The 132,655-nt window shown below is 41.5% G+C and overlaps 1 protein-coding gene across 4 annotated transcripts; it reads left to right on the top strand.

Annotated features, from left to right (window-relative positions):
- The first annotated feature begins 17,191 nt into the window (after positions 1 to 17,191).
- On the top strand, positions 17,192 to 87,485 carry LOC148030939 (beta-1,6-galactosyltransferase GALT31A-like). Of its 4 annotated transcripts, none has more exons than XM_087684495.1 (11): positions 17,192 to 18,227; positions 54,271 to 54,379; positions 54,504 to 54,568; positions 85,451 to 85,647; positions 85,728 to 85,791; positions 85,910 to 85,955; positions 86,103 to 86,223; positions 86,359 to 86,446; positions 86,625 to 86,750; positions 86,834 to 86,943; positions 87,057 to 87,485. In XM_087684495.1, the coding sequence occupies exons 1-11, from the start codon at positions 18,136 to 18,138 to the stop codon at positions 87,242 to 87,244; spliced, it is 1,206 nt and encodes a 401-aa protein (XP_087540621.1). In that variant the 5' UTR covers positions 17,192 to 18,135; the 3' UTR covers positions 87,245 to 87,485. The 4 variants fall into 4 exon arrangements, with proteins under 4 accessions (XP_087540621.1, XP_087540622.1, XP_087540620.1 ...); XM_087684494.1 differs by having other exon boundaries at positions 17,193 to 18,227; positions 85,910 to 85,982; XM_087684497.1 differs by lacking the exon at positions 54,271 to 54,379 and having other exon boundaries at positions 17,193 to 18,227; positions 85,910 to 85,982.
- The last annotated feature ends 45,170 nt before the right edge of the window (positions 87,486 to 132,655 follow it).

Raw genomic sequence — 132,655 nt, 5'->3', positions numbered from 1 at the left:
AGTAGTGCTATTCAGAGGGTGTACTCGCATCTTGATGAAATGAAGCATGTATTTACTATTGGTAATTCTCAGTTTAGAGCAAACGGCTCATGTTGGTTTAAGCCTATGGAAGCTATGTGTAGGGCTGAACGCATATCCATAAAACAAGATATTAAGAAACTGAGAGCATTGGGGTTGTTAGCTAAAAATGATGGCATTTTAGGCATCTTTTATGGGCTAAATATTACTGATACTATGGCTAAAATTTCAGCAACTATACATGCAGAAAATGAGGCCAAAAACAGAGTGTTGTTAGTATGTTCTTTGGATATGTATGATGTTATAGCATTGTTTGCTCAACAGGAAGGATTACAATGGGCTTAAGCACTTCTGGAGACAAAGTACACGACAATTGACAAAAAGGTGAAACCAATTGCTTTGCCACTTCCACCAGAGAGTGAGGGTATGTATGTAAAAGTGTCAAGGCAACCAAGCATACGAGATCCTAAAGATATAGGTCATCGGTTTACATCTGAAATATTAGAAGAATTGAAAGTTGGTGTAGAAGGGTTTCTTTTGCCTTCTGCTAAGAGAGACTATTTTATGTAGATGTTGGCTAGACATGGGAAGGCATTTACATTTCAGCCGAGTGAAATAGGTTGTGTGGATCCAAATGTTCTCTCCTATGGTAATATTTACTGGGCCACATGTACCATGGAACTTGAGGCCTATTCCAATGCCTAAAGCTTACTTGCCAAAGCTGATGGATTTGCTAGATGAAAAGATTCGCATGAAGATCTTGGAGCCTTCTTCAGCCCTGTACTCAAATCGTTCGTTTACTGTGCCAAAAAAGAATGGGGCTTTGAGATTTATTCAATACATGCAACCGGTCAAAAAAGTGGCCATAAGAAATATGGGTGCAGGTCCTCTAGTTGATGAATTTGCAAAGGCTTTTGCAGGCAGAGAGATCTATTCTTTGGGTGATCTTTACTCGGGTTATGATTAGTTTTAGCTTACAATTGAAAGCAGGGATATCACAACCATGAAGACTCCTTTGGGGTTAGTACGAATGTGTACTCTCCCACAAGGTGCAACAAACTCAATGGCACACATGACAAATGCTATGAATAGGGTACTCAGGGATTTTATACCACAATTGACTATGCCCTTTTTGGTTGATGTTTCAATCAAAGGGTGTGCAGTGGATGAAAAGAATGAAGAGATGGATGCTCATGGATGCAAATAGTTTGTTGCAGACCATTTTGTGGATTGTGAGAGGATCTTGACACATCTAGAAGAGATGCATTTAACTCTTTCTAGACAAAAGTCTGTCTTTAGAGTTGAAGAGGTTTTGATTGTTGGGCATATGTGTGGGCCTTATGGGCGAAGGCCATCACCAGCAAAAATAGATGGGATTGATAGAATGTGAGATGTATGCACAAATGTATCAGAGGTGCGTAGATTCTTGGGTGCATGTGTGCTCTATTTGATATGGATTCCTCACTTTACACATGTAGCCGATGCTCTTTATCAGCTTCTAAGGAAATGTCGGAAATTTCATTGGGAAAGGAAGCATCAGAAAGTAATGAAGAAATTGAAGAAACTCTTAAAATCTGCTCCTACATTGAGAAAGGCTAACTATTTACATGGAAAGCCTATCATTAATATTGTTGATACAAGCACAATCGGGATTGGATGGGCAATTGGGCAAGATAATGAGGAAGGGCAAAGATATGCAATTCGCTTTGGTGCTAAAGTATTGACTGAACGACAAAGAAGATATCCACAGGTTAAAAGAGAATTATGGGGAATTGTGACAGCCCTTAAATGTGATAAGGAGCATTTTATGGGTGCTCATGTAGTCATTGAGACGGATTGTTTGCCGGTATTGGGTATGATTACTAGTTGTGCTACTCCGGACATTGCTATGCTCTAGTGGATTGCATATATAAAATCTTTGAACCCTGAATTTCAGCATATTGCAGGAAGAGATAACCTAGTGGCAGACATGTTATCTCGAGCACGCTATGAGAATGAAGATGGGATGATGGATGAGGAGGAAGAAGATGACTTTCTTATGACTAAAAATGATGTTGCAAGAGTGAATTTAGCAATGCAAGGTGTTGCTACAACATTAACAGAAGCTTGGACAACAAAGAGAAGACACTTTAGATGTGTTGCATCTTATGTAGAAGTGTTTTTGGAATACAAATATGCAAGAGAATGGCTGAGAATTGGTCAATATCTCAGTACATTAACAAAGAGAGATGAATGGTCAGATGAGGAGTTTAAGAAGATCAAGAGGAAAGCCTATTGATTTTTTTTAAAAAGATGGATACTTATGGAAACATGCTAAAGAGAAATAGGGTATGCCATTGCGAGTTTTGGGTGACAAAGCTTCACAAGTAAAAGTAATGCAAGAATTTCATGAAAGCTTGTGGGTTGGTCATAGAGGTGTTTGGGGTACTTTTGCAAAGATCAAAGAAAGATATTGGTGGCAGGGTATGTATAAGGATGTTGCTCACTTTGTGGAACATGTACGACATGTCAAATGTATTCAAATATGAGACATTGGGATGGATTGCAGCCCACATATCCATTGTCTCTTCATTTTAAGTGGACGGTGGATTTGGTCACAATGCTTACAGGTCTTTAGCAAATGAGCTATCTTGTGCTTGCTCGTGAAGACTTGAGTAATCAAGTGGAAGGGAGAGCTTTGCGTACTAAGACGACAAATGTGATATGTACTTTTCTCTTAGAATAGATCTTTTGTCGATATGGCTATGTGGAAAAAATTACGGCAAATAGGGGTGAGCTAGATGCAGATAAAGCTCATGATTTCTTTGCACAGTTGGAAATAAAGCTTGCTTTAACTTTAGCCTATAACCCTGAACAAAATGGAAAAAGTGAAAGAGGTCATCCACCTATTGTGAAGGCATTCACAAAAGCACGTGGAGAGAAGGTAAAAGGGTGGCCATGATTGCTCCCTTATGCTTTGTGGGCTGACAAAACAACTCATAGTGCTGTTACAGGATATATGCCTACAAAATTGATGTATGGTCAAAAACCTATCATGTCGATAAAAGAGATGACAGTCACATGGAGTGTGTTACCTTGGGAGGAGAAGTTGAATCGAGAGGAATTGTTGGCCTTACACATTAGACAGTTGGAAAGAAAGTCAGAAGACATAGAGGCAGCAACTACAAAGTTAAGGGCAGCAAGAATATAGAACAAGAAACAGTTTGACAAAAGGCATAGACTGAGACCAAGAACCATACAAGACGGGGATTGGGTATTGGTTTATGATAGCAGTTTAGACACTACAAGATATAGGCCTTATATCGATGTTTAAAGCGACGAAAATGCAAACAACAAAATTTTCCGCCGTCGTCGCAAAAAGCATCGTTATTGACGATGCCATAGAACAATCGGTATTGGCATTGCTATTAGCACCATTATGCACATCGCAAACCGTCGCTATCAGCGTCGGTATTGGCGTCGCTATCAGCGTCGCATTTTAGCGATGCCAATACCGACACTAATAGCGATGGTTTGCGACGTGCATAACGACGCCAATAGCGACACGAGCAGTAAAATTTGCGACGCTAATAGCGACGGTAACATGGAAAAAAATTTGTGGCAGGGCAGCAAGCTACCCTGCCACATATAGCACTATGTGCTTTAGCAGAGCCATACAAAATAGTTTCTGCACTATTGTGTACAATGCGCTTGCAAACAAAAACAGTGTATACTGAAATCATAAAACTAATACATGAAATAAATACATGATCGCATAAAAAGCAATTGGTGCAATCATGACAGGATATCACTAATACATAGAAAATGTCTACATAGATCAGGCGACTCAAAAATAAAGGTGTGTGAGCTCCAGGGATCCAAGGGCGAGCTACGCATCCTTGTCCCTTGAAAGGTCCCACCGCAAAGGAGCATCGAACGGACTCTGCAGAAAAAGAAACAACACATCAGTCCACCATACAATAATGCATTCAAATATCTCATAGTAACTACAGACAAGAAATATGAGTGACTTACAAGGCCACCGCGTCTATACAATCGATCGACCAATGCCCTGAGACCGTGCTTCTCTGCATATCGAATCTCAAGGCCAGTCAGATCGCGATTTGTAATGGAGTGCTGCAAAGAAAACAAAATGCTAACTGTTAGAAACATGATTGTCAGTACAAAGAATATTTCAAAAAAATAAACAAGCAAAACAAAAGAAAAACTTACAAAGTCCTCCAAATATATCACGTGGCCGCCACTCCCAAGATGATGGACCACTCCTGCCTCGATTCGTGCCATCACCGCCTCATGCTGCTGACTCCAACGTCCTGGAGAATCTATAGCTTCCTCCCTCAGTCGGCACCAATCGTCTACATCTAACCACTCGGGCTTTGCAACCCCACTCTTGATTGCCTTGCGTGCGTCGGATCGTCTATGTGACATGTATGCATGTATGCAATCCATCATCAAACCCGTAGAGAATCTATCTACTGTGGCTAGCACCGGAAACTCCTCATGCAAGGATGCTACTATGTAGTCCTTGCTCCCCTCCGCTATGTTCTTCCAATGATCCAAGACGTTGTGCCGAAAAACTTGTTGGCACAACTCTGTCATGCGAGCCATCACCCTCCTCCCCTCATCATTCATGATGATGGCTCCTGACCTACTATCGACTAGATATCCATAACCCCCAGGAGTCTACCTAAGATGGGTCCTCTCCCATTTGCGTCCACGCTCTTGGGCATATCTAGGAGACCCTTGTGCATCCGGTGTACCAACGGGGGTAATATCTCTCGGAGTGGCATCCACAGGGGTGCCACCTGCTGACGGCTGCACAAAAGCCGGAGTAACTAGAGTAGACATCCCCACAGGTGTGACAAATCCTGGAGGTAACGCAGCTCCAGCTAAACGACGAGACGGAGACACCGCGTTCGTGTCTCCACAGCATCCACCTGAGCCACGAAAGCGAGGAGTCGCACCTGTATCCTGTGTCGACCGCGGGCTCACTACCTCTGTATCTCTGCAGTATCCCTCTGATCTTGATGCACTCCCTCCCTTTGGCCCTGATCCCGATGCACTCCCTCCCTTTGGCCCAAGTCGTGAGCATCGAGATCGTCTGTTCGAAGCCGAAGCATCCGATCGCGCTGAAGCAAATCTAGTAGAGTGCCCTGACGAAGACCGAGACAGCTCCTGGTCTGCCATCTCTCTGAATCTGGCGATCTGGTCTAGAGACATGCGTGCGAAGATGTCCTGTAACTCCTCATAGCTCATCCCTCGACTCATCCTGAAAATATCACCTGCATAAACAAAAAATGATGTTAGAATAATCAATTTAAATCATACAAAGCACAGTAATATAAATCATTTAAAACAAATCTCACTTAAAATGCATATCTTATGTACCTTTATAAGCGATTGGTCAACGAATTGAGTAAGTGGATGCTCAAAGTATGAAGTATCCTATGGTCCCATATTAATCTCTTGACACAACTCCGCATACACTAGAAGGTCGATAGACATGTCACCACAAAAGAATGAGTATGCCTCGTTCTCAAAGAATTCTTGGACTCTTATATTTCCATCGTTGTTAGCCGATGCTGGCTCCAAGCTTTCGACGGCCTCCACCCCTTGCAATATCAACCCCTCTATTTGCATATTATCTTCATCTATGCTTGAAACATCACTTTGATCATATACTCTCGCACTTTGGGGAGTTGAAGGTATAACATACCACCATCGAGGTTGTCGAGGGTTTGGATAGAAGATTACATATTCACAAACACATACAAGAGAGTTCAAACCATTGTGACATAAACCATGTCATAATACAATTAGCAAGCAAATGAGTCCATGCACCTGTTCACAATGGGCCGAAAACACAAAGGTATTGCGCAAATCCATCCTTTTTTTTTTGGAATCTATTTCGAGAAATCCAGATGGACCTCATTGAACTGTTGTTCTAGCTCCTCCAAGTACCACTTTGAACCACTGCACATTGAATAGTATCATGGAGAAGCTACAGTAATCCACTGTAACAATACTTTGCAAGTTCCCATAAATACTCCATCTCATCCACAATCATGTTTGATCCGTTGCTCGTCACCAGCTCTCTTGCTCGAACCTTGCCATGATACCAGAGTCCATTGTGGAGTGCATTTTGTTAATACGCTCCACGCGAAAATGCCGTCCGTGCGACCATGCTGCACTATATATTTTGTACTGTACATTGAAACACTCAAATTAGATGTCGCATATAAAATTTAGATATGACCGATTTTAAACCCCTCATCACCTTTGGACTATATCCCCTCGAGAATTCCCACTCCTCCATTGAGACCTCTGTCCCTTCGCGAGACGTCGCGGTCAAAGCTCCATGCAACCATCGTGTTGACATAAACTGCGGCATCTCCTCCATGCCTTCGGGATATCGAATCGATCGATGACGCCTATTATATCGGAATTCAGCTCGCGCTTCCTCTCGAACTTGCCTAGCGATCTGGTACTTGGCGAGCCACATCTCTATAGAGGCATGGTGCAACATACAAAAGCGATTCATCTTCTCTTCCATTGAGGCATCCATTCTTTTTTCTACCCCATTTCCAACCACCACATCTCCAATCAGTCTATCATCATCCTTCAGTGACCATAGCATTTCATTGTCTGGTTTCATCATTGGTAGCCATTATGAAATATGCACTAGCGCCGCAGACACCAACCAACCTTCGGCCATGCTACCTTCTGGCCGAGCTCGTTTTCGCACAAAGCCTTTTAGGGTTTTCATGAAGCGCTCCAAGAAGAACATCCATCGTGTATGGACAGGTCGAGCAATCTCCACTTCATCCACAAGATGCATAAGAAGGTGGATTTGTATTGTGAGCATGCTGGTGGCCAGGTATTTCTCAAAAGAGACAGACCGTCTCCACTGCTTCCCGCCTCGCGGATTCAATAGAGGACGCCTTAATCTCCTTCTATGAGATCCATTGCACCAAAGTTGACAACTTGTAAATGGTCCCGCGTATTTCTGGAGTAAGACATCATGCGATCGCGATTGGTAGTACAAACTGCCACAAATGAGAAAGCATTATGAATAATGGCTACATTCCAAATAGCAAAATGCCCACGCTAATTACAATCCATTCATAGTACAAACCTGACATATCTTATGCCAGTCATGGGATTTTAGCCCTGATAATTGATCGTCTTTAGAAAATGCGGACCTGAGAGAACGCATCATACCTGTCGGAGTGCAAATAGACTTGATTACTTGCTTCACAATGCGCTCTTCTTTAGTGGACAAAACCCAAGGAGCACGAGGAAGCTGCATGCGACTATCAGCACCTCGACTATGGCCAAAGCGCCTCCATCTTACCTACCTCCTTCAAATCCATTCGTGCCCCTATAATGTCTCTCTTTCCTGTGATGTGGTCCCATAATAAGCTGCCCACATTCTTGAAATATGCATGGGATCCAACAAGTGGTTGACATGTAAGTGGGTCCAATATGGCAACTTGTAGAAAACTGAGAACCGTCGCATTCCATTTGGATGTGATTCTGCGTGGACCATTTTCAGCTCGTACCAACTTGCAACGTTCATACGTGTTGGAGGTCGTTCAAGAAAACCTTCCCTGAGTTCATGATCCTCCAGCAAGAAAGCAGCGTGTCCTTGATATACCATCTTCTTCATGGTTCGTGACCTTCGGGAGTCTAATTGTGGCCCGCACAATGGACATGCATGATAACCTGAGGTAACCAGACCTGTTCAACACCACGACCTAGTGAATACTTGATTGAACGAGATAAAATATAGATATTACCAGCGAGAATGGAGGCCTGCTCACTTGAGCACTCTCCCAATCCCGAAAAGTCATGCATCGTCCACATGAGAATGGCTCGAATATTGGCTGACCACCAACCATCGCGCCTGCTCATATCTTGCACAGTGATCCCCTCCTCCCACAAAATCTTAAGCTCGTTGACTAATGGACGAAGATACATATCCATATTTTTTACTTTGTAGCGGCCTGGGACGAGCAAGCTAAGGATGAGATGTCATTTCTTCGTAGAAAGCCATGGAGGGATATTGTAGTTGACAAGGACTATAGGCCACACACTGTAAGAAGTTGAGCGCAGACCGAATGGGTTCACGCCATCCATTGCGAGACCGAGTTGAAGATTCCTTGGCTCTCAAGCAAAGCCTGGGAAGGTAGAGTCAATGTGGCTCCATGCACGCGAATCCGCTAATATTCGTTGAACTCCATCCGTAGACCTACTCTGTGCATGCCACATTGTCAAGCTTGCCATGCCGGACGTACGAAACATGTGGTTTATGCGGGGGATAAGCGAAAAGTGTCTGAGAACTTTTTGAGGGATGGTTTGTCCTTGCAAGTCCTGTCGATACTTGTGAGCACCACACTTTGGACATGTCTCCATAGTCTCGTATTCTCCTCGAAACAGACAGCAATTGTTGATACATGCATGGATGTTATTGTAGTCCATACCAAGCTTCCGTAAAGCATGTCGTGCATCATCATAAGACTCAGGCATGGTATTTGCAGGTGGTAATATATGATATTTCAATAACCTGAAAAAATCATAAAACACCTTGAAAAAGCACAAATGTTTGTAATAATAGTACCGAAAAAAAATTCAATGAAGCGTATGTACAAGGTACCTGAACAACTTGGTCACACTCGTATCACTCCACCCGTATTTTGCTTGCACACTTAAGAGTGCAAGCAGTGTCTTCAGCCGAGATACTCGGCACCCATCATATAATGGTATGGATGCTTCCTCTCTAAGCGGGTCAGAAGTCTCGACATCCATGGGAATCAATGCATCGATCATTGCCTCCATCTCAGGCTCCAAGATTGTAGGTAGGTCTGGAAGGTTGCCTGTCTCCTTTGGCATTGACGGTATAGATTGGCCTTGCGAGTGGTGGATTGACTCCTACACTCCATCCATCGCATGCCCACGTACTCTTCTAATTGGCCGCAAAGGGTACACTCCCCCTTGGGACGAGACATCACCTCCCTGGATAGAAAATTTACCAGCAAGACCCAATCTTATTGTATATGGTATTCAATCAGCTTGGGAGTACAATGCATGATTGATATTAACTTTAAATTACCGTTTGCTGAAAATCTGTAATCACCTGATCAATGATCTCAGATTGAAACTTGCCAAATCGTCGTACGTGTTCTATAGGCAATCGGTGTTTTCGTCTAATTGCCAACTTGCATTGAGAGCAAGGACATGGGACACGCTGATTAAGATACGCCTCGCGATCTTGAACAACGAGACCTTCTTTGTTTTCCATCTTGTCTACGTTACAACAAACAATTTAATGACTTGTAATACAATTTGGAAAAACCCTTCACTCATTGTTTATGGAGGTCACTTATGCTTCTCGAGATGTCTATTTGATGTGAGATCACTTGGACTGCTATGTCAATGTCTTGACATGCTATTGGACTAATTTGAGCACTCATTTACTCAATTTTATAGAGGTTTTCACTTCTGTAATAAGTAGGGTTGAATGTTATTTTGTCAGAGAAACTTCATGCTTATTGCTTGTTGATGCTTATTGATTACTTTGCATGCTACACTAATGTCTATTGTTGATGCCATATACTTGGCCATGCTTTTAGAATGCACTTGGATTGAGATTGAAGCTTAGTCTCATTGAGTTTGACTGTCACTTCTCACATCAAGCATTAATTTAAGACACTTCATGCCTCTTATCATTGGATGATACATGAGCCATTTGTTAGATATATTATAGTGAGACAATAGGACTAATTGTGACATGTACATGCTCTCTTGATACTCATTGGATGCAGTACCCCTATCGTAGGATAGTTTGATGTTTTGTCTTGGATTTAGTACTTATATTTGTCATAGTGTTGTCAGTGGTATTTATATGCTTCTAGGTTATATATTGAGCCTTAGTGCCCTCTCTCATTTCCTTTTCTCTCTCCTCTCCCTCTCTCATTTCGTTTTCTCTCTTCCTCTCCCTCTCTCATTTCATTTTCTTCCTTAAATGTTTTATTTGAAAAATATCTCCCTCTCTTCCTGCTAGCTTTCACTCAAGAGGTCCTTCCATTTAAATGCTCCTAACACTCTCCAATGAGTTGCATTTAGATGAGTTACATTGTGAGTTCAATTTGAATGCAACCACAGGGTGTTTTATCTAGAGAACTAATTTCATGTCGTAAGCAAAAAAATTTCACTAATTTCTTTCCTAATACAATTGATAAACATTAGACATAAATAATCCTCCATAGCAATCATTAGACATAATAGTATACATAACTAATTTCTTTCCTAATGCAATTGATAAACGTTGGACATAACTAATCCTCCATAGCAATCATCAATCAATGCAATTAGAATCTCTACTACAAATTATTAGAGAGTTTTTTTATAAAAAATTGAGTTGTTGATTTCTATCTACTCTAATATACTCAACCAATCAAATCATCATCTCAAATCAATTCAGCCTCACAATCCAAGCATGGCTCCCTTAATTGGTTACGCCACTCCATTTTGCAATCCATCCATTCCTCAAGTACTCCAACAAAGAGAGGAAGCATAGAAAAGAAAGAGGGATATCCCAACCTCATCTCAACTCCACCTCTCACCCTCCAAATTGTAGAAGAAGAAGGGGAAGAAGAGAATAATGCAAGATAGGAGAGAAGCTTCACTCTTCTAGTTCCTCACTTAATTCCTCTCTCACTCACCCTCACCCTCACCCTCGCCCTCAATATGAAGCATAAGAAGATAGAATACAAGGAGAGAGAAGAGAGCTCTCAAGTTTGCACACACAAGAATGATCTATGCATGCATTCTATGTTAATTTGAACACTTCAAAAAAGTGAATAGAGAGTTTTGCCCACAACCTCTTCCATTTCCTCCCTCTCCCTCCCTCTCCCTCTCCCTCTCTTTCTCTCTCATTTCCTCTCCCTCTCTCAATATATATACACAAATTATAAAAGCAAAAGGGAGAGGGAGAGAGAGAATGTACTCTCCCTCTCTTTCTCTTTCTCTCCCTCTCTCATTTCCTCCCCCTCCCTCTCCCTCTCTCTCTCCCTCTCTTTCTCTTTCTCTCCCTCTCTTTCTCTCTCATTTTCTCTCCTAAACAAGCAAAAGAGAAAGAGAATTAAACCCTAAACAAGCAAAAGAAGGAGAGAATAGACTCACCGATGAGATATGGCGAGGGTTTGGCGGCTCCTCTTTGCGATGAAGGCTCGTCCTCTCCTTCGCGAACAACGGTGGCGGTGGCGGCGGCAAGCCTTCTTCCTCTCCCTCTCTCACGACAGTCGCTCTCTCTCTCTCTCTCTCTCAAAACAGTAGACGAAAAAACGCGAAATAAACCCACGCTCGGCTTTGACCTGTTTTTTTTCCCTATGGGGCGATGCCGCTACCTGTGTCGCTACGCGTCGTTGCTATATGTTTAAATCCTTGTAGTGAGATAACCAGCATAGTGCCATGCGTAAAGTTTCCAAAAGATAGTTTGGACCCTATGTGGTAAGACAAGTGTTTGATAATGCTACTTATGCATTAAATGAGCTAGATGGGACAGCCATCAAACTTCCAGTAGCAGGGAAAAGAATCAAATTATTCAAAAGGCGAGAATCTACTACCTATGAGTTGCCAGAATTGGAAGAAAATAGTAGTCATAATACAGGGGCTAGCTAGGAAGATATGAAAGATGAAGAAGTAAAGGATATGGTTGTAGAGGATGAGGAGGATTCAGAATCTGGTGACAACTAGGATTTTGGCACATACTAAAGGATGTGCAGGTTCAGAGGAGGTGGATGTCGTGATGTTATGAGAACACAGTGTGAAAAAGTATGAAATGCATCATCATTTGACTTCTTTATTGATCTAGAGAGTCAATGCGATCTGAGCCATTAGTACTAGTGTGAGTTGCATGGATTATTCAAAAATACTAGATTTTTGGATAATTTTAGCCTATATTTGATATTATTTATTGTAAAAATCTGAAAAAGTTAGAAAAGCTTCTAGATTAGGATGGCATGCAAAAAGCAAGTGGTTTTTTCAGCCAGTTAGGAAATTTTTCATAAAAAATATAAATTTACGAAATCGTGCGCGTCGCAATCACTGTTAACAGGCTAAAAACTACAAATTGAACTGAAAGAAGAAGAAGGAGTGATTTGGGAGATCCGTGATCAGGCGTCATAGGGTTTTACCCCCCTTTCGGAGCCAACGAAGCCATCAAATTTGGGTTCCGAGCAACAGAGAAGGAGCTATAATTTTTATGCACGTTTTGTTCTACGAAGAAGCTCCAAGAAATCTAATGCCTGGAGATTGCTTCTGAGTAGTGTGAAGATTCCAGGTTGTTTCAATACATATTGATTCAACTCATTGTAATTTGTTTTTGTAGTGTTTACCACTTGGGTATTCTCTATCTTCTCTTTCATCTCCTATCTCTACTTCCTTCTACTTTTAATCCCTGGTAGATTCGACCTTTGACAAAATCCCCTCCGACACCGATCATACATTGTGGTTGTTGGAGTTCCCACCTTTGAGTCTCTCACTCTCTTGGCTCTTGCTCTCCATCTGCCATAGCTCTCACCGCCAAGCTTCTTCCTCATGGGTTCCACTTCCCTTTCAGTGGGTGTGCATCCATTGGGCCTCTTCAACATGATAATTTTTAAACTTAACCAAATACCTAGAATAGATATGGCCAGTTCTAGTGGTCATAAAGTTAGTGTCTAGAATAGTTTCAAGTTCAAGGATTTCAGTTTCTTCATCTAACAAATGAGGGTTTTCATAGACATGGTGGATAGGTAATTGGCATCTAAAAGGTCGTAACAAATTGATATGAAAAGTATTATGGATCTTCTAATGTTTGGGTAGTTCTAATTTAAATGCATTGTCATTTATATTGTGAATTATTTTGAAAGGTCCATAAAACTTAGGTGCTAATTTAACAACAAGGTGTTTCTCAACACTTTTCAATCTTCTCTTTTCAATATGTAACCAAACATAACCACCAACATTGAAACTCATGGCTTTTCTTTTCTTATTAGCTTGTTTAGTGTATGATTGGTGGCTTTCGTAATCATATCTTTAACTTGAGCAAAAATAGTAGCATGCGTATTGGCAATATCATTAGTAGATTTAACTTTATTCGACGATGATGTGACATGTGTAGACAATCGATGTCCATAAATGATTTCAAAAGGTGCTTTATGAGTAGTTGTGTGTGGTGTTTTATTGTATGCAAATTGAAGTAGATGTAAGCGTGTGTCCCATGTTTGTGGTTTTAAAATTATGTATGCACACAAAAGATTTAGAATTGTACTATTAGTAGCTTTTGTTTGCCCATTGGTTTTAGGATGGAATGCAGATGAGAAATCAATCTTTGTACCCAAATTAGCAAACAAATTAGTCCAGAAATTATTACAAAATCTAGAATCATGATCAGAAATAATAACTTTTGGCAAACCATGATTAGTGAGAACAATCTTCAAAAACAATTGTGCAGCTTGAGATGCAGTTAATGTTTTCTTGCATGGTAGAAAATATGCATGTTTACTAAATCAATCTATTATAATCCAAATCATATCATGATTAGTTTATGTATTAGGCAAACCATTTATAAAATCCATTGAAATATGTCCCCATGGATAGTCATGAATTTGTAAAGGCATTAACAAACCATATTGCTTACCATGGTGTCAATTGACTCTTTGGCAAATTAAACACTAAAAAACAAAGTTAGAAATATCATATTCCATTTGTGACCAGTAAAAATCTTCAACCAATGTTCTTAAAGTGGAAATAATACCTCTATGACCTTGATATGGAGGAGAATGAATTTTGTGCAACACAAATGATCTAAATTGAACAGTGACACACAATCTTTTCTCATAAAACATAAGTCTATCAGAATAAGACAAAGAATCAATTGGAATCTAGTTATTAGCAACTAATTTGTTCCAATCAGCTTGAAAACTAGGGTCATGGTCATAGGTATCCTTCATAGGAGTAAGGGAATCAAATGATAGAACGTAAACATTATGGATACTTGGTCTCCTACTCAAAGCATCGGCAACAACATTTTCTCTTCCTGATTGATATTCGATAAGTGGATGAAAACTTTGAATGAAAACAACCCATTTAATATGGCGGTTAGAAATTTGTGGCCGACTAAGGAGATGTTTGATACTTTGCTGGTCAATTTTAATCATAAATTCAGATCCCATCAGATAGTGTTCCATTAACGTAAGGCTTGAACTACAACTAACAATTCTTTATCATAGGTGGAATACTTCAACTCAAAAGGTTTAAGTTTGCATAAAAAATAGGCTATGGGATGTGAATCTTGCATGAGGACAACTCCTATTCATGATCCGCTAGCATTAGTGACTACTAGGAAGAATGGTTGACTAAAATCAGGTAATTGTAAGACAAGTGCATATGTTAAAGCATGTTTCGACAAATTAAAAGACGTTTGTTGGTTGTCAGATCAACAATACACAACATCTTTCTTTAATAATTTCGTCAAAGGCAATGCGAGCAATGAAAAATTTCTCACAAATTTTCTATAAAAGCTGGCAAGGCCTAAGAAAGAACATACCTCATGCGTATTTTTAGGGATTGGCCAATTCAAAATTGCCTCTATATTTTTAGGAGTAACATGAGTACCATCAAAAGAAACTATGTGACCTAAGTATTCAATTTGGGTTTGGAAAAATTCACTCTTGTCAAGGTTAGCATACAATTGATTCTCTTTCAACAATTTGAAAACTAAAGATAAATGTTCACAATGCTCATTCTCATCCTTACTAAAATCCAAAATATCATTAAAAAAAACAATCACACAATTCTAATACTTTAAAAATATATGATTCATCATACGGTTGAATGTAGCTGGTGCATTGGTCAAACCAAAAGGCATAACAAGAAATTCATAATGACCAAACTGAGTTCTAAATGCAGTCTTAAAAATGTCAGGTGTATCCATGCATACTTAATAATATCCAGACTTGAGATCTATATTGCTAAAAACAGTGATGATTCTAGGAGGCATATTTCATGGTGGATTTCGTGAGAGTTTTGGATTCCGTAAAACTATTTATTTGCCCTCATAGGACTTGTGCCAGAAGTTGACGAGGATACCTGTCCTTTTCGAGTGTCATATTAATTTAATGTGCATGCGGGTGATTCCACAGCGGGTACATATTAAATTAGTGGACGTTTATGCGTTTAGAGCGCGCACTCGAATTAAATTAAGATTAAGATAGAGTTTCAACCTATTTAATTATTTTGTAGCTGAAGACTGCTAGGTATTCACTTTTGTTGGGTTTTATTTAATTATTTTCTAACAATTGTGAATGCTTCAGTTGATGTGTAGAGCAGGCAGAGGTGGCGTTGGGTAGCATCGGGCACGATGGAGTGAATCCAAATGCCTAGAAGAATTACTATTTTTGATGGGTGCGCGCCTTATCACTAAAGACATGGCGCTAATATTTATTTAAGTACACTTATTTATTAAACATTTATTATCTTGTATGTGCATAGATGCTTAGTTAAATATTTCATTATTTGATATTTGTATTTGGGCATAACCTGACTTTTGGACGTCCAAAAGCTTTACTTTATATTTGGACAAACGCAAACGCAAAAGCAAAAGCAAAAGCATGCTATTTGTAAAGTGGATTATTTTTTAGCTTGAAAATAAATAAATCTTTAAATGCATGCCTTGTGAAGTGCTCACGGAAGGCATGGGGGGAGATTGTATCCAATTGGTCTCTTTTGTCTCATGTCGTGCAAATTTCCTTTTGCTTTGTACTTGAAATTATAAAGGTTTGCAGAGTTCTTTGTTCTTGGGAAGCTTCCGACATTCACTACCTACACGTCCAATATTTGATCTATTTGGCACACCACCATTTGACACAAGACACGAAAAGGTGGAGGCAAAAAATTGTTGATGCAGTCTGCAGAGTCCGGAGTCTGGACCATTAGGAGAATGATGCCATGGCCCATAGCTATCCAGTCTCACAGTCTCACTCGGGAGTCGGTACGTCACGCTCTCAAGATCAACACCTGTCAAAGCATTCCATGCGTCACCATGGCAGGCCCGAATCTTGATTCCTCTCGCTCATCACCAAGTTCCAATACTAGGGAGTCGGGATGATTCACCATTGACTAGTTGGCAATGACCATTTCCAGATCGCAATGCCTCGGCCCTCAAGTTCAGGCTCCCTCTTGTGACGGCCTATCCCCTGGGCTCCAACCTCATGTAGCAAACGCTCTGTGGCTCCGCCTCCTTGGCATGCTACTGCAATCTACCCTGCCTCACCCTGCTTCAGGCTCTAGGCTCCCCCTTCTCCCCCTCCACAAACCCTGTGCTTGCAGGCTGCCAAGCTACTGTAGTAGTGCCGCACTGCCGCAACCTCCCCCTTCTCCCCTATCCTCAGATGATGAATCAGCGTGGTTTGTCGCTTCCCCTTCTCCCCCATCCTTGTGAGTCAGGACTTAGAAGTCAAAACTGCTGGCTCCTCTAGCTTCTTTAGCAATGAGGTTCACCCTTCAGGTCCTGGCAACATGCAATACAACACAATGCATTGGTCATCGTGCAAGAGGAGCCATCCTGCCAAGCACCTAGTCGATTTAGGAGAGCAATGTAATAGGCTCATGACTCCATCACAGCACAGGGTATCAATCTGTCACCATTAATCGAGGTGCACCGTGCAAGAGGTAATCTAGTTTGCGATCTGCTGCCTGTAAATCACCAGGTGTATCGTGTGGCGTGTATCTCAATTGAAAAGTTGAAACCCTAAGAATCAAAATGATAGTACTATGTAAGCTTTGGGAACTGGGCAATGGGCACTAGGGCTGAGGCAATGGTTCAAGCAATAGACAATGGGTAGTGGAAAGCCTGCTTTTTGAAGGGCGTCATGCACATTTTTAAGTCCATAGCACGTATTTGACTTTCATTATTTTAATATGCCTGACATCATTGAAATGTATATATTTTATATGGACATCATTTTGACGGGTAGAGTTAAAAATTGCAAGTAAAATTTGATACAAGTTACTAATTAACTTGGGGTGCCCACTACCCACTGCCACGGCCGCTCTCACTACCTTGTCACTCGAATCATTTTGAAAAATGCACAAATAGACAAATGGTTCGCGAATTCCGGAATCAATGGAATAAGATTTCGCCAGTCGCCTATGTATAAGTAAGAATTCCGCTACAATTTCTCTCTTTATCAGCGAGTCAGACTGACCCGCTACTGTGGAACAGGTTGCAGGATTCAGGAATGTCACTGTCACACACACACACAGGCTCTCTCTCTCTCTCTCTGTGTGTCTGGAAATGCCTCAAGGCATCTCGGGAGTATTTCCTACCACCTGAAAAGCTCTCTTCTTGTCTCTCTCTTTAAAGGGAGCTCAACTTAGACATTAACAAACGTGTGCAAGATATAGTTGCCAATTGGTTCTCTCTTCTACTGGACTCGGACAATCGGCAACGAACGTTGCTTCTGTTGGATTTGATCCAGCTGGCTCATTCCATGATTGGTGATTGAGATGCTCGACCAAGTAACAGAAGCCCCCATCATGTGTGTGCGCACAACTCATTGATGCCCCTGATTGAGTAAAACAAGCCAATTGTTGCAAGGTTTACAGAAGAAACAGATGGCGGCCTCACAGCTTTGATTGTTGACATTGAACCACCTCTGGGAAGTGTCTGTTGGTTCCTCGCATTGGACAGATTATTTATTCAGTGGAAGGGAAGGGGTTATGATCTTGTCTCCATAGTTATGGGCTTGTTACATGCAATCCGTCCGGCAGCAGGACTTCTTAGTTCGCTTTAATGAAACAGCTAGGGATAAAATGGTCCTTTTCAAGACAGATCGCTCTACCTGACTGGGCAAGAATGGGCACGTGTCAAAGTCAACTGGATTTGATTTTATGGCTATTTGAGCTTTGAGACTTGGGAGGCAAGCTAAGGTTTCCTTATCCTATAATGATTATGGGGCCTTGTGGGCGTTGAGCATTATCCGATTGGTCTATTTAGAGGGCATTACAGCTTTGATCCATCAAGGCAATTGGTCTGTTTAGAGGGCATCACATCTTTGGCCCATCAAGGCAATGCAATCGAAAGGAGCAGGCAGTATCTCACAGTCATGGATGGCGATGCTTTGCCTAGCAAGCTTTGTATTGGGCATGTTTTTTACAAATAGGTATGTATTATGAGATACTTGCCATTGTTCTTATTTGAGCTTTTGCCCATGCTCTTGTTTTAGCTTTTTCTTAAGCATGCGTGTGTCATGTCATTGCCATTGGTCTCGTTTTACCTTTTCTTAAGCATCCATATCTTGTTAACAAGTTCTTCTGATTGTTGTGACCCCCTGTTTAGCAACCATGTCTATGTACTCCAAGATCTCAAGATTTTGTATTGCATGTGTAACTGGATCCCCTCTCGACTCTGCTGGCATGCCCCTGATATCCTCACAGTGAGCCTAATGGTACACCTTCGAGAATCTTATACCTGATGGCAGTCCCAAAGATCATTTTTGTGCATAGATGTAAGCTTGTCTTTCACGTGAATCTAAATGTGGAGTATTCACCTACCCACTTACAAAGGTGGCAAAGGACGGTTTGGTTCAGAACCTAGGCAACTGGTTGGGATATTGCTGCCATATTTAAGGATCGAAAGGTCCTCTACTCTCCACATGAGCCTTTTCTAGTCAGTGAGTCACTACAATTGCATGTCGGGAAGTTATTGAAAATGTGTCACAGCAACATGGACATACTAACACTTATGAGAGCTGTAAGCTTGAAGACCTGGCTGGAGCTGGGATGCTCCATTCGTGAGTAGGAGCTCATTGCAGTGGTACATGTGCAAGCGTCTATGCATTTCAAAAGTGCAGAGCTTATTTGATTGGGCAAAATATGACAGACTATTGGGCACTGAGGTATTTTTATTCACTTGGTCACTCTAGGATAATGTGTCCTTAAGAGTTGCATTGGTGCCATCTCCATCTCATCTTTTCTTTGAGATTGACCATATGCTAGGGAGGAAGAACTTGTGGCAAATGCATTGGGTTAGTGGCCTCATCTAGTTCTTATGGTGAATTTTGTAAAGTTGGACCTGATCTACTGCATGTTTTGGGGCTGGAAACAGAGGGTGATTGTTGTGCAAGCATATGTCATGGGGAAGTCATAGAATTTTCTCTAATTTGATGCTCATCTCTTAACTCTCAGCAAATCTGAATTTTCTCAGCCTGCTGTAGATCTTACTGCAGCAGGTTTATCAGCCTGTCTTGGGATGCGTGCATGAAGGGATCATGCACATATGAAGCTCTTTTGTTGCAAATCAGAAAAATTACAGTAGATTTGAAGACATTCAACCCCCTACAACAAAAGGGATTTGCATGTGAAAGTTGAAGACCCAATTTGGCTCACTCGAGTTTGCAAAATCAAGGGGCAAATTGGGGATAAGTGCTCCTGGTCATTATCTCAGGGGCTAGAAATCAAAAATTTCTCTCTCGTTCGTTCTTCATCATATTGGTCAGATGCATGTGGAATCTAGTGTTGGAAATTGTAAATTTGAGATTGATTTGAACCTGATGTGTTGCTGATTGGGTATTTGCTGATCTCAATTTGAAACCAGCTATGTTTAGGGTTTGCATGGATGTGTTGGGAGGTGTGTATGCATTCCTCTGTGATTGGGAAGGTTGTTGATGTAAATTCTATTAGTGGACAATAGAATGGGTGAGATTTTGGATGATTGTTAAGCTAAAAAAATACATTACATGTTAAAATCTTCATTAGCTCATTAAAATAGCCCCAAAACTCAAAGATTACCAAAGTTTTTGTGTCCCATAATCCAAAATCCTAATTTTGGGAGGATCCATATCATAAATAGGAGGTTGTCTAGCCACTAAAATCATCCGTTTTTTACAGATCACATCAGTCTTCATGGCCTCTCTAGCTGTTGGCACCCTAACTCTAGCCATCACCTTGGTGCTCGAGATCACCCTATTGTTGTGTTTGCCCTTTTGCAGTTGTAAGCTTCCATCATCCTTGCAGCCCCTGTCCAGCTTGCATTTGTTGCTCTTGTTGCTAGGCGACAGGCTGTTTACCTCTTCTCCAGCTCCGGACAGACTCCAGGACAGTCTTTAGCCCTTAATCTACCATTTCCAGCTGCCGCTCTGCTCAGGCCGAGCATTGAAACAACTATGTTTTTCCTGCAAGCTTCGTCATACAGCTACGGTTGCTATTTTTGGAGGTCCCTACCAGCCATCTGTACCCTATTCTAGGTAGTACATTTTGCTGTGTTTACTAGATTCAGCCTCCAAACCGTTGTGTTTTAGTTTCCAACTTGTTGCTCTTACACTCTCAACATCATCTTAGCTTAGATTGGTGGTTATAGGCCTTAGAATCCATCTCTAGTGGACATAACTTTCCAACTACTCCCATTGCTTGGCCTTTGAGCATCTGTACACTCTCTCATTCATTTACAACATTCATTCATTCACTTCAGAGTCCTCTTTCTTCTTTGTTTGTGTTTTGTGTTTTAGTGATAATGTTGTTCTCATCTAAGTTCTTGTGTTTTAGTTGTGTTCGTACATTTAGTGTTTTCTCATTGTAAACCCTAGCTTTACCTCACATGGTATTGGCATTGTTGTCTACTCTAAAGCAATCAAGGCAGAATAGAATGCACCGAATCTAGGGGGCAGCTATGATAACAAAGTAATCACCATGTTCTCAAAGGTAAGGGTCTTGCTTGCATCGCGAACATGCATATGTAACCATTGATGCTTATTTGTATGCTTATGCATGGAAGCAGACTTGTTTGGGTTCAAAGTCTGCATTTGGAACTCCAAAGATACCCTCTTCATGATAGTCATCCTATTGTAGATTTGGGCTAACTTTAGCTATATCTCAATGAGCATTGGCCAAATGATCAATATGAGTAATCACAGTTGGTGTGCAAGAGAAAGAGGAATGAACGGATGTAGGCATTTAACTTAGCCCAATGTGCTTGTATCTTTGCTAACTCTTCCTTTTCCATATGAGCAAGTATGGAGGATCTTTGATTATTGGACGATCAATAGACTCGGTCACAAGCTCTACCAAATCATAAGACTCCAAGATGGCAAGCATAATCACCCGTGAAACGTGGTAGTTTTCTCCATCTAGCTTTTGATCCTTTGGAAGAGTCGGTTGGATGAGGACCTTGCAGTCCTTTATAGCCTGAAACTCCATACAAGCTCTTGAAGACATGCTCACTCAAATAGCTTGTCAAGAGAATGGATAGCCGGCTTTGACTCCAAATATGTTTCTTGCTCAGGCTTCCTTCACTTGTTGCAAACCTATCTTAACCATGAGAGGTGATTAGAGTTTGAAATTTGTTGTAAAACGTGGAAAACACAACCCAGAGAGAGAGAAAGAAAGAAAGAAAGAAAGTTATATTAACGTCTAGAAAAGGCCAAGTTAGCCTATGACACCAAAAGGTTACATACAAAATGTCTAGGAAGTTTTCCAAGTCCTAGTAAAGTTACTATCTGGTGTTATGGTGAACTAGGTGAGTAGGTACAAAATGGTATACAGACTCGATATAATCTAGATGCACTTCAAGTGCAGTGTGGAACTGCTCATGGAGCGGGTCATTTCAAGATGTCCCGCATGGGCCTATCTAGCATGGAGAGGCTGAAGCGGTGGGGTATGGTTCTCCGGTGGCGCAATAGTATCCGTTGTATCTGTAGTAGGTGGTGTCCCTTGCGGGGGCGGGGGCCGCATACAGGCTAATGTGGTGCTCTTTTCTTCTTACGCTTCTGGGGTTGTTGATATAGGAATGCTGTCTTTGCATTAGCATTTGAAATGGAGTACCTTTGTTGGTCATTGTTTCTCCTGTGGGCAATTGGGGCATTTTATGGCTGAGTGCTTGGATAAAAAGGTAAGTCTAGAGGTAGGAATTTCACTAGTGGTTGAGGAAGACCTCATGGTTAAAGGCCTTCAAGATGCGGAGGTGCCACCATCCATTGACATAGATAGGGGAGAAAATACTTGTGCAATCTGAAGATAAACTAGAACAGGGTTGGATGGATGTTCGCTCCAAAAGAAACAAAAAGAGTAATGTTGACGCCTTTGTTGCTAAGTCTGGTGTTGCCTAGGACTCCTTGTGTACCTATGTGCGATGTAAGGATAAGCAATCCATGGTGCGTACATTTGCTGATATGGTTTCTTTTGCCTCGTGGAATGCCTTTGTCGTGAAAACCCTTGTGGATTGCTTCAAAGATCCTTGCTTTTGATACATGTGGTAAGGTGATCACTTCATGAGATTGGCATTATCCCAAGATTGTCCCAAAGAAGGGGAATGATCCTTCTACCTCTAAATCAATGAATGAGTTAGTGCACGAACTTATTTGCAATATCGGCAGACTTTTTGGATGAGGGAACACTGGAACTGTTAGTAGAAAAAGTTGAAGCAACGAATAACCAGCCTCGGCCTTGACTTTGCTATTGATTACATATGAAAGTAACTACTTGGAAAGTGTGTGGCATTTGCTCATGCCACAAGCAACATGACATGTGGTGCATCTTGCACGAAAATTGATGGGATGCCTTGTGTGCCCTTGAATACAAAGTCATGGTGAATCAGGAAAGATTGTGGATTGTCATAGTTTTTGTCTATTTTATGTTGGGGGCTCTGCATGACATTACTCTTGTGTTCTCATGGTGGTTTATGAGGCATTTCAGCCAGTTCTTGTCAAAAATGATGTGCATGGCTGCTTTTTGGTGATTGAAATTGTGCTTGATGGGGAGGTCTTGTGGCTGGTTGTTCTCTATGCTCCGAATGATCTCTTGTCTAGATGTGATTTGTGGAGTAGACTGACAACCTTGTCGAGCTAAAAAATGCGGTACATGCTGATTAGCCTCGTAAACAGCCCCAAAACATGCTTAACTAATGAAAAACCTTAAAACATGGAGTGGTTTGAGAGAATCTCCATATAAACCCTAATTTAGGAGGGCCCATTCATGTCTATAAATAGACAAGATGCCCACCATTTAGCCCATCCCTTCTGTGCAGGTTTCTCGTGTTCACGTATAGATCTTTGCCATCACCTTTCTCCATGTGGCTATCCAGCTTTTGTGGCTGTTGCCACCACTCTGTCTACTCCTCCAACTACCTAGCGATTGCTTCCTTCTTGTTACATGCTGCATGATGCTCCTTCACTAGGTGTGTTTGTACCTCCATTGCCATCACCAACTTCAATCAACCCTCCATCAGTTGTGTTTGGATCTTATTTGCCACTCGCCAGTCCTTAGACACCTTGTGCTAGCTTGCGTTTCCTCTCTAGCTGCCCAGGTGACAAGTCTTCTGCATCTGGTGACTCCTCCAAGCTTGTGTTTTGCAATCTGGGCTGCCATCCGCCTTCTCCATTGCTTCCTTAAATGTCACCTAGTTCTTGATCACCATCAGAGATCAACAATTCAGCTTCCACTACTTTTTGACACTTTGATCGGTGGTTACAATACTTGAGATTCAATGTCACACTGTGACACTCTACTGCTCTACCCTTGTGCATTTTGTACACTCTTACATTCATTTATTGCATTGATTCATTCACTTCAGAGTTCTCCTTCTCTGTCTGTTTGTGTTTTCTTAAGTCATTCTTTGCACCTTTATCTAGGACTATTTCTCCACCCCATTAGGCATTTTCTTGGGAGAGACTTGTTGATACATGTAGATGATGTTGGCCCCTTCCTTAGTTTTTTTCCCTCTTTTAGTCTTCCACTATGTTCATTCCCCCATACATACTCATTGCATTGTTATTTCATTTTGCTTTACTTTCTATTTTGTTTTGCTTTGCTTTGGAGCATCTTACTATAGACCTTTGTTTTGCAGATTCTGATCTCTCTTGCAGGGTTTCTTATTTTAGTGTAGGGCTAACATGCAGGTTTGCACTGGTCCTTCCTAGGCTGGAGACATGGGAGGTGCATCATTTCTACCATGGTTTTATCTGCGTAGGAAATTTTCTCTTTTATGAGTATTGAGGCTTTTTCTCTCTCGACAAATCTTGCAATATCTCTCTTCATGCTATCGTGTTGGTGGCTTCTACCTTGCTCTCTCAGTCGGGTGCTTCATCCTCATCTTCATCACGGTCCTTGGTACCACATGAAGACCCTTTTATGGTATTTATAGGATTTAGCATTTGTCTTTGACATCGGCCTCCCTTTTGTGTTATACCTTCTTCTTTGCATGGCATGATTTCATCATCTTTGTAAAGGGTACTTGGGCCAGTGACCAATTTTTCCACGAGGGACTTTGTCCAAGTGGCACCTGCTGCATGAATATTCTCAACATGTAGCTTCCTATGCATCTCATTGTGCAAAGCACCCCTGAGCGGATCGTAAGTTGTCTCCATTGGCGGTTCTTACAACAAACACACCACTTCTTCATTACAAATTTCCTCGTCATCAACATGCCCTAGCGGTTGTTTGTTTTAATGTGTATTGGATTTGACTATTCCTTTTTATTCTCTTGTATGGGCACGTTTAATCAACCGCAAACCATCTTCCACCAAAAGAAAAAAGAGGTTCAATGTGGTTTCATCTGCCTTTGCAAGAGTTGGTAGGCCCTTGGGTAGCCGATGATGTAAACGCCCCGAACAACGTAGTATACTTAACAATTATGATATTCGCTTGTTTTCGAGATTTAATATAAAAGAGAATAAACACTTAAAGCTGAAAATGAAAATTACTCACAAAATTACAGCCATGAGAATGTAAAAGTAATGGAGACAAGATTGAGGGTTGAAGATGGGCAACCCCCCCCCGAAGGAAATGTATTTCTGCTCAGCCCAAGTCCCTTAGGGAAGAGCTCAGTTACAATCAACCTGAGAGTGAGAAGAAGTAATTCTCACTCTCACAAGATCATGCAAAGATGTACAAACACATGCATTATCTATTATGCAATGATAAGAACTGATTTCTTTACAGTATGAGAGAAGAAAGAGGGGAAATCAGCCTTTCTCCATCGTTGATCAGCAGTACATGGATAGGGCTTGCTTCTTGTTGCTAAAATGGAAGAAAGAGCTCGAGAAGGAGGTGCTGTAATGAATTTACAGGCTTGCTGTCCTGTAAAACAACAGTGATAGAAGAGGGAATATGGAGGAATTTGATAATGGAGAAGTGGGGGATGATGATGGGGATGGATGGGGCCAGTTTCTGGCTATCTGTGGGTGCTGTACATGAGTTTACAGCAAAGAAAAATGATGCTAAATGAAGAAAAACGAGCTCTTATTTATAGGAGAGGGAAGAGCTAGTACAAAAGGGGAAAGTGGAGTAGCACAAGACAAGTGTCCAGCCACATGTCATGAGATGTGACAAGTGGTGGGACACTTGGAAACTTGTGTGACAAGTGTCTTGACACTTGTCTCTTCTCTATGGCCTTTCTTTTTGGGCTGAATACTATCAAGAATAGAAACAACCAAATTTAGTAAGCACAGTCAGGGTACAGAATTTACTATTTTTAGAATGTCATCCCTATTTTTTAGGACTAGCATTTTTAGGCTAATTCGAGGCTCCTAAAATTTAGGAACCCCCCAATATGGGTGTCATATGAAAGCTTTTTCCGTGTTCATCGCAAAAACGGTATCAGAATCTTCATGCGACTTTCCTATGCAAAGAAATGTGCATTTCAAGCTTTCAGCCCACACATGCACATTGTACAAGCATTTCATGATCATGCCATTTTGTTGATTGTAACTGTCTATTTTGGCGGATCTAGCCCACACTTCAAGGCATCAATCCTTTCTGTGTGCGAGTCTAACCCTGATATGCGTGAGTTTTGGTCACAGGCGCCCAATCGGCCATATAGGTGGTAAGTGTGAACTATCTTTTCTCTAACCCACCGGGTGGGTCCACCATAACCTATGACCACTCATCTATGGCTAGCTCCAATGCACTTTTCTTTATATCTAATTAGTGCAAAGGAAACAAATTTAATAAATCATTATATAGTCAAATTAATGAAAAAGGATACAAATTCTGTTTCTATAGAGTTGTGATAGATGAGCACCCTTTGTTTGATGCCTTGTCCGGCTCCCTCAGTGAGATAACCATTGTTTGTGTAGTCTTGGTAGGCCATTAGGCAGCCACCATGCATCCTTCGTTTGATGCCTTGGCTGCTTCGGGGTGGGACACCTTGGAATAACATTGGGTTGGCCTTTCTTTCTAGCCGTGTTTTGGGCTTGAGAGGGGGTGTTCAGCTAAAAAATGAATTACATGCTAATTAGCCTCTTAAACAGATACAGAGCGGTTCGAGAGAGTTTCTGTGTAAACTCTAATTTGGGAGGGTCCATCCACATCTATAAATAGACAGACTGCCTACCATTCAGCCCATCTCTTATGTGTAGGTTTCTTGTGTTGATGTGTAGATCTCTACCATCAATCTTCCTCCATGTGGCTATCCACCCTTTGTGGGTGTTGCCACCACTTTGTCTACTCCTTGAGCTGCCTAGGGACTGCTTCCTTGTTGCGGCATGCTGCGTGGTGTTTCTTAATTGGTTGCGTTTGGACCTCCACTGCCAATGCCAGCTTTAATCAACCCTTCATTAGCCATGTTTGGACCCTGTCTGCCATCAACAGCCCTCCAGTTGCCTAGGCAAGAAGTATTCTTTAATTGGCAACTCCTCTAGGCTTGCGTTTGCTTTGAAAGCTCTTAAGCAAGACCTTTGGTGGTGGCTGCATCTATCGGATCTAGGATTCACCTTTTATTTGGCATATTAATATGACCTAGATTGGATCATATGTATGCACGATGATGTCTTTTTGCCAGAGATCTTGGATATGCAAGTCCTGCAACAATACGCCTTATTAGATCATTTTCCTCTGCAGTTTGAGATGCTTGCACAATTCGTCATGCCCTTTGCACAATTCTTGGAAAAGCTTTCTTTGCACTTCAATTATTCTTATTTTTACATGTGTAACGTGTCCGCCTATTGGTTGTCTAAGTATGTTTTAGCAGTCCATTGAGAAACGAATCTAAGTGTCGTTGCCCGACACTCCCATGGAATGTTATGGGGTTTGTCGCTTAGGGTTTTTCAAGTTTGCCTGGCAACGAAACGTTTGTGGCCGAACCCATTAGGATCGACTTGAAATTTGGGTTCCTAGTGGTCAAGGTCTCCTGACAGCATTCTAGCGTCGAATCCCAGACATTCTACTTTACGTAGAGATGCCCAAGTCGAAGAAGATCCATGCCGTACTTGGTTCAAAGAGAATGGGAAATGAGAGGGATGCGCCGCTCAACCTCTCTGTCTATAGGGCATAGTTCCATTCTGGTCTCTTAAAATGACATGAATCGGGTTCTAACCTAACCACACCTAAAGGTCAAACGATGGTAAAACCTTGTGAGAAGCCTCCTAGTTCTCTGGGACCACCCTGTTGTAGGATAGACCGTTAGGGTTCTGTCCACCCGCTTCCCTTGATAGCTTTAGTTTTCTAATTAGGTCTTATCACATTTATGTATGACATTCACATTCAACTTTCTTAATTAGGCTTTTTAGGAAATAGGATTCGTTTCCGTAATTTACAGCAGTGACATGAAAACAAAACAAGCAATCCTTTTGACAAACAAGTTCTTTAACTTATATTCAATTTAATCTTTGTCTCCTGCCCATACAGGAGAATTATGTATCCCTTTTGTTCAGCAGAAGTACCCGGTCCAAATCACATGGCACCATAATTTTCATCCTTTATCTAGATTAGGATCTTTCAGCACCCTAGACGTTGGGCTCACGGCAATCTACAATTCTGTTTCGGTCTAGGCAAGGGGTGTCCAGAGCTCCACTGATCCCAAGCGATCTAGGAGTGAGACATAACTTCCGTGGTTGGCCTTTTCACCACTCGACCTTTGGCCCGTGAATCGAGCAATGCCCTCTCGGGATAATTCGCAGTGCGATCTTGGAGATGATCCACCCGTGTAAAATATCATTTCTTAATTAATCCAATTAAGAATCAAGCATAATTAAGGCAATCAGCTTGATATCATCTTCCAGTGAAACATTCCTTTATTTTCCATGGCTACTTGTTATTACTGACCTTTGCCATGCTTTTACCATCCAACACAAGCACTTGGAATATTTATCCAAATCACAAATGCAACAATCAGTTGATTGCAAAAAGCATTTAGAGTGTTGTTCAATCAATCAACAAAACTAATTGTATTTTCCCAAAACAATACAAGAATAGACGCGATAATAATTCCATCTCATATTCGCTCTCCCCCTTGGGACCAAATAGCGATTCTATACAAAATTTACTTAATACTTGTATGCATAATTTCTAATGTTATTCTTTTTACGATTATGCTATTCATAACCCCTAACCGATTACTCTATCAACGAATAAGCCATATACAACTAAGTGCAATTAACTTCTCTTGATATATGCACTCTGTAAACTTGATCTTTCGAATATGTGAGAAGAGGCCTATCCCTTCCCATGACCTATTTTCGTACATCATAGTACGGAGTCTAATGTATCTCATGTGAGAATCAAAGCAATTTTAGAAATACATTACTTACGATCGGAACTGCAGTTGGATTGACAGTGATGCCTTCGCCCGAAGCTTTGTTGCTGGTTGTAGGATTGCCATTCGTACACGACATTCTTCTCTTGGAGGCCATTGTCCGCAAGTAGACTCGAGATTAAGAAGGCATACTAGATTCTAGATGGGAGAGTGTAAGAGAAGATGGCTAAGTCGAGGATCGAGATAGAGGGAATTGAGCTAACTCCCTCCCTTGCAGCCTCTCAGGGTAACTCCTCTCTCTCTCTCTCTCAAGCTCTCTCTCACAATCTCTTGGAGGGGTATCCTTCTCTCTACCACTCTCTCGTAGCCTCTCGAGGTCTCCTTATGCTCTCTTGTGCCTTCCAATGCCTCATATTTATAATGAATTAGAGAAGAGGGGATGTGGCTGAGAACAAGAGTTCTTGGTGGAGGGGCTCTTGGAAGAATCAGTGATCTAATGCTCAGATCATAAATTTGATGGTTCCATTGGCTCCAAAAGGGGGGTAAAACTCCAAGACACTTGCTTATAAATATTTCAGATGACTCCTTTCTCTCCTTGTTCGAAGTGTTGTCTATTGCCTGTAGATTGCGATCGTGGCACGTGCGATTTCACCAATCTCTCTCTTTATTTTTTTCTTTTTATAACATCTCAAAAACTAACTAAAACATCACTCGTCTTTTCTTTTAAATGACATTCAGTTTTAGAAATTTTCATATCTTTTTATGATAATATCTAAAATATCTAAAATATGCTAGCTTTGCCCAAAATCTAATATTTTTAGACCATCCATACTATACATATTAAAACTAGTGATTAATATGGCTCATAACTCTCGTTCACGTTGTAACTTCCGTGAAGGGTGGCTATGGTCCTTGTTAATCCGAGAAAAATATCAGATTTACGACTCTTGATTTTTTAAAATAAAATATTTTTAATTAAATAAAAATTGTTAGTTATTAATGTTTGTTAGTTTTTACCTTCTTTAGTCTTTAGTTAGTACCCTTACTAACTTATTAATTAACAAACTAACTTTCGAACTAACCAACCAACTTTTAATTGCGTGGAAATATTACAATATGGCTATATGGGACAATTACTTGATTGCTTCTTGTCAGACTTTTCATCCAATGGCAATCAGTCCTTTGAGCAATTGATTAACTTAGGTTTTAGACATGACTTAATTGACTTGTGGTTCGCATGTGTACCTCACATGGGCACAACTTAATAATGTCAAAACTAAGCATTAAAAATACATGTCCTTGTGACACTAAAGATGAAGCCTTTGCAAAATTCAAACAAATTGCATGCTTTGGTCAAAAAAGAGTTTGGCAAAACGTTGGAGAAACTCAAATGAGATAGAGGGGATGCATTCAATTCAAATGGATTTACCGAATGTTGTAAGGATCATGGGATTGAGTGCGAGCTTGTTGTGGCTTACACATCTCAAGAAAACAACATAGTTGATGAAACCAGCCTTTCTTTTTGGAGAGGGTAGTAATATCTGATTAAGAAACTTAATTACAACAATGAATAAATGAGCATAAACTTAAAATGCATACTTTATCTTAATAATCTTGGACAATAGACACTCTATTGGCCCCAAAATTGGTATCCCTTTGGTATTTCTTTGACTTTATTGACTAATGGATTGGGTATAGACCAAGATTCCACAATTTTCTTTATTGATTCAAAAGCCCCTTGCTGTACCAACAATCAACAAATAAATTAGGCAAATTGCCCCTTGATTTTCACCCAAGACTTGCTCTAATGGAATCCCAATTGGCCAAATGCTGCCCCAAATTCACAATGGTTGGGGCTAGCATCTAAAATCCTTGACAATTTCATGAATTTGAGGTGCCGATTTTAGTGTACGATGCCTTTTATTGATGGCATAGGTCCCAAGGTAGTTACTAAACCCTAATTTCTGTAAAAATTCAAGGTTCAGAGTAGGATTCCCATTGCTATCCACTAAATCTTAATGAGATCTGCTCCAAATGGCTAGGAAATGCTGAGATTTTCTAAGAGTTGATTGGAAAAGGTGAGAGAATGCCAAAGAGAGAAAATTCAGAGTTTCCATGTAGGAAAACCCCTAAATTTGCTTGTAGCTTGCCTTGATCAGCGTTAAATGTTATTGCTTGCTGCCCGGAGCCCTAAACTCATTGTTGCTTGCATTAAATGCTGTTGCTAGCAGCTCTTGATGCCACAAATGCTGTCCTGTGCAGCTCTTGGCCTTTCGACTACTATCTTCTACCTCCGATGGCTGAAAACAGGCTTGAATTTTGATAAGCAGCCTCCTCTAGCCCCAAAAACGTTTTTCCCCAGTTTGCATGGGTAATTGTGCCAAGTGGTAGCCTTTTAAACCCATTTTCAGCATTATCCAGCCATTAAATTAATTCTCAGAATTAATATCAGCCCTTCAGACCCTACCAAAATTAAATGTGTCCATCCATAATTAAATTGGCTAGGCCACTTGTAACTTGGAGTGACCCCCAACCTTTGTTGACCCTTATATTGGTATTGATTAATTAATGCTAGTCCCTAGTATCACCATTGACACTTATTGACTAAAAAATTGTCTTAGGGTCAAAATTGACACTAATTGACAACCAAAACCTAGGTGGCATAACTTATCACAACTTTTGCCTTTGACACCCATTGCTTCTGTGGGGTCCTTGGCCTGTTAGCACGAAATAATTACCATGTGCAACACGTGCTAAACAACCTTGCACATTTGATTAGTAACTTAATCAAATGTTACTAGTAAGATTAAAGTATCTCAAAATTTCACATCCTCGTGATAAACCTCCCCCTTGAAATCTGGGTCAGCGCAAGCTGCAAGCAAATTTAGGGGTTTTTCCGCGTGGACACACTAAATTTTCTCTCTCTGACATTCTTTGACCTTTTCGAGTCAATTCTCAGAAGATCTCAGCACTTCCCAACTATTTGGATTAGATCTCAACGAGATTTGGTAGATAGCAAGGGAAATTCTGTTGTAAACTCAAATTCTGCAAAATTAGGATTTAGTAGCCGCCTTGAGACCCATGCCATCAGTCATAGGCATTGTACACTGAAATTAGCACTTGAGATTCGTGAAATTGTCAAGGATTTCAAATGCCAACCCATCCATTGTGAATTCGTGGCATCACTTGGCTAATTGCGGTTCCATTAAAGCAAGTCCTAGGTGAAAATCAAGGGGTAATTTGCCTAATTTGTTTATTGATTGTTGGTACAACAAGGGGCTTTTGGATCAATGAAGGAGATTGTGGAACCTCAACTTATATCCAATTCATTAGTCAATAAAGTTAAAGAAGGGACGCCAGTTTTGGGATCAACAGGGTGTCTACTGTCCAGGATAGTTAAGGTAAAGTGTGCACAAAGAGAGAGAGAGAGAGAGAGAGAGAGAGAGAGAGAGAGCCTGCTTTCACAAAAAAAAAGAGAGAGAGAGCCTAGAGTCCCAAACTTGCTGTTGCTTGCATTAAATGATGTCGTTAGCAGGTCTTGATGCCACAAATGCTGTTGTTTACAGCTTTTGGCCTCTTGACTAGTGTCTCCTATCTCCAATGGCTGAAAACAAGTCTAAATTCTGATCAGCAGCTCTCTCTCTCTCTCTCTCTCTCTCGCCCAAGCTAAATGAATTGAATCTGCCTCCTCCAGCCCAAAAAACGTTTTTTCTAGTTTACATGGATAATTGTGCCAAGTGGCAGCCTTCTAAACCCATTTTCAGCATTATCCATCCGTTAAATTAATTTTTAAAATTAATTAAATTTGAAAATTAATTTCACCCCTTCTGACCCTATCCAAAATTAAATGTGTCCATCCATAATTAAAGTGGTTAGGCCATTTGCAACTTGGAATGATCCCCAATTCTATTGACCCTTAGATTAGCATTAGTTAATTAATTAATACTAGTTTCTAGTGTCACCACTGACACTTATTGGCCAAACAAGTGTCATAGGGTCAGCTGACATTAACTGACAACCAAAACCTAGTTGGCATAACTTATCATAACTTGTGCATTTGACACATTTGTTGCATCCTCAAGGTCCTTGCTTGTTACCATAAAATAATTGCCATGTGTAACACATGCGCTTAACAACCTTACACATCTGATTAGTAACTTAATCAAATGTTACTAGCAAGATTAAGGCATCTAAAAATCTCATGTCCCTGTGACAGAACTCCCCCTTGAAACCCCTGTAATCGTCCTTGATTACGTTGCATTATACCAAAGCAAAAGCATACCGTACTGGAATTTCCATTAGGCATCACAATTACAACATTGGCCATTGTTGTCTAACCATGCCATATGCCCAAAACTTGTTGAAAATTTCCAGCCAACATAAACATTAGATAAAACTGAAAAAAACATTCTAGAAGTGTTACTGGAAACCCATTGGATGCATCCATAACTTGTGTTTCTCAATTGTCACAACCACAATAAAGCATAAACTCAGCATAAACCATGGCTGAAAGTGTCAATGGCATTCACTAACATGCTACTATCCTTGGAAACAACTGTAAACCATTGAAAACTGAACATAAACTGATCATTTGTTGATCCGAGAATTGATCACAATTTTTTGCAAATGTGATTTCAAGCCGATCACAAACTTAATGCAAAATCTGATAATGCAAAATTGATCCCAAACGTGACCATAAATTTTTCTCAAACTAATAAAAAATTGACCTTAAATTGGTCAGAATTTGATCTCAAAACTGAGGTGAAAACTCATGCTAAATTGATCATGAATCAACCCCAAACTGATGCAAAAGTGTAGTCTTAGAGCTATGGTAACAACCATACTCATCGGCATACATCTCATAGTGGTTAGCACACTAAATAGTGACCTCACGGTAGACATATTGTCAACACAGTGTGAAGAAATGCTCTCTAAACACAAAAAGCACAAAACTAATCGTACAACAAAGCAAAGACGGATTAACACAGAACATCGTTAAGGTCAGGATTAGGGTAAGTCAGAGAGAGTAAACACAATGAATGATAAAGTGAATGAATAATGAATATATAGTGCTCATGCAGCAAACACACTATGTAGTGAATATTGAACCTTGAACTCTTGTATCTTTGGATCAAGGCAGAGGTTATGAGTTGTAGAGTGTGTTGTACTACGAACAGATTGCGAATCGCAGCAAATTCAGTGTTCAATTGTCGAACATTAGTAAATGCAGCCAAGGAAGGTTGGATTTGATGTAGACGGCAATGCAGGAGAGAGAAAGACTAAAAACGTAGGTACCTACGGAGAGAGAAAAACTAGGCGATAGCTGCTAGGTGCAAATGTAGCTAGTGGAGGAGAGAGAAGATCATGGCGGTAGCCAAAAAGTTTGGGGCATCCAAATTAGCGTTTTACATGTGGGATATAGTATTTCTCTAGGATTGTGTTTCTTATAAAATAGGAAGGTTTCTTCATTAATTAAGTATGTTTGGGGCTTGTTTAAGCTAGGCTAATGCATTTTTAGCTCAACATCCTCTCTTAGCCACAAAACTGAGTCATGAGAAATAAGTCCTCGATATGGATTTTTCTTTTACCCCAAGGTGGCCCATTTCAAAGCGGCTAGGGTATTGGGCAACGGGTGCACGTCGGTTGCCACGTGACTACCAAGACTATAGAGGTGATGGTTATCTTACCAAGGGAGCCCAAATGATCACCCCAGAGCGACCAAGGTATCAGACCAAGGGTGCACGTTGGCTGCCCAGGGACATACCAAGTCTTCCAAAGATGGATGGAATCAACAATGGACTTTTTGGTTCTAAAAAAAAAATAAAAATAAAATAAAGGGCTTTTGGTGTAATTTATTTGAAAGATTTAGCTTTAAGTGATGGTTTCAAATGAGTTTTCATCCCAATGAGTTAATGTGCCTCGAACTACGAGAAAAGAAGGATGGATAGCTCCACTACCTTTATAAAACAAGCAAAACAATCCCACACACTACTAGGATAAGTGTCTAGGGATTCCTAAGTGTGTGTGTGTATATATGTCAATCATATGAAGAATATGTGGAGAGAGGCAAAATGGGTAAGTAAGCAAGACAAGCAAAGCTAATATGCAAGCATAGGAAAAATTGCATTTGGAGATTGCCATGTGCAATGCCACAAGTATGGTGGAGCCAGAGTGGACCACTCCAAGGGTGACCAAAAAGGGATAAATGCGCATAGATGTATGTTTACATGAACAAAATGTTAATGCATGGGAAAATGTAAAGGAAGATGCAAATTCTCATGCTTATGCAGAATGGGATGTAATAATGTCACTTGGACAGTGCCCTGGCAGGGGAATTGTTTACTTGTTCAAGTGTCCTTTTACAATCATGTCATCTTGACTGCGGATGAAGTAACAAATGTCCATAATATACAATACATAATAAATAAATGTTTGAAAGTGAGAAACTATAAATATCATCGCTGTCACTATCAGGAGAAAGAAAGTGCCCCTCGCAAACTAGAAGGAGAAGTAAGAAGGAAGCATCTTCTCCCTGTCAATCTAAAAAAGTAGAGGAGGGTGTATCCAAGCCGATCAGCACGCCTTGGTCAAAAGATCTGCAAAGTTATCACTGGGGATGGCACAAACTCTAGGCAAATGGTGACTAGCTCAACTTGCTCTCTAGTGAAGTGGTAGTGAACTGTGCTGTGTTCGAATGCAAGGTCAATGACACTTTGGTTGTTGTAGTAGACAATGGTAGGCAACTCTCAATGAAATTGTAATGCAGTCAGCAAGTTTCTTAGATAGATGGTCTCCATAGTACCATCAAAGAGAGCCACCACCACCATCTCTTGCTTACGGCTAGCCCAAGAGATGGGTGCCGTGTCCAAGGTGTAAAGGTAGCCACCATGGGAATGCTGGGTGTCAAGATCTCTTGCCTTGTTAGAATAAGTATATCCCTATAATCGTAAACCATGACCATAAGTTAGTTCATAGTTACAGGTACACCTTAAATATCTTAACACATGAAGATAAGTAATTCAATGAGATATTCTAGGTGCATTAAAATACTGACTAAGAAAACTAACTGAGAATGCAAGATCTGGCTTAGTATGAATAAACTAGAGCAAATTTCCTACGACAGAATGATAGGTATGAGCATCAAAAGATTGACTTGAGGTATTCTTATGCAGATGGATAGTGGGATCTAAAGGCGTAACCACTGGCCGTGTTTAATCAGTGGTCCACTAGCTATAGGGTGTACTTCTGCTGTGACCGAAATATACTTTCCTTGGATCTAAAAATCTCCATCCCCAAGCAATAGGACAATAATCCTAAGCTAGTCATCTTGAATGTAGAGCAAAGTTGTGTCTTAATTTTTGCTAGAGGTGTAGAGTTTGAGCCAATGAGTAATATATAATTAACATATAGCAGGATATAGCTGACGCCTGTGCTAGTGGTGCACACATATAGATTTGGATCATAGGAGGTAGAATGGTATCCATGAGTTCGTAAGAACTCGTCCATCTTGTGGTGCCAAGACCTTGGTGCTTGCTTTAACCCATAAACAGCTTTCCACAAGTGAAATACCTTGTCAGTTTGGTCAGCGAAATAAAAGTTGGGAGGTTGCTCCACATAGATTTTCTCCTCCAAATAATCGTTTAGAAGGGCACTTTTGATATTCATCTGATAGATCAGCCAACGGTGGTGAGCGGTAAGTGTAACCAATAGACAAAATAATGTCAAGTGAGAGGTAGGTGCAAAGGTTTTCTCATAGTCAATGCCATGCTTTTGCTTGAAACCTTGCATTATAAGGCGAGCCTTGTATTTGTCTAAAGTATTATTAGCCTTTAGCTTGGTCCTAAAAATTCCACTTTGTCTCCATGACCAGTTTGTGATGAGGATGATCTACCAATGTCCAAGTCCCATTGCGATCAATACTGTCCAGTTCCTTCTCCATAGCCTCATACCATAGAGGGTCTTGGAGAGCCTCCTGTCTAGCTCAGAATGTGTAATGTAATCACCTGTAAATAGTGATGCATATGAAGCTTGAGGAGTGAGACAAGCAGACCTTCAAGGCCCTCCAGAATGTAATCCAATAGAAGGATCCTCGAATCTTGCATGGTTTGCTAGTACCATTGAGGTAACGGGTCTTGCAGAGGAGGCATGGGAGTTCCTTAAGCAATTACTAAACCAATTTGTGAGTTGAGGACCTCAATTGTGGTTGCATTGAAGAAAACCGCTCACCCCAACTGGCAAAGCTGTTGAACGGACAACAAGTTCACCCCAAGCTAGGGGACATGATAGACTTCATTGAGCAAAGCGAGAGTTCAAGTCCCAGGTTAGTGGGAAAATTGACTCGATATTGGTCATGAATCGTGACCAAGGAGTTGTTTTCTACATGGACACTCCTGGCTCTGCAGGGGGTCGGGAAATGAAAATGTCTGCTCTAGGAGTCATGTGATAGGTAGCTCCACTATCCACAAGCCACATAGGTACTGATGTGCTCGGCTTGGTAAGAAAGTGTATCATGTGGTAAAGGCTAGTAGGTTGTGCCTTTCCTTGAGCAATGATGAAATCAATGTGAGAGTCTAAGACCTCGAGTGTGGTCGCAGTGAAGAAAATTGCTCGCTTCAACTGACAAAGTTACTGAATAGACAACAAGTTCAACCCAAGCTGGGAGACATGATAGACATCATTCAATAAAGCGAGATTTGGACCCAGGTCAGTGGAAAAACCAATATGACATTGGGCCTAAATCTTGACCGAGGAGTTGTTTCCTATGCAAATACTCCCAACTGCAAGGGATTGGAAAATGAAAATCTCCGCTTTAGAAGTCATGTGACTGTCCACAAGCCAAATAGGAGCTGAAGTGCTCTGTTGTGTCGAGTGGGTCTCTGCAAGCATCTCATCAGGAGGCAACTTGTAGATGTGAATGAGACTCGCATCCAATGTCTCTAAGGAGACGATGTAGGTCCCTGTAGACTAGTCAAGCAAACCCTTCGGAGTTGAGTAGCTTGTGACTGTGATGATTGACCGGTGGTAGTGTGGGTTTGGTCTCACCACTACCCTTGCTGAGGGTTGCCACCACCTTGCTTCCCTTGTTGGGGGTGATGCGAGTGGGGTGCGAGGGTTTAATTCTTGGATTTGGGCTATGTGCCTCTTGCCTTAGATCTATACTCGTCATCATAATGGCTAGCCTTTTGACAATGTTGACAATATCTATTATTTTTAGATATATTTTGCCATCCAAATTTAAGTATAGATTGAGTGTTTCCTTGGGATTTACTAGTCCGATTTTGATTTTGATTTTGATTTGAGTTTTGTTTGGCCTTGCCTTGTTGTCCCCTTTGAGAAGGTTCAACTAGAGCCCCCTTTATCGAGGATGTTGTATGAATGTGAAATTGCTTATTGCGCGAAATGGAGATATTTTCTTGGCAGCTTGTTAAGGAGCAGGTAACCTGATCGTCAGAGGACTTAGGAGCCCTAGTGGTTGAGAACCTAGTGAGGAGATGCCAATACTCAGCCAACTTGACTTTCAAGCTTCTTGTTTGTGATTTTGAAATTTTGAAGCACATGATTCAAATTGATACGCTAGGTTCTATCTCGAGCCATATAGCAGACAATCAACTGTGTCCAATGCTCGGATGCTAAGTTGAAATGTAGAAGCTGAGAATGAAACTCAGCCAGTAAGCCTTGCATAATCTCGACAATGGCGGGGGCGTTACAAGGTTGGGGTTCCAATCCTTGTGCAAAATTCCATAGGTTCTGAGAGTTTTAAGACATGCCTCATCAAATTTGACCAAGTGGTATATGCCTCATCAAATTTGACCAAATGGTATAGAAGGTTCTCTCTGCAGGGTATGAGGAGAATGGAGTCTACAAATTGAAGTCTTCTTCAGCTCTTACTTCTCTTCTTCTTACTTCTTAGACACAGTCCAAGCTATGACACACTCATTTTGGCCACCTGAACTACGAGTACCTTCAGAAGGCGTCACAAGGGTCCTTTGTTCGAGGCTTGCCAGACATGGTGGTGAGCCATCAGCCATGTGTCTCTTGCATTCGTGGGAAACTATATCGGGATGCGATTCCCAACAAAGCTTCTAGGAGGTCTACTTCACCCATGGAGCTTGTATCTAAGGATCTTTGTGGCCCGATGAGGATCAAGTCTTTGAAGGGGAGCTTGTACTTCATGTTGATCGTAGATGACTATAGCAGGATGACTTGGGCCTATTTCTTGACTTTGAAGTCGGAGGCTTTCTCTCATTTCAAGGATTGGCTTCTTTTTGAGGAGAACCGTTTTGGCCGGTGATTGAAGACCTTGCGTTCAGACAAGGGAGGTGAATTTATGTCTAATGAGTTTGCTTGTTTTTGTGCAGATAGGGGCATTCACCAGGAGTTTGCTAACACCAACACTCCCTAAGAGAATGGCATTTTGGAGCGGAAGAACCAAAGTGTGATCAAGATGGCACGCACCATGATGGAGCATCGACAGACATCTTAGTTTCTGTGGGCCGAGGTAGTGGCTATCACAATTCACATCCTTAATCGATCTTCCACTTTGGCCGTTGACAGGATGACATCTTTTGAGGCTTACTTCGGGACTAAGCCTGATGTCTCTTATTTCAGGATCTTTGGGTGTGACGCTTATGTGCACATTCCGAATACTTAGCGTGATAAGTTCGAGGCGGCTTCCTGACGATAGGTTTTTGTTGGCAATAGCTCCCAATCCCAAGGTTCTTGTTTGCTTGATGCAGTTAAGCGAGATGTCTACACGAGTCAAGATGTGCGGTTTGTGGACGTATCGGCCACAGAGGGGGGTGAGGAGCACCCCGTCCTTGGAGATCCAAGGGAGAGTTGGGATCCCGAGACAGTTTCTTTGGAGCCAGAGCCTCTTGATGGAGATTCTTCTTCGGATTCAAAGTCTTCTCTTCCACCGGCCACCCCCGAGGTGCTTTCGCCGATGGATGTTCCTGAGTCTTCAGCAGATGGAGAGCGACGGGGAGAGGTTCGTTCTCCTCCTTGTTGGACGCGTGACACCCTTTGAGATTTAGGGATCGAGGGGGTCCTTGAGGAGTAGGAACTGTAGGATGGACCGTAGAGGTCACGGAGGAACCAGACACATTCTTCAGAGCTTGTTTGCTTTAACTATTGTTTGTTAACTTGTGTTATGTAGGATCGAGAGCCCACTTCAGTGAAGGAAGCTTTGCAGTTTGATCATTGGCGGAAGGCCATGGAAGCAGAGTTGGAGGCTATTGAGAGGAATGGCACTTGGTCTCTTGTGCCTTGTCCCTCTCACAAGAAGGTGATTGGTGTCAAGTGGGTCTTTAAGACCAAGTATCTTAGCGATGGTTCTTGGATAAGCACAAGGCTCGCCTTGTTGCTAAAGGTTTTGCTCAGCGCCCAGGCATTGATTTCCATGATACTTTTGCCCCCACTGCTCGTATGGCGACTATTCGAGCTGTTCTTGCCTTGGCTGGCCATAGGAGATGGCCTGTTTATTAGTTGGATGTGAAGTCGGCCTTTCTGAATGTTAACTTGCAGGAGAAGATCTATGTTGAGCAGCCTCCTGGCTTTGGATCCTCAGATGGGAAAGCTTACAGGTTGAAGAAGGCCTTGTATGGCCTCAAGCCGGCTCCGTGTGCATGGAACGAGAAGATTGACTCGTTTGTTCAGTCGAAGTTGGGATATCGGTGCTTCAAGGCCGATCTGCAGCTTTATGTGCACACTTTCGAGGTTGGTCGTGTGTTGTTTGTGTTGTATGTTGATGATTTGATTTTGACAGGGGATCATGCACAGAAGGTCCGAGAGACCAAGACAGCTTTACATCAGGCATTCGAGATGATGGATTTGGGGCTTCTTCATTTTTTCTTGGGTCATGAGATTTATTAGTCTGAGAGGGGGATTTTTATCTCTCAGCAGAGGTACATTCAAGAGCTCTTGGTGACTTTTGAGATGACTTGTCGGCCCATTACTACTCCTATGGATCTGAATTGGAAGGCCACTTCACACTCAGACTCTCCCGTGATGGATGCTTCACGCTACTGTCAGTTGATTGGATCCTTGATTTGGCTTCTCAACACTCGTGTTGATCTTTGTTTTGCTGTGGGTCTTTTGGCAGGGTTTATGACGGAACCCAAACAGGTGCATTGGCAGGCTGCCCTGAGGATTCTTCGGTATTTGAGGGGGACCTCTGACTTAGGGATTTCTTATCCCGCAGGTATAGATGCTTCCAATCTAGTTCTTGCAGGTTGGAGTGGCTCGGATTGGGTTGGCGATGTGGACCACCGACGGTCTACTACAGGCTACTATTTTATCTTGGGTACAGGTGTTATCTCTTGGAGTAGCAAGAAGCAGCCCACAGTAGCCCTTTCTTCTACTGAGGTGGAGTATCGGGCTGCGTCTTTCACCACATGTGAGGTTGTGTGGCTTCGGAGATTGTTGGAGGAGCTTGGTTGTGCCTAGACTCTTCCTACTCTTCTGCAGTGCGACAATGAGAGTTGCATTGCCTTGGTATGGAATCCCGTATTCCATGCCTAGACAAAGCACATTGAGATCCAGTATCACTTCATTCGGGAGAAACTTTTGGATGGGACCATTGATGTGGAGTATTGCAAGACGGAGGATAATCTTGCAGATTTGTTTACGAAGGCGCTTTCCCAGACTCTTCTTCGGCAGCATTCCAGATTCCTCGATCTTTTCACCCGTCCAAGATCTGAGAGGGGGTGTTAGCCAATCATTTCCTGGACAGTCAGTGCCATGCCAGCACCGTACGTCAGAGGAGGTGCCACGTCATCAGTGCCATGTCAACAGTGGAGTCGGACTGCACAGTTGGCCAAATTTCTGCTGTCGGCTGCATTTAATGCAGCCAACCTGATGCTGTTTTTAATTATTTCTTGGCTATTTATAGCCGGTTCTTGTGGCACACTTTATTATTCACTCTTTAGTGATCTCAGATTCTGATCTTGAAGATCTGTTGGCTGAGACCGGGCTGATGGAGATCGAGGTCATCAAGTCGGAGACATACGCAGATATTTCCTCTGCCCCCTTGTGTATTTCTGCACTCTTATACAACATACCACACCGCAGATTTTCTGTGTTTACACTATCTTCTTTTCTCTCTCTCTCTCTTCTCTCTGTGTTCACTCTCTCTCAGTCTTTGTCCTACGCTTCTTGCACTCTGACACCTTCTTGACGAGAGCATCCCCTCGATTCAATAGAAAATACAAAATCAGTTGTCATAGAATATGAAATAATAGGGTTCGTATGTGGCATTGGAGAAAAAAAAAATGTGGAAGTGATGTGTAATCCAAGCCAAGTTACACTTACGGATGACTAGTCCGTAATGGAGATTTCGAGGGTCTTGCAAGATCATTTAGTTATGTGCACCGAATCTAAAGGAGAAAACTTAGGATTACCTTCAACCTGGTGCTGAGCCAATGCATAAGTATGAGATCATACTCAGTGGTGGCAAAAATTTGATATGGTTTGTGGGCTCCATGGTAGTCCGATAGTTCTCTGTCCATATCAGATTGAGTAGTAGCAAGTTGGGAGGTCCACTCTTAATTGCTTTTGTCCATGTTTGGCTATAGAGATTGGAGCAGTGTTGTAAATGTGTTGGAAGTCATCTAACCTTTCTGTTGTTCCCGCTTTCGTGAATGAGCTTTCTGATCAAAGGCTAAGGTTTCTCAGAGATTACCTAGCTCTTATACCATGTGAAGAAATTCTCTAAATGCAAAAAGCACAAAACCAATTGTATGACAAAGCAGAGATTGATAAAAAACACAGAACATAGTCAGGGTTAGGGTTAGAGACAGTGAATATAATGAATAATAAAGTGAATGAATAATGAATATATAGTGCTCATGTAGCAAACACACTATGTAGTGAATATTGAACCTCGAACTCTCGTATCTTTGGGATCAAGGCAGAGGTTATGAGTTGTAGAGTGTGTCGTACTTCAAATGGATCTTGAATTGTAGCAAAGGTAGTCTCTGAGCGAACATTTGCAAACACAGCCAAGGAAGGCTAGATTTGATGCAGATGGCAGTGCAGGAGAGATAAAGACTAAAAACGTAGGTATCTAAGAAGAGAGAGAAATTGGGCGATAGCTGTTAGGTGCAAACACATGGGCCTTTTCTCTTGTGAATATTTATTTGAACTCTTGTATCTTTGGGATCAAGGCAGAGATTATGAGTTGTAGAGTGTGTCGTACTTCGAATGGATCTTGAATCGTAGCAAAGGTAGTCTCCGAGCGAACACTTGCAAACACAGCCAAGGAAGGCTAGATTTGATGCAGATGGCAGTGCAGGAGAGATAAAGACTAAAAATGTAGGGATTCTAAGAAGAGAGAGAAATTGGGCGATAGCTGCTAGGTGCAAACACATGGGCCTCATAGCAGCTGCTGCATTTTCTCTCTTCAGCCCTATTTTCATCTTGTTGGGGTTGGGTTATGTGGATATCTCATTGCGAGATGGAGGCTGTGAGCAACATCAGTGCACGACTCTTTCTTGCTGTTTTTTGCAGGTTTTTGAAGGATATTAAGACCAGCCTTTTGGAAACCAAAGGAAAATAAGCGATATTTTAGCAATGCTTAATTCAACAAACAATAAATTCAACTAGAAAAATTCACACAGAACTGGAGCTAGAGTACTTTTGCACTACACATGACACTTGCAAGTCCCTAAGTCCGGTGTCCCCTTTTGGTATTTCTTTTCATTACTGACATATGCTTGAAATTAGTTAGAAATGGCTGTAATTTCAGCGATTTCTCATGACACAACAGATCTACATATGCAAAATGATATTGTCATATTCAATGTTGGCCTTGAACCAACTATAGAGTATTGAAAAATGCATATGAACACTTTAGCTTGCCAAACCCTAAAACTAATGGTCAATATTTGACCCAATTTCGCAGAGCATTTGCCTTGATATTTGTCGTGCATAGTTTTGATGTAATCTCACAATGTTCCTCTCACAAATGGAGGGATTTCTTGTGATGAAACTTTAAAAACATCACTTTCTTTGTGACAAAGCTGTCCAGAAAGTGCATAAGACTCGAGATCTCAAAGAAGAAAAGAGAATCTCAGCCCATTATGCTATTATAATATGTTTTGCTAAAATGTAGATAAAAAACAACATACCTTGCTGTAAATGGAGTTTTAGAAATGTCCAATGGATTTCATGTACCAAGAGGAGAAGTTTGGGTCTTGGGCATATGCTATATAACCCTTCAGATGCCAGGTTTTTGTGAGTAGAGATGTCATATTCTCTAAAAATTCAGTACATATACATCTTGAATTTGAATTGCTAACCACATTAGACTCACTATATGTATTTGAGGGTCTTCTTCCGTATGCTATTGGTTCGGGAGCTGATGATCATGTGGAAAATCAGTGATTGCAACATGCTAAATTTGCTCCACTTAATCCATATCAACCTTGAGCTGATCCAATTTCTCCTAGGGTAGTGAATGACTTGGTTTTGCAAGACAGGGGTGCTATACATACAGCCAAAATAGTCTCTAGATGGTTGTTTTAGACTCTTAAAGAGAGTCGTATTGATACTTCTTTATCTCAGTGTACATGCTCAGGTGCTAGAAATATATGGGGGTACATTTTGTTAATACAAGCCATCTTATTGATGAGGTAGCATATGTTTTTGCTACTACTCTTTTTGACGAGGATGAGCCTACATGTTTTGAGGATGCACGAGACGACATGCATTGGGTGCAAGCCATGAGTGGTGAGATGTACTTTGTTGAGCAAAATAACACCTGGAGTCTTGTTAGCTTGCCTTTTAGCAAAAAGGTCATTGGAACATGTTGGGTTTACAGCCTGAAAGGGATGGGTCTATTGGCAAATACAAGGCAAGGTTGGCTGCGAAGGGATATTCTTAGAAAAAGGGCATTGACGATGAGGAGACGTTTGCTCCTACATCCAACATGACTATCATTAGATGTGTGATTGCTATGGCTGCAAGTTTTAATTGGGATGTGCATCAATTGGATATAAAGACAACATTTTTGAATGGAGATTTGGAAGAGGATATGTATGTTGCACAACCTTTAGGCTTTGTTGTGTAAGGCCAAGAGCATGAGATTTGCAAGCTGAATAAATCCTTGTATGGCTTAACACAGGCTCCATGTGCTTGGTACTCCAAGATAGATGCATTTTTGACCGTACACCACCTTCTATGTCAAGGAGGGGGGATTTGATAATCATCATTCTTTATGTAGATGATATGTTACTCATTGGACCAAATGAGAAAAAAATTGTAGATTCCAAGACTAAATTGTAGTCTACTTTTGATATATCAGATATGGGGCTGCTTTAATATTTTTTGGGAATTCTATTCACCCAAAACCAACATGCTATTATTATGTCTGAGTCACAATATGTTCAAAAGTTGCTAGTAAGGTTTAACATGCAAGCTTTTGAATCTATGAGCAGACCGAATGTTGCTATTTACAGTCAGGTTGCCTCATCTATTTGTGCAACACTGCTTGACATACTGTATGCAATATCATAGGTGAGTAGATATATGCACAGTGCAAGGACACAACATTGGCAAACTGTTAAGCATATTTTTTGATATTTGCAAGGAACACAATCATATAGTTTGCTATTTCCCAAGGGGGGAGACTTGCAAATATGTGCTTATAGTGATTTGGATTGGGTGGTCTACTAGTGGACATTGTTTCTTTCTAGGCTAGTTCTCCATTTCTTGGCTAAGCAAGAAACGACCTATTGTAGCTACCTAAGTATATGGCAGCTTTCACAGCAATGATCAAATGCGTTTAGCTACACTGTGTATTGGCTAATCTTCATGTGCATTTGGAGGGACCACTCCTTTTAAAAAAATAGTTAGAGTGCTATTGCAGTAGCACGGAATCCAGTATTGCATGCTCATATGAAACACATTGAGATACATTATCACTATATCAAAGAGATCACGTGCAAGGGAGATCAGCATGATCTACATTTCCACGTTGGAGAACGTTGCGGATATTTTCACTAAGGCACTATCATGTGAAAGTTTGAGGAATTTCGAAAATCCTTCAACTTACTCTCTTTTGGTGATTGATTTACTACTTCTACATCATCACATTGGCACTACAAGGGGGTGTTAGAAGTGGTTAATTCTATGGGCATTACCCAATGTTTTAGTGTGTGGTGTGTACACAACTTGGTCTAGAAGTTGTCACTATTTTAGAGTTAGTTTAACTCTAGTCAAGTTAGGGATAGTTCTAACTTATTTTAGACCTATTGTACTTTCATTCTATCTGTGAGAGTGCGCTGCGGAAGAGGAAATACGAACACGGAGGGAGAGAGAGAGAGAAAGCAGAAAATAAGGAAGAGAAATCTGCACTGACTGAAATGAATGCTGAATACACTGAAATGGACTGATCAGTCCTTGCACGCAGCCCATAGCGTCAGTGAGGACACCAGATCAGGCTGATGATGATGGCAGCACCACCACGGGGGAGAAGGAGTGTCGGAATCTGCAAGAAGACAAGTGATCAAGTGGGGAGGGGGGCTACCTATAAATAGGCAAAGGACAAACCCTAACCCTAACCCTAAAATGGGCGCAAACCCTAAAAGTGCCCTAAAATGGGCGCCCCACAACAGTGACCAAAAAGTGGCCGGGCAGCCAGTGGCTGCCCACTAAAAGAGGCCAAAAAGAAATACACAACCTAAGACAGCAAGTCGAGAGTGACTAGCCTCCCCCATCATAACACATGACAGACATGCCAGAGCTCCTAATGTCCTCGTCTGACTCAGACTGAGGCTCACAGGCAGGAGATGAGAAGGCATGACAAACATGACTGCTAACACCCCCTCTCAGATCCTGGATGTGGCTGAAGGCCAAGGGAGAAACGGATCCTGGGGTGGCAAGAGGAATGCCAAGGTCGATGAAGTCTGTCGATGTAGACTGCCGCTGAAGGAGCTCCTCATGATCCTGGGAATCCCCCTATAAAACACTAGGGGCCAGGGAATCCATAGCCACATCACCGAGATCGTCCCCCTCTGAAAGGGATGGGGGGTACGAGGGAACCAGCGGAGGAGAAGGTGGGGGATGGGAAGGAACCTTTGGAATAGAAGGTGCACAAGCGGGAATGGGTGTAGCAATAGATTGCCGCGGAGGACCCTGCATCAAAGAAGGGGAATGGAGTCTGTAAAGCCCGCTCTCGTGCCAACGTGTAGATAAGACAGCTCCTGTAGAAGAATCCTCAATAACAACAGCATGCTCGGTGAAGATCACTCGTGTGCCAAGCCTCGTAAGGCCATAAACTGAGAGGAGGGGAAGGCCCAAATCCGGAACATGTAGGGCCTGTGAAAAGGAGCTCGAAGGTCGGTCAGTAAACAAAGGCAATGTGCCAACACCACTAATAGGCACCGATAAAAGGTCACCAATAGTGACTGAACCCTCTGATGGACGGAGATCCTGTAACAAATCACCTCGGGGAGTCATATGACTCGAAGCACCACTGTCCACTAACCAAGGCTGCGCAGAAGACACTGCAGCCACGGAAGAAGGATCCTCCTCCAAAGCATGGATATGAAGGAACACTGACTCATGGGTAAGAGCAGGTGTAGAGGTAGAAGAAGGCTCCGATGTAGATCCACCCTTCGCTCCCGTACTTCTTCCAGCATTTCTCCTCGGGATGTGTCCCTTTCCCACAGTGTGGGCACTTCGGTCTCTCTGAATCTGAGTCAGAGCTTGGAGAACTGTCCTTCTGCTTAGTCTTTGACTTCTTCTTCTTCTTTTGTCCTCCCGAACCTGCAACAAAGGCTCTAGTGGAGTCGGATCCACTAGCACTGACCTCACTGAGTCGCTCGTCATGCTCCAAGACAAGCGGGGATAGCTCCTCCCATAGAAGCTTCTCACGGGTCCTCGATGTAAGAAGGCTGGTGTAGAAGACATTAAACCGAGGCGATGGTAGCTGAGTCAAAAGAATCATAGCCATGTCTTCAGAAGATATCGTCCGACTGAGGGATGCAAGCTCATCCCTCATATCCTGTAATCTGTTGATGTGGTCCTTCATGGAAGGACTATCATCAATAGCGAGCATCCGCAACTTCTTTTCAAGAGATATCCGGTGGGCAAACGTCTTCTGTTGATAGAGAGACGTGAGCTTTCTCCACACATCTGCTGCAGTCTTCAACCTGTGAACATGAACAAGGACAGAATCCTGCAAACTCAGAAAGAGGAAAGATCTGGCTCTAGAATTAAGCCGATCCCATAAGGCTGTACGATCCAGGGATGTCCCATCTGCGGGATCCACCTGAGGCCGGGGAATAGGAACAGAAACAAGCTCCCAAAGATCGAAGGAGTCCAAGATACACTCCACCTTGCAGGACTATAAAGAAAAGTTGGAGCCATTCAACCGGTCCTCTTTGGGCAGCTGAGGAAGTACGAGTACCTGTACAGGGGGTACCAAAGGCTGCATCTTCGGCCCACTGGAAGGGGCTCGCCGAGATACATGAATAGAAGGGAGATGAGAACGAGGAATAGACTCCGTATGACGATCCTCGCGATAGAAATCACGCCTCCATTCAGATGAATGTCGAGACAAAAGCACGTCATCTGAATCATCAAAACCTGCAAACTGATGATAAGACATATTCTAAATCTGCAAAACACCAAAACACAACAAGGGAAGGTTGCCGGTGCCGAAACACAAACACCAGAAGCTCCTGAGCTGGCCGCCTTGCACAGAACGCAAGGATGATGTCAAACGCAAATGCTAACGATGCAATCACCATAGAAAAACAGCCGCCTGCCTGAAAACGCAGCCTGGGAATAGGTCGCCAGCAGGAAAAGAGCTGCCGGACGATGGAACAACCGCCAAAACAGCAAGGCACAGGCTGGAGGAGTGTCGCCCAGCTGTTGGAGGGCCGCCCAGGCTGAAAACGACGTGGCAGCCACTGGAGAAGGCGCCAGCGGCAAACGCAAATATATGGACACCAAAATAGGCCGCCTTGATCAAGGAGATGGTGCAGAAGGTGACGCCTCAGCTGTTGGAGACGTCTTGACCAGCAAACGCAAAGTTGTGGGTGTTCTCTCGCATAAAACTCAGCTCCATGTACTCTCCTTCGGCTCTGATACCATGTGAGAGTGCGTTGCGGAAGAGGAAATACGAACACGGAGGGAGAGAGAGAGAGAAAGCAGAAAATAAGGAAGAGAAATCTGCACTGACTGAAATGAATGCTGAATACACTGAAATGGACTGATCAGTCCCTGCACGCAGCCCACAGCGTCAGTGAGGGCACCAGATCAGGCTGATGATGATGGCAGCACCACCACGGGGGAGGAATGTCGGAATCTGCAAGAAGACAAGTGATCAAGTGGGGAGGGGGGCTGCCTATAAATAGGCAAAGGACAAACCCTAACCCTAACCCTAAAATGGGCGCAAACCCTAAAATGGGCGCAAACCCTAAAAGTGCCCTAAAATGGGCGCCCCACAACAGTGACCAAAAAGTGGCCGGGCAGCCAGTGGCTGCCCACTAAAAGAGGCCAAAAAGAAATACACAACCTAAGACAGCCAGTTGAGAGTGACTAGCCTCCCCCATCATAACACATGACAGACATGTCAGAGCTCCTAATGTCCTCGTCTGACTCAGACTGAGGCTCACAGGCAGGAGATGAGAAGGCATGACAAACATGACTGCTAACACTATCATCTATGATTCTAATAGTTGCATCTTCAAGAGTGTGGGACTGCTGCCCACTCCAGTTCATTGTCTTGTGTTCATTCTCTCTCTCTTTCTCTATTCCTCCGTTTCCAACAACACAGCAGTAGCAACAGTCCACCAAGGATGATGGTCTTATGGGCAGCAGCAGGGGGAACCTAACGTAATCCTTTGGAAGGCATCATATTGAAGGAGATGAGGATCAACAAAGATTGCAGATCAGCAAGCCTGAGATGCAAGTCCCATGCAGCAGGTTACAATGGTGATGACAAGATGTCATGATGATGTCGGCTGGGTGGTCAGTCCCTAGTCCAAAAAACAAGTAGTACAGTCCAAGATGCAGTTGGAACAGGTGGTTTTGGTCAGCAGCATGCGTGCAGCAGATGGTGGATGAAGGTGACAAGTTGTGGCAGCAGTAGATGTATTTCTCTTGATTGATAGCAATATCCTTCAATAGGACGGCAGCAGCAAATGATGGTGGCTGAGGTAGATCATGACGGCAACAGCTCTGAATGGGTGCAGGCTGTAGGGGAAGATAGGTGGCCGTTGGCTGAAGGTATTGATGAACAATCAAGATAGTATCAAGGGATGCCCATGAACGACTAGATTTATATAGGATTTTGGTGCATTTTTTATAATGGAATAGAACCATTAAAATAGGGATTTATGGAATGTTATTTTAGATTAGTCCTAACCCTAATTGTTGGCTTGTCATAAACATGATGCATTGTCGGATATGTTTTGTCATCCACCCCTCTAGACTTTAGTCCTCGGTGCCTCACTACTAGTACAATCATACCTTGAGTAGGGGCCACATTGTATTAACTCTTCCCTTTATTGATTAGTCCATTGTCTTCTTTCTTATGAGCATTGCATTGATCCTTCCCTTGAGCAAGGCCAACATTGTATTTATCCTTCCCTTTACTGTTTACTGTGGAGATATACTAAGGTTTGCAAAAGAAAACACTGAGTGTACGACCACAATTGAAACATAAAGAACTCAAACACAAACACAAACAAAGAAGCAAGGTAAATTTGAAGTGAATGAATGAATGCTGTAAATGAAGGAAAGAGTGTACAAAATGGTCAAGGGTAGAGCTGTCCAACAGCTGGTGGCTCTCGTGAGAGCTGTCTACAAGAGTAGTCAGAGTGTGATGGCCACCGGAGACAGATTGCAAGGTTTGTAGCCACCAGTTAGAGCTGAAAGAGTGCTGAATCTGGAAGGGTAGCAGGCTGGTAACCAAAATGCAGCAGTCTAGAGGCTGAAATTTGGTAGTGTATTGCCTAAAGGAGTGTGCAATCGATCACACACAACAGTAGGAGGCTGGGTGACAGTTGAAGAAGGTGAATCAAATGTAGATTGAGCTTGCAGTGTGGTAAACGCAAGCTGTATGATGCTCAAGAAGACAGTGGATAGTAGGGCTGCAGTAGTGGACAAGGCACCATAGGCTGGTGATGATGTGAAAGCAGTCCCTATGGACCAGATGGCTAGTGGAAGGAGAGCTGATGGTTGAAACCTTGCAGGACAAGGGATCAAGCTGTGGTGAGCAACTTGTCTATTTATAGATGAGTGGATCCTCCCAAATTAGGTTTTGGCTTATGGTACATAGACACTGTTGAGAAACCCTTCACCCGCAGTTTGCGCTTTTGCATTTTGTGTTTTGCGTTTAGGGTTTGCAGCCCCAAAAAGGGGGCGCTATCCTAGACTAACTATGCCTATTTATAGGCCACTCTCTCATTCATTCCTCACGGCTGCTTCATTTAGTCTGTCACCTCTTTTCTCTAGTCTCTCCATTGCCCTCGCACCCCTTCAGGAGGACATTGCCGTTTGTGGTTCGTGGCTGTCTTCATCATCTTTCTTGTGCTACAGCAACCTTGTTCCCTTGTATCACATTCACTCCATGATTCATAATTTCATCATTCCATTCTCATCAGAGTTTCTTCTCTCTTCTCTTTTTCTCTCCATTTTGCCGAGTTCACTCCGTGTTCCTCCCCGCCAACCCTACTGTCTCGCTAGTACGTCATCTTTTGACATCACATCAGAGCTGGATCTGCTCAAACAGCGGTAAAGATCCCCCACTCTAGTGAAGGAAAAGACCGGTGGCGGGTTCGGCATCCACTTTTCTTCTTCTTCCACTGCATCAACATCTCATTTTTGCAGATTTCAGGTGTTTCAGCTTGCTGCCCACACCTCGTTCGCGGAGGATATCTCAGCCAAAGGTATCCATTGCTATCTCCATCAGTTGGCGCCTTATTTCCAGCGCTCTTTACGCAGTTTGGAGCTGATTCTAGCCAGGCGACTGTTGTTCCTGTGCAGACTTGCTGCCGTACAGCCTGCCACGCCATCACAATCCTGCTGCCTGCGTTTTTAGTCTTTCTCTCTCCTGCAGGCTATCCTACCTGCGTTTTTAGTCTTTCTCTCTTCTGCAGGTTGTCTTGCCTACGTTTTTAGTCTTCTCTCACCTGCTGCCTACGTTTTTAGTCTCTTTTTTTTTTCGTAAAAGGTAATTGTATTAATTACGAAAAAAATACAAGATTATTGGATTACGTTTTTAGTCTCTCTCTCTCCTCACATGTGTTTTTCTATTGGTTGTAGTCTCTTACTGTTGGTCACATCCTCCTTCCATTGGCAGCTCACTTCCAGCCCTTCCATTACCCTCCCACCCCTTGAGACGGACATTGTGGTTTGTGCTTCACACTGCCCTCACACCCCTTGAGGCGGACATTGCGGTTCGTAGTTCATGGTGGCTGACCTCTTCCTTCTTTAGCAAGGCACACTGGTATCCATGGCTTCTTTACCAATTGATGATCAGACTACTGGGTGCTCCTACTATGGCATCATTGGACACACCACCGATGCTTGCCGACTTCGAACCTTGCTCCCCACCCCCTCGGAGTATATGCGTCTTTCACCAGGTACTCCTTGTGCCATCTCTCCTTTCTGGGCCACAGAGATTGTTCTAAATCGGTTATTAGAGTACTACGCTCACTAAGATGCATCCAATGCGCACTAAATCCTTTCGAGCACATGGAGGATTAATTGGCGCCAGACCTCCTGGAGATTGTTGCAATGCTAGCGGCAGTCTTCTCCCACTTATTTTCAGGTACAGTGGCTTCCACGATCTACAGATCTGCAGTCCGCTTCATCGAGAGAGAGTGATTGTTTGATACTGTCTCCTTGTCAGTTTGCTCCTTCGAAAGACAATGGCTACTCGACTTCTTCCTCTTCTTTGGCTATCCAGTCCGCTCCACTGAGAGACAGTGACTGTTGCCCACCTCTTGCTCATTCTGAGCCCCACCCTTCCCCACCTTTGACTACTCAGGTTCGAGAGGCTACCTCTGGGAGCTCTTCGGCACCCCAGATACCTTCTTTAGCACGACCGACGGCACTTCCTTCGTCATCAGACATTTCGGAGTCCGTGATCCATGAGTTTTTGGATTCCCTATCTACTTCAGAGGGGGATGCTATTTCTTTGCCTCAGAGGGGATATTTACTTCTTTTTCAACTTCAGCGGGGGCCCCTCCACCTCCCACCTCAGAGGGGAAACCTACTCCACATGAAGCTTTTCACCCATCCTCTACTTTCTTGGGGTGGCTGTCTTCGACGAGTCATCTCTTCTATTGATATCCAGGATCTTCAGGTATCACCTAGATCGGGACCTCGGAGGTTCAGCCACGACTTGGTGACGAGGCCTTCGTATTCCTTCCAGCATGGATGCACGACGCTAGTGGCTTCTCTCCCGAGGTTGAGTTTTGGGTTCTCCAGTTCACTTTGTCTACTGTTTTTTACTGCAAGTTCTCTTTCCGGTGGAAATCTTGGATCTTAGGGATCCCCTACATCTTCTTCCTCATCTTGTTCTTGCCTTGGTCACTTGGTCAGCATGGAGCCACCTTCCGAGTTCGACTATGGGCATATCCTTATGGTTCTCGGCACCACACAAAGTCCGACATTCCTCCTAAGCATTGCATGTTTTCATTATCTTTGTACTAGGGCGCTTGGGCGAGTGAACAATTTCCCCACGAGGGACACTGTCCAAGTGGCATCTGCTGCATGAGCATTCTTCAGCATGTAGCATTGCATCTCCACCTCACTCTTCTCTTGTTCCCCTTTTTGGGCCTGAGAGGGGGTTGTTGAGAAACCCTTCACCAGCTGTTTGTGTTTTTGCATTTTTGCGTTTTGCGTTTAGGGTTTGCAGCCCCAAAAAGGGGCGCTATCCTAGACTGACTATGCCTATTTATAGGCCACTCTCTCATTCCTTCCTCACGGCTGATTCATTCAGTCCGTCACCTCTTTTCTCTAGACTCTCCATTGCCCTCACACCCCTTCAGGAGGACATTGCGGTTCATGGTTCGTGGCTATCTTCATCATCTTCCTTGTGCTACGGCACCCTTGTTTTCTTGTATCACATTCACTCCATGATTCGTAACTTCATCATTCCATTCATCAGAGTTTCTTCTCTCTTCTCTTTTTTTCTCCATGTTTGCTGAGTTCACTCCGTGTTCCTCCCCGCCAACCCTACTGTCTCGCTAGTACGTCATCTTTTGACAGTCACTCTCTAGGACCATGCACCATTTAATAAACTTAGATTAATTTACATGTTTTGGGGCTGTTTTGAAGAGTTAAGCAGTTTGTAATGCATTTTCTAGCTCAATGATTAGTCCATTGCCTTCTTTTTTATGTGCATTGTCTAGTATTCATTTATTATTTGATGGATTAATTGTGCAATTCTAGTTTCTGGTTGTTTTAAATTTGCTATACGTAGCATATTGAGTCCTCAACACATACTCCTATGGTTTTGGGATCTTAAAACACTATGAAGTAGAGAAAATCACATATTGAAACATTTAAATGGATATATGATTGTTTTTTCCTACATTTTGTAGTTTGAATTTGCATTGGCATGATGAGTCTCAATATTGCTTGAACTTTATTTGACTCAGATCTAAGAGTTTCATATAATTATCTCCCTTGTTTGAATTCGTCCTCACATTAATGACTTGATTAAAAAATAAAGATAAATAGTGGGTTTAAGTGTGCTGATGTGTAATGTGTGGTCAATACAGAATATGGATAGGCAAAATAGACGCTCATCAGCTCTTGAGTCTCAAGAACACAGCAAGTCTCATAAAGGAAGAGCTTCATGATAATAAAGAACCTTGCGAGGACCACAAAGTAAAGGCCCTAATTGTTCCTTTATTGTGATGGAATGATTGCTATTATCTTTTTTTTGTATTGTAAGCTTGTAAGTTTTTGAAAAAAGATTTTAAGTGTTTTTTCTCCTTTTTGGTAATGCTAGGAAGGCGCATCCATGCATTCCAAAGACATTTTGGAAGAAGTCTTGAAAACACATGATGCCATTAGGTAAGCACCTCCAAATTGTTCTGCTTTTGTTTTAATTTCATTTCTTGGAGTATTTTTTGTCACCTAAAAATTGACCACTTCTTTAAGTGTTTTATTGCTTCATCACATCCTTTATCTTGTTTATAGATGGCAAAAGTCAATCCCAAACCTTTTAGTGTCATGTTTAATCTCTTTCATTCTTGGAAATTTCCTTCACCTTAGCCTCTGAATCATTTTCACACTGATCTAGGAGACATTGTTTCTTCATCACATCTTTCATCTTGTTTATAGATGGTAAAAGTCGACCCTAAAATTTTTAGTGTTGTGTTCAATCTTTTGCATTCCTAGAAACTTCCTTCACCTTAGCCTTTGAATTGTTGTCACACTAACCTAGAAGGTAAGAACTTTAGGACCATAAATCATAACTTATATTCTACTTGTGTTAGTAATGGGAGGGGGCTTTTATGGATTGGTATGGTTAAGGTAGACTTATTAGTGTGGGTATAATGTATTTGAACAATCTAGCTAGGAGAATATTGTTGAGATATCGAGCTCCACTCGTGATATGCCAGGGTGACCGTTGTGCATTTATGTCACCAACTTGCCAGTTGCAGATGCGGTTGGTACACCGCCAATGAATAATAGCTAGATGACAGCTATTCTTATCTACTCTAGTTCGTGGCTCAGTTAGTATGTCACCTTAGTTAGTTGAGTTTGGTTTGAGACCCATATATAGGGTTCTTCTATTTCTATGTACAAGATTTCTTTTTGGCTTATACAACTAAGAAGACGAAAACTGTTTTCAGCCTCCACCTTTGTGTGTATTCCCCCATTGTGTAAGCAAGAAAGCTACAAGTGAGACTCCTTCCTTCTCTCCCACAATCTTGACATGGTATCAGAGCCTTGTTCGTGTTAAGGAGCTCAAGAAAGCAAGCCAAGCTCGCGGTGTTCTGGTTGAGACGCCCTTCGCGGTGAAGCAAGAGAGCAGTATATGCTGCGGGAGAGGTCTTTAGCCCTTGGCGACCTTGTTTCTTTGATTTGAGGCCATTTCGGGGCCTGTTTTGGAGGCGGAAGTTTTCTGCACGCACTCAGGAAAAGGCCCAGTATTATGCTGTGCAGCCACTGTTCTACAGTTCGGTGAAAAGTTACTGTAGAAATTGCATCGTATGCCTGTGCGCAGAGACATTGGGAGTTATAGAATCATCCTTGTTGCCTGTTGATACAAAATCGTCACTAGGAAGTGACTGCGTGGTTAAATACCACTTTCGTCAGTTTTGCAGATTTGCCCTTGTGAGGCTGAAGCTGTGTTCTCTGCAGTGACATAATTTTTTGCAGTATTCTGTAATGGCGTCTGATTCTCTTTCACAGATTGTAACTGAAAAGCTTGACAAGAACAACTTCCAAGCATGGAAGTTTAGAATGACGAATTTTCTTATGAGAAAAGAATATTGGGAATTTGTTGCAGGAAATGAAGAACTAGTTCTTCGTGATGTTTCCAATCAACAGCAAATGCAAGTATTCAAAGCATGGCATGAGAGAGCCAGGAAAGTTATGTACTGGCTGTCTATCAGTATTTCAGACTCTATGATTGTGCATATTCAGGATGCAAGTACGCCAAAGGAGGCATGGGATACTTTGTTAAAAATGTATAGCACAAATATGCAAGCCAGGAAAATGCAGCTCAAGCAAGAGTTGCATAATGTGCAAAGAGAAAGTATGAGCATCAATGACTACTACATGAAGGTGAAGAAGATTGCAGATGCACTTGCTTTCATTGGGTCGCCAGTGGAAGATGATGATTTGGTTTCTGTGACCTTGAATGGTCTAGGAAAGGATTATGCACAGTTTCGGACATCCATTTCAGTTCTTGAAAGATTTTCTGATTTTGAGGAGTTGATTGCTCTTCTAATTTCTGAGGAGCAAATAAATGGTGATTCATCTTCTTCAGGAGGAACTTCAAAAGAAACTGTCTTCTACTCAAATGCTGGAAGAGGTAGAGGCAGAGGTAGAGGAGGTCGATTTGGAGGCCGTGGTAGAAATCAGAATATGCAGCAAACTCAAGAAAACCAGTCCTATGGAGGAGGATATGGTAACTCTAGAGGCAGGGGGAGCCAAAGAGGTCGTGGTGGATGGCAAAGAGGTCAAAATGCAAACAGTAATGTTGAATGCTACTACTATGGTAAAATGGGTCATATGGCTAAAGACTGTTATAAAAAGCAGAATGACATTATGAATGGAAAACTGCAACAAGGGAATTATGCATCTTCTAGTAGACAGGGTGATGACAGAAATGAGCATTTGTTTATGGTGCAGCACATGAATAATTCTGTGACAAGTGCAGAAGAAAGCAATGATGTATGGTATGTTGACTCAGGTGCATCAAACCACATGACAGGTCATGCAGAATGGATGGAGGATGCAAGGAAAATGGAAAAACCAAGATTTGTGGAAATTGGTGATGATACTGCACATCCTATTATGCAGATTGGAAAAATTCATGTGTCTATGTAGGATGGAAAAAAGAAATACATGTCGGATGTATTTCATGTCCCGAATATCACCAAGAATCTGGTTTCTGTTGGTCAAATGATTGAGCGGGGCTTGTAGGTCAGATTTAATCCTCATGGATGCTTTGTTGAGGATATGAAAAATAAAGGTTGCTTGATAGCAAAAGGAAAGAAAAATAGCAGAATGTTTACGTTGGATGCAGACATGTCTGAATTGAGTGCAGCAATGTTTGCACATGGGACCGGTGTAGTTGCAGATATTGATATCTGGCATAAACACATTGGTCATGTTAATGTACAGTGACTTAAATCAATGCAGACCCAAAATATTGTTGCAGGATTGTTTAAATTCAAGGTTGCAGAAATGCATAAGGTATGTGAAGCCTGCCAATTTGAAAAACAGGCAAGGAAACCATTTCCTAGACATGTTCAAGAGAGTGAAAAGCCATTGGAATTAATCCACTCTGATGTGTGGACTACTAAAGCTGCATCTCTTGGAGGCTGTCATTATTTTGTCACTTTTATTGATGACTATAGTAGAAAAGTTTGGGTGTATTTTATGAAAAAGAAAAGTGAAGTTTTTGGGCATTTCAAAACTCTTAAAGCTATGGTTGAAAAAGAAACAGGCCTGCAAATATAATGCTTAAGGTCAGATGGAGGGGGAGAGTACCTCTCAAATGAGTTTACAAGGTTCTTGCAGGAGCATGGCATAAAGCAGCAATATTCATGTAGTTATACCCCACAACAAAATGGAATTGCAGAAAGGAAAAACAGGCATATTGGAAAGATATCTCGTGCCATGCTCAACGAAAAAGACTTGCCAGATTTCTACTGGGTTGAAGCAGTTGCGATAGCAGTCTATATAATGAACATGACTCCTACTACAACAATACATGGGATGACTCTAGAGGAGAGGTATACTGGTAGGAAACCAGATATTTCTCATTTGAAGATTTTTGGTTGCATTGCCTATGTTCATGTGCCAGATGAGTTGAGATTTAAGTTAGATCCAAAAGCTGAGAAGTGCATCTTTATTGATTACTCGCTGCAGTAGAAAGGGTATAGATGCTATAATCCTTCTACTCGTAAGTTTACAGTGAGCAGAGATGTTGTTTTTGATGAGATGAGTAGCTGGTATAAACCAGTAAATGTGATTGATGATGTAGATGCACAAAATGGTAATGCTGCACAGAATTCACAGCAGCAGTTACAAAATATTAGTGGACCTGGAGTGTCCTCTAGCAGTGGTTCATATTCTTCGCCATGGACAGACAGATTGAGATCAGGAGAATCTCCTCAAAACAATGCAGATAGTGGTATGCAGGTTTCACGAAAAGGAAAAGAGAAGGTAGATCAGCCCATGTTTGATGTGAATGCAGGTCACTCTTATGTGGATGGTGAATCGAGTGGCTCAGAACAGAGCATTGATTATGAGTTGGGTATTCCTTCTATTGTTACACCTGGAGTAAGGAAGACCAGGGATGTTTTGAGAGCACCTGGGAGTGAATCTACTTTGCGCAGGTCTACCAGAGCTAGGTATCCTGTGGATAGGCTGAAATATGATGGATTTACAGCTATTCACTATGTATATATGGTCAAAGTGACACAGGAACTAGAACCCACTTCTTTTGAGCAAGCCATGGGAAAAGAAAAATGGGAGAAAGCCATGGATGAAGAAATGGATGCCTTGGAAGCAAATGCTGCATGGGAGTTGGTATCTTTGCGTAAAGGTAAAAATGCAATTGGTTATAAGTGGGTTTATAAGGTGAAGCATTATGCAGATGGTTCTGTGAACAGATACAAGGCAAGATTAGTAGTCAAGGGGTATGCACAAACATATGGCATTGACTATGAAGAAATATTCAGTCCGGTTGCAAGGATGGCAACCGTAAGAGCAGTCATTGCTATGGCTGTATCAAAGGGATGGTCTTTACATCAGATGGATGTAAAGAATGCCTTCTTACATGGTGATTTGCAAGAAGAGGTCTATATGGAGCAGCCACCAGGTTATGTACATGCTGTTCATCCTGAGTTTGTTTGCAGGTTGAAGAAAGCATTGTATGGCTTGAAGCAAGCACCTAGAGTATGGTCTGACAAGATAGGACAATATCTTGTCACTATTGGCTTTCAGATTTCCAAGTCAGACTTTTCACTTTATGTGAGAAAAACAGAGAAAGGTATTATGCTACTTGTCATTTATGTTGATGATTTGATTATGACAGGTGACAGTGATGAAGATATCCTTCATGTGAAAATGCTATTGAAGCAGAAGTTTGAGATGAAGGATTTGGGAGAGTTGTGTTATTTCTTGGGCATCGAGGTGATTAGATCACCAAGTGGGATACAGCTCTTGCAGAGGCAGTATGGATTGGATATGTTGTCCAAATATGGGATGACAGGCTGTAAGCCTATTTCAGTTCCTTTGGAGCAGAATGTGAAGCTGAGCGCAGATGCAGGTGAGCTTCTGGAAGACCCTACTATGTACAGACGCATAGTAGGAAGCTTGATTTATATGACTATTACCAGGCCAGATTTGAGCTATGCTGTTGTATTGGTAAGTCAGTTTATGCAGGCTCCAAGGAAACCGCATTTGGATGTGGCTAGACGCATACTCAGGCATGTGAAGTCCACATTGTAGTATGGACTACTTTATGAGACTGGGGTTCAGATACAGTTGCATGGATACACTGATGCTGATTGGGCTGGTAGTATTTCTGATAGACGATCTACCAGTGGATATGTGTTCTCTTTCGGGAGTGCTGTAGTCACTTGGAGCAGCAAGAAACAGCCTACAGTTGCCTTGTCGAGCACAGAGGCTGAGTACAGGGGCGCAGCAATGGCTGCATGTGAGGTAGCTTGGTTGTATAAGCTACTTTATGATATGCATCAGTCTACAGATGGGCCAGTTGTCATTTATTGTGACAACATGAGTAGTATACACTTGGCAAATAACCCAGTCTATCATGCTAGAACAAAGCACATTGAGGTGCATTATCACTATGTGCGGGAGAGGGTTTTACTAGGTTTTATTGATCTAGTTTATGTTAGCACAGAGGATCAGGTAGCCGACATATTCATGAAGGCATTGGGCGCAGAGAAGCTGCGCAAGTTCAGAGACCTGCTTGGTGTGCAGGAATTGGGATTGAGCTCAAGGGGGAGTGTTGAGATATCGAGCTCCACTCGTGATATGCTAGGGTGACCGTTGTGCATTTATGTCACCGACTTGCCAGTTGCAGATGCGGTTGGTACACCGCCCATGAATAATAGCTAGATGACAGCTATCCTTATCTACTCTAGTTCGTGGCTCAGTTAGTATGCCACCTTAGTTAGTTGAGTTTGGTTTAAGACCCATATATAGGGTTCTTCTATTTCTATGTACAAGACTTCTTTTTGGCTTACACAACTAAGAAGAGGAAAACTGTTTTCAGCCTCCACCTTTGTGTGTATTCCCCCATTGTGCAAGCAAGAAAGCTACAAGTGAGACTCCTTCCTTCTCTCCCACAATCTTGACAAATATACCCCAGAGACATCATCGATAAATGTGTTAACTAATTGTGGCATGCTTGAAGGTAAAAAAGGTGAGGTCACTCAAGGTCCTTCTTTAAAGCCTAATGTGTAGCCTAGCCTATGTACAAGAACATGATATATAAGGACTTGTTGCATTAGATTGGACCAAAAACTAGATCAATTGATTCACTAAATGCATTCCTATTTCTAGCCATTGGAATAGAAGGCAGTAGAGGTTGGTAGCTCACAAGAGTAAGGTGCACTTGGGAGATTACCTTAGAGTGCCCATTGGGGCAAAGGATAATTTCCCAGTTAGGTGGCTCCGTTGGGCGTGTAAGGGTAGGGGGACAGCTTGAGGCTTGGTGGTAATTCCTATAGTAAGGCTGCCTTAAGACTAAGGTTAATATGCATAAGGCACATGTGACATTACCTACAATGGAGCACCATACATGCTTGATTGAGAGTAAAGTGTATTATGTGGAGGTCAGATTTTGGGCAAGAAAATGCCAAATGCATTGAGCATAAGGTGCATTGTGCATGAGTGAAATGCTTGGCAGTAGAGCACCAACATTCTGAGTGAGAGTACACGGAAAATGAGTTGTGTGAGTGCTATATGGAGGTAAGACTCCAAAGTGCGAAGAAGATAAATTAGGAAAGGTAAACGAAGACGGTACTATAAGATTTAGAATCGGGTGGGATTTGTTTAAGTTTGCATACTAGTATATAGATCTAGGTCCCCATGGTGATTTGCAACTGATACCTGTAAATCAGATGGAGCAATAGAGAATGGGTTTAGCATAGGAACATAAGAGCTTGCCATTGGACTTGCATATGATGAAGACACTGTATCACTAATCATCCTAGAGTGGAGATGCTAGGAATATGATGCTAGGAGAGGGAGATGAAGAGATAGGAATATGTGTAGGAGGAATCATGTGTATAGTACACGGAAATGAATTTGCTTGCCTATACGACTCCCTCAAAGCTTGGATGGAGGGAGATTCGCAAACTTGAGGTAACTATGGCTGCGTTAGTGAAGATTGCCTAGATGAAGAAGATGACACAAATATTCCTCCATGATTGGAGAAAGTTGGGACACCAAAAGTTAAGTTGGATTCCAAATGCTTATGGTAGCTTGTGTTAAGAGCACTTGGCAATGATACCATGTGAAGAGAGAACCAACAAAGTGCACAAAGAATACAAAATCCTTGAATCACAAAGCAACGAACATAGACAAATAAATACAATAACCTTTGCACAAGTGAGGTATGGGATAGAATGAAACACATCAAGGGGTAGGACTGGTGCCAATAATTGAAGGAGATGTCAAAGGTGGAGCACACGTGATAGGGACACTTGAAGAAGTGGTTGAAGCTGTGCAAAGCTGAATGCTGAGTTAAAAATGCCATGAACAAGAGGGTACAGTGTGTTTACACTCATATGGATTCTTGTTGAGTAGGTAGTCAATACTCATTGTTGAATCTCCATATGGTAGATGGTAGATGAGCTAGAAACTAGGTGGGGGCCCTTGTACCTCCCCTTCTCGGGAGGAGGTCACCCATCCTAGTATTGTTCACGCCATTGCGCGCTTAACCGAAAGTTTCCCATAATTGGTCTAGCCATTTAGACCCCAAAACCTTAAGGTGATGGATGACCTTCGATCTATCCAATTATGGAAATCTTCCTCCATTTGGCCTAGAATTCAAACCTAATCTTAACTCATTACCGTTGCACCATAGTTAAAATTTGCCAATGCTATGGGTAGTGCCCAATGTTTTAGTCTTTAGTTCTTATTCAGTTCTTAGTGTGAACACAACTAAAGTTATAAGTTGTGTCACCACTCTTAGGGTTAGAGTCAGTTAACTCTAGTTGAGTTAGGGCTAGGTCTATCTTAGACCTATCTTGTATCTTCATTCTCATTCTTTCAGTTCAACAAGTACACTCTACTCTTTTGCTTCAGCACACTCTCATTCTCTCTCTTTTTTCTCCTCCATAGCTGGCTGTCATTTTCCAACATTTGGTATCAGAGCAAGGTTCTACATGCGGATTCGGTTCAGCCACTATGAGCCCGTGCCGCCTCTCCTAAGGTCCTATTGTTGTTAGCTAGCTCTTTGCCCAAGGAAGAGGACGGGCTGCTGTTGTTTTCAGTGTGCACGCAGCCCGAGGAGCTACTATTTTGGAGGAGCTGCTGTTGTTTTCAGCTTTGCCCCTTATTTTCTCACCTCTGTCCGCCATATTCTTAGCCCTATCTACAATTTTCTGCAAACCCTAAAAAGTGCACAAACCCAATTTTTAGATTTGGGTTTTTTTTTGTTGAAACTTTTGCAATTTCTTATCCATTTTGCCATCTCTTTTCAAATCTCAGCTTGTGCCAGCTTTTGTCAAATTTTGCTCTCGGAGTTCAAATTGACAGCCAATTCGAAGAAATTTCACAAATTTTTTGACCTTCCCACCAATAATTTTGGGGCTTTTGCTCGATTTGCAGTCCCATGTGCGAATCTTCATTGGAAACATTGACATTGCACAATTTCATCGACACTTGTGCAAGAAATTTAGGGATTTTTGTCCTAGAGGCTCCGACACACATCATGAGGCAAATTCTAGCTGTTGTTCGCTGTTGGCATGCACTCTGAGGTGACAGTATTGCAGAAATTCAAGTTGTGAAGTACAAATTTTTTCAATTTCTTTGAAATTTTAGGAAGAAAATTAGGGCTTTTGCTCGACACACATTCCAAGGCAGCAAACAAGAGGTACAATATCATTTAATTGTTATTATAGTTAGATGGAGGAGAAAATTTTGGAAAAATTCAGTAAATTTTGGTAATAATTAGCATTAAGTTGTTGTAATGTGTACAACAATGCATTGCTGTTATTTTTGGCTTATTGTTGATTTGGATCAAATTGGGCACACTTAGGCATTTGTGTTTGGTACTTGTTGCATAATCCCGAGGGGATTTTTGATACTCTAAGGAGTACAATCTATACTTGAGTAGAGAAGTACTTGGCTGCAGATTTTTGTCAATTATTGACAGCATGGCATGTCAGGGAACTAATGATCAAAGCAATATACTTGGTTTTCTCACTCAGGAGAACAAACTTGATGGATTAAACTACATGTTATGGAGTTTTATGGTCTGCATCCTTTTTATAGTGAAGGACTTGTGAGACTACATTATAGGTGATTTGCAGTGACCAAGAGGTCTTGCACCTCAAACACCTCAGTGTAACGCTAGAGGATAAGCTGCTGGTGTTGCTACCTCTCCTCCCATTCCTACGGAGGATTAGAAGAGATGGGACCTAAAAGATGCACATGTACTTTCTTTGATTGCCTTGTTAGTGAAAAGATCGATCATTCCATACATCCGGTCTGGTAAGAGCTCAAAATCAACATGGGATGTACTTTAAGCATATGTTTCCATCACGTAATGAAGCGAGAATATCTTATCTCCATAGAGTGGACCAATGTTTATATGGATGAGGGTAATGGCATGACGGATCACCTTACTCATATATAGGATTTGCACGAGTAATTGCTCAATGTAGATGAAATCATTCAGGATGTTGAATTGGTAAGCATCACACTGAAATCTCTTCTAGAGTCGTATCTTGGTTTCTATACCTCTTTGATGTTGTCTTTGAGAGGTAGGGGGGCGGGGGGGCAACAACCCCTTATATTTGTAGAGTTGAAAGGTCTCTTGTTGCAAGAGAAATAGACTCAGAAGAATGTTGCATTGCGTTTAGGAGATGTGACTATACTTTCCAAGTTCAAAGACAAAGGAAAAGTCAAGCAAAATGCAAAAAATCAACAAAAGGGTGATGCTGGATAGCCATCAAATAAGGCTGTTCAAGACATAGAAAGGTCTAAAAAGAAGGGAAAATGTAATTTTTGCAAGAAGCCATGTCACTATATTGATGAATGCCGTAAGAGATTAGCCAAAGAGAAGAAAAAGGAATTCGGTTTCACTATCCAAGAGCCATCAGCTAGCAAATCTACTGATGGTGATGCTTCAGTCAACTTTGTGGAGGAGGACTATGCATTTTTGACTTGTAGATATATGATTCTTCAATGGCTGATTCAACATTTAATGTTGCTAAAAGGTTGCAAAGATGGTATTTTGATAGTGGAGCTTCAAAGCACATCACTTCTAGGAAGTGATTGTTTTTCTCTTCACATTCAGTCCCTGTTGGGAAGTATGTTACATGTGCGATCAACAGTAGTTATGATGTTTGTGGCATTGGGACAGTCACTATTATTGTTACAGATGGTTCTGACTTCATGCTTCTAGATGTCTTGTTTTGTGCTTGGCATTACAAAGAACTCGTTGTCTCTCTCTCCTTTTAATAAGCATTGCTTTTAGGTCATCTTTGAGGACGACGAATGCATTGTTAAAGACAAGGAGATTGATTATGCACTTAGGCTGTTTGGGACCCTGTAGTACAAGGGTTTGTTTTTGTTGGATACCTATGATGCACAGTCTTATAATGCTTTGGCAGTCACTACTCTATTGCCCACTATGCAAAATGTGGAGCTATGGCATATACTTGTTATGGACATATGAGTTTTGGGAGTTTGATGACCCTTCAGAGGTGCCATATGGTAGATGCATTGCCTTTAGTGGAGACTCCACATTCTCATGTATTCGAGGGATGTATTTTGGGCAAGATGCATAGATTTGCCTTTAAAAAGGATGGTGTGAAGAAAACTGCTAGGGTTTGCACTAAGGACACGCAGAGTGTACGACCACGACAGAAACATAAAGAGACAGATACAGACATAGAGGGTAAAACTCAAACCCTAAACGCAAAACTCAAAACTCAAACACAAATAGAAGAAGGGAGAGAGAGAACACAACTCTGAAGTGAATGAATACTGCAAATGAATGTAAGAGTGTACAGTGTGCTCAAGGGCAAAGCAATGTCGGAGTGTGACGTCCACCGGAGACGGATCCCAAGTCTATGACCACCAGTCGGAGTGTGAAGAGAGAGGAAATTGCAAAACACTGACACTAGGAGCTGCTGGAGATAGAGGCGACAACTGCAGAGTGGCGAGATGACACTAGGCGGCTCCAGAAGAATGCAAATGCAGGCTGTAGGATGTCGCCTGATGTTGGAGATATTGGCGATGGTAGCTGGAGGCCAAACGCAGCCTGGGAGATGGCGCCTGACAGTGGGCGACAGGTGGAAGAAGACGCTAGGGCATTGCAAGGCTAGAGAGAGAGGTGGCAGTAGTCGCGAGGGGTGGACAGCCATGTGGAGGTAGAATAATGGTTGAAAATCTGCACTGGAGAGTGTGAAACCTGCACAGACAGAATAAGGATGAATGGGGGCAGCCTGTCTATTTATAGATGTGGAAGGGCACCCCAAAAATTAGGGTTTTCACTAAGCTCTCTCGAACTGCTCCCTGTTTTAGGGTTTCCATTGAACACTCTTAACCGCTCCCCATTTTAGGGTTTTACTCTAAAAGAGCATTTTTTAGTGTGTTTTGGGGCTGTTTAAGAGGCTAATCAGCAAGTAATGTACGTTTTAGCTCAACACTCCCTCTCAGGTTCAAAACTGAGCCGAAAGGTTAGGCCAGCCATTATGATGTTTACTTACCCCAAGGCATCCCACCCCAAAGCAGCCAGGGCATCGGACAAAGGGTGCACGTTGGCTGCCCAGTGGTCTACCAAGACGACAAAGGTGATGGTTATCTTACCAAGGGAATCCAAGTAGTCACCCCAGAGAGGATAGGGCATCGAACAAAGGGTACACAATGGCAGTGGCCTACCAAGCCCTACAAAGGTAGATGGAACTACTTAAAAAATAAATAAAAAATAAAATAAAATAAGTGAGGTAAATTTTATGGGATGCTGCCGATTCAGTAAAAGTGATCCAAAAGATGGGAGTAGGTAGGGTACACCCAACACATCACAAAACAATACAAGCTAACCCATCCACTCAGGGTGTCGAGGATAAGGAAAAATAGGTGATGAGGTATCCATGTGATGAAGAAGGATGGTGGTGTGGTAACAACAACCGCCAGTAGCTTAGGATCCTCTCAAGTGGTGCTCTACACAATGAGATGCAAAGTATGCTACATGTTGAAGAATGCTCATGCAGCAGGTGTCACTTGGACGGTGTCCCTCATGGGGAAATTGTTTACTTGCCCAAGCGCCCTAGTACAAAGATGATAAAATCATGCAATGCAAAGGGTAAGGTACAACAAGGGGAAGAAGCCGATGTCGAAGACAAAGTGCTGTGTAGTGACGAGTTAGGCACGAAGATCGTGACAGTCAGTAGATACGCACATCGAGAGATAGAGTAGTGTAGAGAGAGCATGCTTTTAGGTACAATGACGAGTTAGTACCTTTAGGTTTTTAGATAGATATATATGTGTAAGTACAAGTGCTAAGGGTGTGTTCACACCCAAGCACATTAAAAGGCACGAGGGCCTTTATATCCAACAACTTTCCACCTAAAGGCAATGTGCTCGAAGAGGAGAAAAGAATTAGCTAAGTCTAGGTATGTACAAAGCTAAAATACATATATCTATCCAACTTCCATCATCTGTCGGCAATGAGTAAACCGCTCTATTGGAAGACCCTTCGTGAGAAGGTATGCAGGATTATCATGTGTATGCACTTTGACAAGCTCAATGCTCTTGCTGTCAAGTACATCTCTAATGAAGTGGTACTTCACTTGTATATGCTTTGTCTTTGCATGAAAGACAGGATTCCATGGTAGCATGATAGTACTCTGACTATCACAATGGAGAATAGGTAACTCTGAGATGCCAAGATCTCCCACCAGACGTGAAAGCCATAAAGCCTCCTTGCATGGCTCAGTGGCAGCCATATACTCTACCTTTGTAGTAGACAATGCAACACACTTTTGTAGCCTGGAGATCCAAGAGATTGCTCCTTTTGTGAAAGTAAATACATACCTAGAAGTGGATTTTCTGCAATCAGCATGACCAACATAGTCTGCATCCATAAAGCCAACAATAGATGCGTTCTGCTTTCCAAAGTAGATGCACAACTCCTTTGTGCCTTTGAGGTATCTCATAATACCTTTCACTACATCCCAATGCTTCTTGCCAGGGGTTGCCATGTATCTGCTAACCACTCCCATTGCAAAAGCAATGTCACGACGTGTAACAACCATAGCATACATCAAATTGCCAACAGCTGAAGCATATGGTATCTTGGCCATTTTAGCCTTCTTATCATCAGATGTAGGGCTGTCCTTTGCACTAGTTTCACATATGGAGGCCATGGAACCCCAATTGTTTTTCCCCCCTCCATATTGAAACGCTGCAAAACCTTGGAGATATACTCCTGCTGAGATGGATAGAGTAAGCCTTTCGATCTATCTCAGAGTATTCGCATGCCAAGAATGTGATTTGCATCACCAAGATCCTTCATGTCAAAGTTGCTATGAAGACTTTGCTTCAGTGAGTCCAAGGCATGAGTATCCCTGCGAGCAATCAGCATGTCATCAACATACGAAACCAAGATAATTAGGTTGCCATCTGCTGTCTTATTGGTGTACGAGCAATGATCCACTTGACTTCTATGAAAGCCTTGGGACTGCATGAATGTATCAAACTTATGATACCATTCTCTGGGTGCTTGTTTCAGCCCATATAAACTCCTTTTGAGTTTACATATCATCTTTTCTTTCCCTTGTTCAACAAACCCTTCAGGCTGTTGCATATATATGTCCTCATGCAGATCACCATGTAAAAATGCAATCTTTACATCCATTTGTATAAGCTCCATATCCTCAACTGCAACCAAGCCCAAAATGGTTCTCAATGTAGTCATCTTGACTACAGGAGAGAAATTTCATCAAAGTCAATTCCATGCTCCTGCTTGTACCCCTTTGCAACCAATCTTGCTTTGTACTTTGGTGAGGAACCAGAAGTGACCTTCATCTTGTAAACCCATTTGCATGGAAGTGTTTTTTGCCCTTTAGGCAACTGGACCAAGTCCCAAGTGCCATTTTTCTCAAGAGATTCCATTTCTGACAACATGGCTTTATACAATTTTTTGCTGTCTTGTCTATCCATTGCTTCCTTGAAGCAAGACGGTTCACCACAATTTGTCAACATGACATAATCAGCCACATTATTTATACTAGGAACAAATCTGTTAGGTTGTCTAGTAGCCCTAGATGATCTCCTAACCCAATGGTCATTGTTTGTTGGCTGTTTCTGCAAATTTCCATTTTCAGCAGCTGTCTTGGCATTTCAGCCTGCAAATCAGCATTAACAGCTTGTTGTCCTGGTTGTTCCTGCACATGTAGTGGCTCATTATCATGGACAATAGCTGGCTGATCACCTGCATTTATAGGTTCATTTTCAGCAGGTATTTGCTGCTGTACAGCGGACACATTTTACGGTTCAAAAGGTATTTCTTCTCAAAATACAACCCTACGGACCTACTTAGTCTTTTTGGGCTGTTTGTGCATGGGATCTTCCTAGAAGATAACGTCATTGTTGCGTACTACTTCGTTTTCTCGAGATCCCACAATTTAATATGAAGGTGGCTTGCCCGACTACGCTTCTTGGGGAACCCCCCCGGCAAAAGACCTGTTTAGTGACCGATTAATTAAGTGACATAACAGCCTCTGCCCAAAAACAATGGGGTAATGCAGCATGAGATAGCATTGTACGGACCTTACCCTGTATGGTTCGATTCATACGCTTTGCACCTCCATTTTGGGGCGGATTATGAGGGGCAGTGAGCTCTCTCTTTATCCCTTTGTTGTCACAAAATGCTTGAAAGGCACTGGACACATATTTCCCACCATTGTCAGAGCGAGGACACTTAAGTGTCTTGTTTGTTTGATTTTCAGCCAATGCCAAGAATTTTTTAAACTTGTCAAGTACTTCATCCTTGCTACGAATAGGGTAAACCCATACCTTCCATGTAGCATCATCGACAAAGGTGAAAAAATATTTTTTTCCCTCTAAAGATAATCCTGGCATTTGACATACATCCGAATGTACTAACTCTAGAGGAGAAGATTTCAAAGAAAGAGACTTTTTATGAGACGTCTGTGCATGTTTACCATAAATACAATGGTCACAGTGCTCAAAATGAGCATAACGAAGACAAGGTAAGTAACCCAAACGAGAAAGCACTTTCATTCTTGTTTGACTCATGTGTCCCAACTGGCCATGTCACAAAGAGATGCTTGGCTGCTCGGTCACGACAACAACATGGTCACACACACTAGATACATGAAGTGGATATAAAGTATCACTCTTGCACCCTCTGGCAATAACCTTAGATCCCTTACAGATCTTCCATTTTCCATCACCAAAGGTGGTATGAAAACCATCATCATCTAGCTGTCTTGTGCTAATCAAGCTCTTCTTGAGTTGAGGTACATGCCGTACATGCTGAAGTGTAAAGACAGAGCCATGCTGAAACTGTAACTGCACACTGCCAATACTTGAAATGTCACATGCATAGTTGTCCCCAAGATGGACAACACCGTGTCGACCCCCCGTATAGGCAGAGAACCACCCACGATGAGGGGTGACATGAGAGAAAGCACCTGAATCGAGAATTCAGGTATGCATGTCATCATCTATATCTGTAAGTAAAGCATGTGCACCAACGTGTGAAGAGACAAAGAGTATATCACTCCCACTATCACTATCATGAGTGACTACATTCACCTCTTCAATTTTTACACTGCTCTTCTTAGGCTGACTGTCCTTCTTCTCTTCCTTGCTATCATCTGTCTTCTTGCCTTTTCCTTTCTCTTTCTTCCATTTGTAGCAATCACGTTTAAAGTGACCCTTCTTGCCACAATGATGATATTCAATATCTTTGCCATGTGATTTATTGCGTCCCTTGCTATCATATTTGCCCTTTTGCTGTGATCTGCCCCTAGTATGCAAAGCACTAGAAGGCTTACTAGATGCTTTGTTTTGCCGATTCATCTCTTCCATAAGTAGAGCACTCTCTACATCAGCATACAAAAGGATCACATTAGAATTGCTCATAGCAGTCCTGAATGTATCCCAACTCTTTGGTAGAGTGCAAAGCAAGAAAGTAGCCTTAAATTCCTCATCAATCATGAACTTCAAGGCAACCAGTTGGCTGAAAATGGAGTTAAAATCACTCAAGTGAGTAGACATTGCTGTATCCTCTTTCATACACAAATCCATAAGCTTTTTCGGCCAATACACTTTGCTTGCAGCACTCTTCTGTGCATATAGTTCTTTCAATCTAGTCCATATAGCATATGCAGAATCCAAACCTTCAACGTTGAACAGCAAGGCATCAGAAATTGATAGCTCGATGGTTGAGCATGCAAGCTCATTTAATTCATCCCAATCTTCTTGTTCCATGTCCGTGGGCTTTGCCCCTTTGGTTTTCATCGGCTTTGCCTGCTTCTTTTGCAACAGGATATTGGAGCACTGCTTTTGCCAAACTGCAAAGTTATGTGCTCCTTCAAGCTTCTTTATGTGCATGAGGTTACTGCTGTCACTGCTGGCAGCCATGATTTTCAGCCCAAATGTGACAAAAAAATCAGCAAATGCAGGCCCAAACTGTCACCCTAGTGACCAAGGTACAAACAAGTACCAACCAGCAATAAATGACCACGTAGAAGCACAAATTTCAGATCTGAAAATAATTTTTGAGAAGCATCAAACCATGTCCTACAACATTCCACAACTGATTACAGCTGTTCCAAGGGCATATACATCACATTACATGAGAAATCCCAAATTTTAGCTGCAATTTCTGTTGTGCATGTACCCACGGGCATAAAATTTGACTCGAATGGTCAAAAGCCCCAAAATTTTTGTGCTCCAAGCATCAACCACACATCTGCATCTTCTTTCTCATGCATAGAACAGGTCAATTTTGCCAAAATAGAGCAATTTCAGCAAAACTCCCAAATTTTACCAAGTGTTGATGTCCAAATTGCGTGGAATTCAACCTGCATGTACATTAAATGACCAAATGTTGCATAGATTTTGCCGAAACTGCAAAAGTCCCAAATTGCATGGGGTCCAATGTGCATCGATGTCGAGAAATTGGGTAAATTTCAGCCCAATTTGCGCATGTACATGAAAAGCCTCAAATGTCGGGGACAAAATGTCACAAAATTCCTACAATTTTGAGGCAAATGACATTGCTTTGCATCACAATCCCCAAATTCGAGAAAAGCCCCAAATTTTCGGGCCAAGATTGCATAGATTTTAGTGAAAGTGACTCATTAAAAAAAAAAGTCACTTGCATTTGAGAATCCCCAAAAACTTCTGAGGCCTGCGCATTCAATGCCTGTAATTTTGTGGTCCAGAGGACACCGCAGTGTGTGTTGGGCATAAATTTGGGAAAACCCCCAAATTTTAAGAGAAAAATTTGCACAGATTCGGGCTTTGTGCTTCCTCACGTGAACACTTGGAAGAAGAGAAGTAGATCTTACTGAATTTTTTTTGATTTCAATAAAAAAAAAAACAGGGCGTTGACCGCCCGTGGTTCGTGTGGTTGCGTGACGTCCGTCACTCGTGCCTCCCCCCCCCCCCCCCCCCCCCCTTCGGTCGCCCGTTACACGCGAGTCAATCGTGGAGCCCCCCCGTTGTCTGTTTGTAGCGTGTTGTCTGAGGTCGGTCGCTATGCTGCCACGGTGTCAACACCACGTCCATCCGTCACGCTGTGATGCTATTCGTTAGTCCGCCACGTGGTGATGCTGCAGGCCTACTCGACTGGTTGTTGCCCGTCACCCAAAAGTCTTGTTGACTGCTTGAGTTAGCCTATCACCCGACGGCCATAAACTCTGCTCTGTAAGTCACATTGATTGGTACTCGACTGACCTTCTTCTACCTCGAGCTGTTCATGAGCTGCCTTTAATCTCGGGAAGGGTGCACTCTGCGCTCTGATACCAGTTTGTAGTGAGGAGTTAGGCATGAAGATCGAGACAGTTAGTAGATACGCGCAACGAGAGAGAGAGAGAGTGAGATAGAGCAGAGTAGAGAGTGAGCATGTTTTTAGGTACAATGACGAGTCAGTACCTTTAGGTTTTAGATAGATATATACGTGTAAGTACAAGTGCTAAGGGTGTGTTCACACCCGAGCACATTAAAAGGCACGAGGGCCTTTATGTCCAGCATGTTGAAGCTTGTAGAATACCAAGAAGGGTAGGAACCCCCTCTCAATCTCCATGTAGATGCCAAAGAAGGAAGAGGAGTTTGATGTCGGTCTTCATATGGTGCCGAGAACCATATGGAATGAAAGAAGAAGTGGATGAAGCACCCTGCTAGAAGAGCAAGGTAGAAGTCACCGCTATGATAGCATCGAGAGAGATGCTGCATGATCCGCCTCGGGAGGGGAAACCGCCATACTAGAAGAAGAGCAAGCACTCCTAGGATGATGAAACCATGAAAGGAACAATGCGTACCCCCATGTCTGGAGCCCAGGTAGGACCAAAGCAATTTGCAAGTTAGCCCTACACTAAAAGACAAAACCTTGCAAAAGAGATGAGAATTTGCAAATACAGAGGTTAGTGGTGAGATATTCCAAAGTAAAATAGAACATAAAGAAAATCTAACTCAAAATAAATGCAATGAATGTGTATGTGGGAGTAAATGCAGCGGAAGACAAAAGAATGAAAAAGCTAAGGACAATGAATCCTATGGGCTTGACTCTAAGAGTGCGAAAAATGAATGCTAGATTAACCTAGGGTATCCGAAAGGAATTAGAGACATGCTAGTCTAAGAAAGTGGCCACCATCGCGTATGTCCAGTAGCAGGGCTTTGCTAAGGGAACGCCTGACGAGGTGGGGAGGAAGGTGAGATAGATGTATGAAGGGCAACGGGATCGGAACCTGCTGACCAATCATCCAGTCCCTCTTTGGTAGTGAAAGAGATGGGCTGTTGAGGCTGTATTTGAGCCACATGTTGAGCAGCAACGATGGGTGCTGAAGGAGCAGATGAAGCAGGAGCGGAAGGTGTAGCCCCACTGGATTGTGTAGTCACAGTGGTTTGCAGAGGCTTTTTAGGTGGAAGACCTTGGGCCTTGGAGTGACACTCCTCGTCCACATGGCCTGCTCTCTGGCAGTGTGTGCAAAACCAGTTTTTCTTAGGGAGTTGCTACCAGAGAGTTCTAGATTCTTTGGTTCCATCTAAGGAAGAGGAGTCACCCTTTGATTGGCTTGCCTTCGCATCTTGCGAGTTCTTGCCACTAGTAGTTTTCCCTCCCGAAGAAGAGGCAACCAATCCCCTCTGCTCTGAATAAGGCTGTGATGAGGATTTCTTGTGGACTTGATCATGCAGCCTCGCGGAATGCAAGAATTGGCACTCAAACTCGTAGAAGGTTGGCAATCGAGGTTGGGAGATGATGTGTTGAATGAATTTGAAGTACTTTTCGGGCAGCTATTCAGGAAGAATGTAACCTGATCGTCATCTGACTTTGAAGAGCCAGTAGTGGCGAACTCGGCAAGTAACCGCCTATATTCAGCCAGCTTGACTTTCAGATCATCCCCTTCCTTAATAGAGAATTCTTGAAGCTCAAAGTCGAGATTGATGCGCTGAGTATGATCACGAGCCGTATAGTGGTGGAGAAGGTGACTCCAACGCTTTGATGCAAGCGGGAAGTGCTACAACTGATAGTGAAACTCAGGAAGGAATCCTTGCATCAGCTTGCAAGCTCTCCATTGACGGATGTAGTTAGGGTGAGCTAGTCGAGGGTCCGGCATAGGCTCTAGACCAATGACGAGGTCTCAAAGACCCTGAGACTCAAGCACTTGTTGCATGAAATTAGACCAAGTGGTGAAATTCAACCCGTTAAAATGTGTCTTATCCGTGAAGGCATTCTTGGCCGTTGCAACAAGAGTGATGGTGCTCAGAGATGGATAGCGTAAAAAAGTGTAGTGGGAGTAGGATGGGGGAGTGGAGTACACTTAGGAATGGGCCCCAGAGTGCCCACCAGGCATGCGGGTAATGTGCAAGGTGGATCCATAGGTAGGGATCGGCCGACTAGGCATGGGCATGGCAGCCACATGAGAAATCCAAGGAGATGGGATGGGAACAGAGGGAGCAGAAGATGGGAATCTTTGCATAGGTGTAACCCAAGGAGAGTGAGAAGACGCACCATAAGTTAATGATGGAAACCCCTGCGTTTGAGTGGTCATGTGAGATGTGAAGCTGGGGATAGTGAGGGGGATGTCCATCACAGTCGACCCAGGAGTTATGGGTGTGCTCCTTTGCTGAAAGGTGAGAGGCACTGTGTTAAAGGGTGGTGTTCCCCCTAACGAAGTACCATGGTGAAAAGAGGTAGAGAATGGGGTGGAGAAGGAAAAGGTGCTAGGAGCAGAGATGGAAGATCCAACCCCTAGGGTGTGTGATGCAGATGTGGAGTGTAATCCAAGGTTTTGGAAAGATGATGAGAAGTGATGAAGGTGTGATATAGAAGAGGTTGGGATGGGAGGGAAGTGAGAAGTGTGTGTGAGATGCTCAAATGAAACAGAAGCTGTAGATGTACCTGAATTTCGTCTGCTTCGTGAGCCCCCTCTATTGAAGTTCACATACGCAAAGCCATCCGGATCCTGTACTTCAAAAGAAGAAACAGACCAGGGTATTGATTCATGCAACATAAAAGAATTGTACAAACTTGACATTGGACCTGGCTGAGATGATGAAGATGCATTGCCAGACGTTCCGAATGCCGTATGTCCTCCATGATTGGAGAGGTGGCCAGCCTCACCAACCGGTTTGGATGAGGTAGCAAAACTGGTAGGAGGGGTGTAAACATCACCGTACTTGTTGCGATAGTGCTCCTCAAAGTTCTCCTCTGTCATGTTAGTGAAATCTGGTGAAGGTAAAGTGTCGTCCTCCTCACCGAGTCCATAGTGCTATCTTAGGGCCTCCAATGATGGAGAAGCTTGATAAGACATCATAGGAACTGGAGAAGAAGGTGTCTGAGACATTGTGATTCGGTTACGAGTCGTATTGTGAGTCTTGCACAAAGACTAGCTTTGGTAGTTGGTGTCATCTAGTGTGCCCACCCGAGAGAGGACACCAAGGATGTTGCTTTGGTCATTATGCCCTTGATGTGCCATGCTGCTTGTGATACACAAAAAACAGCAGCCAAATACTTCATGCTGAAGTATAAAATGTACTGTGTTGAGTACCAAAAATCCCCACACAAGATTCAAATGCAAGTACCAAACTATCAAACTATCAGAATTCTTGACAAGCGTGCCCAAAATTGCACAAATCAGCACTTAGCTCGCAATTTACAGCAATACAATGCTGTACTGCACTCGCCTTGAGATGCGTGCCCAAAAAGACAATTTACAGCAATTTAATGCTGAAACTTCGCAATTTTTACTGAAATTCTCCAAAATTCACTGCCAAATCTGACATACACAGCAAGATAATGTTGCTGTAACACCTGTTCCTATCTTGGAATGCATGCTGGGGCAATAGCTCCAAATTTCTTCTCAAAATTTGTAAGAAATTGAAGAAATTATGTTGAAATGTTGCCTTTGGGATACGTGCTGACAGTAATCAGCAGCTGTAATGTGCCTCGTGATGCATGCTGGAACCAAAAAAACTGAAAAACCCCAGATTTCTTGCACAAATCTCGAAGAAATTGTGTTGATTCATGTGTAGGGTTGCAAATTTGGCAAAAGCCCCAAATGTCGAGTGCCTTGGGATGTGTATGCAGAGTTCAGAACTTGTTGGGCACTGGGCTGAGTTGGTTGTAGAGCTAATGTGGCAGGTTGGACTTGGCAGTGGACAAGGCAGGTAGCGTCTAGTGCAAGTGGCACAGTGGCTGGAGCTGCCAACAGGAGGTGCAGCAGGCCAATGAGTTTGCAACAAGGTGAGGCAAGCCACAGCAACTGTGGAGCAGGAGGTGCAGTGGCAGTGAGGCAGTGCAGGAAGCAGTGCATGTGGCAGGCTGGCCGGCACAGTTGCTGGCAGTGCAGGTGGACTTGGTGGTGCGCAGACAGATAGGGCAGCATTAATGCTGCTGGGTGCGAGTATAGTAGTGGGCAAACCTAGCCCTTGATGGCCTTTTTACTCTTCCAAGAGCAAACTACATCATATGAGAACCAATGGGGGTTAGGTTGGGTTTCATGCCCTTGAACAAGGTCCCACAAGCCTTGGGAATCCAAGACATGTTGTATCAAATTTAACCAAGCGGTAAAATTAGACTCATCAAAATGAGTCTTATCCATAAATGCATGCTTGGCTGATGCAGATGGATGGATGGCTTGAGGAGGAGAATCATAGGATAAAAAGGTGGATAACTAGGTGTTATATGAGGCATCAAAGTGCCTAGCATGGCGACTCTAGATGTGTGCCCTAAGGGAGGTGATTGGCTTGTGGATAGTCCACATGCTGAAAAGGTATAGGAGAGCCCATTGGGAATTGTCATGTTGACAAACTTTGTGGCCACCTAGTAGATAGGAAAATAGGATGAGGCTTGAGATGTATGGGTGGGATTGTAAAAAAAAATCCTAATACAAAAACATAAATTAAAGTGTACAACAAAGCTTAAACTCAACATAGAACATAGCTAGGGTTAGGGTAACTCAAAGATAATGAACACACTGAATGAAAAAGCGGATGAATATTGAATATACAATACTCATGCAGCAAACAAATTGTGCAGGGAATGAATATTAACCTCAAATTCTCGTGTTTGGAGGACCAAGGTAGAGGTAATGAGCTAGAGAGTGCATCGTACTTCTCATGGGTCCTGAATTGCAGCGAGGCAACCTCCAAGATGTCGGACAACAACAAATGCAACAAAAGTGACGTTGGATCAGTGTCAGATAGGCAAAGGTGAGAAGAAACTGCCAAATGCAGCCGTTGATGATGACATGGTAGGTTGATGGCAACAAAACACAGAGTTGATGACGTGGCAGGCTAACGGCAACAAAAAACGCAGGTACAATGACATGGCAGTCCGTACAGCAATAACAAATCATAAACACAGTAGTTCAACAGGTCACTAGTTGTAGACAATGTTGCGCAGCCTCAATTGAGATGTCCTCCGCGAATGAGATGTGGGAAGCGCAGTTAGATCACCTGAAACCTACAAAAATGAGATTAAGGGTGAATGGAGGGCAACATGCCTATTTATAGAAAGTTTTGGATCTTCAACAGTCTAGAGCCTCTCTCCGTTTTAACTCTCTCAAATTATTCCTTGTTTTAGGGTTTTTACATTAAATAAGCATTTTTGGGTCAGTTTAAGAGGCTAATCAACATGTAATGCATATTTTAGCTCAACAATACCTTTGTGTATAGATTTCCACGTTGGGTTGAAGGCTAAACCCCTACCACCAATGCACCTCCACCACATGGATATGCAAAAGCAGAGGACCTAAAAGGATAGGATATGCCTATGTTTAAAGATCCCCCTAGTGTGATTTGTGTTGGACAAGTAGAATGGTGAATGGTGAGGTGAATAATGGTGTAAATGTGGATGTGGGTGCAATGGAGAGAAAGGGTGGAATGGATGGGATTGGAAATTGTGGTATAGATGGAATAGAAGCTAATGGAAGTTCATTATTAGGAAAATAAACATTAGAGGATGATGGTTGAAATGATGATGCACTGACTTCATTCTGACTTTGAAAAACAAAACTTTTAAGGAAAATTTAAAGGAGGAAAATTTGAGTTTTTCTCATACGCATCTCTTCTTGTCTTTACATAAAGTCCTCTTCAAGACTTAAGATTGTTATGAATTGAGTGAAGAGTATCTTTTTCTTCAATATTACCAACATCTTGCATGGAAGTAGAAACATTAAAAGCAAAAATAGAATTTCTCTAATAGGATGGCCAATCCTATATAGGGAGGTTTCATCCTTTCTTCAAAATCATTAGACTTGTGTGCATAATCTAAGGGTGAATAAACTATTGGATATGGAGCTGATTTATGCCTAGTAGGCTATGGAGGATAAAGTTCCATATGAGAGAGAGAGCTCTTGCAAGTACACAACAAGCTGAATAGATTGATGTGATAGTTCTGATGAAAGTACAAGTGATAGGGCTTGAATATACAGGCTGAGGTATCCACCTATACCTTTGACCCTTATTAAATGCTAAGTGGTGTAAAAGGTATTCACACCTAAACACACACTTTTATATACAATAACGTGTGTTCACACACAAGGATAAATAATCTAATAAATCTCCCCTTTGAGTCATGGGTAGCTAAACTTGTGACATGAAACATACGAGAAAGAAAAAAGGGAAGGTCTTATCTAGAAAACGCAGTGTCTAATGCCGTATAGTGATTGTGGAAAGGAGATACATAAGTGAGAGAGATGCATTGTGAGAAAGATCATGACGTGGTCTACCTAGAATCTCAAGGACTCAAGAAGGTTCCGGTTTAGAAGTGCGTATGCATGGCTCAAAGATTGATCAAAAGCCATCGTGGCTCAGAGGCATTGGCCACATGACCAGAAGTCAAATACATGGGTATAGCTTTTAGGATCAACTTAGCAATCATGTAGGAAGTGGTTATAATCCCCCTTGAAATATAGCTCCTAATAGAATCATAAGAGGAAAGTACAAATTGTTTTGGATAAAAATTTGAGCAAAGTACCCCACATAGTAAATGTTTGGAAAGGTCTTAACACATGTATGGGCATGGTTAGTGTCGAATTCCCTAACACATTATTTATTTATTTAGGATTTGATTTAAAAGGCATACTGATAGGGTTCAGCATTGTCAAGAGACAATGATTGAATAGATACATTAAGGGCCTTAGAAGGCCCTTGACAAATTCAAAACCTCCATGAAGATAGCCTAGGGAGCAAATAATCTCACGCAGTGTATAGTAAGGAACATTATATTGGGTTTCTATTCCTTGAACTTACTACTTATCTCTTAACTAATCTTGTCTTTCATTTCTCATGAATATCTTATCTATAGTTATGACCCCTAGTTTGTGCGGTAGTATGGGAGCTTGTCGATTTGGTCCACTCAAGGAATGGAGAAGCCCCATTACCAAAGGACTAGGTACTTCAGACATACAAGACATGGAGGTGGTACACAAAAGGAAAATAATCTATTGGAAGTTGGAGGTGGTAGGTAGCTTGTCAGAGTTAATATCAAATAAGGTATTAGCAACAGCATATTGGGCGTGTTGTGTGTCTTGTTGCTTCTCTTTCTTCTTGTAGCATTGATCATTATAGGTGACAGGCTGCAGACTAGAGACTGCAAAACATAGTTTCAAGTGACATGTGGCAGGTTGGGTGATGGCTGGAGCAGTCAAATGTAGGTCTTTAGCTAATGATTTCGCAGTTGATAGCAGATTTGTGCCAAATGCAGGCTGGATAACAGTGTGGAGCAGTAAATGCAGCAGATCAACAGTCGAAATCGGGCTAAAAACAGTTACCAATTGATGGAGAAGGATGGATAGCAGGCACCGATTGAGGGAAATGGGTAGAAGCTCAATTTCCGATATCCTTTGCAAACGGGGTGTGGACAATAGAGATAAGGCACCTGCAAACTACAAAAATGATATTAAGGCCGAATGTCGGGGCAGCTTGTTTATTTATAGATGGTTGGGTCCTCCCAAATTAGAGTTAGGCTTATGCGACACAAACAATCTCTAGGATTGCGTTTCTTTTTAATAAATGTTTGGTAAATTTGAGCTTTGGGGCTATAATTAAGAGCGCATTAAGTGATAATGCATTTTTTCAGCTCAACAAAGAATGTAATGCACTTGGGCACCGCCCACATACACATTCTCATATGTGAGATAGGTGATGAGATGGGTGGGAGCAGACAATGTGGAACGAGAGCTTGCAGACAACAAGATTGTCTAAGAGGAGGATCACACGAGGAGGGAGAAATGATCATGTGTAGGTACCATAGTACGGGGGAGTTTTGGAAACGGGGGAAGCGGAAATAGGAAAAACCGAAGTTTCGGAGTTTCGACCAAATTTTGGAAATAGGGAAACGGCGTTTCGGATTGTACACTAAAATAAATACAGTATTATGTGGGTATGTAAATATATCAATGCCTACAATAATATGTACCCAAATTTCATACAAAACTTTTGAGTCCATGTTATATGATTGAAATCATGATTCATTACACATGTCACGACTCACGAGTGAAGATTGAAGAGTTAAGACTCAATGGTTGAAACTTAAGACAGCTTAACACAGTTAAGAATCAATTTTCAAAACTGAAAGCAACAAATGAATTATAATTTATGACTTCCAAATCATCTATGATCTAAAGAGAATGGAAGACTGACATCAAGAATAGTGGAGACTGACATCAAGAACAATGGAACAAGAATTAAGATGCATAATAAGTGAAATCAAGATATAATGATACATGTAACTATGTCATGTGAATAATCAGTTAAAACTCCAAAGTCCAGTGAGCACTGAGCACTGTGTACTAGTCTCTAGACTCTAGTAACTATTGAGTAATAAGTATCAACATCAATGAATGACTGGTAACTGCAGTCCGGACAAGAAGGCCTGATGTCTTTGTTGGAAACACATGCCAAGTGGTCTTTCACGCGTGTTACGCTCCCTGAATTCTCTAATCCACAATAGTTGCACCGCCACTTCTTTGATCCGTCGGAGCCCTTGTATCCCTTGATTGGAGCGATGTGTCTCCAATATGGATCCAACACCATGATTAGCCTTTAGGTAATGGGGGAAAGAAGAAGAAGAAGAAGAAGAAGAAGAGGAAGAAGAAGAGGAAGAGGAAGAAAAGGAAGAAGAAGAAGAGGAGGAGGAGGAAGAGGAAGAAGAGGCAGAAGTAAAGGCTAATGGGGGGAAGAAGAGGAAGAGGAAGAAGAAGAAGAGGAGGATGAGGAAGAGGAAGAGGAAGAGGAAGACCAAGAAGAGGAGGAAGAAGAAGAAGAGTAAGAAGTAAAGATTAATGGGGGGAAGAAGAAGAGGCGGCGGCGGCGGCGGCAGCTAGAGTGCCCCGAAACGGACCGGAGGATGCCGAAACACCAGTCTGCCGTTTCCATTTCGGTCCAAAACGGCCGGTCCGTTTCGGCAGCCCTGAAACGCCGTTTTGGGGTACTAAGGTAGGTACTAGGGTTGGTAAATAGATCACATCATTACTTTATGTTGGCTATTTGGTTGGGCGGTTTTCATGAATTTTGATGTGGCAAAAATCATCAAAAAAAGGGTGGGCAGTTTTTAAAAAATAAAAAAGCGGGCTGCTTTTTGTGTTGTCGGCTGCACATTTATGAAAGGCAGCATAAAAGTGACTTGAGATCAGCTATTGCATCTTCTTCTCCTTTTGTTCATGACTGTTGCAAGGAGTAATGAAGAGATCTCTTGCTAGCAAATTGGATTGTTCGTGAGATTGAGCGGCCTTGGGGTTTTGTTGCTGATCATGGGTGAATACTGATCAAGGATGAGCATAGTGAGGCAGCTTTCTTTGGCTCTTGAACAGCCCCAAACTAAAACTTGAGACAGTGAATTTAGAAGATAAGTTTCTAGAAGATTGAAAAGAAAATCTAGCTCCAAAATTTCTATAAAAGGGGATCATGGGTCCTACGGAGAAAGCCACCAATGTGGCCTAGGTGTCACATTGTGTTGTGCTAGGAAATGCATTCCATGTTGATCAGCCACTTAAACAGCCCCAAAACAAGCTTAATTCAATGAAAACCCTAAAATGGGGAGCGGTTTGAGAGAGTTCAGTGAAACCCCTAATTTGGTAGGGTTCATCCTTATTTATAAATCCACAGGTTTCCCCCTTTCATTCTCAACCCCTTGTGTGCAGGTTTCTCACCTTTGAGTGTAGATTTCAGCCATCAGTTCACACACACGTGGCTGTCTAGCCTCAACAATAGTTGCCACACCTTCCTTTGCATCCCATTAGCATTGGCGATAGTTTTTTGACCCTCCTTTGCTTACATTTGGAGCTGCAACAACTTGGCGATAGCATACATTGTGTGTGTCAGCCCCATAGTTGTCAGGTATGATATGGTACGGTACGATAAAATACGGTACTAAATGGTACCTTAAGATTTTGTAAGGTACTGTACGATATTAGTATGAAAAAAAAAACTTGATTATTTTGGACTAAAGATAATAGAATATTATTAGAGTATATAAGATGAGTACTTGAGGGTAACATGCCAAAACCTAATATTGCATGCGCAACATGCGCTACTGCTACCTATAACTTATAACTACATAGATGGAAGTGGATACATCATACATGCATGATCATACAAATAAGAGAAGTGTGGGCTTGAGAGACAGAAGGTTGAGAGAAATTGTTTGAATCTCAAATATCCTAATCTCATGGGAGAATCATATTAATATAAGGAGCATTTAGCTCATTCCAAAGTGCAGTTCAAATGGGAAAGATGTATCCATTAAGTTGGTACCCTATAGTATTAATACGTAAGGTACGGTACCTAAAGTATGGTATAGTATCAAACCTTTCATACGTGGTGCTAGTGCAACTATGGTCAGCTCTCTTCATCTTGAGTTTGGTGTCCTCCATATCATGTGACAACTGCCAACCCTCTTTCACACCTCTCCTGCTTGCATTTGGTGCTCCAAGCCCTTTTGACACTTACGTTTGCAGCATCCTCTTTTTCCTCACTTCGAATGGTAGTCACAGACTTGGGATTCGTCTTCGATGGACGTTACTCTCTGACACTGCTTTGCCCTTGGGTACAATGTATACTCTTACATTCATTTACAGCATTCATTCACTTTAGAGTTGTGTTCTTTCTCTCCCTTTTTCTATTTGTGTTTGAGTTTCTGTGTTTAGGTTTTGAGTTTTATGTTTAGGGTTTGAGTTCTACTTTTTGTGTTTGTATTTGTCTTGTTGTGCTTTTGTCATAGTCGTATACTTTGTGTTTCCTCAGTGCAAACCCTAGCGTTGCCTTTGCGGTCTTCTTCACATGGTATCAAAGTTGGTGCTCTTATAAAGAGTATCCTACGGGTATTGTGGAGTGCTAGTCTTTGCACAACGCACACAATACGACTCGTAACCGAATCCCAATGTCATAGACACCTTCTTTAACCCATGATGTCTTATCATGCTTCTCCATCACTGGAGGCCTTGAGGAGGCATTATGGACTCGGCGAGGAAGACAACACTCCACATTCACCCTCACTATCACCCTCTATGTTTACACCTATGCCAGATATTCAAGATTTCATTAATCTCACAAAGGAGTTTGAGGAGTACCTACGCAACAAATATGGACCGAAAGACATCTCTTCTTCCAGTTTTTCTACTTCTTCCAGACCGGTTGGTGAGGCTGGCCACCTTTTTGATCATGAAGGCAATACAATATTTGGGATGACTGGTGATCCATCTTCATCATATAGGCCAGGCCCTGTGTTAGGTTCGTACAACACTTTTGAGTAATTCGAATCAAAACCCTCTCTTGTTTTGCCTTTTGGTGTGCAGGATCTCGATGGTCAAATGTATGTAAATCTTAATAGAGGGGGCTCAAGAAGTAGACATTCATCATCAGGTATACCTACATCTTCTATTTTCTTTGAGCAAGTCAATTACTTTTCTTCTCTTCCTCCCATCCCACCCTCTTCTCTTGAAGCCATATCACACTCATTTCAAAATCTTAGTTGACATTCCACATCCGCCTCTACCACACTAGGAGTGTCTCCGCTCCTAGTTCATTCTCCTTCTCTATTCCATATTTATCCTTCCCTACCACTTCACATGGAAATCTTGATTGAGTCGTTGTCTGTGATGCATGTATGTATTGGATGGATTCTTCTCAAGATGGGGATAGAGTATTTACTCTTTCGCTATTTCTCCTGTGTTTTTGGGCTTGAATTTTTTAGATGTATTTTAGATGGTCACCTCTTTCTCATCATAGATAAAATAATAGTTACTTATCACATGATACATCAGTGCTTTGTATAGATGGATAAAGTTTTGACTTGCCCTATTAGGCTGCATACTCTCGAAGATTTGGGTGTTGCTGGGTATAGGCTGTTGTACAATGCTACATAAAATGGTATTCTGAGAAGGAAAGGAAACCAAGTTATTCAGGCCAAAATCAACGTGAGTGTTTAACCCAGCAGGGCTGTGCAGTGATAGGAACAGCTTCATCTTTGTTAAGCACAGCTCAGATTGTTTTAAAAATGAAATCAAAAGCTTCAACAGCAGAAAATGCAAGCCAGGCATGAACAATGTTTTCATAATGGACGCTCTTTTAAAGACCTTGCAAAAGTTTGCAAATTGATAGGAAAAAGCAATCTTTTTATGAGACCCTGAACCAAAGCAATGGATCTTGAGGAGAGAATAAGCATCATCTTGAATATAAATGCAAGCATATTAAGATAGCTGCTCCTTCCCCTATTATAATCCTTGATGCTCTCGAGCAACTCTTGGATATGGTTACTCGGTTTGTGAGTCCTCAAGAAGCTGAAGATTTAGGAGTGTCTCTCATAGAGTGGAGCTTAGAGATGCTTTGGCATTCCTTGGAAGATGCAAATCCTGTGTACTTAACAGTTGAATTTTTCCATGTTCCTTGGGAATAAGTTATAACTGCCTCTGATTCTTGGAAAACTGGAGTCGGGTATAGTTAGGCTGAAGCCTGATCCTTGAAAAGCAAAGATGTGAAACATTAAATGACTGGAGGCCAATTATACTACTCCTGCCATTATAGACATATCAAAAAAAATCTTGACATGCACGATTCTTGCTGCAACATGTTGTTTGTCACAAATTTCAGTGTTGAAAAGGGCAATCTCTTGCATATCTCAATCATTGTACTGGTTCCAATTTTTTTGTTGAACTTAAAATCCAAGCCGTTACACATCTATTTCAGTTGTTTAATCCAGTATTCATTTGAAGCAGCTCTGAAGTTGACCTGTTGACTAGTGAGCATAAATTTGTACATCTTAGAAAATGTGTCATTTGGATTTGTAAACACTCTCTGCAGGACACTTGACAGTACAATTTCAACGCTAGAGATGGAGTTGGCAGTCTCTAGATCTCATTCTAGCTCTGATTTGCTTACGAATCAAGTAACCAACAGATCTAATGAAGCTGTAAAAGCATTTCTTGTTATTGGAATTAACACTGGCTTTAGTAGCCGCAAGAGGCGAGATGCTGTAAGAGAAACTTGGATGCCCCATGGTATGCTTTAAAGTGTAAAGCTTAAGAAAATATTTTTATCTGCTGTTCAGGTCTTTGATTAACATTAGAGTCTGCTTCAGGAGACAAATTAAGGGAGTTGGAAGAGAAAAAAGGCATTGTTGTCCGTTTTATAATTGGCCACAGGTGGGGAAGTATAATGTGCCTTAAGCCAATCCTTACTTTGATCTGTCACAGTAGAGTTAAGCTGCAATGGTACTGATTATATTGAATGATCATTTCACAAAATTTTGGCATGTTCAAGTGCAACACCAGGAAGCATTTTGGATCGAGCCATTGATGCTGAAAATGTAAGGCATGGAGATTTCCTTAGGCTAGTGAGTAAGCCTGGAACTTTCAATGATCATCAATTGCAAGAGTCTTGGTCTCGCATTTCTGTAATCTTCCTGTAGAAGCACCATCATTCTTGATATCTAATGGGATATTCGTGTTGCTAGAATCATATAGAAGGATATCATGAATTACCGGCAAAGATAAAGACCTTCTTTTCCACTGCTGTTGCCATGTGGGATGCAGATTTCTACATCAAAGTTGATGATGATGTTCATGTAAATCTTGGTGAGTCATCATTTCAACACTCTTTAGCATCAATTACACATGTGACGCAAATATATAGCAATTTTATGATTTAATGCTCTGTGGTTTTTGAATCTTCAACAATATTGATCAAGTACTAGGTGGGCTTCTTTTTAGGCATGCTTGGGTCAGCCCTAGCAAAACAGAAAGCCAAGCCTCGTGTGTATATAGGGTGTATGAAAACAGGACCAGTTCTTTCTCAGAAGTAAGTATAAGAATGGCTCTAAGCTCTTATGGCAGTAGGTTGGCTAGTTCACTTTCAACTACAACTGTTATATCCCCCCCTCCACCCTCCTTTTGTCTCTTGGGAGAAAGAAGTGTCCTTTTTTACGCTCATTGCATTGTTCTAATCCTGCAAAATTTACGTATTGATCCCCTTGCAGGGGTATGAAGTACCACGAACCTGAGTATTGGAGATTTGGGGAAGAAGGGAACAAGTACTTTCAGCATGCAGCAGGCCAAATTTATGTGCTTTCTAAGGATTTGGCAACATACATATCAATTAATGGGTTGGTTGTTGAAGACCTTGTCTCATAACAAGCTCTCATTCATAATATCTTTCCTTCTTTTCATGTTAGTGTGTGCTTGTTAGGGCAATATTGCATCAATATGCCAATGAAGATGTATCTTTGGGATCTTGGCTCATTGGATTGGATGTGGAGCATATAGATGATAGAAACCTGTGTTGCGGCACCCCTCCAGGTGATTGTGTGGTCTTTCTACTGTGATATCTATCTCAGTTTTGTAAGTATTTCTGAATACACCTAGGTGATGCATGCCACAGCTTTTGATGTGCACTCTCTATGCTTTGACAGACTGTGAATTAAAAGCTCAGGCTGGAACTGGGTGTATTGCATCCTTTGACTGGGCTTGCAGTGGTATCTGTAAATCTGCAGCTCGATTGAAATCAGTTCATCAACGATGTGGTGAAGGAGAACAGGCTTTAAGGCATTTACCAGATTTTAGAATGCTTAGGCATGAAAAATTCTCTTTTGGTGTGTGAGAGAGCTCATGAATATGTTAGCAGATTTCATAGCTTGTTTTTAGCAGATAGCAATTGTCCTCATACTCTAGTAATTTCAGTCCTCATATGCCCATTTTCCTCATGTTCTGATATGCAGTCCCTTCTGTACATTGTACGAGTGCATAGATATACCCAATTTCTCATTATACATTGATATTGTTTTGAATTATAAGAAATAAGGACTTGATTGAGGTCTCAGTTTGTGAATGAAGCTATGTTTTGTTCAGGACATGCTATTGAGTACTTGTGTATCGAAGAAATATCATGCATGCACCGACGAGCAAAAGGCTTTGAGCCTAAAGTTGAAATAGCAGGTTTTGTTGGATTAAATCAGAAATGGAGGAGAAACTCACTCAATGGAGCACAAAATAACTTTGGATTGATTCTGTAGTGGCAAGTTTGTGACAAGAATAGTCCTCTCTGCCACAGGAGTTGGTTTTATAACTGCATGGAGACATTCTGGGCTCTCAATTGATTCCACGTTGGGTGTTTGGTTGGTTGAATCCTGTTTGGAATGACCCCTAACCCACGTGTGGAGAATAATGTTTCACTTGTGACCTATTTTGTGTCAAAGACTGGACTTCCAGACACAAAAAAGGGGCAGAAGCTTTTGAGTACGAGGCCATCAATTTGCTTCAAGGAGAAAACAAAGCATCTGAAGTTGAGGGAACTTGGGAGGTTGAGCTGAACTTGTGGGAACACTCTTTTTTCTTCTTCTGAAGAGTATTGAGTTAAAGAATAATTGTATGCAAAAAGGGCCTTCTTGCCTATCAGTGAAAGCCAGAAAGACATGTTGCAAACCACCTAGGTAGGCAATAGAGACTTCATGAATGAAACTGAACTGGAGAAGAGCAAATAATCTGCTACTGCTCAAACAACAAGACCAGATGAAACCATGGAATCCACTTTCCATAACAAAAATCCTCATACACTGTCAATATGGCCATGGACAATTGTAGCTCAATCAAATGTAAATGCATCACGTGCCATTTAGGTCCAACATAGAAACTCGGAATTGGTGATAAGTTACCCAAGGCCTAGAGATGGATGGGGCATGCTGATGTCTCACAGACGTCTGGACTTGGGAATTGAAACCTCACACCTACATGCCATTGGACATGAAATGAAAGGATGAGGAGGAGACTTGCGCAACCAGACTTCATTTTCTTTGTCAGTCACCCATCTCTTATCTTGCACCATTTTGTGGTAGATCTCACTAGGAAAGCATTTCATAACTCCTTGCTATTCGGGATCTCACAAAAGTCGAGCCTAGCCTTGGAGACAAATCTAATAGTCCCAGCAACAGAGAATGCTTCCGTAGCCTATCCTGCAGGCTGGTCCCAATCAACCTATAATCCCCTAGGGATTCTAAAATACTGGCAAATACCATACACGGAGTAGCCTCTAGACTGCTGAGGAACATCTTGCAGCATCCTGAAGCCAATGAAGTAACACAAGCACCAAGAGCTTGCCATTACATTAGATTTCTTGTGCAACGACTACTTTTTCTGGCCAATAAAGTAATCTAAAAGGCAGCAAGAGCTCAACGCAGACAAAATTCGTGTCCTTTATACAGTCTGGAGGACACCAAGTGAAAGGTTTCTTGCTGAGAGTCAATTGAACAAGAAAGCAAAAAGAATTGCTGGTTACAAGTGCAGCTATGTGGCGTTTTGTAATTATTTTTTTGGTTAAATTTTTTTGGGATTAAAGAAGGAAAAAATAAGCGGATACCCAAAATTGTAGAAAAGTTTAAACTTTTGAAAGCTTTTAGGCTTTTCAAGTTTGTAAACTACAAAAGCTTTAAAGAGCTTAAAGGAAAGCTTTGAATGTTGGGAAGCCTTAATTTTATATAAAAGGGGGAGAGTTAAGTAGTATCGGCCATTCTCTTCATTACGAAATTAGTCTCTTATTTGAGGAGAGAGGAAAGTCATACACAAAGTGTGTGGAGATGTGTACGTTAGTTCCTCGATTATCGTGTTTGCAAGACAAAAGGCTAGACTCAAATCTTCGTCATTCGTTCTTTTTAGTGAGTAAATCGCTTGGATAGCGAGGTGTTGAGGGACTATTAGTTCAACGTATATAGTATTAGTAATAGTTAATTAGATAGACTTATGTAGTATTAGTAATATTTGTATTAGTTAATAGTTAATTTAGTAGTTCTAGTATTAGTAATCAAATTTATTAGCAATATTAGTAGTACTTAATTAGTTAGAACTATTAGTAATATTAATAGTTCTAGTGTAATTAGTAAATTAGAAACATTTTTGTAATATCAATAGTATTTGTAATAGTTAGTATGTAATTAATAGTTGCAGTATTAGTAGATAGACTTATGTTAGTTAATAGTTATTAAATAGTAGTGAAATAAAAAATGAAAGAAAATGATTTTTTGAATGTATGGCGAAAAAAAAAGCGTAACGAACTTTCGAACGTACTGAAAAAAATAAAAATGGAACAAAAATGGGTTAGGAGGACAACGTTGCTTGAGTGAGCGAGTGGGGACTTTCATAGAGACATCCCTATTGAACAATGTGTGTGCAACCTCATTAGAGCTCATTGTGTCAATGAGGTTTATCATCTATGCTAGCCAAAACTCATGGCAAACACAAATTGGCAAAAAAAAGACTTGCTAACCTTTTCAAAACTTTTTTCAATATTCAATGGGATTATGACTATCACTTGATCAGTTACCATGTTGGATTTTTAGCTAAATATTTAATATTTTGTGGAGAATAATTGTTGTGCTTTTTGATACCACATTGCCTTTGATGAATAAGTTGTGTGAGAATTTTTTGAAGCCTCTTTGCCAAAGACTTGGTAAAGATTTTGTATAAAAATCCCACAAACAAAATATGCCTCTATTCCTTTAGAGCTTGGGGAGTAGGCACCTCGGGCAATAAACTAAGCAACACAAGCTTTCGTTCTCCAAGCTTTTTGGCAAAAGTAGCAAGTCAAGGCTTGAATTTATTGACATAAGAAATAAATTTCTCATTTGGCAATCTGTTCCACTCTTGCATCTTTCTTTAAATATTATTTGAAAGCATTTGTCAAGACATTCCATATCCCTTTTGCAAGAGGGAAGCAAGCATCCTTATCTTGCAAAGTTGTATTTAAAACATGAACGCACTATATATATGTGATAGGCTTGCCATGCTTACCCATGTCCTCACCATCAACATCAAAGTCGCGTGTCCTTGATCCTTGATTTGAGTCTACATGGATCTTTTTCATATATGTATCAAGATACTAATCTAAAAACTTCATTTTTATGCTACCTTTATGAGAAACACTAACAATCCATCCGACTGTTGCATCTCTACAAGGTGTAACAAGCTATATTGCACCTCACCTTTACAAACCCCAACATTGAAAAAAGTTACCCAATTAGATGCCACTTAATCACTAACCCAAGCTGATAATATCTTGATGAGTGGTAAGGATTAGATCCAAAACAATTTTAAGGGGAACCCAAGTGGGATTTGTAATATTCAATGTACATATCCACAATCAATGGAGACTTGATGATCAATTTTCCCAAGGAACCTTAGGCAGACAATATCCTTTCTAGCATATTTTTAATGTAGCTATGCTAGCTCTTGAATCCTATTATAAGTTGGTCAGAGAGGGAGATACTTCATGTTGATATGCACATATGTCGTTTGAGCTACATGGCTTTAGCATGGACATACTATCCCTCATTTGGTACTCTCTAGATATACCATCTCTCATTGTTAAGTCATTCAAAGCTTAGTAGGATTATTAGAGTGGGCCTCACTCAATTAAATACCAAGAGGACATGGTTATTGTTGTTGCTATCACATAAATGACAAAAAAAAGAATATATCTTTCAAAAATCCTAAAAGACAAAAAACATATTCAAAACAATGAGCAAATTCACTCAAAATCCTAAATTTAAAAAATAGACTTATTTGAAATCCTAGAATCTCTCCATTCCCCCTCTCTGTGTGTGTATACACACACACACACACACACACACACACCAATGTTGTTAGCCTTTATCATACAATAACTAATATTTGAGAGAAAAATAAGAGAACAAATTGCATAATAAAAGAAAGCTCCAAATTTTGCAAGACACAAGATTGGGTGCAATCTCCCACATGCATGGGTGAGCACCTCCCCCATGCATATATTCATAATATTCAGTGAAGCTTATGTGCTCACAAAACACATTCAAAGCATCCTTTTTGAGTTCTTGCTTTTCCTCATATTGCACGAGTTTCTTTTGTGTAAATAAATCAAGCACACTCTCTAGCTTTATAATAAAAATAATATTGTATTCTCTAATAAATACATCAAAATAAATCTATTATGCATGTCCATATGTAAAGTCCTTGCACTAATATGCGCATGCAAAATATAATGCTTCTGATAATATTTTTCCACGTGGTATATAAATTCCATGCATTAAAATGCGCATTTCTAAATAATAATTTCACTTAACCTTGTTTGATTATCTGTTCGCCACAACATAAAACACATTAGTATCCTTTCATTTATCTACTATATATAATGCGATCAATATTGCATGCACATATTTGCACAATAAGTCACAGATTATGTGAAAAATAAATAAAATATAAAATAAAATTTTATAAATCCTAAAATAAATATAATTTCATAACATTTCTTTTGTGTGTGTGTGTGTGAAGGCTTTCCAAAGAACTAGAGTGCTAATAAAATTATGCTTGTACTCAAGTGATCCTATCTGATCTACTAATTATTGTGCTACTAGGTTAGTTACATATCAGCAAAGCTGTATGCCTCCATGCTTGAGTATGAGTTGAGGCATCGCAAAAAGAGAGAGTATCTTAGAGCACAAACAAAAGCTACATCTAAGAGGGGTTTTTCTATATTTGTTCACATTCTTACAGTCAAAACTATTTATCAAAGAGGGAAGAGCTCATGCTAAAAAATTTTATTGTTATTTTGTGACTTTAACCAACTTTGATACAATCTCGAGAGCTAGATTGATGCATAGCCTATTGTTAAAATGTTACAAGACAAGTCATGGACAAGGATCACTTAGCCAAAAGGAAGCAAAGAAAGACTGAGGAAGCCCAAGTCAAAAAGTGAATGAAGAAGATTATTCTGCCCAAGAGCAAGAAAAGTGGAGGAGAAGGAAAGCTTAGAAAAAACATGGGAGACCAGTGAATAGTCTAGCAAGGTGCTCACAAAGAACGTTAAAAAGTATCGAATATTTTAGCAAGGCTCTCTCAAGGACGAGGGAAAATCTCTGAGAACTCTCGCAAGGAAAGTGCGAGCGCAATGTAATTTATTTTATAAGAGCGCCAGGCTCCCTTCTGTGCAAGTTATAAGGTCTAAATGGACATGGGTGAAGGGATGAGAGGCAACTAGAAGGGAATGAAGAAAGATGACCTTGCAAGATGCCCGGTCATGTAAAAAAGGGGATAGGTGCCCAATGGGTTTAGGGTTTTGAATATAAACTCAAAAAGTGAATGAAAAGCTCATTCTTTGGTGTGCGGAAAAAGTGATATCTTCTTCTTCTCTTCTTTTCTCCTTCTTGCTTGCTTGTGTGTGAGTGTGTGTGTGTGAGGGTGAGGGATCGTGGAGAAGAAGCTCTCCATCATCTCCTCTCTTTTTCTTCTATTCTATTCTCTCTCTTGTCTTGCGCAAAACTATGGAGGATGGAGCTTGAAGAAGGAGGCTTGAGCTTGCATCTCGAATCGTGGAGCTATCGGCATGCTTGAGGGAGGAGGCTACTCATTCGGGCATCAAGGTAAGCTCACTACACCCTCGTAGGATTGAAGGCATGTCGGCTAGGTGAGAGATAGCCATTTGTGCTCTCTTGAAACGCTTGAAGCAATAAGCGGTCTGTGGGTCTTGGTGATTGAGCATGAGCTCCCACTACATTTTCGTTCCATTGCTAGGACCAACAGAGCACTTGGGTGCCTCAAATCGAGCGTCGAAGTAGGGTTGCATCCCAAAACCGGTGCTTGAGATAGGTAGGAGATTTGGGCTTTTTAATCTTCAGAACAATTAAGTATTTTGGGTTTTTGATAAGTAGACAAGTAGGAGGAATCATTTCAGTATTTGTGTTTTGATTTTTGTTGCATTTAGAGTAGGATAGGAGCAAGAAATCAATGCAAAAAACTTTAGGGTTTCTACTATAAAATAGACCAAAATAAGGAAAAATGGGTTTGCACTCCCTTGACAAGGCTTGAGCACTAATGGGACAACACTGGGGAATTAGGACAAGGGTTTAAGACCTAAGGAAGGGGGGTGGAAGGCTCATTGTTAGTTTGTACAGTGTATATATATATATATATATATATATATATATATATATATATATATATATATATATATATATATATATATATATATATATATATATATATAGAGAGAGAGAGAGAGAGAGAGAGAGAGAGAGAGAGAGAGAGAGAGAGAGAGAGAGAGAGAGAGAGAGAGAGAGAGAGAGAGAGAGAGAGAGAGAGAGAGAGAGAGAGAGACTTGGAGCTTAGGGTGAATCAATCGGTTGCCATATGAGTTTTACGTGCATATTAAGTACATAGAACCCTCCCTGTGTATGCATTATTGCATTCTGAAGATCCTTGCTTGTGGGCGTGGCAAGTTGTGGCCATGATTTGAATTTTTGTTGTCGCTATTTGCACGTCGCCGAAATCAGACACGGTCCGCAAGGGTCTAATTCCCAAAATAGGACACTCGAACGTTTGATTCCTGGAGTTCTGACATTCGGACTAACTTGACTTGTCCGATTGAACGTCATCCATTCGATCCTAAAAATCAGACTATCCTTGGTCTCCGATCGAACTCATTGACATTGAACTTGAACACTTTGCCAATCAACCACTCGGACAGAAAAAAATTGGACCTAGTCAAAATCGGATGCTTCACACTCGGACACACCAGAATCGGATACTCTAAAATCGGACATCCAAAATCAAGACATCCAACTTTGAGAATTGGACAATGTCAAATCAGACACTATCAAATCGGACAAGAATTCTGACAGGAGAGACTGACAAATCTAGCATATCTCGGGCAAGGCAAAACACCTCCTGTAATCGAGGAAGGCTTCGAAAGCCTTATAGAGAAAATCGGCACTAGAAATCACAGCCAAACAACTAGACATGACCTTTGATAGTCACATTAGCTTTTAGCTGCTATTAGAGCCGTAAGACTGACCCCCATATCCCTATTTGACCCTGATAAAGGTGAACAATGTAGCACGTCCTAGAGACCTGAGAGAGCGGCTAGTGTGATTGAGTGTAAAGCCCTATTTGACTGAGAACTTAGACCAATGTGTGAAAGATGCATTTATTAGCTTGTGCTCGCACCTACATTGTTTTCAACACTTGAAGTGCACTTGGAAAAATTGAAAGCCTGATTTTGCATAGTGCACGGAAAAGAACAACACACACGCATTGAGTGAACTTAAATTGAGGATTGGTTGTTAATAAAAAGGAACACACTCAAACCTAATTAACAGAATGAACCCACCAATAGGAGTCGACACTCAAACCTAGACAAGGGATCAAGCAACCCCAATTGGTAGGACCAAGTGACAAACGCAACATGGAAGGCCAGACGCTTCAAAGGAGCAACACCATTGGGAACGCAATGGTGCCCCAACCTCATTGACAACTTGGTGGAGTAGGAAATCACAGACATGGCAGAACTCAGTGTAAACTGCGAAAATGAAGAGGTCGACTTAGGAGATTTCCTGATTGAAATCCAGCAAATGGTGAATGCATATGACACACAAACGAGGGTAGACCACCATGGGATGCCATCGAAAGATATCATAGCGAACCTTGAAGAGGAAAGAAAATTGGTGCAAAAAGTCTTACAAGGCATAATAGCATACAACCAGCAACAACAAGCTAGGAGATTGTGGCAGGACATAGAAATGCGAGAAGTTTAGCATATGCTAGCCCTAGCAAATAAAAACCAAACATGACCAAATGCAAAAAGGAAGAGAGTGCTGGAGGAAAACTTAACACTGAGCGAACTTCTTAGAAAGCGACTGATAGACAACACATTAGCAGAGCAAAGCGCTGCAGCGCTAACAACATCGCTGCTGGTAGCATTAGGAGTTAACTAAGGCTCTAAGAGCCAATCGTTAATCCTTGTAGTTTTACGAAACAACTAGACAAGTACCAGCCAAGCAACGACCTATATAGTTTTGTAGAGCAATTTGAGAAGATTTGCGAGGCTAACGGCCTCATAGGTATTTCCCGCACTTGCAAGTTTTTGGTCTATGCTTAGGCGATAAAGGACGTATGTGGTACACTAGTTTGAACAATGCTGAACGCAATGACTTTAACACCCTCAAGAGTCTCTTCATCAAGAGGTTCTTTGAGGCGCGATACTCTGACAACCTCATAGTTAGATTGATGAATGTCAAGCAAAAGGACAAGGAGGATATCCAAGACTATGTCACCCATGTGCAGAGTCTTTTCAAGAGAATCCCAGTTGCACAGAGAGGCCTAGCGAGCGAGTGGTCTCCACTGTGTTCATAAGTGGAATCTGAAGTAGAGAGCAACTCAACCCTACAAAGGGATGTGCTAGCTAGGGTCTTCGAAGAAGCCATATGAGTGGATGATCTACTCAAAGAGAGGAGCTCAAGACCCACAACCTGAGACATCACTGCTCTTGGAACCTTAGGAAGAACTCTGATCACTAGTGACGGATCCAGCCAAGGCACCCAAGACAAAGGAAAGAATATCGATCAGAGCTAGGAGTTGGTAGACGTGAAGCTAGAGTTGGCTAAGTTGCAAGAGATGATGAGAAGGCATACACGGTCCCATGTCTAATGTGTGTATTGTGGTGGAAACCACCTTCCCATAGGCATACCTGGGCCTCCTGGACCCTATATAACCCATCCGCCGAGTGGCACTCCAGTCCACTACGTGGAGGAGCCAAATGATGAGGAGCCTTATGTGAACCCTTACATCTCATACAACGAAGAGGGAAATCTAGTTCTCATGGACTATCGGCTAGTGTTGGTGATGGTGTTAGGAAGAGGGAGAGGTAGAGACTTAAGAGGAGGGCAGAGACCCAAGAATGGATTTCTTGTTAGACTTGTGGTCACCCAAGACACATCTCCTCGCGTTGCCTCGAGAGGGAGCAAGCAAATCGAGATAAGGCTGATCTTAGATGAGTTGAGTGTGAAATCACTCATCTTTTTGCCAAGAACTCTAGTAAATATACCAACACCAGTGCACCTACCACAAGTGCCTCTAATGCTAGAACCTTGTGCAAATGTAAGAGTAGCCACCATCATTGAGATTGAGGAAGAGAGTGAGGAAGTGGTGGCACCTACCTACCTATGCATATCAATGACCGCATAGAAGATGCATGTCTTTGATGCACTCATTGACCAGGGAGATGATTGTAACATCCTTATGCATGTTCATTGGACCCTTGTTGGTCAGCCCCAACTGCAACCGACCAACACTAACCTCAATCCATTTGGAGGACAGTCCTACTCACAGTAGGGAAAGTGTAAAATTGCAGTCTCTATTGAGACTGAAAGCCTACCTATGATCTTCTACGTGATGCTTAACACAAAGGCTGCTGGTAAGGAATCACTGCTAGGATGCACGTTCAAGAAACAAGTACACTACAATGTCGACTATGACTCACATCGCATTCCCCTTGCCATTGACAATGTTCATATAGTGACAGCTTTCAACAAAGGCAGCACAACTCCATCAAAGCCTGCGATCTCATTGGTGGAGAAACCTAATGCAAGGTCTAAGGAGGGGGGTCGTAACTTGACCCATCCTACAAAGACAAGTCGATTCTAGCCTAAGGGAGACACATCAAAGATCATTGAGCAGGAGTGGGTGCCCAAACAACAATTGTAGCCACCTAGAAGCCAACCAGCACGAATCCGTGACCACAAAATATCACGTCCTAGGCCTAGGAGGCAAAGCGAGCACTTTTGAAGTAGACGAACGGTCAAGCCATGATGGGTGCCCAAAGCCCTATTGCATGCTCAAGGCTACTATGAGGGCAACAATTGGATTTGGATGCCCAAGTCTAGAAACGCTACGTGTGCTCCTCAATCTAAGCCCTCCAACCCATCTCCACAAAGCAGTGAGCGAGCAGTGAGCCAACTAGGGATGAGAAATCCATTGCCTCAAAAATCACAAAATCCATAGAACCTCATGGAGCCTATCAATAACCAAAGTCGCAATCATCTGGTCCTAGTACAACTCAACCTAACACTTCCAATGTCCCAACTACTCTACAAGTCAGAAAAAACACGTCAACCGAGCCGCATGACCAAGCTAACGCAAAAGTGGTCGACAGACACCCCATTGAACCACCCATGAGGCATGCATCAATAGTCGAGCTATCTAGTTCAAGCAAACCCCAACCTCCCATAGGCCTTAGACCCGAGTCCTATACGCATCAATACGTCCTTACGTTGGTCATGTACCTAGGCGCGAATATGGGGGATGACAGTCACTTGCATCAGGTGTTTGGACGCCACATTTACCACACTAGCTAGGAACTATGAACGGCTAGACTTAGGCCTCCTTGATGAGACATTAGCAAGGGAAGTGCACTCCTTGCCATGCACTTGGATGAACTATGATTTTGTGTTTGTTAAGATTCCCAAGGTAGCCAAGGAATTGATTGACAATGAGATCTCTTGAGAGCAAGCTTGCACACAACGGTTGATCACATCATATCACAAGGGCAAAATCCCTACACAACAAGCCAAGAACTAGAAGAGCTGACAAAGCTAGCCGACTCTGACTCTTCCTTTCTGCAGAAGTGGTATGCTGTACGCCTCCAATAGGAACAAGTGGGTTGCCAAATCATGACCAACACTGAGCAGAGATGCGCAATCAAAACCGCTGAGTATGACCCTACCTATGTGGCTCCTACCTTGCTCTAAGTCTTGGCCATCACATCCAAATGACCTCTAGAGGAATATATCATGGCCCACCCCTACTTTGATCAGATCCTAACTGAGGAAGAACTGCATGTTGCTAGCAGGATGAACTCCGGTGACTTCCTCACCGATATCCTAACCTACATTACGCACGTAGGCATTAACCTACATGGGGTAAGATGGAAAAGAAAAAGGGAACATGACTTAAACTTCAAAACTTTATAAAACATCATGGAACATAAAAGGTGAGGAACATAAAAGTAAACCCTAAAGCCTCAATCAACGTTCAAAAGTAGAAAAGAATGCATAAAAATAAACTCATGATTGAGTAAAAGTATCATAAAGTTTTGAGGAATGCATGGACTATTTAAAGAAAAAAAATTATATTCCTATTTAAGCATTTTAGTGTCCATAAGCATTTCTTCCATTGCCTACATGTCTTTCCGCAAAGATGATCTGAAGAATACTAACGGTGAGCTGTGGTGTTATGACAGGGTCCCACAATGGTAGGACAAGAGAAGAGCAACAAACTTCCATTCTCAAAAGGAGAACATACTAAATATGGTCTCTTAGTAGAGACAAGGGCCTTCAACCTATTCAGGTTTAGGTATATCTGGAACCTGGAGGATGTGGCCATGGAGGAACTAGCCATAAAACAGATTTTAGAGCAATGCAATCTACAGAAGTACCTAGAAAAAGTTGGCCAAGCTGTGGACTATGGGAAATGCGTAGAATTCCTTTGAACTTTCCATAAGAATCGTGGCACCGTAATGGTGCATGACAAAAATGAAACATGTCCCAGTGAGCTGAGCCCCGAATTGGTGCAGAGAGCATTGGGCTTGCCCAACAAGGTCGAGAGACGGCCCAAAAGAGACGTTTATGATATGCTGGGGATGACAAGATCTTAGTCCACACCAATGATGGCATCAGTCTCAAAGACATCCTGAATCCAAAAGTCTAGCTGTAGGCGAAGATGGTCCGTGTGTTGTTCTCCAGTCATAGGTACAATGCACAGATGAGCCGAATCAATGTGCCTATGTTGGAGAGCATTGCCACCAAATCCCTAGACAAAGTAAACATGAACGGCTTTGTGCGAAAAACAATAGAAACTTCAGCAAAAGCATTGGCCATAGGAGGAAGAGCCGCGCGGGGAGAGTCCCCAGCCTCGAAAGCAAGGAAGTTGTTGTCGTCAAAGGCCTCTACCATGGGCTTCGAAGCGGTCTTGACAACTATCATAAGAGAGGCATTGAGGGAAGCACAACAAGACGAGGAAGTTGATGAGATACCAGAGGGTCCCCTCCACACTAAGAACATGAGCAATCTAGCAAGAGTATGGAGAGCAACGAAGAAGGGCGAGAAGCACAATATATGGTCAAGGAGGGGCCAAGAAAGCAAAGAGAGAGACTCCGCAAAAGAAGGTTGAAAAAGAGAGTATGAAGAAAGAGAAAGCAGATCTATGAAGACCCCATAGTGAGTCCAAAAGCATTGAAGAACGAAGAAATAGGAAAAAAAAAGAATGAGGCAAAAAGAATAAAAGAGGAATCTAAGAAAGCCAAAGAGGAGAGAAAGAGAAAAGCTGAGGAAGAGGACGAGGAGCTTAGGAAGAAAGAGGAAGAAGACATAGCCCTAGCCATCCGCCTCTTAGTGGAGCAACCCACTAGAGAGGAGGAGCTAATAGCCATGAACCCTTGTAAAACAAAGAAAGCCCAAGCAAAAGCTCCCAAGTGCCCAAAATCTTGCTACCCCTAGTAGCAAAGGGCAAGGGCAAGGGTCCACTTAACCCCTTCCCACCTATCCTAGTGCCCACCACCCCAGTCTCTGCACCCACCCAAGGCTCTTCTACAACTGTGAATGCCAACAACCTTGTGACCTGGGTGCAATTTCTAGTCAATAAAGAGACAACTCAAGGCGCAAGCGGAGGAACCCCCGTGATAGGAGCAAAAATACAAGGAGTTGCTATGGATGCAAAATCCAGACGGGACTCCAAAAGGCAAAAGATAGAAGCACCTACAACCACTTGCCCCACTGCACTGCCGTTGTCTACAAACTACGACAACTATGTTCAAGAATTCTTGTCATAGAGTTGGAGTGGGCGAAAGAAGACAAGAAAATAGCCATCGTTGAGATCAAGGCCAAAAAGAAGACGATGGCAACCTCTCAATTGGAAAGAATAGGTTAAGTGGCCATGTATCAAAGAGAGATCAAGGAGCTAAAGGAGAAGCTCAAGGCCAAGGGAGGAGAAGAAGAGAGGTGGCAAGCAAAGCTCGTGATAGAAACACAAAGCCTCATGAGCCTACAATGCCATTATGATGAGATGGTAGTGCTATATACAGACCTGCAAAAAGAAAATGAAAAGATACAAAATGCTGCAGAGTAGCTAACAGCAGCAGCAGAAGAAGAAGAGAGAAGCCGATGATACCAAAAACACATAGAAGATTTGGAAAAGACGATAGCCTTGGAGCTTGAAGAGCAAGAATGCTTAAAAAGAGAAATTGAAGAGCAGGAGAGGAGGCTAAGGGCATTAGCCTACAAGCATAACAAAAGCTTGGAAGAAATTAAGAAAAATGTAGATGAATGGGTGGACAAGAGCAAAGGAAGGGTGAGAGACTTAGCATGCTAGCTAGCCTTTGCAGAAGGCGCCCAGGTGTTAGCAGAGAGTAGGACAGAGGCCACACAAGTGACTTTGGAAGCCCAACAACACGCCTTCCTCAACACTCTCTTGGACCTCCCATAATCTGAGGAGGAGGAGGCTGTTGAATCATTGAGGAGAAAGGTGGAGGTCACCCACAAGGCTCTAAGACATGGGCTACATGTCCAACCGCAAACTATAGGGTCCAAAGAAGCAGAGCCACCAAAGCACAAGGGAGAAGATAGGCAAAGGCTGACTAAAAACACAATGCCAAGTTTTGAAAGGGGGCAACAACATGCGGCTCCTTAGTAGAAGGTTATTAAGACAAGACCCTACTTTGCAAGAACACTACCTCCTGCCACTCTTTTTTGATCTCAACATCGGCAAAGATAGTTGTGCAATAGCTGGGTTAGTGATGTGTGTGACCCTCTTACCATCCTTTTTGCAGGGCCCTCCAAAAAAAAAAAAGATCACAAGAAGAAAATCACAAAGAAAGCAACCCAACGATCTCGATCCATGTAGGCCACAGCACTGCACCTAGGGATACTTAAGTTGGAAATGTCCGATGGATTTGGTTGGCCAACTCCGTTTTTAACCCCAATTCAATGCCACTATGAAGAGAGATAACTACCAATTGCCATACACCGAGCACATGCTTGAGAGGGTGCCAATTCTCCACATCATGCTTAGGGCACATCCAGGGCGGGATATACCCAGGGAGGTCACCCTCGCCTATGGCTAGCCCTATCTCCCTAGCCACATTCACTGCACTACCCTTATGCCACAAACTGGGTCCTCAAGTGTGGGACAACACCCATGCTTGTTGACTCAACTCCCAATTCCACTAGCACAAGCATAGGGCACCACAAAAAAGATAGATACACCTCCACATAGTGCACCTTCTTTTCTTTACATGTAACTGCAAACAATGCAAGCCACCAATTTCGGAGGCCCCATAATCATTGATGAACACGACTGCCTATCAACTCATCGAATCTTCCTCAGTTTTAATCCGCACAAGTGCCATGGGATTGGCACTCATCTAGAAGGGGGGTGATATTACAATGTTACGAGACATGTCATGGACAAGGATCATGCAACCGAAAGGAAGCAGAGAAAGACTGAGGAAGCCCAAGTCAAAAAGTGAATGAAGAAGCTCATTCTGCCCAGGTAGGAAAAGTGGAGGAGAAGGCAAGCTCAGAAAAAAGGTGGGAGACCATTGAATATTCTAGCAAGGTGCTCTCAAGGATGAAGGAAAGCACCAAAGATCCTAGCAAGGTGCTCTCAAGGACAAATGAGAGCACCGAATATTCCAGGAAGGTGTTCAGAAAGAACGTGGGAAAGCGTCAAATATTCTAGCAAGGCTCTCTCAAGGATGAGGGAAAACCTCCGAGGGCTCTCACAAGGAAAGTGTGGGGTGTATTGTAATTCATTTTATAAGAGTGCGAGGCTCCCTCTTGTGCAAGTTATAAGGTCTAAACGGACATGGGTGAAGGGATGAGACAACTAGAAAGGAATGGAGAAAGATGACCTTGGCAAGATGCTCGGTCATGTAAAAAAGAAGATGGGTGCCCAAGGGATTTAGGGTTTTGTACATAAACTCAAAAAGTGAATGAAAAGCTTATTCTTTGGTATATGGCAAAAGTGATCTCTTCTTCTTCTCTTCTTTTCTCCTTCTTGCTTGCTTATGTGTGCTTGAGAGAGAGAGTATGAAGGAGTGAGTGTGTGAGGGTGAGGGTGAGGGATCGTGGAGAAGAAGCTCTCCATCATCTCCTCTCTTCTTCTTTTCTTCTCTTTTCTTCTCTTCTCTCTCTTGTCTTACACGTGGCTATGGAGGATGGAGCTTGAAGGAGGAGGCTTGAGGTTGCTTGAGCTTGTATCTCAAATATCGTGGAGCTATCTACTTGCTTAAGGAAGGAGGCTATTCATTTGGGCATCAAGGTAAGCTCAATACACCCCCATAGGATCGAAGGTGTGTCGGCTAGGTGAGAATTAGTCATTTGTGCTCGCTTCAAACACTTGTAGCAATAAGGGGTCTGTCTTTTCCTTCTCTAAAGCTGCTAGGTTTGACTTTCTCTCCTCATCCAATTGATCCTTTTTCTCTTCCAGCTCTTTAGTAGCTCTTCAAAACCTGGTGCTAGGCTTAGGGTGGTCATAGGTAAAGAAACCAATGACCCTTCCACCCTTGGTATTTTAGGCACTTTCTGATAGACTCTACATCTAGTTGCCAACCGTTTAGTACCTGTAACATTGGTATCTTCTAATCTCAGCTGTGAGATGCGGTGACTTGGATCTATTTATACTACAAGTGGTGATATCCTTTAACTCTTGTATACTCAACTTGTAGTCCACCTATTTTCTTTTGGAGAATGGTGCTTAGGACTTCATCATGCTTTTGTGTGTGGCTTTGTCTCCTTCTCTTGCCATATTCAAAATCGAACATCTTGTGGTGAGTTTTTGAGAAGTATTGAATTTGTTAAGGAAGCAAAAAATATATACAACTTGACAAGAAAAACTAAAATTTCACACAAAAAAAGGAAACTTTTGCATGTCAAGAAAATAATCGATTTGCAAAGTTTGTACAAGCCCCTTCTCCTCCCAATGGGTTGCAATACTTCTAGGATTGCATAGGGGTCATGGCAAGGATTTTGAGTGCTATCATATTGGCTTATATACAAGGAGACCCCCAACTATTTTTGTAATCACCAATCATAGAAGTGTGAATTATATTCCATGGTGGCGTAATAGTCCATATCTTGTGTGCAGGTACTAATATGGTAATAGGTCCCCTAAACCTATTCAACTAGCAATATGAAGGAAGCTCTTCCTCTTCACTAAGGACTCAATCCATGTATGGATGTAGCATCACATTATCTTTTGATGGATATTAACGAGTTAAAGGAAGAACTCAAAATAATTTGGGGGCAATATAAGTAGGATCATACTCTGATGTTTTAATGGCACACCATTGCTATGCATTGGTCATGATTTGATGTTCGACTTTTTCCCATTGCACTTGTAAAGTAAACCAATGCTATAAGCATGTGGAGTTCGTCTGTGCAAGGCAATCAATATTGGCAAGTTTATCGGGTGCTATCTCAATACAACTATGTTTCAAGGAGGTGATTAATCTTCCTTTCAAGGCTTGCTCTTGTGAAACTTGAGTTGCAATGAGCTCCTCAATGATTGAGGCAACCTTAATGAAGATGAATTCATATTCCTCCCATAAGCATAGTAGAAAATTTGCATCATTTGTAGTATTTTCATTAAGGAGACCTAGGTCAAGTCATTCGTAGCTGCGTGCAAATAGAGTGAAGGTGTTATCTAGCCATCAAATACATGTGACTATGTTGTCATTAGTATCCACAGCTATGTTAACAACTAGTTCCAAGAGAGGCTATCTCTTATAAAGAAGGTCTAAGGCCAAATGGGGTATCTGGCCTTTGGTAGGGCTGATTTGATCAAGTTGTGTGGCTACTTGACCTTGGCTTGTCGTAGGTATTGAAATTAGGGTGTTCTTGGACTTGGGGATGAGAATGGGATACAACTCTAGCAGTCCTTTGCATTTCTTTGTAGCAAGTAGAGACAGCTAGCCTGTGTGGGTCTGTCAGCTCAGTGGACTACTGTGATTGTTTATAGGTTGTTTGCCAACATTCAGAACCTAGGCTCCTTTTATGATTAACTAGTGGTACATGTGGTTCTTTCATTTTGTAGGCTTGTTGAGGTACCATCACTAAGTGTATGTGTTTGTGGGGCTTGTCTCCTTGGTTGTGGAGATTTGGCATCCCAAGATTTTATCTATGGGGATATTAGGGTAGCCTTATTTGAGCTTTGACGACCAAATGTGCATGTTGTTGGCATAGTAGCGTTGTGCTTTGAGTAGAGCTTTAGGAACCCATCAAGTTGGACTTGGGATATAATTTTTGCATCACCACCAAACTTGGTTAGGGTTTGGTCTTCTCTAGTAACGAGTGTGTGAGGGAGCATGTTTACTTTTTCTATTCAGTCTCAACACCCACTATTGATGGTTCATATTGGATTGATGTGCATGACTAATTGGTTTACTACGGTTTACCTGAGTTTTGATAAATTCATTGATGAGAGCATCATTGTGGGAGCTTTTGTTCGACCACCAAGACCCACGAACCGCTTATTGTTTCAAGCATTCCAAGCTAAGCACTAATGTCTACCTCTCACATAGCCGAGCGCCATCCATATCTACGGGTATAGTGAGCTTACCTCCATCTGACCGAGTTACCTCCTCTCCCGCGCACTCCGGTAGCTCCACGATCCAAGTGTAAGCTTTAAGAAAGCTCCATCCTCAAGCTCCGCGCTCCAAGCTCCATTGCCACCACGAGCAAGAGAAGAGAAGAGAAGAGAAGAGAAGAGAAGAGAAGAGAAGAGAAGAGAAGAGAAGAAGAGAGGAGAAGATGGAGAGCTTCTCCTCCCCGGTCCTTCATCCTCACTCACTCACTCCCTCACACTCTCACACTCCCTTTCTCAAGCACAAGCTCAAGCAAGTAAGAAGAAGAAGAAGAAGAAGAGGAGAGCCACTTTTGGCCACACACAAGAATGAGCTTCTGATTCACTTTTCAACTTTATATACAAAACCCTAAGTCCCTTTTGGGCGGTCATCCCCTTATCCCCTTTTTTACATGGTTGACCGTGGCCTAGGCCCTTTTTCCCATTGTCCTTATATCTTCCTAGCTTCCTTCCTACCGCCCATCTACCTTTACAAATTTCATGGGTGAGAGCTCGGCGCTCTTTAAATTAAACAATGATGCACTTGTGCTCTTTTACAAAAGTATTGACTTGCGCTTTTTCTTGTGCGCCGTTTTCCTTTATTTTATGCACTTCTTGTGCTTTCATATTTTTCTTGGTGTTTAAGTATTGACTTGCGCTTTTTCTTGTGCGCCGTTTTCTTTTATTTTATGCACTTCTTGTGCTTTTATATTTTTCTTGGCGTTCCTTCGTCTTCCGTTTCACTTTGCCTTGGCCTTTGTCTTCTGCTTTATATTTTCTAGATTTTCCACCTTATTTATCTGACGGTTAACATTAGCTCTCTCCTAGACGAGTGCCAGTCCCATGGTACTCACCATCGTAGGTAGTGGGCTTTGGCATGCACCGAAGATGTAGGGCATTTGTGGTTGCCGTGGAGGCATGTTGGTGGTCGTGCAGAGGAAGGTCGTTGTTGGCCTGGGTGGCTGTTGGTAGGGTTGTTGGAGTTGGTGATAGGGCTGTTCTTTGTTGGGGATTGCATTGATGGCTGGCACATGTATTGGTTTTTGGGGATTCTGCACATGATGATTCTTGGCGGGCTTGCAGGATGATAAAGGATAAGAATTCAGAGTCGAGTGTCGATGAAGAGCGAACGACACTTTCGTTGGAGTCTTCAATACCTGCAATTGAAAACCTCTCATATGTGGTCTCTCCCTCGGGGTAGTGCTAGTCTTCTTTATTGTGCACAAGACGTAGTTCAATTAGTTTGGGAGACAGGTCGAACTCTAAGCAAGCTGAGAGTATTATCCTACACTTGAGAACCTAAAGGGTGTATATATTTTGGTGCAGATATTATGTGAGTGGTCGTGCCTACTTAGATATTACGTAGTTAGAAGACTGCAGGCTGGTTCCTCGTAACAACTTGTGGATGAAGCAAAGTTGTCCATGTTGAGAAGAAGTATACATGAAGATGTATGAGACATCCTTTGTGTTGTGACAGCACCATGTAGCATAATTGAATACATTGACACCAAACTTTCGGTAGTAGCTAGTAGGTTTTGAGCTTGTTCGACGAGTACGGTGTACTTTTCATGGCCATTCGTGCGGTGCTTACCACGATTGATTGCAATGGTACTAAGGCAAAGTGCAAAAAGGAAGCGTGCATTTGGGTTAGGGTGATAGGTCTAACCATAGGCGAGACAAGCTCCCTAGGTGTGTCCAGCCCTTGATGTGCCCTAAACAATTGTGGGTGATGCTAAAGGGCTAGGGAACTAGGGACAGAGCCAGCCGACCAAGGTCACTGGACGTCCCTAATTTGAGGACCCCTAGGTGCTGTGCTGTGATCGTGGACGCTTCTTATATTTTCTGTTCTTTTCTTTTTGTTTCCTTGCTTTTTCTTTTTCTTTTTCTTTTTTTTCCTTCATTTCTTTCTCTCTCTCTCTCTCTCTTTTGAGGTTACCAGCCTTTCAATGGGTTGGAAAATGTTGAGATTCGAAGACTCAAGAAATGGATATTACAGTGATGATTGTGCCCTAGCCTCGTTGCTAGAGAAACAGTTGTTGAGATGGGGGGACCAACTTGAGATTTTTCAACCCTCTTTGCGACACACGATGTCGGTACAATTGAGGTAACAACTGTCGTGAGCCAAATGTGGAGCTTGACCCAGAAAGAGAGCATAGCCAATGACTATGCTTTGGGCCATGCAATGTGGGCAGTCTGCAAGGGTGATTCTTGCTTTCGGCAGTGAGGCTTCCATCATGACTCTTTGTTCCTAGTATTTTTGTTGCTTTTTCTGTGATGGCGCTTTGTGGGGTTGGTGGTCCTGTGGCATCTTGAACATTGAACACTTTCATATAGAGACCTGTATCGCCCTGCATCCACTTGACAACTCGTGAGAGTACATGCACGGCATATGCAGCAACTATAGTAAACAGGTGCAACGCAAGGAGACATCGCTTATCTGAATCACATGATGTTGACTTAGATACTTATCACCTGTGCTTGATTTTTTTTTTTTTGCTAATGACGTGAAATATATTAAACACAGATATGAAAAGTTTGTACAATTGGGGAACCTGTCAACATTTAACCATTTAAAGACAAAAAGTCATGGCCAGGTAGCACATGATAAGCCTTTTATAAAACATGGGGCTATTCTATTTGTGTGAGACGAGGTGAGTTTGAGTGGTAGGACGACTGGGGTTGTGCCGGTGGTGGGCTTTTGTCAGGCTGGCCGGGGAAGATATTGGCCGGGACCCATATGGTGTAGTCCCTAGCTGCATCTATTTCGAGAATTTAAACAATTCATCCAATTCCTTCTTGTTTCTAGCTTCCTTATCTTCCTTTGAGCACTTGGTGCTGCCCGAGCTTCTGGGGAGGGCTCGGACGGCCGGGGTTGCCACTCCCCGGGCATTCCCCTGAGCTTCTGTTCTCCTGGCCTCGTGGGGAGTTTTTGGCCTATGTCCGGGGCGATGTCGCTTGGGGCCTCGTTTCTTTGCATACCTCTTAAGGATAGGTACATAGCATTCTGGTGGACGAGCCTATGCCGCATGCTCCCTCCGACGGCTGATAGCGTCCTTGCAAGCAAGCTGCATTGCGTGCTCCATGACGGCTATTGTAGAGGAACTTGCAAAATGTGTACCAAGGTTAGGCTTTGAGGCAAGGTATAATTATTTACATGGAAGGGATTAAACAATGGATTATCAAGCGCATATGAGGAGTGCGGTGAGGTGAGTCATGCAGTGTTTGTTGTAGAGGGACGACCCCCCGTGATGATATTCATCATGCTTTAATTGCGAGCCGTATTCCAACTATAGAAGATCTTGGGTTATGCTAAGTTGTGTGGGCTAGTTGTCATGGAATGGAGCAGGGCTCATCTTCGGAAGGATAGACTGAAAAGGGGAAAGGTGATAGAAGGGGACAATCTCCGGTCTATGCCATGAGAGATGTTGGTCAGGGCTTCCTATGGTGGTAATGAGGGTTGCATGCTTTCCACCTGGAGGCGAGAATGGTCACACGACTTCTAGATCTGTGGTGAGAGGAGGACATGAGGAGCTCAGCTTGTCAAACCCAACTCGTCTCCCTGCGCTTGACTATCATTGCTTGTGTGTATTGATATTATCTATACAGGGTCACAAAACTCATTGTTTATTTATGTACATATTTACGAATCCATGTCACTTCGTGAGGATAAAAACCAATTGTAGAACTCAAGATTGTACTGGAGTGTGGCACACATGTCCAGTACTCGTGGCAGCTTACTCAATAACAATAGATATTTTGCAACATCGAGTAGCATGGTACCTTGTCTGAGTCTACTGGCAACATGTAACTCCTCCTCACCGAGAACCTTATCAACCAGAGAGTTCTCTTGGATAGTTCCAGCTAAGTCCATATCCCAAATGGCAATCAGTACTTGAAAGGAAGTCAGCATCACATAGGTTAGGTCTCTTTGAGAACGCCATTCAACCAATCGCTCCTCTGAGACTGTCATAATTTGGGCTCTTAGTTCAGCCATTGCAACACACTTTTCAAACCAATGTTTTTCAAATTGACTTCGATCCTCTGATTGTTGCTTTAGTCGCTCTATCTCTAAGAGATTTGGTTGGCAGAGCACATCATTGAATGTGACAGTTAAACGTAGTTTGTCAGCTTCCTCGTCAGAGGTGAGTCGCATGCGCTCATGTAGAAGCCTGTCATAGTGCTCGTCAAGATGTTCTTGCTTTTCCCAGGATAGGGGAAATGAAAAGTATTCCCCAAGCTACTTCTTGGGGAATGCAGCCATGTCCGCAAGGACATAGACACGTGCGAATACTTTGAGTTTAGCATCCAACTCAGTTAAGCATTCTGTGACACTTCTGTGTTCAACGAGGGCTTGCTCAATTGCTATCTCATGTAAGGTTCTAGGAGTTTCCCTAGGCTTTAGCATAGTTGGGGGCTCAAGCCTAGATGAGCAAGATCGGTCAACGCTGGGATTGCCTATGTCCTTGGGGTTTCCATGTTTTTCTTGAGGTTTTGCTATTATTGTGTCATGGTTCTCCTCGGATGTGACTGGTATAGTGTTGTCACCCTATTGTGACACCGTTCTGTTGTTGGTGGATTGAGTGTTACAAGCAACTGTTGATGGTAATGGTTGCTCTAACTTATTAGAACACGTGGATGCGTCTGAGGTTTCACCGTTGTTAGGAGAGATGGCAATGGGTTCATTGGTGGATAGGCTTGATGTTTTATTCCTCATCTCTTCAGTGCTCTTGGTCTCGATCTTATTGGTGGCTGCCACCACTTGTAACTGCCATTGTTTCCATTGTTTTATCCTCTTTTTCTTGGGCAATTGCAGTGTCTCCTTTAAGGATTCAGGACCCTAAACTAGGTTAATCATTGATATGCTTGGTTGGGCCTTAGCACTCTCTTTCTCTGGTGTGCTCTCATGGGACTTAGCTGCAACATGCTGAACAGCCTTGCTAGGTTGATTGGTTGGATGTGCCATCTCCTTGGCCACATCTTTGAGAGGTTTCTCCTCAAGCCTAGGCTTTAGGTGCTTTGGAAGTGCTGGAGTTGTCAAGGATGTTGGTTCCGACACCTCCTCCACAGGTGAATGGCCAAGAACACGTTCCACAAGGGGCATTGTCACAGCCAAGGGCTGTGACTGTTGTGATCTCTGATTGGAAGTAGTAGCAGCTAGTTTAGTGGACTAGCTACTATTGGTGGATTGCGATGTCAAGTCCTTAGGTCGATCAGAAGTGGTCGTGTCTTTTGTTGCCCTTTGAGCATCCACTTGTGTAGATCGAGCATCAGTTGATCTAGTCACTTTAGGTTGCATAGGCATATCCTTGGGCCAAGAGTTACAGGTGGTGTCATGTCCCACCTCTTGGTCATCTGGAAGCTTAGATGGAGATAGAGGTTGGGATTGAGCAGCTACACTTGATGGCTGTTGTTGTGCTTTCTGAGTTCGTTTGGAAAAAGAGGGTGTAGGAGATCTAGGATTCTTAGGTGGACTTGGCACTGACTGAAAGATTTGCTCCGGCTGTTAGAAAATTGTGCTATTTTCTTTGTTGAGCAATCAGCCTTCTTATGAGCAGCATTGTGCATGTGGTGCTCATGATCCTCTTGGGAAGTCAAAAGCTCCTTGAGCACTAGTGGTCTTTGTGCATGCTCAATGGTTACATCTGACATTTGCTTATTAAGCATGCTAGGATGAGGCTCTTCCTTTCGAATACTTATGTTTGGTTTCTTGCCGCCAGACCTGGAGTTTCTCTTAGATTTTCTCCTGTGCTTCTTTGCTTTTGATGCAATCTGGCCCTCAGCTGCTGATAGAGGTGGTTTAGTAGTGAGTTTTGGTACCCAAATCCATTGTTTACTTGCATAATACCCTTAAGCACATAACAACGCTTTGGACATCCATCGCGGTGTTGTGCTAGCTCTTCATCGGTGCCTTTGTCTACAAGGCTTGGGCTTCTTTTGGGGTCTTCTACAATATTTGTAAGTCCAAAGCCCATCCTTGGAATTGTCTCGTGACCTTCTTGTTTCAAGCATGGCCTCACTCACTGGTTCTCGTTGTTCAATCTGTGCTTGCATCAACTCTTTCAACAGATCCTTGCTCTCATTACTAGGCTTGCCTATTATGTCAGCATCTTCCTTGCCTTTCCCTCGAGGTTCGATGAGGTCACCCTTACTAAAGGTTGCGATTATCCTTACACCAGTGTCGTGATGTTATGAGGACATAGTGTGAAAAAGTATGGAATGCTTCATCATCTGACTTCTTTATTGATCTAGAGAGTCAATGTGATCTGAGACATTAGTACTAGTGTGAGTTGCATGGATTATTTAAAAATACTAGATTTTTGGATAATTTTAGCATATTTTTTATATTATTTATTGTAAAAATTTGAAAAAGTTAGAAAAAAGCTTCTAAATTAGGATGGCATGCAAAAAGCTAGTTGTTTTTTCAGCCAATTAGGGAACTTTCACAAGAGGGACAGATTGATGAAATTGCGCGCATCGCAAGGCTGAAAACTGCAGATTGAACTGAAAGAAGAAGAAGGACTGATCTGGGAGATCTGTGAGTAGGTGTCCTAGAGTTTTACCCCCCTTTCGGAGCCAATGTAGAGATCAGATTTGGGTTCCAAGTAGCAGAGGAGCTGTAATTTTTATGCACGTTTTGTTCTACGAAGAAGCTCCAGGAGATCTAACGTTTGGAGATTGCTTCTGAGTAGTGCAAAGATTCCAGGTTCTTTCAATATATATTGATTCAATTCATTGTGATTTGTGTTTGTAGTGTTTACCACTTGGGTATTCTCTATCTTCTCTTCCATCTCCTAACTCTACTTCCTTCTACTTTTGATCCTTGGTGGATTCGACCTTTTGACAAAAACCCCTGTGACACTAGTAGTGTCAAGTGTATCCTCTCTACTACATAATCGGCCTTACACTTGGTCGCCCTTTTGAAAGATTGTCCGAAGAGGGTTTCCTTTCCACAACTAGCACTATTTGGAGGAATGTGGAATAGGATAGGTAACCTTTTCGTTTCAATGGTTACAAGGATTTTGCACTTCCCCATAAGTTCTTGTGGGTGTCCCCCGTAAGGACTAAGAGTTGCATTATTCGGTGTGAGCTCTGCTTGGCCTAGTAGGGTCCATGCTTCATAGGTCAAGATATTAAAATCTGCTCCTCCATCAATCAGAGCATCGATAGTATGCTCTCTTTTTGCGATGAGTTTGACCCTAAGATAAGCAGGTGGTACTACGTATTCATCTTTCGGGTCTTGGCTTATAAATTTAAGCCTTCTGACAAATGCCCTTGAGTCCCCAACTGCACGACCAAATGTGGATTCCCCACTAATGTCTTGGATCATCTAAGCTGTGTTATTCAAGGAGCATCTATCGTGAGGACTCTCATGTCTAGTCATCCTTGCAGTTGCAGCTTGATGTTGTTGCTTTCCTCTTTGACTAGATGCAGTCCGAATGCAACACATATGTGTTTTTGCAGTGTGGCCTTTTTTCCCTTGCTGGCTAGATTGGTCCATTGAGGTTCTAGGGTCTTTGTTTGTCTTTGTTCGGATATGGGCTTTTGGTTCCTCTTTTGCAGGTGAGAATCTATGCTCGTGTAGAGCCATTACTACACTAGGGTCTAATTTGGAGGACCTGTTACGGCACGTGTTTTCTCTCCAACCTACTTGGGAGAGGTGCAGAGGGGGAAGAGCCCCCTCTACGGGGGTTTGGGGGGGAGTCCCCCTTGGCCCACAGGGCTGTGTTACGGTAAATGCCATGCACGATTTGAAGGATCATTTGTAGCCAAGTTTTGAACTACTTGCTCTAGATTTCAGCCCAGTGATAGATCTATGATGTGGTTTCGGCTCTATATGGTCTCTCGGCCAGTTTTAGGGTCTACAAGTTAAATTTTCAAAAAATCCAAAGTCAGCCCAACAGGTCCGAATTGCAAGGGCCGAATGCCCGATTCAGCCCGTCCAAGGGCCGAGGGCCAAGGCCCGAATGAGAAAGGGCCAAATGTAACTGGTCTGAATGTCAAATTCGGCTTGTCTGAGTGTGGTTGTACGAGGGCCGAGTGGTGAATTCGGTCGGGCCGAATGTGAACTTGTCCGAGTGGGGTTGGGCTGAGTCGGTAGGGCGGAGGGCCAAATTTCAAAGTTGGTTCGAATGCTTCACTCGGACGGATCGAGTGAAAGGCATCCGAGTGTAATGGGCCGAATGGCCGAATGGTCTAAGGACTGAATGATTGAGTGGTCTAAGGGCCGATTCTGGGACTTAGCCTAGAATCTCCGTCACTCGGATGGGCCAAGCGCGACGCGATTTTTGCCAGGCTTCAAAGAATTCTTCGCGGCGAGTGATCGATGGCTTCCTACCTATGCTGAGCGACTCCGGATCCAAGCTACTCATGTAGGAGAAGGTGTGAAATTACCTGGGCTGGGCAAATAACTCCTAGATGACCAGATCGAAGCAGGTCCATGCGATGAAGCTCTCTCCCTCTCTCCTGCTCTCTTGAGACCCTGTAATGCAAAATGTGGCCTTTCTTGCCACTCCTGGCCCCTTATCACCCTGCCCAGGCCTACACTCACCTTAGTCTTTCTCCTTTCACCAACATTTAATCCAAAATTTTATTTTTTGCCATTCTTTTCCATGTTTCACGCTGTTATATAACAACAGAAAACCCTACTGTTTGCTCCTATCCTTCCTAAATGCAAGAAACAATCATAAGCGAAATACCTACACTATTCCATCATGCTTTTCCAAGTCTAAAAACCAAAAACCTACTTGCTAAGGAGATCGAATACCTCTTTAAACTCCCTTGCTTCCTACCTATCTACCTCAAGCACCGGTTTGGGGAAAACCCTACTTTGATGCTCAATTCAAAGCGCGCAAGTGCTCAAGGCTTGAATCCGTTTGTCCCAACAATGGAACCAAAATGTGGAGCTTTCGCTCAACTGCCAAGACCCATGGACTGCTTATTGTTTCAAGCATTCCAAGCGGAGCACTAATGGCTACCTCTCACATAGTCGATGCGCCATCCATATTTACGGGTGTAGTGAGCTTACCTCCGTGCCCATCGAGTTACCTCCTCTCCTACGTACTCCGATAGCTCCACGATCCAAGTGCAAGCTTCAAGCAAGCTCCATCCTCAAGCTCCGCGCTCCAAGCTCCATTGTCACGAGCAAGAGAAGAGAAGAGAAGAGAAGAGAAGAGAAGAGAAGAGAAGAGAAGATGGAGAGCTTCTCCTCCCTGGTCCCTCACCCTCACTCACTCACTCCCTCACTCCCTCACACTCTCACACTCCCTCTCTCAGGCACAAGCTCAAGCAAGCAAGAAGAAGAAGAAGAAGAAGAGGAGAGCCACTTTTGGCCACACACAAGAATGAGCTTCTCATTCACTTTTCAACTTTATATACAAAACCCTAAATCCCTTTTGGGCGGTCATCCCCTTATCCCCTTTTTTACATGGCCGGCCGGCCCTTTTTCCCATTGTCCTTATATCTTCCTAGCTTCCTTCCTACTGCCCATCTACCTTTACAAATTGCATGGGTGAGAGCCCAGCGCTCTTTAAATTAAACCATGATGCGCTTGCGCTATTTTACAAAAGTATTGACTTGCGCTTTTTCTTGTGCGCCTTTTTCCTTTATTTAGGACTTTTCTGCACTTCTTGTGCTCCCATATTTTTCTTGGTGCGCCTTCGTCTTCCATTTCACTTTGCCTTGGCCTTTGTCTTTTGCTTTAGATTTTCCAGATTTTCCACCTTGTTCGTCTGACAGTTAACAATCATTACTCTTTTTAAGGTTTAATTTGGGATGAGTGGAAAGTATCGGTGGTACTACCTTCTCAATCGAGGCATTGGTACCTTTGCTAAAAGTTGTGATGAATTTGATGTTGGGTAATTCTAGATGAATACATCATATTTTGAGGTCTACTATACACTCAGTGAGTCATTTAAATGGGTGTCCCAATAGTACTTTATTACCAACTCCTTTGGTGTTAGCAACATGTAGAACATTGCAGATAGACTTTTAGTCTTTATGGTCAATATTATTTGGCATTTCCCTAATAATGCATAAGGGGATCCCTCATATGGATTTACTTTTATAGTCATTAGTGTTAGTGGCAATTTCCCTATTCTTATCCATTTGTTATATGTCAAAATGTTACAATCATCACCTTCATCAACTAGGGCAGTGACATTGCAAGATTTCCTTGCAATTAGGGTGATACTCAAGTGAGCCATGAGTATGGGGCTTTCATCTTTGGGGCCGAGTTTAGTAATTCTAATTGCCCATATAGTGATAGGCAGTGGTACCATGTGGACAAAGTTTTTTGATTCAGCTTCCATTGAAGAAGCTTAGTCCTACATTTCAAGCTTAACATTATCGATTCTACTAATTTTACGCACTTGAAAATGTCCTAGACCTTGGAATTTCATTTTTTTCATATGCCCTCTAATGAAGTAGAGAAACAAAAATTCAACTTTCTCAAAATCTCAATTTGACGTGTTTGTCACAAACCATGCCTTTCTTCGTGTTTTTTCGTAGATAAGAGCATGTGTCACCAGTAGTTGGGTTTTTTACAATCATTCTAGTTTTATTAAGCAATTGGTCCAAGCATTCCTATCTTTCCACTGATCTTGTACTATCATTCTCAAGCTAGGGACAAAGAATTCCATTGGTATAATTTCATCGGTACCATAAGTTAATATAAGGGGAGTTTGGCCAATTCGGGTCTTGTAGGCTATGCAATATGCCCAAATTGCCACCATCAGCTTGCTATCCCAATCATTTCGAGAGGCGAAGATGGTTTTGGTCAGGATATTAGTCAAATTTTTGTTTGTAGCTTCAGCTTGACCATTTGCTTGTGGGTAATATTGGGAGGATTTTTGGTGTATGATCATGAATACAGATAGAAAGTGTGAAATTACTTTATTAATGAAGTGTGTACCTTGATTTCTCACATCTCAATGGGGCATCCAAACCATGAGATCACTTGTTGCTATAAGAACTTTTCTATTGTTCACGCATTGTTTTTCCTTGATCCTAGTGTCAACCCACTTGTTAGGTAATCAATATCACAATGACAATGTATTTATCCTGAGAATATTGAGCTGCAAAACTTATAAGCCCTACAAAGTGTATCCTTCACTTTTCAAAGGGTTGCCATGTGATTATTGGTGTTAGCTCCATCTTGTCCTTCCTAACTAGAACTTGCATACATTAGCATTTGTCATAGTGCTTGATGAATGTTGCAACATCATGGAACATAATCAACAACCACAACTAAGACAACAAGTTTTTTTTAGTTATGGAATCTCCATCAAAGTGACCTCTTGCAATTTCTATGTGTGCTTCGGCCAAAACTTCATGCATCTCATGCTTCCAAACACAACACCTTGGGAGGCCATCTTGGACTAATTGATATAATTTTCTAGCAATTAGTTGATAGGGTTATGTTTTAATAATGAGTTGATGAAGTCAATCCTTTTCTATTGATTGGTCAAGTATTCCATTTTCCAACACCTCAACAATGTCATCAACCCAATGGGGCATGAAGTCGACTTTAAAGAGGCCTTCTACTTTAGATATTTTGAACAAATGTGATCCAACAGGTCATCTGTTTTGAGATGCCTTTTTTAGCTAGATCTCCATTGGGTATTCAGGACAAATGGTCAATCATGTAGTGATGCTTTCCCTTTTGTACCATAATTGAAAAGTGGAATTCAAGTAGAAGTAGCAATCGTCAAGCTATGCGACCGCTGGTAGTACATGGCTTATTAACAAGATAACTAGAGCCTAGTGGTCTATGAAGAAAGTGAAGGACATTGCAAGCAAATAATGTTGAAAATTCTTTACAGTAAATACCATCCCCAATCCTTCTCTTTCAATGGTCGAATAGTTCATCTCAATGTTCTCATGAGTTAACAACTAGCAAAGCCCACTGAGTAGTCTAGTTTATGTTCTCTAGGTTGGCACGACAATGCTCCCATGGCAAACTTCGAGGCATCAATATACACATGGAAGGTTATATTCCAAATTAGGGCTCATTAAATTGGTGCTATGGCTAGATCCTTTTTTAGTGTTTCATGGACATGTTGTCATTCTTCAATCCATTAAAAATCAATCAATAGCTTATATAGAGATCAAGTGATCAGTGCATACTTTAGCACAAACCATCGATAATACTCTATGTGACCAAGGAAACATTGAATCCCTTATGCTTTCGTTGATCGTCGCAATTCGACAGTGACTTTGATGTTTGAAAATTATGTTGCAATGTCATTCTTTAATACCACATACCCTATGATGCATCTATATTTCACCCAAAATTGACACTTCAATGAGTTTAAAGAAAATGTATTGCCTACACTATTCGAAGACTGCTTGTAGTTTGGTGAGATGATCTTTCCAATTGCTACACACATAGACGTCATCTACAAACACTTCCAACCATTTATGAAATATGTCTTTGAAAATTGTGCATATTAGTCATTGGAATGTGGCATGCACATTGGTTAAGCCAAAGGACATTACAATAAATGCAAACACACCCCATTCAATGGCAAAAGTTGTTTAGTGTGTGTCGTTTGGATGAACTTGCACTTCTTTGTATCTTGAGCATCCATCAAGAAAGATGTAGGCCTTCTTTCCTACAACTCTTTTCAACATGTGCTCAATATAAGGCAATTGATAGTTGTCTCTTTTTGTGCATGCATTGACTTTCTTGTAATTTATGCACACGCTAATTTTTTCATTTTTCTTCAACATAATGACAATGGGCAAAACCCAATCTGTGTGTTCGATTTTGTAGATAAATGTAGCATTTAGGAGCTTATTGATTTCCTCCTCAACTGTGTTGGCATGCTTTGGGTTCATTGTATATGGGCATTGCTAAACTTGCAAGCACCCTAGGAATGTTATGGGTTACAATATTGGGGTCTATCCCCTCAAGTTTCTCGAATGACCAAGCAAAGACATCCTTGAACTCTTGTAAGAGATGCACAAGATTAGTCTCCTCATTCTTAGTGAGGTTGTTTGGAAATGAAGATATGTCTAAGCTTATCATCCTTAGCATAGTAGCTAAAACGATCTCTTTTGACTTTTGCCTGGACCCTCAAATGTTTGGCTCTTAGCAATACTACCATTTGATCCCCTTGTCTGAATTTAGTGAATCACTTAGGGAGGTCGTGTGGCTTTTTCAAAAATTTAGCATCAATGTTTGCTTCTTCTTTCTCCTCTGCTTGTTTAAGCTTTTGCACTGCAAGGGGACTAGAATACCAACCTTGATGCATCACATTTTAGGCAAAGAAGGAAATTTTGGGACATTATTTGAGCTAATCTTTGATTGGGAGTTAAAATCACAATCTTCACTAGATGAGGGTGTTTCTCCCAGTGATCACAACTCAGAAGCGATTCCTACCTCATAAAATGCTACTAAATTGGCTTGGCTAAGGCCCTCTTGTGCATAACCTAATACTTCCAAGTATTCTATCCAAGTTCAATCATAATTCATCTTGACCACTTCATCAACAAGCATCTCATGTGTTTCTCTAAGCTTGGAATCGACAACGATTTGTTCAATTATGTGTCCGTCAATGTCATAGTCTATGGTTTCAAGTTCAATGGTTGAGGCATTTTCTTCTGATTCACAATCCATGTATGTGCTTTATGTATCTTCTACATTAGAGTACTCATCATCTGTAACTACTTCTTGCTAGCCCTCATCTCTTTCGAGGAGACCCCAATTATAAAGTAGATTCAAGTCATGGACCTTGGTGCTCTTCCAATGTTGAGCTTCCAAAAGCTCTTCTAGTCATTTTAGGTTTGTGCCAGGGTCTTCATGGAGTGTGTACGAGAAGCAATCCTTTGGGGCGAGCTTTTGCCCAACCTTTTTTGGCAATCTCTAGTTTTATTCCACATAGTCCACTCGGTCCTCTTTTTCATTTGGGCATATATCAAGCACCATTGTTGCTCCTCCATTGCCACCACCACCACCACCACCACCACCACTAGCACTGCCACTATCACTATCACATCTTACTCTCTCCCTCCTCATTAGAACCACAACCAATTCTTCTCTCTCTCTCTCTCTAATAATACATTAGTAGTTTTCTCTCCTTAACTTCTTTACATCACTACATTAAGATTATGTAATAAATTTTTATAATATTATCACAATATTAGTGGTTGAATTACACACACACACACACACACACACACACACACACAAGCAATATCATACTCACGTATACATTTGCATACCTCCTATCTTAATTATTTGTATATATATTACAATTACATCATGATATATTAGTACTTCAGTTGTGCACACATGAGCAAAACTAGATATGCTTACACTTATGCATCTCTCTCTCTCTCTCTCTCTCTCTCTCTCTATATATATATATATATAACAATGCATTAGTAATTCTCTCTCCCTAACTTATCTACATCACTAGATTAAGCTTGTGTGCTTATCTTTGATTATATTATCACAATGTTAGTAGTTCAATTACGCATACATAAGCGGTATCACACTACATATACATTTTTATATCCCCTCTCTCTCCTTTTTGCACGTATTTTATATTTCATCATGGTGTGTTAGTACTTTAATTATGCATACACGAGCAAAACCAATAGACACATCCTCTTATACTTACACATTCCTCTCTCTCTCTCTCTCTCTCTCTCTCTCTCTCTCTCTCTCTCTCTCTCTTCCTCATTTGATTAGACTTACATATGGATTGAAGTTATGCATCCTTTTACAATGGACACCTTGCAAGAAATTGCTTCACAATAACTGTAAAATATAGCATTGTACTACTTCATCACTTGTAGCTATTATTCCTTCCAAGAGTTCTTCATTTTATACTCTAAACTTCAATAATAAAATATTTTAATATACTGATATATTTCACATTGTATTGCATTAACTTACTACAAAAAAAATACTAAATTCACAAATGCATTTGCAAGTTACTGAACTACTATGCACAAAGAAAATGAACATATTTATTGTAAACATTAAATGTTAATCCAGCTCCATTGCTAGAGGGTGAAATAGGTGTTCTCTAACAAACTCCTAGACTCCCCTATGAAAGCCTATTAGCTTAGTCAACTAGAGAAGTATGTATTCCAAGAGGATGGTAGTTATTAGATTTTTCTCAGTCAAGTAGGGAAGCATGTGTTTGAAGAGGATGGTATCCATAGACATTTCTTCAAAGATAGATGGACATATAAAGGAGTTAGGTGGATTACATTGCATCTTCTTTGTGCTATTATCCACAAATAGTATCATTGTAGAGCTAAAGTGTGGCCAATCAATATCATCAAAACATTTTAGAAATTGTGGCTTCGCCTTAACTTCTTCCCAAAGAATGAGTTATGAGAATAAATGCACTATATACCAAGCATGAGAGGCTTGCTTCAATCCATATAATGCACGATGAAGCTGGCATACAAGATTCTCCTTTCCTACAATCATAAAACCTTCAGGTTGCTCCATATAGATTTCTTCTTCAAGATCTCCATTGAGAAAAGTCGTTTTAACATCCATTTGGTGAATTTCTAGATCAAATAGTGTTGCAAAAGCCAAAAGCATACGAACAGTTGTGGAGTGCACAACAGGAGAAAATGTTTCTTGATAATCTACTCCTGCAATCTGCGAGTAACCTTTTGCAACAAGTCGTGCTTTTGAACTAAATACTTACCAGGAATCTAGACCCTTATGTCTCTTGCACCGTTTTTTCTTTAAGTATTTTTGGTATAATTTTTTCTCATTGTTAGAGGGGAATACACCTTTAGGTAGTTGAGGAAGATAGGATATCTTCGATACACCTCCTCATTCCACAACTGCTCAATCTGGTAGCTCTTATGCATGCACTAGTCCTTTGTCAAATCCACCTAATCCCTACATTCCCCTGGCAAAGTTTGCAACACCTCCTTCTCCAATTTTCCATGCATGAACTTGCCATTTATATTTCTATTACATATAGAGAACACGTCAACAAGATACCATTGCAAATATACTTCTATAGAAGGATACCAAGTTATGCCTATAGAGAAGTCTCCATGTTGCTAACTTACATAACTTGTGAGACTCAATATTATCATTTGGTTTGAAATTATTTTTATCTCCTATGTGAACTAGAAGAACAAATCTTTCAACACTTGAATGTTGTAGTAGTTTTCTAAGTAAAAATAAGAGAGAAGAGAGAGATAGATCATGTGACTTGCTTTGATTTTTTTTCCACTAGGAAGGGGATCGCCAATAACCCCTTCTCAATAAAAAAGTAAAATCATAACTCCCCTCCATCATCTCTCTAAGGAGACAGAAATCTTTTTTACTAGACAAGGATTACCAAGAATCCCTTCTTGATAAGATTTTGGATTATTTTTGGAATCGTGATGTTATTAGTTACGGTTTTTTTTACCAAAAAAATTTCACAAGTTACTTCTTTTATCTCTTAGAGGGGGCATATAATTTTTTTTTTGGCTATGAAGGGGTTGTTGATAACCCCTTGTTCAGTGAAATTTTTTTTAAAGAAGACATATGAACAAAAATTTCATTGAGAAGGGTTGCTAGTTTGGCGAAAAAAATTCACAAGTCCTCTCAACGAAATGGAGGAGACTTGTGATTTTTTTTTTTTTTTAGAAAGGGTTGTTGGCAACCACTTCTTGATGGGAAAAAAAAAATCAAAGCAAGTCACATAACCCCTCTCTCTCTCTCTCTCTCTCTCTCTCTCTCTCTCTCTCTCTCGTTTGTCTTGCTTTCTCCTTTTCTCATTCATCTCTATCCCTCTCCTCCCTTCTCTTAATATTTTTATTTAGTAATTAACTAAAAATGATTAATAAGTAAGTTATTAACTAAGCAATAAATTAAGTAGTGTATATGTATATGCACTTCTTTCTCTATGTGTGTGTGTATGTATATGTATATGCACTTCTTTCTCTATATGTATATGATGTATATAGTCACATAACCTCTCTCTCTCTCTCTCTCTCTCTCTCTCTCTCTCTCTCTCTCTCTCTCTCTCTCTCTCTCTCTCTCTCTCTCTCTCTCTCTCTCTTGTCATCATGACTCAATAGAGTCAATAGAAAGAGAACACACACACACACAAAACTTTTTGATGAGAGAATAGGAGAGAGTGATGCTTTAAAATAATGGTTGATGAGAGAGAAGAGATAAAAATAATTACTAGCTAAGAATATTATATTATGTGTATATTTATAATTTTTTTAATGTGAAACATAATAGATTGAGACTTTATGAATGAACTATATTGAAATATGGACATTATAAACATAGAAAACTAACAATTAATATAATGTATAATGGCTATTATCTTTGCATTGTGTATTTGAAAAAATAAAGATCTTATCAAATATTTTAAAATATTATACTATTGAAATTATAATCACAATGTGCCTTTTTAGTCTAATTGTACTTAGACCAAAAACTTTTAAATAAAGAAATTTGATCACAAGTTGGGGAGAGAGAGGGAGACACACACATATATAGTTGATAAAAACCCAAAGCTATGAATGTATAGGAAATGCCCAAATGTAGTGTTATAAGAAAAGGTTGCTAAAAAAATTTTAAGCCACATACACATAGAGAGAGAGAGAGAGAGAGAGAGAGAGAGAGAGAGAGAGAGAGAGAGAGAGAGAGAGAGAGAGAGAGAGAGAGAGAGAGAGAGAGAGAGAGAGAGAGAGTGTGTGTGTGTGTGGATAAAAAATGAAAGCTATTAATGTGTATAAAGGCCCAAAGATAATATTGTAGTATTGAGAGAGAGAGAGAGAGAGGATAAAATCCAAGGCTATTAATGTTGTAGGAGAGGATCTAAGGTAGTATTAGAGGAGAGTGCTAGAAATTTTTTAAGCCAAAGAAGAGGGCACCGTTGGCTTAAAAAATTTCTAGCACTCTCTCCTTTAATACTACAATACTAAAATTTTTTCTAGCACTCTCTCCTACATTAATTTGAAAAAGGTACCTCATATCCAAAGTACTTTTCATATATTTCTTTCTATTTTCTCTTATCAATGATTTTTAAACAAGCACCTCTCTCTTGTCTCTCATCAATAATTATTTTTATCTCCTAGCTCTCTCTCTCTCTCTCTCTCTCTCTCTCTCTCTCTCTCTCTCTTATGCAAAAGTTATTTTTATCTCTCTATCATTCCTCTCTTCTCCATTGAGTCTTAATACTTTCTGAATTGAAATTCCTTTCATTCAAAGCATCTAGAATATATTTTTTATTTTAAAGACTAGGCAAACCATTGATGAATTACTTAATCAAGTAGATTAGAGTTTTATGAGCAATAATCTTTAAAGATATATCTTTGGTTCTTTAATATACACTAGATAAACCTACCTTGATTGTTTTCTCTATGTGTATGTGTGTGTGTGCATGCATGCACCATTGTGTGTCATTAAGAACTTGTTTCTATCTCTCTCTTATTCAAAAACTATTGTCACTAAAAATCTCTCTTTATCTCCCTCTCTCTCTCTCATTAATGTATTCTAGCATTCCACGCGCACAGAACGCTAGGCCGCTTCGCTACCTCGAAGTGGCAAGCGAAGTTGCCGTGCGAACTTCGCTCAACAATCTATTTATCATCTTTCTCTCTCCTCTTTTTTCTCTTTCTCTCCCCTAAATTTCCTGTCTATTTTCTCTCTCTCTCTCTCTCTCTCTTTCTTTGCCTTCTATTTTAGTTTATTTTTCTTTTCTCCTAGTTCTCTCTCTCTCTCTCTCTCTCTCTCTCTCTCTCTCTCTTTTCTCTCCCCGCTTTTCTTTTCTCTCTCTCTCTCTCTCTCTCTCTCCCTTTATTCTCCCTCCTCTCTCCTCTCTTTTCATTCTCTCTCCCTCTCCTCTTTTTTCCTTTTTTTTTCTTCTTCTCTCTCTCTCTTCATTCTCTTTTTAAATTTTATCTTTTCTCTCTCTCTCTCTCTCTTTTTTCTCTTTCTCCTCTATTTTTTATTCTCTCTCTTTTTAAATTTTATCTTTTCTCTTTCTATAATTCTCTCTGCATGTTCTCTCTCTCTTCTTCTCCTTCTTTTTCTTCTTCTTCTTCTTCTTCTTTCACTTTCTTTCCCCCCCCCCCCCCCCCCCCCACCCCCCTCTGTCTCTCTTAAAGTATGTAAATTTTATCTTTTCCCTTTATATAATTCTCTCTTTATGTTTATATTCTCTCTCTTTTTCTCCTCTCTCTCTCTCTCTCTCTCTCCGCTCCCTTTTCTTCTTCTCCCCTTTTTCCTAATTTTCCTTTTTTTCTTCTCTCCCTCTCTTCCTTTTAAATTTTATCTTTTCATTCTCTCTTTTAAATTTTATCTTCTCTCTCTCTCTCTCTCTTTCCCTCTCTCTCCTTCTCTCTCCCTTCCTCTCTCTCTCAAAAATATTTAAATTAAAAAAAAATCTCTTTTCTATTTTTTCCTATCTCTCTTCCTCTTTTCCTCTTTCTTCTTCTTATTCTTTTTCTCTTTCTCTCTCTCTCTCCCCTCTCCTCTACTTTCCTTCTCTTTTCTCTTTTTTCCTTTTTTCTTCTCTTTTTAATTTTTTTTCTCTATCTATTAAATTTTATCTTTCCTCTCTCTATAATTCTCTCTATGTTCAAATTCTCTCTCTTCTTCTTCTTATTTTCTCTGTCATTTTCTTCTCTCTGTTTCTGTCCCCCCTCTCTTCTCTTTTCCTTTTTTCTTTCTCTCTCTCTCTCTCTCTCTCTCTTAAATTTTATATTTTTTCTCTCTATAATTCTCTTTCTGTCTGTTGACCCCCTCTCTCCCTCCATCTTCTCTTCTTTCTTTTTTGATCTTTGTATATTTTTCTCTCTCTCTCTCTCTCTCTCTCCTTATTTTAATTAAATAGAAAGTTTCTTTTTTTTGTTTCTCTTTCTTTTAAATTGTATATTTCCTCTCTATAATTCTATCTCTATGTTCAAATTCTTTCTCTATAATTCTTCTTCTTATTTTCTCTCTCTCATTTTTCTTCTCTTTGTCTCTCTCTCCCCCTCTCTCCTCTCTTTTCCTTTTTTATTTTCCTCTCTCTTTCTCTCTCTCTTAAATTTTATATTTTCTCTCTATAATTCTCTTTCTTTCTTTTAAATTTTATCTTTCCTCTCTCTATAATTCTCTCACTGTGTTCAAATTCTTTCTCTTCTTCTTATTTTCTCTCTCTCATTTTCTTCTCTCTGTCTCTCTCCCCCTCTCTCCTCTCTTTTCCTTTTTTCTTTTCCTCTCTCTCTCTCTCTCTCTTAAATTTTATATTTTCTCTCTCTATAAGTCTCTTTCTCTATGTTCCCCCTCTCCCTCTCCTCTTCTTTTTTTGCTATTTCTCTTTCTCTCTCCTCCTTATTTAAATTAAACAAAATGTTTACTTTAAAAAGTTTAATCTAACACACACACACACACACAAAATCTAGGCTCTACGCATGAGAGAGAGAGGGGAGGGGGAGAAGAAAAATGTTTAATTAAAAAAAGACTATTCTCTTTCCTCTTTCTCCCCCTTCTCTCTTCTTCTTCTTCTTCTCTCTCTCTCTCTCTCTCTCTCTCTCTCTCTCTCTCTCTCTCTTATTTTATCTCCTTGTCAAAGTGTGTGAAAAAATATGTTCGAAAAATTTTAAATTAAAAAAAGTTTTTAAAATGTTTAATTAAAGAAAAGTTTAAATTAAAAAGTTTAATCTAACTGTGAGAAAGAGAAAGAGAGAGAGAGAAACTTTTGATTTAATTAAAGGGGAGAGAGAGAGAGAGAGAGAGAGAGAGAGAGAGAGAGAGAGAGAGAGAGAGAGAGAGAGAACCTAGGCTCTACACATGAGAGATAGAGGGGGGAGGGGGGAATAATTTAATTAAAAAGGGAATGGGGAAAAGAAAGAGAGAGATTATAAATGAGAGAGAGGGGAAGGGGTTTTAATTTAAAGAAGAGAGGTGAAGGGGGGGGGGGGGGGGGGGGGAAGGGGAGGGGAAGCTTTTATGAAAAATTGGAAGGGGAAGAGAAAATGATGTATTGCAAGTGAGAAAGAGAGAAGGGGAAGGGGTTTTGATTGAAAAATGGAGGTTTGGAAAAGGGGATAGGTTCGGGAAGCCCTCTGGGGGTTCGGGGCTTTCCGAACCTATAGCTAAAATAATATAGTAGTAAGATACATATGTATACGTGCATATACTTGTGTGTGTACATTGGAAGTCCTAACGCGCACACACACAATACATACACATATGATTAGCTCAAAGAAGTATAACTATATTTTATAGCCAATATTACAACAATATGATGTCAAGTTAGCAAATACATACAGAATGAGAGATCAACATGATGCTCTCTCTCTCTCTCTCTCATTAAGCATATTGATTGAGCATCATATTTATACATATTTTCACCAATCAATATCCTTTCGTATCACCACAATAAATAATCCATAGATGTGTGAGCTTTAATAATGTATTTTTATTTCTTAGCCAATGTTTAATGAGATTGCTAGAGCCATGTATAAAGAAAAATGTTTAGTAAGTGTTTGGAATCGATGCAAATGTAAACATGTTTATACACTAACCCATGCTTACCAAAGAGAACTTGCATCTCATTTTTGAAAGTAGAAGAGCTTTCCCAACATCACCTATAATGTGACCAATGAAGCAATGACTATGCTAATTCTTAGAGCAAATGCATTTTATTTTGTTGAGAAAATATAGATATACCTCACTTGGTTAGCCATGATCATATTTATGATAATCTTTTACTATCATTATCTCTAGGTTTTTGTGGAACAATAGTACACTTACTAGATGTCAATGTAATACAAATCTAAATCCAGATTGCTTGCAAAAATTGTTTTGTATTGTAAATGTGAGAGAGAGAATGTGTGTGTGTGTGTGTGTGTGTGAGGGAGAGAGAGAACTATTTGTTGCAACACTTTTCATAATAGAATATAATATATATTATATCAATCTAGAGTACTAGCATGAATTATGTGGAACAAGAATAGAGAGGTTGCCAAGAAAAGCTTATTCAAAAAGCTCACTTTTTGCCCTTCCCCACATGCAGGTATGAGCTTCAGAACCATGAGTTGGACTTTGCTTGCCTTAGTTCTTGGTGCTTGGATCCCAATTTTGAGAGAGCTTGAAGCTATTTTGTCTCCTAGAGACCTTCTTTTTCTCTCTCTCAATCGGTGCTTCATTAGACCCCTAACATGGAAATGTCATTCTCTCTATTTTGACAACTAAAGGGCCTTAAGGCTAATAGCTTAAACTGTGGAGTGAGAGGCCTTGTAGGCCATAGATAAGGCCTATGAGAGGTGGGGACTCTTCATGAATGCCCAAAAGGTGGAAGGGCCATTCAAAGGCCTTGATTTTGTGGATTGAGGCATTTAGTGCGCTATGAGAGCTGGACTTAGAAAGCTAAGAAGCACGGCATTGGAAAAATTGGATGAGTGGGAGATGCAATGCCGTGCCAAGTAGGCTCGGTGTGTCTGTCGATTGACCGAGAGCCGAGAGGCCCAATTGCGGACGTGTTGGCGCAAGGTCGAATGCACGAGTAGCTTTCTTTTATGTGTAGGCCAGGATGGTACTAATATCATCGCGGCCAATTTGATGAGACTGGACGAGAGCACGAGGTCTTCAAATGATCCGACGACCAACCAAAGCCTACTTGTCCAATAAGGCCAGGACCATCATAATGAGGCCACACTTACTTGTCATTTTCCTTGGTCTAAAAAGGCTCTTGACCATCGTCAAGTTGCCCAGCCCTCCAGAGGACATGGATGTCGCATTTTGTCCCTTAGGACCCCCTTTTTGCCAGTTGTCCTCGCAGCCTTTCACCCCCTCACTTAGGCTAAGAACACCTTTTATGGGCCCTTGGGGTTTGGACTTGACCGTATCTAATGTAGCCTAAGCACAGCAGTCATATTATATCTCATTTTGAGCAAATAGCCATTTAGGCCCTAGTCTTAGTCAAAATGGCCCTGAACACAAAGCCATATTAGCTTTTAGCATGACTCTTTACTATGAGAAATGGTCGAGCCATTGCAAGGAGACATGGCCACGTTCCGAGTCTCTTAAGCCTAAGAACACAAGACCATAGAATATTTACACAGACACTATAGCCTTAACCACTAGTTGTCTTGATGCATCCAGCCACTTGGAGACACAATCACCAATAGGCAATTACCTCATTCCAATGTACATTCTTGCTAAGTCCTCATCTCCCTACATCTAGGGTAATCCCTACATATGGACACCTTGCTTGGGTGGTACGACTCATCTCACCTTGTAGGCATATAGAATTAAGATACGCAAATAGAAACTACACCTATAATCATAGACATGGCCCTAACTCTCTTGTAAATACTTAGGGGCACACTCCTACAAGGACATATAGTCACACCTTGCACTCCATGCATGTAGGAAGTATCTACTAGGTTGCACACATTGGGAAATCACAACCCTTAATGATGTACTTGTCTAAGCACATCTTAGGATGCTAAGACTGACCTCAAACCCAAGCTGCTAGAGCACTCAGCTACAATAGAGCATGTTGATATGTAGGAGAACCAACACTTACAAGCATACACTCAATAGGGTTCATTCATATGAATCCAAAGTTTATTTCTACGGACCTCTATAAAGATTGACCTCAAACCCAAGCTGCTAGAGCACTCAACTGCAATAGAGCATGTTTGCAACTAGGATGTGTCAATTGACATAAATCTTTGCAAGAAGGACCACTACGATAAGCATGCAACTCAAGGGAAATTGCATTCAAAAGGCGACAGCCAAGGCGTGCTTTTGCTCCATCTCACGATCACAATTAGGCTATTAGTCCATGCAACTTCAAGGAAGAGTCAACTATATTAGGCTTAATTGCAACCTATGATAATTGCCATCCACTAAGGAGTAACAACCTTGACATGACAACTTGCCGTCATCGGGGTGACAAAATGGGGGTGTGAAAACCCTAGGGTCTAGCAGTCAAGCATGATTCTAGGGAAGGACCAAAGGATTACCTAGAAAGCCTAACAAGTAGAAACTAACACCTTGAGCAAAGGGGGGATAAAATTTCAAACAACAAAATCGATGTGAAGTTTGTAAATTGTTTCATTATATGTTTTTGAGCCTTGCTGTTTTCATTGAAACTTTAACATTGTAGGTGATCTGCACGGAATTAGTAAAAAATTATTTTACATCTGTTCAACACATTGGTTGGAAAGGATTAAAAGCCTATTTGTGCATTGTTCACTATTAATTATATTTGGGGGAAAAAGGGATTGTGGGTGTATGCGTCAAGCCATTCAAAAGGGGGGGAAAAGAATCAACCAATCATAAGAAACCAAACAAGAAAATGAAACTCAAGGACCACATGAAAATTGAACCACAACAATACTAAGACAAGAGGGGAAAGGTGACAAAACAAACCCATGAAGCACATAAGTCAAGTGAACCCTAGTGGGACACATGCCTTGATGACATCTTTCATAGGAGAATCCACCACTCTATTGAACCTCATTAGTATCATCAAAACTTTATTTGCACAACAATAAAAAGAGACCATGTAAACATCAAGATCACATGCAGATGACCTACGAATTGACCCTCAGGAATTTTCAACGAAAATCCAATAGCTCTTGGCACAATACAAGCAAAAAACACAAATAGAGCATGCGGCTAGGCTAGCACATGAAATCATCATTGACATAGAGGAGGAAAGAAGGCTAAGAAAGGACATGTCGCAACAAATTGTGAGATTCACACAAGTGCAATGGGTCAATGGACAACGGAAATAGGGCGAGCTTAACCACAGTAATGCAACTTGGCATTCACGGGGTGTATGTGAAAGGTGAGAAAGATTGAAGCTTGCTTGGAAGTGAGCTATGGCCGAGAGCAAGAGCAAGAAGAGAGAGAGAAACAAATGGGAACTCCAACAGTCACAATGTCTGGTGACCGGGCCTTCCTTTATTCAAACTGTCACTAAAAGAATAAAGAATAAAGTGACGGTGATGGGCGCCCGCCACCTGCAATGTGTAGTGGCGGGTACTGTCAGTGTAGTAATACACGGGAAGCTAGGCAAAGGTGCCTTTACCCCCAACAACCTCCCACTTAAAGGTGAATCTACCCCAGTGAGGAGTGAAAAGAAAAAGAAAAGACAGTACAATTTACACATGTACAACATGATGAGGAAAAATTTCATCTCATCCAACTCCCATCAATCTCCTAAGGAAGGCACATCAGGCAAATTCAAAATAGTAGCAAGAGCACATAAGGCAGTGCGGAATACATCCCAGGACTCACTCAAAGTCCCAAGCAAAAATAATGGAGTAACCTCATCATTAAAAGTAATACCCTACAAAGTCAAGTTCTTGAGAATAGCATGGAATTGTCATATTCTCCTTCATGCGCAGATCCATAAGGTGCTTCAGTCCCAATACATCTGACTTGCTGGACTTTTCTTGTCCTAGCGGTTTTTAATTTTATCCCAAATCTGCCAAGCACTCTGTGCTTCCTCAACCACATTGTAATGCACCTATTCAGTGAGAGACAAGATGATGGTGGACTTGCATAACTCATCAAGCTCATCCCATTCATCGTTAGTCATAGTTTCAGACTGCTCATCATGCATCCTTAGTGGCTTTATCTGTGATTTCTGTACCAATACCTACCAAACTTGGCTCTTTCAACATGCATAATTCATACCATCAAGCTTAGTGATGTTGAAGATAGAATTGTCAGTGGAAGAAGAACCCATAATGCAGTCTAGACAGTTCAAAACTGCATGATGTTTTCTGTTGTAAACAGTCAAAAATACCACCTAAACCAAGGCAAAATGACCACGAACTGATAGCTAATGATGCTGCCCACCAAGTACCATCAAAAGAACATAAAATCAGGATGATTCATCATGAAAATTCCACATCAATCCATACATATTTGCTTGCTGTAATAAATTACAGCCATGTACAATGAGATCAAACTTTAGGCAAAATCAATGCACCAAGTCAACCACTGACTGTCAAAGCATGACCAGCATCAAACAGGCATAAATCAACATATGACAGTCATATGGACATCGAGAAAATACCCAAGAATGTCAAACGAATCCGTCAATAAGCCGACACACCCTCTATGAAATAGGGCAAAGTGTACACAACATTGGAAAGACTTGACGCAAAGAGGTGTATGCTCAGGGAGTGCGAAGCGCAAATCAGCCTAACTACATGTATGCAGACCACAGCATATCAACCATGTAACATCCAAGTGAAGAAGATCCCATTCTCAGAAGACTCAAAGCTCAATAGCATAAACCACCTGCTCAATGTCTGTCAAACATCTAACGATGCTCCCGCTAGCACAAAAGTCGTATGGATCAAGCCAAGAAGCTCAAGAAGGGCATATGAGAGATACAACTCTGGAAAGCGAAGAAATATCCCAAGTAAGTTTCCAAAAGCCAGATGCAAGCCAAGACAAGGCACTAGTAGCAATTGGCTCCAAACAATGTAAGTAGCATGTAGTAGTGGCATAGGCCAAGCATGTCAAGACCGGTTAGACATAGGTAATATACATGCCATATGTACATCCAAGACGGAGCATCAAATGCATTCCAAAGCTGATCTCAACCTCAAATGAAGATCCAGAACCAAAGACAAGCTCGATGCCATACCCCGAAGGTCAATACTTCATTACATATCCCAAAGACATAGCCCGAAACCAATAGGCATAACCAAACTGGAGGTAAAATAATTTGTCAACCAAGGTAGCATAAATCCCAACCAACAATGAAGTGTCAACATCCAAATCAAGGCTCAATAGCTCTCAAATAGTATCTCCGGGCATAAACCATGATGACCAAGCATCAATACATCCAACAGGACACCCAAATGTCGACAAAGAGCATTATGCATAAGCCGTCCCTGATAAAACCTTGCTGCCCAAACAATGTACAGTAGTAAATCCCTACATAAATCAAGTTATGGAAGCTCAAACCAAGTTCCAAAGCATCTCAAAACATTGGGAAAACATCCCCAAAGTATCTGGGCATCAAATACCAGGCCTCGGAAGCATCACATAAGCTAAGAGCATGACATTTTCTTGCTGTTAATCAACTCAGATCTGTTGTAGAAAATGCTGTGATCAGAATTTGGTAGATCTAACATCCCCATCACATCCGGAGTATGCCAAAACCCCAAGTTAGACTCTTACTTTGTCTAAATTGGGTTCCAGATGCCCGAGATATGAGAAAAAATGGGAATTTTGAGCCAGATTTTGAAATAGGCGCAAAAAAAACGTGAGCTGACTGTGGGACCTACTAGTTATGCTGAGGATAAGAGGGCAAATGGGGGCATACAAGGTGCCCAATAAAGACAAGGAACACCTGCAAAGAGCCTATGAGGGCCAGGGAGAGGCGGGAGATGATATCTTACCTCGGGGGGAAGAAGCCATGGCTGGCATTGAAGCTCCAAGCTCTACGTCTTCAATTCGGGCTAAAGTAATGTCAGGCCAAGCTCCATGATCAAGCTCTAATCCAAAGCTCTAATACTAGTTGAAAGGTGAGAAGGATCAAAGCTTGCTTGGAAGTGAGCTATGGCAAAGAGCAAGAGGAAGAAGAGAGAGAGACACAAATGGGAACTCCAACAGTCACAATGTGTGACCGGACCTTCCTTT

The sequence above is a fragment of the Lygodium microphyllum genome, chromosome 9 (assembly GCF_053477565.2).
Source record: "Lygodium microphyllum isolate KBCC chromosome 9, Lygodium_microphyllum_v1.1.10, whole genome shotgun sequence".
In the NCBI taxonomy this organism is placed as follows: domain Eukaryota; kingdom Viridiplantae; phylum Streptophyta; class Polypodiopsida; order Schizaeales; family Lygodiaceae; genus Lygodium; species Lygodium microphyllum.
Note: the sequence above shows the minus strand (reverse complement) of the source record. Positions and strands in the feature narration are given on the sequence as shown.

Excerpts from the sequence above, each read along its gene's own strand:
- LOC148030939 (XM_087684494.1), top strand. The coding sequence starts at position 18,136 with ATGCAATCGAAAGGAGCAGGCAGTATCTCACAGTCATGGATGGCGATG. Across the intron at positions 18,228-54,270 it reads GGCATGTTTTTTACAAATAG|AATATGGATAGGCAAAATAG; the intron begins GTATGTATTATG and ends TGGTCAATACAG. Across the intron at positions 54,569-85,450 it reads AAAACACATGATGCCATTAG|GACACTTGACAGTACAATTT; the intron begins GTAAGCACCTCC and ends CACTCTCTGCAG.